This window comes from Mercenaria mercenaria, chromosome 4, assembly GCF_021730395.1.
Source record: "Mercenaria mercenaria strain notata chromosome 4, MADL_Memer_1, whole genome shotgun sequence".
NCBI classification, from domain to species: Eukaryota; Metazoa; Mollusca; class Bivalvia; order Venerida; family Veneridae; genus Mercenaria; species Mercenaria mercenaria.
Genome location: NC_069364.1, coordinates 98,851,753 through 98,995,931, shown reverse-complemented (window position 1 = coordinate 98,995,931; position 144,179 = coordinate 98,851,753). Strand labels below are relative to the sequence as shown.

Below are 144,179 nucleotides of genomic sequence, written 5' to 3'. Positions count from 1 at the left end.
CGGGGATCTGTAGATCAACGCTCTTCCTACTGAGCTAAGCGGGCGAGCTAAGAATACATAGTGGTATGCACTGGTCCATATACTGGTACCTATGTACTGGTCCATATACTGGTACCTATGTACTGGTCCATATACTGGTACCTATGTATTGGTCCATATACTGGTACCTATGTACTGGTCCATAACATGTAGATGTATAAAAGACAATTGTGTAAAATCATTAACTAGAACAAACACTCTTGCACGGAAATTGTAAAAGACCAGTATTTTATAAACACATTGAAAACAAAGACTGTCCACCTATCTCTAGCTGTTTTTCTGATGAAAATCAAATATTTTATTATCTTATACAATAAAGCATATCGATGTGAAATGCATTTCTCTTTCAGACAGATTCACCATGACAAAATAACAGTGCAAATTGAGCAGAGTGATTGTTGTTCTCTTAGCATGTTACACAAATGTTTAAAAAAGGGAGACAATTCAACTATGGGACCACCTAGAGTTATAGTTCCTTGATTCTGCACTCCCACTCTCACTGACCTTTATCAATATATAATGTATGAAGTCAATACCTTACATAGTATTCAAGTTATGCCCTGGACAAGGTTTTTAAAAAAGGGAGATAATTTTAAACAAGAGGGTCATGATGACCCTGGATCGCTCACCAGAATAATATGAGCTACATGTTTCAAATGTCAAACTGATGATTTTTAGAAATTTTTTGGAAGATTATCCGATGTACAATCAAGTAACCCCTGGGGTGGGGCCAATTTTACCCCGGGGTTCATGATTTGAACAAAGTTTGTAGAAGTCTACTAGGAAATGTTAAATATCAAATATCTAAGATCTAAACCTTCTGGTTTATTTTTAGAAAATTTATGAAGATTTCCCTATGTACAATCAAGTAACCCCTGGGGCTAGGTCAATTTCACCCGGGGTGGGGGGGTCAAGATTTGAACAACTTTTGTAGAGGTCCACTAGGCAATGCTACATGTCAAATATCTAAGCTCTAGGCCTTCTGGTTTATTTATAGAAAATTTTGAAGATTTTTCTACGTACAATCAAGTAACCCCATGGGGCGGGGTCAATTTGGCCCTGGGGGTCATGATTTGAAAATATTCTGTAGAAGTCTACTAGGCAATGCTACATGTCAAATATCTAAGATCTAGGCCTTCTGGTTTACTTTTAGAAAATTTTTAAAGATTTTTCCATGTAAAATCAAGTGACCCCTGGGGCGGGGTCAATTTTGACCCCGGGGGTCATGATTTGAACAGATTTTGTAGAGGTCCACTAGGCAATGCTACATGTCAAATATCTTAGCTCTAGGCCTTCTGGTTTATTTTTAGAAAATTTTGAAGATTTTTCTATGTACAATCAAGTAACCCCATGGAGTGGGGTTAATTTGACCCCGGGGGTCATGATTTGAACAAATTTTGTAGAAATCTACTAGGCAATGCTACACATCAAATATCTAAGATCTAGGCCTTTTGGTTAATTTTTAGACATTTTTTGAAGATTTTCCTATGTAAAATCAAGTGACCCCTGGGGCGGGGTCAATTTTGACCCCGGGGGTCATGATTTGAACAAATTTTGTAGAGGTCCACTAGGCAATGCTACACGTGAAATATCTAAGCTCTAGGCCTTCTGGTTTATTTTTAGAAAATTTTTGAAGATTTTCTTATGTAAAATCAAGTGACCCCTGGGGCGGGGTCAATTTTGACCCCGGGGTCATGATTTGAACAACTTTAGTAGAGGTCCACTATGCAATGCTACATGTCAAATATCTAAGCTCTAGGGCTTCTGGTTTTTGAGAAGAAGACTTTTTAAGATTTTTCTATGTAAAATTTAAGTGACCCCGGGGTCATGATTTGAACAAAATCGGTAGAGGTCCACCAGGCAATGCTTCACACCAAATATCTAAGCTCTAGGGCTTCTGGTTTTTGAAAAGAAGATTTTTAAAGTTTTTCCTTTCGGTTGCCATGGCAACCAGAGTTCTGCATGGAATTCAATTCTTTGAACTATTTTTGTAGAGCTTCACCCAAGGAACATTCCTGTGAAGTTTGGATGAAATTTGCCTAGCGGTTTATGTCGTTTGAAGTAAAAGTTTACGGACGATGGACAACGGACGACGGACGATGGACAACGGACGCTGGACGGTGACCCATCCTAATAGCTCACCCTGAGCCTTTGGCTCTGGTGAGCTAAAAATGAGACCACCTACATTTATGTTTCCTTGTCACTACTTCCTCTCAATGAGCTCTATCATTGCATAAAGTTAAAACTTGGTACCTTTAATACTTTTTTGAGTGAACAAAAAGTGTTACAGACGGACAAACCAGGTTGCGACTTTATGCATCAGTGGGAAGTGAGCCAGCAGTTAACTGCTAGAACTGCCAGCAGTTAACTGCAACAACTGCTGGCAGTTGCAGCAGTTCAACACAACTGCTGGCGGTTGCAGTTGCAGCAGTTAAATGCTACAATTGTCAGCAGTTACACTAGTTAATAGAAAAATACAATTGTCCATAAAAGGGAGATTAATAACAAAGAATGTCTCGTACATCCCCTTATGATTATCGGTTCACTAAAACGTAGGGAATTTCAATTAGTAAAGTGACATTGATAGTTTCGTATGTCTGATAGTTTCTTATGTGTCCTGGACACTAAATTTATATATAAGGCGTACATGCATTTTATATGCATTTATATTCATTATTAAAATAGAGCAAAGGAAACATAAAAAGAAGGAACCAAATGAGTGGGGGTGGGTCAAAGTCGGGCCTGAACGTAAAATGGCAAGTTTTGTTGTTGGGTTCCGGTCCCACAACAGCAGTAACTTGGGTGCCACCGGGCGGCTGTTGTAGAGAGGGTGGACGCCCACCACGCCCCGGTGGTTGCCGTTCTGGGTAGGGTCTGGTTTCCGAGGAAGTGTGGACTTAGGTGTTTGGTCAGGAACGCTCCAAAACGCTATTTCGCCTCCAGCATTAGATTGCCTGGACATAACTGTAGAAATGTAACTATAGTTTAAACATATTGATGTCTAGAAGTCGTATTCTGTATAAAGGTATTAGACACAATAATTCTATTAATTCAGTACCAGAGACATGATTTGTTGTATGCTGAATTGACAGAAATGGTTGATGTCGCAACAATTTAAAACTGTAACATTTTTTCAACATGAACCAACATGTTTCTTTAAAAAAAATCTTTTTAATGCTGTATATTAACAGAGCACTAAATATGTGCACATTTTGTAATCAGGTCTCTGAAATACTGACAATCCGTTGGTAAAGCAATACATGATAGTTTGATTCTAATAATTTATGAAAATTACATTTAACAGGTACAAATAAAGAGTGCTGCTATATTATACATTTAATCTACTATTTCATAATAATGAAAGGCTTGTTACATTTTAAAGCTAATTTACGCACAGTGTATGGATTACTTAGCATGCAGAATATAACTCACTCTACGCACTCCTATATTTTTTCAGCATTGTTAGCACAATTACATGTTGCACGGTGACGTGTCCACCTACAAAATTTGGCGCCTTTCATGAGACGTGAAATAGTGCTTCCCCATTCTTCCATCTACATCTTTACATAAAAAACATATTAGAATCGATCGAAATAATAAACAGCAGAACCATGTTTTAATTATCCAAACAGTACTAGTCAGTTACACGCTGCGTGGATAATTCACTCAGACTAGACTTGTGAAATTCATCCGCAGGTGTAGGCACTATACTCTGCGTATTGTTTATATATGTTAAAATATGTTTATGCTAGTTATTATTTCCAAAATAAACATAGCTATATACGGTTCGCCCTCGAAATTGGGAATACAGTGGTAACATGGATTCTGTTAATTCAGTGTTTGTTGTTGCAACAATAATAGAATAAAGAATGTTGTTACTGCTATTAAAACCTAACAGCAGTAAAACTGCAAGCACTACTCCAGTGCAAACTTCCGGTGATCCGTAGGTTTATGCTACTTCAAACTGTGTATGGAAAATATATAAAAATGATATAAACTTGTTCTTAAGCCCAAGTAGAATTGAAAATATCATCATTAAAGAACCTTCAAATGGAAAAATATTGATATTTGAGGTTCCAATGAAACTTAACAAAGTTAATAAATGAGTATGTAATATGCTTGTCTCTGTTAAATCACTCTAACGCTAGAATGACGTCACGTTAACGTGCAGTGATGTCAAAGTTTTTGTTGCAACCAAGAAAGAGTGCTTCTACATTTTATCTACAGTTTTAGATTAAGGGCATATTAGAATCGAAATAATTTATAGCACAACTGTGTTTTTAACACTATTTATACACTTTGGTGGAAATACGTCATACAAATAATTTCAAGAGGGCTGTGCCCTCGTGAAATTATTACGCCTGACTTATAACCACCCATCGTGCATAAAAAGTGTTAAAGCGCGACTTTGCTATAAATTATTTCTTTAATACATTACATGTAATTTTTCATCTCTCAGTTTACTCTTGAATTTGACAGAGTATCTTCAGGATGATATCCTGAGCTTAGAATACATACTGGTATGTACTGGTCCATATACCGGTATGGTACATATACCATTATGTACTGGTCCATAAAATGTAGATGTTTAAAAGAACATACTCTCTTGCATGGAAATTGTAACAGACAAGGACTGTCCACCTATCTCTATCCATTTTTCTGATGAAAATTCTTTTAAAAAATAAAGAAAAGATGAAAAGCAAATGATATTTTATTATCTCACACAATGAAGCATATAGATGTGAAATGCATTTCTCTTTCAGACAGTTTCACCATGACAAAATAACAGTGCTAAGTGAGCAGGGTGACTGTTGTTCTCTTGGCATGTTGCACAAATGTTTAAAACAAGAAGCTGCGTTCAATAAACGCTTGATGCCCCCGGTTGCATCCTTGTCGATATAAAGCAACCTAAGTCCAAAACGAGGTCAAGGTCAAACTGAGATCAGGTGATGTTTGAAGATGAGGAATGGTCACAGGTTACATCTGCATTAGTATCAAGTCATTCTAGTAAGGGTTATTGATGCTAGACGAAACGGTCCCATTTGGTTAACAAAGATATGGCCCATACAAAGCAACCTAAGTCCAAAACGAGGTCAAGGTCAAGGTCAAACTGAGGTCAGGTGATGTTTGAAGATGAGGAATGGTCACAGGTTACATCTGCATTAGTATCAAGTCATTCTAGTAAGGGGTATTGATGCTAGACGAAACGGTCCCATTTGGTTAACCAAGAGATGGCCCATACAAAGCAACCTAAGTCCAAAACGATGTCAAGGTCAAGGTCAAACTGAGGTCAGGTGATGTCTGAAGATGAGGAATGGTCACAGGTTACATCTGCATTAGTATCAAGTCATTCTAGTACGGGGTATTGATGCTAGACGAAACCGTCCCATTTGGTTAACCTTGTACGGACGGACAGATGAACGGACAGGGCAATCACTATATGCCTCCCGCATCAGTAGATGCCAGGGGCATAAAAAAGTCAATTAAACAAGGAGCTGCTTTCAATAAACGCTTGATGCCCCCAGTGGCATCCTTATCGATACAAAGCAACGCAAGTCCAAAACGAGGTCAAGTTCAAGGTCAAGGTCAAACTGAGGTCAGGTGATGTCTGAAGATGAGGAATGGTCACAGGTTAGTATCAAGTCATTCTAGTTAGGGATATTGATGCTAGATGAAACGGTTCCATTTGGTTAACCTCTTATGGACGGACAAACGGACAGGACAATTACTTTATGCCTCCTGCATCAGTAGATGCCGGAGGCATAAAAATAGGACAACCTAGAGTTATAGTTCCTTGTCACTGTACTCCCTCCCACTGACCTTTATCAATATGTGAAGTATGAAGTCAATAGCTTACATAGTATTCAAGTTATGCTCTGTACAAGGCCATCAAAAAATGGAGGTAATTCAACAAGAGGACCATGATGGTCCTGAATCGCTCACCTCTTCCCACATGACCCAGTTTTGAGTATGACGTCGTTTTTTCTATCATTTGACATCGTGACCTAGTTTTTGAGCTCATGTGACCCAGTTTTGAACTTGACCTAGATATTATCAAGATAAAAATTCTGAATAAAAATATGGTCTCTAGAGAGGTCAAAAGATTTTAATAATTTTAGACCTACTGACCTAGTTTTTGACCGTTTCAAACTTGACCTAGATATCATCAAGATGAACATTCAGACTCACTTTCATACAGATCCCATGAAAAGTATGGCCTCTAGAGAGGTCACAAGGTTTTTTATTATTTGACCTACTGACCTAGTTTTTTAAGGCACGTGACCCAATTTCAAACTTGACCTAGATATCATCAAGGTGAACATTCTGACCAATTTTCATGAAGATTCATTCAAGGGTATGGCCTCTAGAGAGGTCACAAGGTTTTTCTATTTTTAGACCTATTCTCCTAGTTTTTTAAGGCACGTGACCCAGTTTCAAACTTGACCTAGATATCATCAAGGTCAACATTCTGACCAATTTTTATGGAGATCCATTCACAAGTATGGTCTCTAGAGAGGTCACAAGGTTTTTCTATTTTTAGACCTAATGACCTAGTTTTTGACCGCACATAACCCTGTTTCGAACTTAACCTAGATATCATCAAGATGAACATTCAGACCAATTTTCATACAGAGCCCATGAAAAATATGGCCTTTAGAGAGGTCACAAGATTTTTCTATTATTTGACCTACTGACCTAGTTTTTTACGACACATGACCCATTTTCAAATCTGACCTAGATATCATCAAGATGAACATTCAGACCAATTTTCATACAGATCCCATGAAAAATATGGCCTCTAGAGAGGTCACAAGGTTTTTCTATTATTTGACCTACTGACCTAGTTTTTGACCGCACATGACCAACTTTCGAACTTGACCTAGATAGTATCAAGGTGAACGTTCTGACCAATTTTCATGAAGATCTCATGAAATATTTGACCTCTAGAGAGGTCACAAGGTTTTTCTATTTTTAGACCTACTGACCTAGTTTTTGAACGCACATGACCCAGTTTCGAACTTGACCTAGATATCATCAAGATGAACATTCTGACCAACTTTCATAAAGATCCCATGAAAAATGTGACCTCTAGAGTGGTCACAAGCAAAAGTTTACTGACGGACGAAGGACACAGCTCACCTTGTCACTTTGTGACAGGTGAGCTAAAAATAGGACCACCTAGAGTTATAGTTCCTTGTCACTGCACTCCCTCCCAAAAGTTTTATAACAAAAGGGATAGAAATTTCACCAAAATTAGTCACTGTAAAGAAAAGGTTTGCGAAGCCATAGCCCGATACCTGCATTGGTTTCAGACATATTAACAACACTTTTTGGAGATTTTCTGAGTTTGAAAGGAGAAAATTCTAAAAAAAAAAAAAAAAAAGAACTTTTTTGTTACAATTTAAAGCAAAATTATTGAATTTAAATTATTAATTTGTATAATGATCCTAAAGTTAATCATAAAATCTCTTTACAGTCTATGTGTAAGGCTTAAGAAACTGGTGAAAATGTTTATTTTGAGACCATTTGCAAGTGCAGAAATGGAAAAGATGTTCTTACATGTTATTTGAACTTTCTAACTATCCTCAAAAGCTTTGTTAAAGTCACAATGTTACACCTTCGCTGGTTTCACAGATATTCAGAGAAAAACAACAATTCTGGTGCATTTTCAAATCCAAGAAGGCAATAATTTTGTCAAAATCATACACAGAATTATGGTACTTTATACTAACACTACGATCCAAAAGAATCTGGTATATTTTCAAACTATTATAAGTGGTCTTGTGTATATGGGAGTTTTTTTAAACATGTTGAAATTGTAACTGAAGTAGTATGAATGAGCTTATAATTATTATTGTTAATTTTATAACCAGAGCTTCATTGCCATACTGTACTGCTGAATACCATATTATAGCACCATATAATATTTGATATTTATTAAATGTTGTTTCATTCCCGGACAAACAAACAAAAAATGCTATTGCTGTTTACAGATAATGAAAATGCACTGGCGAGGTTTGCTACAGCTGCCCACAAGAATGTCGTTAAAGACAAGCTTGAACCTGGGCAGGAGGTACCAGAGGAGCTCTTCTCCTTCCAGTTAAATCCAGGGAAATCTGCTGGGAAAAGAGAAAGAACTGAAACACAACTAATGAAAGAGAGCAAAGAGCAGGACGCTCCTTAGAGTCCTAAGAAAAAGAAACTGAAAGCAAAACATGGTCAAACTGAAACAAAGGGAAGATTCTAAGGAAACCAGCAAAGAGGAAAGAAAAACAGTCCAAACAAAACTCAGACACGAGAAATGACAGAAACACAACTAACGGAGAGCAAAGAGCAGGCAGCTACTTTGAGTCCTAAGAAAAAGAAACTTAAAGCAAAAAATGGTCAAAATGAAACAGAGGAAACCAGTGAAAAGAAAAACGAAAACAGTCAAAACAAAACTCAGGCAGGTTCAAAAGGGAAATGTGTAGATGGCACTGCACTTCAAATAGGGAGAACTATGATTTCATTGATGGACCAGTTTTTGGATGAAAGCCCTCCAGCTTCAACCAGTGGAGAACAGTCAAACTCAGTAGAGGCCAACAGTGAAACTGATTGCATCTCGAAGACGAAGGCAAATCAGAATCAAATACATGATAATGGTGGATCTGATGGCAAGAACACAGGAAGCTCTACAGTGCCCCCTGGATGGAATATTTTACCAGTTCAGCACTACAGAATTCAGCACCAGCAAATGGTTTTCAGTCAGATGCTGATGATCTAAATGTCCCACAAATGAGTCTCACCAATACATGGCAGACTTGCCAAAGTGCCATGGCTGCTGTAAGCAGTGAAACTTCACACAGTCCAAACAGACAAATACCAAGTATGAAATATATTATATAATATTATTTAAACTGAAACTGAATAATTTGATTAAACTCCTATTTTTATACAATGATACTATATTCAATGGCATTGTACATAATAATGATAATAGTTATTATAACAACATTAATAATGACAATAATAATAATAGCAGCCTTAAACAGTCATGACCACACCCATCGCCTTGAGATCATTTTACCCCTATTGCCAATACCATATAATTAGTATTTTGATATTTATGACAACATATATATCAAGAAAGTGAAAATAGTGTTAGCTTATACAGCAAGATTCTTAATTTGATTATTAATTTAATCTTTTGAGTAAACTTTGCCAGTATGCAGTGATTTCAAAAGGAAACTTTAACTAAACTTTGACTATAAACTGAAATTGTTCAGATATATTTTATGCTATTTATTTGTGTTTTTAGTGCCATCAGCTGAGGTTCTGCAAACTTTGAGGGCAGTCTGTCCGCCAGATTTCATTGCTTTTATAAGCTATTTAACAGAACATCTACAGCAACCAAGTAATTGTAACCACCCTTGTTTCCAGGTAAATACAAAAATCCTTGTGTAGTACATTACTGATATGTATGTAAATAGATATTAAAAAATTATTCCGAGGACAGAAAGACAAAGTAAACAAAACAGTAAAATCTCTTATTTCTTAAGGGAATCCTTTAATGCAAAAATCATTTCAATTGGTTCTGTACAAGTTTACTGCTTTAGCAACCAATAAAAAATGTAATTATGGCAAAATTAATTCATCATTTCCCTTTGATTCTTAAATCTTCTGTAGAATTACCTTCCTAACAAAATGCTTTCATAAGTAATTAGTATATACAGTGCATTCGCGATGCTACGAATCGCAGTTTAACGAAATACCGGTATACTACGAAAAGGTTTTGCGGTCCCGGCTGCTTTCCTTCTTATTTCTATGTTACAAATTCGCGGTTTTACGAAAATGCAATTTTACGAAAAATGCGCTCCTACGAATGTATAGTTATGTCCTTAAAGCATGTTTTCAACTTGTTTAAGTTGCGATTTTACGAATACCTGTATCGTCTAAATTTTCACACCTTCCATAACGGCGTGAAAACTTTTTAAAGTGGAAAGTGTCACTATCATTTACCTGGGCGTAAACAGTAATAAAAGTGTGAAAACTTAGTAATTAAATTCGAAACACATATTACGCTGTACACTATGACAAGTTTGTGGTTAATTTTTTCTCCCTATAACTATCAGATCGGATGGCATACCAGTCACACTTGCTTTGATATCTATACGTGTCAAACAATCACAGCATAAAGAAAATAAAAACAAATATTTAAGTCCTGATCGTCTGTTTATTGTCGTTTTATTATTCCAAACAATTCAGTAAAGGGTAGCTGAGGGTATCGGAATATGCAATTGTGATTTTTTGTTCTCGTGCAACATTGTACCCTATATATGTTTAATGTACAGTGAATAAAAAAGTGAAGGAAAAAAAAAAACGTTTTACATTCCAGATACCATCTGAGTTCAGATTCGAATAATATTTGTAGTAAACCTAGATGTCATATAAAATTGGTATGCATGTACTCCTATACGAAAATTACGTTTAAATATCACGGGTTACGACGTGTAGATATTAAGGTGCTGTATAGCGAAATTTCCTATGCTACGTTCGAACGAAAATGCGATATTACGAAAAAAACGGGCGGTCCCTTGGCTTTTCGTAGGATCGCGATTGTACTATAGCATATTTCTAATGTATTAAACTAATGGCTGATGATTTGTTAATCTTTTATTTAGCCTCAGGTTAATATGCCTCAGCCTCAGCCAAGTTTTTACATGGATCTTATGAATAGTGACATTGAGAACAGCTTATGCTCCTACCAATCAGTCCCTGAAGACCTTTCAACTATGTGCCATTAGAAACCAGTACACCAGCAAAGACAGCATGTACCACATCTATGGTAGGTTGACTTGCATATTAGAAGTTAAGATTGCAATAATGCATGTGCACACTATACAATGCAATCCAATAAGCAACAATAAGTGTTTAAAATAAATGATCTGGTAATTATTAGTCATTAGTGTCTTGCAACATGTACATGTTTTTACCAGTATACACCACTTTTAGACTGTAGGCATATATTTTTAGGGCTCAGGGATGATTTCAAAATTTTAAAACCGGTTAATCATTTGTATGAAATCGAATCAAACCGGTCAGTCGGCCGGCATATTTGAAATGCTGTTTTCTTTCCAGACGACTGTATAAAGGTAGTTCATTAGGAACTTACGGACTTTATTGTTTGGAAGCAGTGTGATAATTAATAAGTCATATTTTGGTGTATTTTATTTTAGATATATCACGACAAGCAAATCCGAGACTATTGATAATGTTCAAGTTGATGTGTTTTAACGGAAATATACTGTGTGTCTTATAATATGCTGGTCAAAGAAATGTATAAAGATAAAGTACGATTCGTGATGTTTATTGTTTGAAAGCGATTAGCGGTTTTGCAAAATTGAAACCGGTTTCACCTAGTAATCGAATCGGACCTAATTAACTGAGTAATTGTCCTGGTCCTGTATATTTTACCAACTATAGTGCTGCATTATAATTTTGTTAAATCTTTGTGGGTCTGTACACTACTTTAGCACTTTTGATAGATTCTTAAATGATTTTAAAAGTAATTTATTGTGCTAAAATTTAACCTTCTGTCATTATGATAAAATATTTGTTTTCAAAATCACTTTTACAGTTAGTGCAATATTTTTTATTTTCAGACATCTTCCAATGTAGAATTAAGGAGGTCCCCCAGAAAGCAAATACAAACAAGAGGACCATGATGGTCCTGAATCGCTCACCTGTTTCCACATGACCCAGTTTTGAGTATGACGTCGTTTTTTCTATTATTTGACATCGTGACCTAGTTTTTGAGCTCATGTGACCCAGTTTTAAACTTGACCTTAGTATTATCAAGATAAAAATTCTGACCAATTTTCATGAAGATCCATTGAAAAATATGGTCTCTAGAGAGGTCACAAGGTTTTTCTATTATTTGACCTATTGACCTAGTTTTCGAAGGTACGTGACCCTGTTTTGAACTTTACCTAGATATCATCAAGGTGAACATTCTCACTAATTTTCATGAAGATCTCATGAAAAATATGGCCTCTAGAGAGGTCACAAGGTTTTTCTATTTTTATACCTACTGGCCTAGTTTTTGACCGCACGTGACCCAGTTTCGAACTTGACCTAGATATCATCAAGATGAACATTTAGATCAATTTTCATGAAGATCCATTGAAAAATATGGCCTCTGGAGAGGTCAAAAGATTTTTCTAATTCTAGACCTACTGACCTAGTTTTTGACCACAGTTGACCCAGTTTCAAACTTGACCTAGATATCATCAAGATGAACATTTAGACCAACTTTCATACAGATCCCATGAAAAGTATGACCTCTAGAGAGGTCACAAGTTTTTTTTTATTATTTGACCTACTGACCTAGTTTTTGTAAGGCACGTGACCCAATTTCAAACTTGACCTAGATATCATCAAGATGAACATTCTGACCAATTTTCATTAAGATTCTTTCAAGGGTATGGCCTCTAGAGAGGTCACAAGGTTTTTCTATTTTTAGACCTACTGACCTAGTTTTTGATAGCAGTTGACCCAGTTTCAAACTTGACCTATATATCATCAAGATAAACATTCAGACCAACTTTCATACAGATCCCGTGAAAAATATGGCCTCTAGAGAGGTCACAACGTTTTTTCATTATTTGACCTACTGACCTACTTTTTGACGGCATGTGACCCACTTTCGAATTTGATCTAGATATCATCAAGATGAACATTCTGACCAATTTTTATGGAGATCCATTCACAAGTATGGCCTCTAGAGAGGTCACAAGGTTTTTCTATTTTTAGACCTACTGACCTAGTTTTTGACCGCACAAGACCCTGTTTCAAACTGACCTAGATATCATCAAGATGAACATTCAGACCAACTTTCATACAGATCCCATGAAAAATATGGCCTTTAGAGAGGTCACAAGGTTTTTCTATTATTTGAAATACTGACCTAGTTTTTGATGGCACGTGACCCATTTTCGAACTTGACTTAGATATCATCAAGATGAGCATTCAGACCAACTTTCATACAGATCCCATGAAAAATATGGCTTCTAGAGAGGTCACAAGGTTTTTCTATTATTTGACCTACTGACCTAGTTTTTGAAGGCACGTGACCCACTTTCGAACTTGACCTAGATATCATCACGGTGAACATTCTGACCAATTTTCATGAAGATCTTGTGAAATATATGGCCACTAGAGAGGTCACAAGGTTTTTCTATTTTTAGACCTACTGACCTAGTTTTTGATGGCACGTGACCCTGTTTCGAACTTGACCTAGATATCATCAAGTTGAACATTCAGATTAATTTTCATGAAGATCTCATGAAATATATGGCCTCTAGAGAGGTCACAAGGTTTTTCTATTTTTAGACCTACTGACCTAGTTTTTAAAGGCACGTGACCCAGTTTTAAACTTGACCTAGATATCATCAAGATGAACATTCTGACCAACTTTCATAAAGATCCCACAAAAAATGTGACCTCTAGAGTGGTCACAAGCAAAAGTTTACGGACGCACGCACGGATGGACGGACGACGCGCGATCACAAAAGCTCACCTTGTCACTTTGTGACAGGTGAGCTAAAAAGTCATGAAAAGGTAAACGATTATTGTTTGGGTGTTAAATGCTGTGAAATCAATTAATTTTGTGGACAAGAATTTTCGTGATTTTGACCAAAATTGCTATTTTACGGAGATATGAATTTGTAGATTTCATCTTTGGAACATAAAATGAATGGGAATTTAACTTGTTCGTTAGGACTTAATTTCATGGATTGAATGATGCCTCCTTTTTTTGTAAATGTTATAAAGTGAAACCTGATGGTGCTAACACCAGGGCTATGGTGTTTTACTGTAATATGAAAGTGTTATTTGAGATAACATGGTACATTTGTTACAAAAATCAATTGACATCTGTGTTGACTTATTGAACTTGTGACTCAGATGCATTGTTTCTGTAAACTTATTTAATCTTCCAGATTGTGAAGAATGCTACTACTCCTTCATCTGGCAGTCAGGGACCATCCCATGTTACACCAAAAAAACAGTCAGATGATATGGTTAGTATATTATTTTGCATATAGCCGCCTGGTGGAACGAAGGAGAAGAGCACTTCAAAATGTTTATAATATCAAGTACTTCTTCAGTGTCCTGACAAGATATTTGTTATTAATAACTTGACACAATTTGCTGTAAAATTTTAACTTAACACTAATTGCAGTAAAATTTTAATAATGGACAATTGTTTTGACTTATTGAACTTGTGACTGATGCATTTTTTTCAGTAAACTTATAAACTTATTTGATCTTCCAGATTGTAATGACTGCTACTACTCCTTCTTCTGGCAGTCAGGGACCATCCCATGACACACCAAAAAAAACAATCAGATGATATCATAAGTATAATTATTTGTTTATAATATATCGAGTATTTCTTCAGTGCTGTGACAAGTATCATATTTGGTATTTAAAAATTGATACAATTTGCAGTAAAATTTTAATGAAATTAAAAAAACTGGATTTTTGCTAAAACCCTTTCTTTGGTGTTACTATTACTGTAAATACCTCTGCATCCTGTGAAGGTATTGTTTTAATTAACAGATTCAGACAAGTCCTTTGTCTAAATTAAATGAAAGCTTAAAACAAAGTGTCTGTATCTATATGGATGTTGGTACATGTATTCATGGTTACATATAATTCTGATGTACTTCTTTTGTATCTATTATTTTCTTCCAATCAGCGATATGCATTAGTGTACCACATGACAGTCCAATGATACTTTTGTTTGATACAATAATTATGAATAATATGCCGTATTGGATGATACGTTCAACTTTGGTTTGAATCTCTTTATTAGCGAAATGATAAAAAACAATCAGCGATAAAATCAACATTAAATAAAAGCTAAATGCAGTGTTTCTCTATAGACATTAAAAGTATGGGATCATGTCTCTTATTTTTACTAAGAAAATTAAGCATAGAATAAAAGATTATTTTACATTGTCCTATACTATACAGTATATATTTTGATTATAATCACTGGAAAATAAACATTTGGATGTTCTGATGAATACTTGTGTCCAAATGCATCACAGTATTGTACAGAACAGTGTTACTTATCCTAATAATACTGTGTATAAAATAGAAGTGTGCACTGTTTTCAGGTCAAACTTCTGGATTCAAGTAGCATTCTTGTAAGCAGAAATGCTAAAAGAAAAATACTAGCTGCTGCTAAAAAAAATGGAAAAGAAGGATACATAGCCATGTATAAACTATGTGGTGAAATATTCTCATCAAAAGAGATGGCAGAATCTAGAGGCCTGGGAATAGCCAAGTCCTCCAAGGCCGTGGATGTGAGCCCACCACTGAATCCACATAAAATTAAAGACCTTAAAGGTAATTAGATATCAACACATTATCACTTTGCAGTCTTTTTATATAGCCATGATTTTTTAACTGCAGATATTTAGTTCATGAAAGGAATGTTGTCAGAACAGTATCCATTGATTATGGAAGGTAATGTTGTCAGAACTGTCTTCATATAATTATATTGATTTCTGCAGCTGTTGTGAAAATTTTAATGAAAAAAAAAATGTAATAAATTTACCTCATTTTTTTTTAAAAATGCCATCGAAATAAAAAAGACAAGTCACCGTGTCTAAAAAGTTTGTTTATACTCTGATTTATTTTAGATTTATAGTTAAGAAATTAAGCTTGAAGCTTATTTGAATAAATGCCTAGTGTACTTCCTGGTAAATACACAGACTGACAGACATAATGTAGAGGCATAATTATGATCTGATATTTATTATTTTCATTTATGCTAATTGATGAAATACTGTCCTTTATCAGTGAGATATAATCCATATCACTCACTGCTTTACCCATGTAGAGCGATATAACTTAGCCTTTAATTACTAAGACTTGAACATTGTGTATTAATTTCTAATTTTGCATGTAGAACTTAGAAAACAGTCACCATTGTTGTAAGTGAGGAATAATGTTGTCTTGCAATACTGTGATGGTGACACTTGTGAAAATATAAAAATTGTCCAGTTGGTGATATATATTCTTTATATTTGCTAATAACAAAATATCCACTTTACATCAGTACATATCATGCATTAGTACAATGTTTGTTACTTTTATATTTAGACTTTGTGACAGCATGGTGCAAGGCCAACAAATTGCCAGAACCAACTGACTCTCAGCTGAACAGTGCCTGTACTGAGAGGATTGGCTATGCAAGAAAACAGGAAAAAAAATACAGCAGTGACCTTTTTTATTCAACAGGAAAATGGAAATTTCAGTGACATTTTTCGAATTTTTTTTGGATTAAAATGTGATAAATTAGACACTAAAATTATTCACAATAACAAGGCATAGTTTCAGTTTGCCAGAACTATGGTAGCATGTCAAGGAATTTTTTTTTATTTGAAAGCACAACTATATATGTATTACTTGGTCTGTTTAAATCTTTTATATAACAGAACTAACAAAATTACACAGTTCTCTGTAAATGCTTTTATAAACAGTGGCTAGAAATTCCTAACTGAACTGTGGTACATTTATCTATTATGAAAAAGAATATAAAAACCTTTGAAATTATCCTGGAGAAAATACTCTGTATCGAAATGAAAAAAAAAAAAGCAGCATTTCTTTGAATTTTTAAGAGTACTGGTCTGGCTGAAGCTTATTGTCGAGCCCACTTGTGGAAGCGAAGACATAGTTGTCCAAATGGCTATTCGGTGTATGTGCATCCATTTTTGTTTGTCCGGACCATAAATTTGACATGCATGGAGCAATCTCGTTTATATTTGGCATGAATGTTAACCTCAGTGAGACGGAGTGTCATGCACAAACCGCAGGTTCCTATCTCAAAGGTCAAGGTCACACTTGGAGGTCAAAGGTTAAATTCAATTATTACTTTGTCCGGAGCATTTCTTCTTCATGCATGGAGGGATTTTGATGTAACTTGGCAAAAATGTTCACAACCATGTGACAGAGTGTCATGCGCAAGAATCAGGACCTAAGTCTAAGGTCAAGGTCACACTTAGAGGTCAAAGGTCAGATACAAGAATGACTTTGTCCGGAGCATTTCTTTTTCATGCATGGAGGGATTTTGATGTAACTTGGCACAATTGTTCACCATCATGAGACGGAGTGTCAAGTGCAAGAACCTAGAATTACTTCCCTTTGTTGTTACTATAAATAGCTTGTATGGTAACTTTTTTATTACTGGTCGTAGGGAAAAATCAAGACCACTTTTCTGTAGTACAATATGCATATTACATCCGATTTTGAGGTGTATTTTGACCTATCTCTACTGGTTAGGATTTTTGTGTGGACTTCCCTTTGTTGTTACTATAAATAACTTATATTGTAACTTTTTGCAATCATTTTTTATTTGGCATAAATATTTGCCTCAATGAGACAGGGTGTCATGTGGAACTCCTAGTCCTTTTGACAGCTGGCGGGCTTGAAAAAGTTGCCCGTGGGCATCTAGTTTTGATAGTTCTATTTTATACACATTAATAACTTCTGTTTTCATATATTTCTTGCTGCATTGATACCTTAAAGCACATGAAAGTACATTATTACCATGACAGATTGAATTAAAATGAGATCATACTTTGACTAACAATATTGTCAAATTGATTCCAGAAATGCATTGAATTAATAAGTTGATAATTTTTACTATATTAAGAATACCTTTTCCATGTTTAATAATTAATTAAATTCTTGTATTAATATCTTTTTTTGTCATTTTCATTTAGCTCATCCAACTATACTTTTTACAGAGAGTCTATTTTTAGCCATTTACACCTGTAAAATTTTACGCCCATAATATTTTACGTCTGTAAGTGAAAATATTTTTACGCAAGTAATTTTCATGATTTTCGCACGTAATTTGGTTTTGCTTTTACACCCGTAATTTTTTATGGATTTTACGTGTCTAGCTCATTTGCATATTACGTTCAAAATTACGTCCACTGTACGCCTACTTTACGTTTGGTTGACGCACGTCATTCCAGTCATAAACGTTAGAGTAATAACACGTAAAAATTGAATTATGCCCGTAAATATATAAAAATTAAGTCTATTTTACGGATGTACAGTTTCGTACGGGAATGCGTGCCTTGATAACAAAAAATTAGAAGGAAATGTCCCATTTTTGGTTTTCAAACTGAAAAGGGAGATAATTTTGTAAAAGCAAAAGTCAAACCTATAGAACTTGGTACTGTAAAATCATTTAATTTTGTGGGCATGAAATTTTGTGGTTTTGGTCAAAACGGCAAACTTCCTGGGGATATGAATTTGTGAATTTCAACTTTTGAACATAAAATGAATGGGAATTTACTTGATGACTCGGCCATGAAGTCCATAACAAGAGGGCCACGATGGCCCTACATCGCTCACCAGAGTTGATCTGGCCTAGTGACAGTTTTTGACCCCAAATGACCCAGTTTCGAATTTGACCTAGAGATCAACAAGACACTCTGACCAAGTTTCATAAAGATTGGGTCACAACTGTGACATCTATAGAGTTCACAAGCTTTTCCTTTGATTAGACCAGGTGACATAGTTTTTGACCCAACATGGCCCCAGTTTCAAACTTGACCTAGAAATCAATATCAGTGATATAGCATTCACTAAATCGGAAAAACTTCTCGGAGTTCAAGTTGACAATTGCCTAAACTGGAAACTACAAGTGGAGCAAACAATAAAGAAATGCAACAGTAATCTCTATCTTCTTTTACAGATAAAACAATTCCTTAATATACATGCCAAGAAACTTTTCTACAATGCTTACATCTTACCCCATATAGACTATTGCTGTTTAATATGGGGAAACTGCTCAAATGAACTTCTTGAGAGAATGATAAAATTTCAGAAACATGCAGCTCGCATTATTCTTGATAAAGAGGCAGATGCACCATCTGACCATCTTTTCAAAGAATTAAAATGGATAAAATTTAACGACAGAGTTGAGTACAAAAAAGCTATTTTAATTTACAAATCATTAAATGAAGAAAACTCGCCATGCTACATGAAAGAAAAATTTCAATTTGCGTCAACTTTACATAACCGAAATCTCAGATCAACAAATAATCTTAATCTACATATTCCTAAGCCTAATCTTGAGTTTTATTGAAAATCACTTTCTTATTCTGGAACTCAAATTTGGAATAATATACCTCTCTTTGTACGCCAATCTGAAAATACTGAAAATTTCAAAAAAGCTTATTTAAAGTGGAAGTACTCTGGCTAACTTTCCTTCAATCAAAATTATTTTTCCATGCTTATATATATGTTTGTAATTTTGTTTCTGTGATTTTTCTTACTACTGATTAACATTTTGTGTTTATTTCATTTTGTAATTATTTAATTCTGTATTTAATATTATTGCTACTGTTATTTGATATAAATGTTGTAAAAATGTTGAGGCACATATGGAAGATCGTTTTGGCGAATATGTAGCCTCGTTAAATAAAGTCTTTATTATTATTATTTTTATTATCAACAAGAGAAACATTCTGATTAAGTTTCATAAAGACTGAGTCACAACTGTTGCCTGTAAAGTTTTCATAAACTTTTCCTTTGATTTGACAGAGATCATCAAGACAAATATTCTTACCAAGTTTCATAAAGATTGAGTAACAACTGTGACCTATAGAGTGTTCACAAGCTTTTCCTTTGATTTGGCCTACTGACCTAGTTTTTAACCCAACATTATATAATTTCAAAAGTGACCTAAAGATCATCAAGGCAAACAGTCTGACAAAGTTTCATAAATATCCTTAGGACGGCCAGTACATATTTATGCAATCTCGCTAGGCATATATATGTTTTTGACAACACAGAAAATGACGTCACTCGACCTTCAGCTATTTCCGGAAGTAAAGAAAATGAAAGTAGAAATGCTAAACTTGAAAACTTTGATTCGTTTATAGTCAGGGGTCATCCGTCTAAATGTATGCATGTGGATTTTTTTTTTCTTTGCTGTTGGGGAGTCAATTTTCAGTACTTTCTAACAAATTCAAATTACCTGGGCTTTAGTATGGCATGTCAGCTTTTCATCTACGAAAAGATATTTGAGCTCGGGATAAACACAAATCCCACAGGGGTCCATAACGGACCAAGGGTACATTGATAATTTTGGAACTTCATCAAATCGCTCAAAGGTCGTATTTGATGCTGTCTGAGAGTGTCAGCATATGCCTCGGATGTAAGATATAACTGTATTTGAGAGCTGCAGACCTAGACATTTCAGAAATATTTCAAAACTAGAGCTATCACTAAAGGTGATGAATGTACCCCCCTCAAGCACTGACACAGTACATTGCAATTTGACGCACACAAGATTGCATAATTATGTTGACTGTATGTATATAGACTGTATGTATACAGTTTAGTAACAAAAAACAAAGTCCCATAACTATGCAGAATATTTATCTAAAAGAAAGTAACATGCACCATGCACAACTAGGGTTGGTACTGATCACTTGTGTGAAGTTTCATTAAATTGTGTGCAAGGGTTCGGAAGATTAGGCGCACACAAGACTGCATATGCAGACTGTATGTACATAGTATGTTAACAATAAACAAAGTCCCATAACTCTGCAATTTTTGTCGTTGAAAGAACCTAACATGCCCCATGCACAACTACTGTTGTTACTGATCACTTGTGTGAAGTTTCATTAAATTGTGTCAAGGGGATGAGGAGAGATGGTGCGCACAAGATTTTGTCTATGTATATAGTATAGTAACAAAAAACAAAGTCCCATAACTCTGCAATTTTTTTTTTCTGAAAGAACCTAACATGCCCCATGCACAACTACTGTTGTTACTGATCACTTGTGTGAAGTTTCATTAAATTGTGTCAAGGGGATGAGGAGAGATGGTGCGCACAAGATTGTGTCTACGGACAGACAGATGGACGGATGGACAGAAAGACAGACGGACGGACGGACGGACGGACGGACGGACGGACAGACAGACAGACAACCTGAAACTAGTATACCCCCCCTTACAACTTTGTTGTCGGGGGGTACAATAAATTTTGTGTAATAAATGTTGATTCTACGGAAGCATGAAAGGGCCATCAGACACTAATATGTTTCATTACGTTAAGGCTGCGGAAAGGATATTGGGTCACAACTGTGGCCTCTATAGTGTTCCCAAGCTTTTCCTTTGATCTGGCCTACTAACCAAGTTTTTGGCCTTACATAACCCAGTTTCAAACTTGACCTAGAAATCAATATAAACATTCTGCCCAAGTTTCAAAAAGATTGGGTCACAACTTTGGCCTCTTGAATGTTCACAAGCCCTTTCCTTTTGATTTGACCAAGCCTAGTTTTTGATCCTACATGAACCAGATTCGAACATGACTTATAGATTATTAAGACAAACATTCTGACTTATTCTCATGAATTCCAAACTTTAATTGTGGTCTCTTAGAGTGTTGACAAGATTTTCCTTTTTAGCTTTTGACCCAACATGACACAGCTTCAACTTGACCTAGAAATCATGAAGACAAATATTCTGACAAAGTTTCATAAAGATTGAGTCACAACTGCGGCCTCTAAAGTGTTTACAAGCTTTTCCTTTGATCTGACCGGGTGACCTAGTTTTTGACCTCACATGACCCAAAATCCAGTTTGGCCTAAAAATCATCAAGACAAACATTCTGACCAAGTTTCATAAAGATTGGGTCACAAATGTGGCCTCTAGTATGTTCACAAGGCAAATGTTGACGGACAACGCACGTCGCACGCCGGACAATGACCGCTCACAACAGCTCACCTTGAGCACTTTGTGCTCTGGTAAGCTAAAAATTAGTCCTTCATGAATATTAATGATTTTACAGTATGTAAACTTGCATGATGACCCTTAAAACAGTTTAAAGTTTCAAAATGATGTAATTATGTGTATGTTCCAGATATATTCAAGAAAATCACTTTTTGGTTGATTAGACAATATTTTTTTAAAGTTAAAAAGGACAATAATAATTGATAATGTAAAAATGCAAGTCAGATTTCTCAGACTTCGTATATGAATTTGACTTATACAATTATACCTTTAAGTTTCAATACTGATCCCCCACGAATATTAATGATTTCACAGTATGTAAATTTACATATATCAGAAGTTTCATCAAAACCTAAAAATAGAACTGTTGAAAAGAAGGTAATCAAAACTTAATTTTTCAGGAGATTAAAATAATTAAGACTTGTTAGAGGTCAAACTTTTTTTAAAAAATCATTCAACCAAAAGTCACCACCCTAAGTATTGGATAAACTTTCTTTGTCTATTTTGGATTTTTTAAAAATCATCAAATTCTACAGTGTGGAAAAAGTTGATCCAAATATGCAGAACTACCTTAATCTTTACCAAACTGTTTACCAGCCAGCTTATTGTCCCCAGAACAAATTTTAATTTCTTATGAACTATCATGAAATATCACACAAAAAACAAGAATTATGTTGAGCCACACAGTAAAGGCGCACTAGAGAAAACCAGAGTGGGGCCTCTTTTCACCCCAGGGTCATAATTTGAACAAGGCAGTCGGAAAGACAGCTAAATCCCACGCCACTGTTATGGATAGTGAAAGGGTAAACCTTTGACCTTTAGCTGTGACCTTGACCTTGAACTGATATGGCTGACTCATGAATTCTGCTCAACGTCTTGATGAGGTGATCATTTGACCTAAGTGAAAATCATGAAAATCCTTCAAGGGGTTTAGGAGATACAGAGCTCAAACCTTTGACCTTGAGTTGTGACCTTGACCTTGAGTTGACATGGTTGACTCATGAGCTCTTGATGAGATGATCATTTGACCCAAGTTTGATGAAAATCCTTCAAGGGGTTTAGGAGATACAAGAGTGGACACAAAATAGAAGGCTCAAACTTTTGACCCTAAGCTGTGACCTTGACCTTGAGCCAGCATGCCTGACTCGTAAGTTCTGCACATCAATTTGATAAGGTGATCATTTGACCCAAGTTTTATAAAATTCCTTGAAGGGGGTTTAGGAGATATAGAGCGGACACAAAATGGAAAACTAAAACATTTGACCTTGAGTTGTGACCTTGACCTTGAGAAGGCATGGCTGACTCATGAGTTTTGCACATCGCCTTGATGAAGTGATCATTTGACCCAAGTTTGATGAAAATCCTTCAAGGGGTTTAGGAGATATAGAGCGGACACAAAATGGAAGGCTCAAACCTTTGACCTTCAGTTGTGACCTTGACCTTGAGCCGGCATGGCTGACTCATGGGTTCTGCACATCGTCTTGATGAGGTGATCATTTGACCCAAGTTTTATAAAATTCCTTCAAGGGGTTTAGGAGATATAGAGCGGACACAAAATGGAAGGCTCAAACCTTTGACCTTCAGTTGTGACCTTGACCTTGAGCCAGCATGGCTGACTCATGGGTTCTGCACATTGTCTTGATGAGGTGATCATTTGACCCAAGTTTGATGAAAATCCTTCAAGGGGTTTAGGAGATATAGAGCGGACAGAAAATGGAAGGCTCAAACCTTTGACCTTGAGTTGTGACCTTGACCTTGAGCCGGCATGGCTGACTCATGGGTTCTGCACATCGTCTTGATGAGGTGATCATTTGACCCAAGTTTGATGAAAATCCTTCAAGGGGTTTAGGAGATATAGAGCGGACACAAAATGGAAGGCTCAAACCTTTGACCTTGAGTTGTGACCTTGACCTTGAGCCGGCATGGCTGACTCATGGGTTTTGCACATTGTCTTGATGAGGTGATCATTTGACCCAAGTTTTATAAAAATCTTTCAAGGGGTTTAGGAGATATGGAGCGGACATGAAAGTGTTACGGACAGACGGACGGACGGAAGGATGGAAGGACGGAGACCATTCCTGTAACCCCCCACCAATTGTGGCAGGGGATTAATAAGCTTGGTAGAGGACCACTAGGCAATGCAACATACCAAACATCAAAAGCCGAGGCCTTGTAGTTTCAGACAAAAAGATTTTTTAAAGTTTTTTTCCTATTCAAGTCTATGTAAAACTTGGGACCGGGGCGGGGCCTCTTTTCACCCCAGGGGAATAATTTAAACAAACTTCATAGAGGACCTTTAGATGATGTTATATACCAAATATTGAGGCTCTACACTTTGTGGTTTTGGACAAGAAGATTTTCAAAGTTTTCCCTATATAAGTCAATGTAAACCATGTGACCCCCAGGGTGGGGGTTGGGGCCACATTTAACCCCCTAGAAGGATAATTTGAAAAATCTTGGTAGCGGACCACTAGATGATGCTACATGCCAAATATTAAAGCCCAATGACCTGTGGTTTTGGACAAGAAGATTTTTAAAGTTTTTCCTTTCGGTTGCCTTGGCAACCAGAGTTCGGTATGGAATTCAATTCCTTGAACAATTTCTAGAGGACCATCCAAGGAATATCCCTGTGAAGTTTCATCAAAGTTGGCCTGGTGGTTTAGAAGGAGATGGTGTTTAAAGGAAAGTGTGGACGGATGGACGCCGGATGCAGGACAGTGAGCGATCACAATAGCTCACCCTGAGGCTTTGGCTCAGATGAGCTAAAACCACATTCTGCTGCATACATTTTAACCATTCTTATCAGAAACAATTACTATGGAAATGTATGGAAATTAACAGCACTACAGTGTTTAATCCGAACTATAAATAAAGCAACAGTTCTGTTTTTCTTAACAAGTACAAGAGCTGTCAGTGGACAGTGTGCTCGACTATTCTCAGTGCTTGATAGTATAATATAAGCTATGCGTAAAACTTTAACATTACAATAAGCATATTCTAAGTCGAAAAGAGGCCATAATCAAGCCAAAATGCTTGATAGAGTTGCCTCATCCTTTTTACAGACTGGGGTCATGATGGTAAACAAGTATGCAAAATATTAAAGCAATATCTCAATGGACTTTGAAAATATTTGGGGTGGTACGCAAACTTTAACATTACAATATGCATATTCTAAGTCGAAAAGGGGCCATAATTCAGTCAAAATGCTCGATAGAGTTGCCTCCTACTTTATACAGACTGGGGTCATGATGGTAAATAAGTATGCAAAATATCAAAGCAATATCTCAATGGACTTTGAAAATATTTGAGGTGGTACGCAAATTTTAACATTTGTGTGATGCTCACGCCAACGCCGTGGCAAGTAGGATAGCTCCCCTATTCTTCGAATAGTCGAGCTAAAAATGTCTACATATGATAAATGCTCCCTGAAAATGTTTTACATAATAATAAAGTCCATAACAAATAACGTATAAAAAATTACAATCAATTGGATGGAAACTAGGAGGAGTTAAGTACAGAATGTTCTGATAAAGTTGTAGTCTTTCAAAGTGAAAAAGTAGGTCCATTCCTCCCCATAAGATCATCGGACATAAAAGTCCTGATAAAATGTTAACTTCATGCTGATGATATATATACCTAGTTCCATTTCAACTGGACAGAAACTGTGGGAACATAAAACCTGTTTTTACTAAAACAAAACACTTAGAAGTTATAACATTGACAAAAATCTTCAACAAAACTCCAGAAGTCTTGCAAGAGCTTGATTTTCATGTGAAACAAAGTGCATGGAACAAAAATCTAACACAAAGATTCTAACATTATTTCATGGGCAACACTACCACATGTAAATCTTCTTGCATGTCTTTCTTGCACTCATACTGCAAAACGCGCTGAAGTAAAATGAAAGTATATAATCAGGCCCTAGCCTACACTCACTGCTAAAATCAATCATTAAAATTCTACAGCCAAAATGCTTGCTTTGCATATCCAGTCTAATATGGCTGGTTAAAATGATGACATGATGGTTATACACAAAGCTGCTTAATATCATGAACATTAAAGCAAAATGAAACTTTCAGCCCTGAAGATTAAAGATTACAGACAGATACAGATACACAGACAGAAGCTAAAAGGATGGTGGACAACACTCATCCTGAGCTATCCTCTGCCATGCTTATAAATCAAGATGACTAAATTGTTTGTAACCATATAATATCGTAATGAATACCACTGTGTAACAAACAAACAAATAAGAGTGATTTTAAACAAGAGATGTCACAGGAGACAGCGCCCTCGACTACTATGATGCTGGATAGTGAAACTGGGCACATCTGAGGAAACTGGAGCTGTCACTAGAGTGTTTAAAGACTCCAATGGTGGATGAAGATACTGCACAACAGCTCGAGTGTGTGTCAAAAATATTAAGTAATAAGAGAGGTAAAGATAAAGTGTATCAAAACACTATATAAGTATAATTATAAGCAAAACGGGGGCATAATTCATAAACAAGAGCTCGTAGAACACGAAATGCCCCCCTTAATATATTCAGTAATTGCACAATAAACAGAAATTATTTGCAAACTGTAAACAAAAGTTCTACTGTTCTGGATCAATGTGACCTTGACCTTTGACCTATTGACCTCAAATTCAACAAGGGTCATCTGCTGGTCATAATCAACATCCCTATAAAGTTTCGTGATCCTAGGCCCAAGCGTTCTCTAGTTATCGTCCAGAAAGGGTTTAACTGTTCTGGGTTAATGTGACCTTGACCTTTGGCCTACTGACCTCAAAATCTGTAGGGGTCATCTACTGGTCTTGACAAACCTCCCTATCAAGTTTCATGATCCTAGGCCCAAGTGTTCTCAAGTAACTGTCTGGAAATGGTTTAACTGTTCCGAATCACTGTAACTTTAACCTACTGACCTCAAAATCAATAGGGGTCATCTGCTGGTCATGATTTACCTCTCTATCAACTTTCATGATCATTGGCCTAAACATCCTTCCGTTTAATTGTTCCTGGTCAATGTGACCTTGAACTTTGACTTAATGACCTCAAATTCAATAGGGGTCATCAGCTGGTCATGACCAACCTCCCCTTCAATTTTACTGATCCTGGACCCAACCGTTCTTGAGTTATCGTCCAGAAACCGTTTTACTGTTCCTGGTCACTGTGACCTTGACCTTTGACCTACTGATCAAAATCAATAGCGGTCATTTGCTGGTAATGACCAACCTCCTTATCAACTTTCACAATCCTAGGCCCAAGCATGTTTGAGTTATTATCCGGAAACCGTTTAACTGTTCCAGGTCAGTGTGACCTTGAACTTTGACCTACTGAGCTCAAAATCAATAGGGGTCATCTGCTGGTCATTATTAATCTCCCTATCATCTTTGATGATCCTAGGCCCAAGCGTTCTTGAGTTATCATCCGGAAACCTTTTAACTGATCAAGGTCACTGTGACCTTGACCTTTGACATACTGATCTCAAAATCAATAGGGGTCATCTGCTGCTGATGACCAACTCCCTATCAACTTTTATGATCCTAGGCCCAAGCGTTCTTGAGTTATCATCCAAAAATGGATTGGTCTACATTCTGACCGACTGACATCTGCAAAACAATATACCCCTCCTTCTTCGAAGGGGCACATAAATATTGGTGCAAGAGTTGTGCACCTTGTGTCATATGACGTGGGTGATGATGTGGGACAACTACTTCAAGTTTGAATCAAATTCATTTCATAATAACTGAGATAAAGTGAAAATGCATCAAAATTAACCTTAAATTCTAAGTAAAAAGGGGCATAATTCATAAAATATTGTACCAGAGTTATGCACCTTGTGTCATATAATGTGGGTGATAAGGTGAAAAAACTATTTTAAGTTTGAATCAAATCCATTTTGTAATAACTGAGACAGATTGAAAGTGTATCAAAACTTTAACCTGAAATTCTAAGTAAAAAGGGGGTATAATTCAGTAAAAAAATCTAAGTTAAAGGGGTGGAATAATTCATTAAATATTGGTACCAGAGTTATGGGCCTTGTACTATATGATCCATTTAGACTTTAACCTGAAATTCTAAGTAAACAAGAGCTCGTAGAACACGAAATGCCCCCCTTGATACATTCAGTAATTGCACAAGGAACAGAAATTATTTGGTCATTGTATACAAAAGTTCTACTGTTCTGGGTAAATGTGACCTTGACCTTTGACCTATTGATCTCAAAATCAATAGGGGTCATCTGCTGGTCATGACCAACCTTCCTGTCATTTTTCATGATCCTAGGCTTAAGCGTCTTGATTTATCATTCGGAAACCATTTAACTGTTCTAGGTCACTGTGACCTTGACCTTAGACCTACTGACCTCAACATTAATAGGGGTCATCTGTTGATCATGATCAACCTCCCAATCAAGTTTCATTATCCTAGGCCCAAACATTCTTAAGTTATCGTCCGGAAACCATATAACTGTTCTGGGTCACTGTGACCTTGATCTTTGACCTACTGATCTCAAAATCAATAGGGGTTATCTGCTGGACATGACCAATCTCCCTGTAAACTTTCATGATCCTAGGCTAAAGAATTCTTGAGTTATCATCCGGAAACCGTTTAACAGTTCCGTGTCACTGTGACCTTGACCTTTGACCTACTGACCTCAAAGTCAATAGGGGTCATCTGCTGGTTATGACCAATCTCCCGATCAACTTTCATGACTCTAGGACCAAGCATTCTTGTGCAATCATCTGGAAACAATTGGTCTACATACCGACCGACTGACCGACATCTGCAAAACAATATACCCCTCCTTCTTCGAAGGGGGGCATAAAAAGGCTGATAATTCATGAAATATTGGTGTGAGAGTTATGGCCCTTGGGCAATATGATGTAGGTGATGATAAAGAATAACTGCTTAAAGTTTTAAAAAAATTCATCAAGTAATTAGAGATAAAAGAAAAAAAGAGTGTACAAAAACTTTAACCAAGGCAGGGACACGGAAGGATGTCGGCGCCGGGGTGAGTAGGATAGCTCTCCATATACTTCGTATAGTCGAGCTAAAAATAATGTATTCACAGTATACATGTGATAGGTTCAGAATCCCAAAACTGGAGGTTAGCTATTTTTCAGCAGGAGTTTGGGTCTCAAAACTGGGGGGGGTGGGGGGGGAAGGTTTATCAACATAATTTAAGCATGCGATCACACAATTTTAGAGACAAAATAAAAAATTTTATATTATCTTTCATTCTACTTTTAAATATATTCACTTCAAAATATTAATAGAATACATTACACTATTTTAACAACAAAATATACATGACATATCAAAATCACTTTTCTGTTTCTTAACTGGTGTCCTCTTATCCAGATATCACAATGAATACAAATCACTAGCTATAGACACTAAAAATACTAAAAGCACAATTTAGTATTTCAAGAAATAACACATTTATGCTGTCTTCACTTACGAGCGTATTCATTACACGCTGACTTTCCCTCTCTAATAAGTTCATGAGATGAAGAGAATGTATAGAGTGATTGTTCATTTTCACAGACATCAAGTTCTGAATGGTCTCCAGAGCTAGGTTGCTCCTGCTGTCAGCCTGTATCTTCCTCAGTATGCTGAAGGGCGGCTCTGAATCAGCATTGTTGTGTGGTAGTGACTGGAGAAGTAAAGCCATCTTACTCAGTTCAAGACACCTCTCCTTTCCGGTATGGAGCTTCATTTCCCCGATAGAAACCCAGTATGTCTCTAGATGATCTGGTTTGGGCAGTTCAGTCTCAGGAGTAAGAAGATAATCTTCATACTCATCAAACAGGGAACCACTGACAAACTGGACAAACAGATGGCAACTGCAACAGGAAGATTGATATTTAGCAATTATGTTTCACATAAAGAAATTGAATAATTAAGTAAATTAATGAATAACAAGAGCACCGCCTTGCGGGTGCAGATGCTCATCTGATTTTATTGTCTCTGTATAATAGAAATATTGTCCTACTCATGATTTTCTAAGTCAAAAAGGGCCATAATTCTTGCAAAAAGCAGGATGGAGTTATGTTTCTTGCTATACAGAGTCAACTTATGATGGTGAACAACTGTTGCAAGTTTCAAAGCAATAGCTTTGATATAGTTTAGGAGAAAAGCTGACCTAAACACAAAACTTAACCAAGAAATCTGATATTTTCTAAGTCCAAAAGGGGCCATAATTCTTGCAAAAAGCAGGCTGGAGTTATGTTTATTTCTGTCCTGTCCAGGGTCAGCTTATGATGGTGAACAAGTTTCAAAGCAATAGCTTTCATAGTTTAGGAGAAAAGCTGACCTAAACACAAAACTTAACCAAGAAATCTGATATTTTCTAGGTCCAAAAGGGGTCATAATTCTTGCAAAAAGCAGGATGGAGTTATGTTTCTTGCTGTACAGGGTCAGCTTATGATGGTGAACAAGTATTGCAAGTTTTAAAGCAATAGCTGTGATACTTTAGGAGAAAAGCTGACCTAAACACAAAACTTAACCAAGAAATCTGATTTTCTAAGTCTAAAAGGGGCCATAATTCTTGCAAAAAGCAGGATGGAGTTATGTTTCTTGCTGTACAGGATTAGCTTATGATGGTGAACAAGTGCTGCAAGTTTCAAAGCAATAGCTTTGATAGTTTAGAAGAAAAGTTTACCTTAACATAAAGCTCAACCAAAAAATCAGATAAGCTAAAAATGTTTGTTCCATCTTCACTGCATCCCCTTCCTGGAAATGACAAAATATTGCTGCTTTATCAAAAGTAGCTTCACTTTTTTATGAAATACCTCTATGGGAAACTGTTGACAGACTATTTAATATATTTTGCTGCTTAAAATAAATTTCAAAGCTTAAATTATATACTGACCTACTTCAGGTGAGACAGTATCCCTTAGGTCTGGTTTCAGGAAGCTCAGTGACTGATGGATAGCATCTTTGAACCATAGTTACTACCATATTCTCATAGAAGACCCGCATATCACTGAAATATACCATAACACATATTTAAACAACACTTATTCATTTATTTTGAAGTGAAAAATATAGGACTGAAATAGCTTTTGCAAGTCGTAAGCATTTATAAGCCTTGCTGAAAACGTTATGTTTTAAAAAAAACTAGAGTTGTCACATGAGTGACGAATTATACCCCCATAATACAGCCTTGTCACAGAACTAAGCCAATTTTAAAGCCGAACTTGCTTGACCTTTCACCTACTGACCTCAAAATCAATACAGGTCATCTGCTGGCCATGACCAACCTCCCTATGAAGTTTCATGATCCTCGGCCCAAGCGTTCTCAAGTTATTGTCGGGAAAAGGTTTAAATGTTCTGAGTCACTCTGACCTTTGGGACTCAAAATTAATAAGGATCATCTGCCGGTCATGACCAACCTCACTATGAAGTTTCGTGATCCTAGTCCAAAGTATTCTGAAGTTATTGTCCGAAAACCATTTTAAATGTTCCAGGTCATTGTGACCTTGACCTGTGACCTACTGACTGCAAAATCATAAGGGGTCATCAGCTGGTCATAACCAAACTCCCTATCAATTTTCATGATGCTAAGCCTAAGCGTTCTCAAGTTATCATCCGGAAACTGTTTGTTTCGTGTCATTGTGACCTTGACCTTTGACCTACTAACTTCAAAGTTGAACTTGACTTCTATTTTATCATGTTACATCCGTGTACAAAAAATTATGATCCTAGACCCAAGAGTTCTCAAGTTATCAACCAAAAACCATGTAACTGTTCCGAGTCACTGTCACCTTTGACCTACTGACCTACTGACCTCAAAGTCGAACTTGACCTGTATTTCATGATGTTACACTTGTGTACAAAATTTTATAATCCTAGGCCCAAGCGTTCTCAAGTTATCATCCGGAAATTGTTTTACTATTCAGGGTCACTGTGACCTTGATCTTTGACCTACTGACCCCAAAGTCGAACTGGACCTGTATTTTCTGATGTTACATCCTTGTACCAAAAATTATTTAAATCGGTCATGCCTTTCATGAGTTATTGTCCGGAAGCCATAAAAACCAACGGACCGACCGACCGACAGACAAGCTCACTCCTAATTATGAGCTGCAAAAAAAACACCTTATTTCTAAAGAATCAACAACCTGAAGAATTTCTTTGTTATCTCTGGTGATACATCATTGTTGTCCCGGTATTCTCTAACACGCCAACCAACAACTATCTCTCATCATCATGTTGGATGTCTCAGACCTGGAGGGTACCTAGGTGAGATCTGTTGCATCACGAATAACTTTCATGGTTGTGAAGGGCCCTATCAACTGTTGAAGCAGTCTAGTCATCTAAGTTGGAGACAGCCAATCACAGATTCACCACTCTGTTAAAGAATATACTACTGTTAACTTACATACCATTAAAAACAATACATTTCATCAAAGTAAGAAAGCTTCTAAAATTAAAATTAAATGATAAATTAACTGCATTTTCTAAAATCAACTATTTTTTTAATGTAATCATCGTTTTATCATCTCCTTTACCTGAAACATAACACTGAACCTCCCAGAGAACAGAAAATGAACATAAACATTGAATTTTAAATGTGCATCAGTAGCCAACACTTCATCTTATCATGGTGCATAGGTATTCAAAAATATTAGTTATCTGGTAAAGACATTTATATCTCCACTGCAAACTTTTGTACCATGATTTGAAAATGATTACAGATATAAAGACTAAATGGCATTTATTGTTCATAATAAATTTTTGTAACTTGTGCTACCAAGGCAGAAAAAAAATCATATATGGGCATAGCTCATAAAAAATAACTATAGAGTCCTTGTTCTGTTTTTACAACAAGAAATGTGTCCATAGGACAAAGATTCCCAAACTTTTTGCCATTTTATGTTCACAATTTTCATTCATTAACCCTTACCGTGCTAAATTTCTAAATGAACCTGTCCATCTTTCGATTTGGATAGTATCATTTACTATTAACTGTTAAAAGGGGTGCTTGCCAAAAAAAAATACAGACTGAATGGCCAACAGTGCAGATCATGATCAGACTGCATGGATGTGCAGGCTGATCATGATCTACACTGGTTGCAAAGGCAGAATCAGTTGTGTCCAGCATAGAACAGGTTAAATTGTGCAACTTTCATTTCAGTTTATCATTATTTAAACAAGTTATTGAGGTGGCATTTCTTTTTATATTTTTCATCTGAAAATGACCAAACACAAAATCAAATAGTAAAAATGTAAAATTATTTATTTCATAGTGGTGACCATGAACTTAACCTCTAGGGAGGCAGTACCTAAACAGTTTTCAACTGTTAGTGTCAAATTTGCCAGGGTCAAATTTACAAATAAGAGGCAATTTACGGATTGAAGTGTATATTTGAAGTTTAAAATACTAATAATTGCTAGAATCGAGTTTCACTTATTTAAAGAAAATTAGCTGAGTAGCCTAAATCTTGAAATTATGACATAATGACTCGCAGATGCGAATACATGCCTCCGCTGAGCTAGCTGAAAGTGGAGTTGTCATTTTAGCAGGAGCCTCAGGAAAACTGGAAGAGTGATAAAACGGTTCAGATGGCACATATATTTGAGCTTATTTTCACATTTTACAGTGCTACCGGAGTATGAAACCGTGTAGCAGTTCGGGCTATCATTTGCAGGGAATTTTCTACAGCGATTTGAAAATTGGCAAATTTAGCTTTTTTCGTCATCAGTTCGTCATCAGTTTCCGTGACCGGGAGAGCACAAAATTCAGGTCTTGTAAACAAAAAACTAGATATTAGAGATGTATTGCAGATAGTCTGTAACGAAAGACATACAGTCATGTTAGTGTTGCAATATCTTTATTTCAGGTGTGAGATTACAGACTTTTGAATGAGGTTTTGAAAGTTGGGTAGGCGACTCTAGGCCGAGAAGCTCTGAAAACTGTTTACTGCCTCCTAGGTACACAAAGTTACATGCTGATTAACATATCTGTACACTTTCAAGTCACTTGGTCATTATACTTTATGAACAACATAAAAGATACTTATTGAATGGCTGTAACCATAGCAACAGCTACAAAAATGTAATACAAGATGAAAACACTGACACTCTTCTTTACATACTAACTAGCCTTTCTGTACTTTAGTGTTTTTTTTGTTCAAATTCTTTTATGACAGATATTTATAATACAAACTATCCAGATAGTAACAAGACAATATTAAGTCCCCCATGTTTTTGTAGCTTTTATTTCAAACTTAACACTATTTCATATTGAAAAGTGAAAAATGAGTTCTTAAAAAAAGATATTGTGCATCAATTCATTGTTCAAGTAGCACTCTTTTTAATATCCTAAATGAACTCAAATTAAAAACTAGGAATGGCAATGAATAGCATTTTTGGTATTCGAATATCCGGCCAACCTTCCAAACAAGAGATCAACAAATCAGCTCAAAATCCTACGTGTTTTTCATACCCTAATCAGTGACATGCATTAATTCTGCTTTCGTTTACACCATACAAAATGCATTTATTTGTCATTTCATTCAGATAATCCGATTTACGTAAAAAAAAAAAAATGACATGCATTCCATTTGACTTGTTTTCTACACTTTTCGGCATTTTTCTTTACTCCAATACGTCTTTTATCGACCTAAATTTAAAGCAGCTTGCCTCCAGATTTGGCTAAAAAATAATCTTTCTTTCAAATTGAAGTTTGGTCATATTATGAACATTAGAATATGAATTTTTGTTTCTAAAATATTTTAAAAGTTCCAAATCAAGAAAACAAGAGGGTCATGATGACCCTGGATTGCTCACCTGAGTAATATGAGCTACATGTTTTAAAGATCAAACTGATGATAAAATATTAAGAAAGTCAGTAGGTCACATTCATGGTCAATGATATTCAGTTTTACGATTGGTGTGCAAAACTGTGTATGTCATCAAAATTTCAAGGCTGTATCTTAAAAAACAAGAAAGTAGGCCAGTAGGTCAAAGTCAAAGTCAAGTGACATCATATTACTTGGATTCATCAGGTAATTATTATTAAACAGTCTTGAAAATAGGATCAAATGATTTTTTAAGTATTTTTTCCTATATAACTCACATAGTAACTAAGTTACCCCAGGGTGGGGCTTCTTTTAACCCCAGGGGCATAATTTAACAAAAGAAGGATCTGCCAAATAAATCTGTTGAAATAAATGAAATTTCAGATCAGTATCTTCATTAGTTATGGAGATATACCCATTTTCATTTGAAATAAAGGGAGATAATTTGACATAAAATCAGTCCATAGTTATCTACCCTGATTGTCTCAGTCCAATTAATAACAATAATGAAACTAGAGATGCTTTTGAGAAAAGCGCATGTCTCCCACAATTGCCCCTATGAACAAGGCAGTCTGAAAGACAGCTCAATCCCCCGCCACTGCTATGGATAGTGAAAGGGTAAACCTTTGATTTTAGCTGTGACCTTGACCTTGAACTGACATGGCTGACTCATGAATTCTGCACAACGTCTTGATGAGGTGATCATTTGACCAAAGTTTCATGAAAATCCTTCAAGGGGTTTAGGAGATACAGAGCTGAAACCTTTGACCTTCAGTTGTGACCTTGACCTTGAGTTGACATGGCTGACTCATGAGTTCTTGATGAAGTGATCATTTGACTCAAGTTTGATGAAAATCCTTCAAGGGTTAAGGAGATACAGAGTGGACACCAAATGGAAGGCTCAAACCTTCGACCCTTAGTTGTGACCTTGACCTTAAGCTGGCATGGTTGACTCATAATTTCTGCATATCGTTCTGATGAGGTAATCATTTGACCCAAGTTTTATAAAATTCCTTCAAGGGGTTTAGGAGATATAGAGCAGACACGAAATGGAAGGCTCAAACCTTTGACCTTCAGTTGTGACCTTGACCTTGAGCCGACATGGCTGACTCATAAGTTCTGCACATCACCTTGATGAGGTGATCGTTTGACCCAAGTTTGATGAAAATCCTTCAAGGGGTTTAGGAGATATAGAGCGGACACAAAATGGAAGGCTCAAACCTTTGACCCTAAGTTGTGACCTTGACCTTGAGTCGGCATGACTGACTTATGGGTTCTGCTCATCGTCTTGATGAGGTGATCATTTGACCCAAGTTTTATAAAATTCCTTCAAGGGGTTTAAGAGATATAGAGCGGACACAAAATGGAAGGCTCAAACTTTTGACCTTGAGTTGTGACCTTGACCTTGAACTGACAAGGCTGACTCATGGGTTCTGCACATCGTCTTGATGAGGTGATCATTTGACCCAAGTTTCATGAAAATCCTTCTAGGGGTTAAGGAGATATGGACCGGACACGATTTTGTTACGGACGGATGGACGGACGCAGACCATTCCTATAATCCCTCTGCCATGGTGGGGGATTAAAAATGTCTAGTTTCTCTAGATGGTTTAGACGAGCTGATCCAATTAGATGGTCTGGATGAGTGGATCCTGAATCAGTAATTCAAGGGCCATAAATCAAAAGTGCCTGGGCGGATTTGGCTAGTTATCGAACTTGGCTAAGGTCTTATGGCCAAACACATTTTGTTCAAGTTTGGTGAAGATCGTTGAGAAATGTTCGATTTAGAGAGCGGACAATTGTATAAAGGCGGTTTTTTCGGTAATTCAAGGGAGGAACTCCAAAATGCCTAGACTGATTTGGCTAGTTATCAAACCTGGCCGAAGTCTCATGGTCAAACACATTTTGTTCAAGTTTGGTGAAGATCAGATGAGAAATGTTTGACTTAGAGTGCGGACAAGAGTAAAAAGGCCGATTTTTCGATAATTCAAGGGCCGTAACTCCAAAATGCCCGGACCGATTTGGCTAGTTATCGAACTTGGCCGAGGTCTTATAGTTAAACACATTTTGTTCAAGTTTGGTGAAGAGCGGATGAGAAATGTTTGAATTAGAGTGCGGACAAGAGTAAAAAGGCTGATTTTTTGTAATTCAAGGGCCATAACTCCAAGACGCCTGGACCGATCTGGCTAGTTATCAAACTTGGCCGAAGTCTTATGGTCAAACACATTTTGTTTAAGTTTGGTGAAAATCGAATGAGAAATGTTCGACTTAGAGTGCGGACCAGCTTTGTGACAGACACACACACAGACTGGAGTAAATCAATATGTCTCCCACACCACTGTGTGGTGGGAGACATAATTTCAAATAAATCCTATAAGTACTTACTGATATAAATCCATTTTGATTACAATCAGGGGAGGTAATCAGATATAAAATAACTCTGGAACCTACGATTGGATCTGATTTGTCATGGAATCCAAGATTTATTGTTGTTAAAGATATTTTGGAAGTTTGTATCAAATAAAACCATAAATGAAGTCTCTATATGGCTGCAAAAGCCAAAATAGCCAATTTTGGACCTTTAAGGGGCCATAACTCTGGAACCCATGACGGAATCTGGCCAGTTGAAGAAAGGAAGCAAGATCTTGTGGTGATACAAGTTGTGTGCAAGTTTGGTTAAAATCAAATCATAAATGAAGCTGCTATTGTGCAGACAAGGTCAAAATAACTAATTCTGGCCCTTTCAGGGGCCATAACTCTGGAACCCATTATGGGATCTGGCCGGTTCAACAAAGGAACAGAGATCTTAGGGTGACACAAGTTTTGTGCAAGTTTGATTAAATTCAAATCATAAATGAAGCTGCTATTGTGCAGACAAGGTCAAAATAGCTAATTCTGGCCCTTTCAGTGGCCATCACTCTGGAACCCATAATGGAATCTCGCCAGTTCAAGAAAGGAACCAAGATCGTATGGTGATACAAGTTGTGTGCAAGTCTGGTTAAAATAAAATCATAAATGAAGCTGCTATTGTGCAGACAAGGTCAAAATAGCTAATTCTAGCCCTTTCAGGGGCCATAACTCTGGAACCCATAATGGGATCTGGCCAGTTCAAGAAAGGAACTGTGATCTTATGGTGATACAAGTTGTGTGCAAGTTTGGTTAAAATAAAATCATAAATGAAACCACTATCGTGCAGACAAGAAATTGCTGACGCACGGACGACGGACGAAGGGTGATCACAAAAACTCACCTTGTCACTATGTGACAGGTGAGCTAAAAAGCGCATGTCTCCCCAAATGCAAAGTCCTATAGGCAAGAAGTCAATAGGGGTCAGGAGCGAAAGTCAAAGAGACACTGATGGTTGGCTGCAATAGGGATCATCTACTTGGCATGTCCAGTCATCCCGCTAAGTTTCAACACTCTTGGCCTAGTGGTTCTCAAGTCACTGTTCAGCTCCTTTGACCTTGACCTTTGATCAAGTGGACCCAAAATAAATAGGGGTCATCTACCCTGCATGTCCAATCATCCTATTAAGTTTCAACATTCTAGGTCAAGTGTTCCTCAAGTTATTTTCTGGAAATTATTTTACATGACCAGGCCCCTGTGACCTTGACCTTTAATAGACTGACCCAAAAATCAATAGTGGTCATCTACTCTGCATGTTCAATCATCCTATGAAGTTTCAACATTCTGGGTCAAGTGGTTCTCAAGTTATTGATCGGAAATTGTTTTCCATGTTCAGGCTCCTGTGATCTTGACCTTTAACAGAGTGACCCCAAAATTGATAGGGGTCATCTACTCTGCATGTTCAATCATCCTATGAAGTTTCAACATTCTGGGTCAAGAGGTTCTCAAGTTATTGATCGGAAATGGTTATCAATGTTCAGGCCCCTGTGACCTTGACCTTTAACGGAGTGACCCCAAAAACAAAAAGGGTCATTTATTCTGCAGGAACAATCATCCTATGAAGTTTCAACATTCTGGGTCGAGAGGTTCTCAAGTTATTGATTGGAAACGGTTTTCAATGTTCAGGCAACTGTGACCTTGACCTTTACAGAGTGACCCCAAAATCGATAGGGGTCATCTACTCTGCATGACCAATCATCCTATTAAGTTTCAACATTCTGGGTCAAGTGGTTCTGAAGTTACTGACTGGAAACGGTTTTCAATGTTCAGGCCCCTGTGACCTTGACCTTCAACAGAGTGACCCCAAAATCAATAGGGGTCATCTACTCTACATGACCAATCATCCTATGAAGTTTCAACATTCTGGGTCAAGTCGTTCTCAAGTTATTGATCGGAATTGGTTTTCCATGTTCAGGCCCGTGACCTTGCCTTTCGACCGTGACCCCAAAATCAAAAGGGGTCATTTACTTTGCATGACCACTCACCCTATGAAGTTTCAACATTCTGGGTCAAGTTGTTCTCGAGTTATTGATCGGAAATGGTTTTCCATGTTCAGGCCCCTGTGACCTTGACCTTTGACGGATTGACCCCAAAAACAATAGGGGTCGTCTCCTCCATAAGCCCTACCAACCTATGAAGTTTGAAGGTTCTAGGTCAAATGGTTCTCCAGTTATTGCTCGGAAATGAAGTGTGACGTACGGAGGGACGGACAAGGTTAAAAACAATATGTCTCCCCAAGGGGGTGGGGGACATAATAATTAGTGCCAGAGTTATGCACCTTGTGTCATATGATGTGGGTGATGATGTTGAACAACTACTTTAAGTATTAATCAAATCAATTTAGTAATAACAGAGATAGAGTAAAAGTGCATCAAAACTTTAACCTGGAATTCTAAGTAAAAAGGGGGAATAATTCATAAAAATTTGTTCCAGAGTTATGAACCTTGTGTCATATGATGTGGGTGATGATGTTGAACAATTACTTTAAGTATGAATCAAATCCATTCAGTAATAACTGAGATAGAGTGAAAGTGCAGCACAACTTAAACCTGAAATTCTTAGGGAAAAGGGGGCATAATTCATGAAAAATTGGTGCTAGAGTTATGCACCTTGTGTCATATGATGTGGGTGATGATAATAAACAATCATTTTAAGTTTGAATCAAATCCTTTCAGTAATGACAGAGATAGAGTGAAAATGCATCAAAACTTTAACCAGCAATTCTAAGTAAAAAGGGGGAATAATTCATGAAAAATTTGTGCCTGAGTTATGCAGCTTGTGTCATATAATGTGGGTGATGATGTTGAACAACTATTTCAAGTTTGAATCAAATCCATTCAGTAATAACAGAGATAAAGTGAAATTGCATAAAACCTTTAACCTCAAAAACTAGGTGAAAATCATGAAATATTGATGCAAGAGTTATGGCCCTATGTCAGATAATGTGGGTGACAATGAGGAATAACTATTTAAAGTTTGAATCAGGTCAAGTGGGATAGCTCTCTTTATACTTTGTATAGTTGAGCTAAAAACTTAAGCATAAGTTACTTACATGTATGTGTTTGTGTGTTTGTTTTGGGTTTAACGCAGTTCTTCAACAGTTTTTCAGTTATGTAATGGCGGGCAGTTAACCTAACTGGATTCTGTACCAGTACAAACCTGTTCTCTGAAAGAAAATTGCCAACTCCCCACATGAATAAGAGGTGAAGTAAGAATGACTTCAGACACAATGTCTTTTATCAAATTGTCATGGAGAACATACAAAAAGCCTGGAGATCGAACTTATAACCTCACTATACATAGATCTGCACTCTTCCTATTGAGCTAAGTGGGCAGCCATAACTTATTAAAAACCCAAAAGGGAGTTATGTTACTGGAGTACCGCATGTCAGATTATCACAGTGAACAAGTGTGCAAAGTATTATCAATTCCCAAAAGTGACATCAGCTTACATATAAAATCTTAACTAAATCAAAGATATGGACACAGAAGCTGTCACATAAATTGATGGACAAGTCAGTGAAACAGCTCTGTTGCCAAGCTAAAAATTAGTTTACTAACATATCAAATTAACAAGGGAATTTTAGTGTTCCTTTTCAAAATTGAGTTACCTCCCTTCAATTGTAAAATGGGTTTTATATAAAATTTTACTTGTTTTTTTTTTTAGTTTACTTTTTTCTTAGTCCAGCTGGATTAGTGAACAAGAGCTGTCTCCATAGGATGACACATGCCCCCGATGGCACTTTGAATGAATAGTTATGGCCAATGTTAGAGTTTAGGACCTTTGACCTACAGACCTGGGTCTTGCGCGCGACACGTCGTCTTACTGTGGTACACATTCATGCCCAATAATTTTAAAATCCATGCATGAATGACAAAGATATGGACCGGACACGCCCATCAATGCACTATCATGAAATATGACCTTTAACATCTAAGTGTGACCTTGACCTTTGAGCTACAGACCTGGGTCTTGCGCGCGACACGTCATCTTACTGTGGTACACATTCATGCCAAGTTATTTGAAAATCCATCCATGGATGACAAAGATATGTACCGGACACGAATGCACTATCATGAAAAATGACCTTTAACGTCTAAGTGTGACCTTGACCTTTGAGCTACAGACCTGGGTCTTGCGCGCGACATGTCGTCTTACTGTGGTACACATTCATGCCAAGTTATTTGAAAATCCATCCATGGATGACAAAGATATGGACCGGACACGAAAATTGCAGACAGACTGACAGACCGACAGACGGTTCAAAAACTATATGCCTCCCTTCGGGGGCATAAAAATGATCTACTTACCTATTACATGTTTTCCAAAAATGCCATACACTGTTTCCCTCACCATGTAGGACAAAGACCTGCATCTCATTACCATCACAACTGAACTTCATACATTTCACTTCAAAAGAAGAGACATTTTTTCAGTGTTTATCTACGCCTAAAAAGTTCTAGATGTACAGGGATAATGTAGGTACAGGGAATGATAATGTGGTAATTATAGACAATGTCAAGGTTCTGTGTTACCACATTGTATATACATACTTTGTAAATACTGTAACATATCAAGTACCAGTATCTTGAGGCCTAAATGTAATATTAGATAATCCAAATGTGTAGCCTCATAAAATAAAGTTATTATTATTATTATTATTATTATTATTATTATAAACATAAAACTAAAAGTAAAAAAATAAGAGAGCCACAGTTGACCTTGGTTGCTAACCTTGAATACATGTATGACTTAATACTGAATCATAAATGGTAATAAATGTGTTTTGTATAAACCAGTAGCCCCTAAAAGGGGCCAAGTGCCACCATTTAGATAAAGTTGGAAGAAGATCTATAATGATGCTACAGACCAAGTTTCATGAAGATCCATCAAACAGTTCAGGAGAAGAAATCATTTAAACACTTTTCTATTTTTAGCTCTGGCGACCCTAAAGGGGATATGGACCCTATTTGAACAAACTTGAGAGAGGAACTTATAAAGATGCTACAGACCAAGTTTTGATGAAGAGCCATCAAGCCGTTAATGAAAAGATATTTCTATTTTTAGCTTTAGTGGTCCCCTAAAAAGGGCCTAGCACCTCATCCCCCATTTGAACAAATGTGGGAGAGGACCCTATCATGATGGTAAAGATCTGTCAAGCAGTACATGAGAAGAAGTCTTTTAAATGCATTTCTATCTTAAGCTCTGTATGGGTTGGGGTGGTTTGGGAGACTGGGGGGTAATGTGGGTGGGAGCTTGAAGGAATTTAGTAGTGGGTCACCCAAGGAACATTTCTGAGGACTTATTTCTAAATCGTACCAGCAGTTTTTGGGCAAAAAAGATTTTAAAGCCTTTCCTTTTGGTTGCCATGGCAACAAAACTTCTCAAAGGCTGACTTAGATTTGAAGGAATCTGAAATGTGACAATCAAAGGAACATTCTTGGAAGGTATGGTTGAAATTGGCTTGGTGTCGTTCTTTGAAGAAACTATGGAGTACATAAATTTCAGTACCTGAAAAATTCATGTGAGCTTGAACTTAGATCCAGAGATAATGCTAACCGGCTGTCCCCAAACCACGCATGGAATTCTTTCCCAAATCCCTATCATACTCTGGACCTGTAATCTGGAATGCTATTCCAGCATATATTCGAAATTCAGATACACTTCAAAAATTCAAAAACTCATATCTTCAATGGAAGTACTCTCAGGCTGGGACCACCAATTTTAATATGTAATTTTATGGTTTAAGCTAAATTTTCTTAAGTTTGTAATAAATGTGTATATATGCATGCCTTTGCTGTTTCTTTTATTATCTTGTTGTGTTTTATGCTACATTTGTTCATTATTAAACTTTCTTTACAGGTTTGTTTTTCAGCTGTATGGCTGTATAGTTATCAATCATTACTGTTCTCTGATTTGTAAATTTTGTAATTAATCTTGTATTTTTTGTTTGATAATGTGGACCATATTGAAAACTGGTCACCAAATATGTTATCCACGTAAAATAAAGTCGTTATTATTATTATTACTTTAGAACAAAATAAAAACTGACAAGGAATTATACCTTTTGCTTTGGTGTTCGCAGCTCAAACCTTTCGCCTCATGGAAGTATGAACAAGTATTGTAAACTTTTAACCCTCTGAAATACAAGAACTGAGGAGTAAATCTATAAGTGGATAATAATAATCTATATTTAAATCCAGATTTAGCAATAGACAAGAACAAAATACATTTTGTTGCTGAAAAACTAGTTACAACCATTGTTTGCAGTCAGATTATATTCTCAGGATTTACAGCAACATGTTATAACAGCTAAACAGTATGCTAGACTTTCCAAAAATACTTTGGTTTTAGAATTGCCAAAAACACTTTGTAAACACTGTTTCAAAATTAACTAATATAGCTGCATAATTACAAATGTGTGTCTTTCAGCAACATACATTATGTCATATGTGTAATGATGTTACTTTTAATTAGTTTAGAACATCAAATAGGAAAATTGCACTGCAGTGAAAAGTATTTCTGAAACACTGTATATTTCTCTGAAAAATTCATATTCTGATTAATGAAGTCATGAAATAATCAACTTAACTAAGTTTCTGGTATTTGTCTTCTTTAGAGTTCCATATGAATTTTACCCTTTCCACAACAAAGTATCGGATCAGATTTTCATCCCTCTGAAAATAAGACAGAAGTATATTTTTTGTAACAAAATATTGATTTTTTAATGTTCGCTTGAATAATTTCTATGCAAAAAAACCCAGTTTATTAAAAAGTCTGATTATTCACCAGTCCAAATCTATGCAACAGTAAAAAGTGGCTAAGTATTTTTTCTTTAGTTTTTCTTCATTTTGAATGTTTCTACACGGGTATGAAACGTTGCCTGCGGCACAAAATGTGCCGCACTGAAATGAAGGCATCGGGCTTCCGACGGTGCAGGCATTGCACAGGATGTTTACAAGAATAACGAGCACGGTGAGTAAAACTGAACGTTTTTGGTTATTGTCTTTTTACCGTAAAAACTTTTTAGAAATCGGGGAATGCAGCGGGATGTAGTTGTGTCTTGCCGATCAATCCATGCCCAGTTTGTGAAAAAATATGTAATATTGTTATTTTGCGCGTGTTTTTCATCGGATACAGTAACAAGAAAATTACAAAAGCAGTGAATATTCCGTGTCATTTCACCTCTTGCTGAAAAAGAAATGATGAATTTCTATAGTATATTATATAAAGACATAATATCTGATCGATTGAGAAAAGAAACATGTCCAGGAAAAGACCTATCCCTTCGTTCTGCCGACTTTTCAGTCCAGTGCCGCAGGCATTGCGATGGTGCCGCAGGCATCGTGAGAGGCGCAGTCATCTTGAAAACTATTGTCATCAGTAGTATGTGTAATGTTCAACAATTCTTGTCCCAGAAGCAGGAAAATGTTACCCCAAAAGTTAAAATATCTATAGAGTTTCAATGCGGGATCTGCATTAGTTTTGGAGATAGTAACTGCATGCAAAACTTAACCGGAAGTTTTATGTTCAAAAGGGGACATAATTTGACCAAAATGTAAGTCAGAGTTATGGGACTTGATGCAATTAATTAGTTTTATAACCCTGAAGGCACATGTGAAGTTTCAATTAAATATCTGCATTTGTTCTGCAGATAGTAACTTGCATGCAAAACTTTAACCAAAATTTTCTTAGTCTAAAAGGGGGCATAATTTGCCCAAAATACATGTCAAGGTTATGGCACTTGATCCAATGAGGTTGGTAATTGATCTAGAAAAATGAAAAATAAGTTTCAGATTTATATGCCTTTAAGTAAGTATGTACTTGCATGTAAAACTTTAAACCTGGATTTTCTAAGTCCAAAAGGGGCATAATTCGGCCAAAATGTAGGTCAGAGTTATGGGATTTAATGCTATCAGCTAGTTCTATAACCCCGAAGACACATGTGAAGTTTAAATTCAATATCTGCATTTGTTTTGGAGATAGTAACTCTCATGTAAAACTTTAATAAGGATTTTCTAAGTCCAAAAGTTGGCATAATTTGCCCAAAATACATGTCAGAGTTATGGGACCTGATCCAGTGAGGTAAGTAATTGATCTAGAAAAATAAAAAATAAGTTTCAAATATATATGCCTTTAAGTAATAGCTGTATGTACTTGAACACAGAACTTTAACCAGGATTTTTTAAGTCCAAAAGGGGGCATAATTTGGCCAAAATGCTGGTCAGAGTTATGAGACTGGATGCTATCAACTAATTTACTTGACATATTTATACAGTGGACCATATTGTAAATTGGCTCTGCCAAATATGTCATCCACTATAAATAAAGTGGTTACTTACTTACTTACTTACTATCAACTAGTTTTATAACCCTGAAGACACAAATGAAGTTTCAATTCAATATCTGCATTAGTTTAAGTAACTTGCATGTAAAACTTTAACCACAGTTTCCTAAGTCCAAAAGAAAAGGGGGCATAATTTGCCAAAAATACATCATAGAGTTATGGGACTTGACCCAATCTGGTTGATAATTGATCTAGAAAAAGAAAATTCAAATCTATATGACTTTTAATAATAGCGTATGTACTTGCACGCAAAACTTTTAACAAAGATTTTCTAAACAAGAGGGTCATGATGACCCTGGATCGCTCACCAGAGTAATATGAGCTACATGTTTCAAATGTCAAACTGATGACTTTTAGAATTTTTTTGGAAGATTTTCCGATGTACAATCAAGTAACCCCTGGGGCCAGGCCAATTTTACCCCGGGGTCATGATTTGAACAAATTTTGTAGAAGTCTAATAGGCAATGCTACATGTCAGATATCTAAGATCTAGGCCTTCTGGTTTATTTATAGAAATTTTTTGAAGATTTTCCTATGTAAAATCAAGTGACCCCTGGGGCGGGGTCAATTTTGACCCCGGGGGTCATGATTTGAACAAAGTTTGTAGAGGTCCACTAGGCAATGCTATATGTGAAATATCTAAGCTCTAGGCCTTCTGGTTTATTTTTAGAAAAATTTTGAAGATTTTCCAATGTAAAATCAAGTGACCCCTGGGGCAGGGTCAGTTTTGACCCCGGGGGTCATGATCCGAACAAATTTTGTAGAGGTCCTTAGGCAATGTTACATGTGAAATATCTAAGCTCTATGCCTTCTGGTTTATTTTTAGAAAATTTGAAGATTTTTCTATGTACAATCAAGTAACCCCATGGGGCGGGGTCAATTTGACCCCAGGGGTCATGATTTGAACAAATTTTGTAGAAGTCTAATAGGCAATGCTACATGTGAAATATCTAAGATATAGGCCTTCTGGTTTATTTTAAGAAAATTTTTGAAGATTTTTCTATGTAAAATCAAGTGACCCCTGGGGCGGGGTCAATTTTGACCCCGGGGTCATGATTTGAACAAATTTTGTAGAGGTCCACTAGGCAATGCTACATGTGAAATATCGAAGCTCTAGGCCTTCTGGTTTATTTTTAGAAATTTTTTGAAGATTTTCCTATGTAAAATCAAGTGACCCCTGGGGCGGGGTCAATTTTCACCCCAGGGTCATGATTTGAACAACTTTAGTAGAGGTCCACAAAGCAATGCTACATGTGAAATATCTAAGCTCTAGGGCTTCTGGTTTTTGAGAAGAAGATTTTTTAAGATTTTCCTATGTAAAATCAAGTGACCCGGGGAGCGGAGTCAATTTTTACCCCGGGGTCATGATTTGAACAAACTTGGTAGAGGTCCACTAGGCAATGCTTCACACCAAATATCTAAGCTCTAGGGCTTCTGGTTTTTGAGAAGAAGATTTTTGAAGTTTTTCCTTTCGGTTGCCATGGCAACCAGAGTTCTGCATGGAATTCAATTCTTTGAATAATTTTTGTAGAGCTTCACCCAAGGAACATTCCTGTGAAGTTTGGATGAAATTGGCTTAGTGGTTTATGAGGAGATGTTGTTTAAAGGAAAGTGTGGACGGACGCCGGAGGGTGAGCGATCACAATAGCTCACCCCGAGCACTTTGTACTCAGGTGAGCTAAAAACATAAAAAGCTACCATCGTTCAATTTTTTACATCCGGGTTTGTTTACCTTGTAAAAAATAACTATGAGAAATGATCCCCCAGGACGGTAAAGACCGACCCTACTGGCTTATCAACTAACTTCTCTTACAAAATGTGTCTTATATTTACGCCAAGATATATTATAAGTCACTGATGTATGTCAGTTTATTGTAAACTTGACCTTCATGGCACAGCTCTGGGTTATGAACATGAAAATCACCTTGATATGGTCAAAATTTGTTCCAAGTTGTTTGAGAATTGGCCTTTGTCTTAGGAAGTTACATATGGGACAAAAATATGGAGTCTGACAGAACGCTGGATGGATAGAAAAGTGCCTGTGATCCTAATAATCTGTCTAGGAATTAGTAGGGAACTAACAAAACTGTAACAGACTCACACAGAAGAAAATACAATTACTTTTCAACCATATTTCCTTCAAACTGTAACAACTCACACTTGAACTGCAGTGTTTTAGCCGCCTTCTCTCTTCTGTGTCTGTACTAAAACACTTTCAACCTGAAAATACAATTTATAAAACCCCCACTTTCTTCATGTTAGGTTATAGTAGCAACATAATTTATCAAATGTTTTGAAAAAGTATTTACAGGATACAGTTCAAAATATCTTTCATCAAGAGAACATCTGATACAATATTTTCACAAGCAGTCACAAGCAAAAACTTAAGTTCTGATGTCCAAGAGTTAAAGATATTTTGATGAAACAGGTGTAATATTGTAGAAAATTAACAAGAGGGTCATGATGACCCTGGATCGCTCACCTGAGTAATATGAGCTACATGTTTCAAATGTCAAAATAATGATAAAATATTAAGGTCACATTCATGGACAATGAAATTCAGTTTTACAATTTGTGTACAAAACTGTGTATGTCATTAAAACTTCAAGGTTGCACCTTAAAAAACAAGAAAGTAGGTCAAGGTCACAGTCAAGTGACATCATATTACTTGGGGTCATCAGGTAATTATAATTAAACAGTCTTTGAAATAGGATCAGATGATTTTTAAGTATTTTTTCCTATAAAACTCACATAATAACTAAGTGACCCCAGGGCGGGGCCTCTTTTAATCCCAGGGGCATAATTTGAACAATTTGGTAGAGGACTACTAGACAATGCATCATACCAAATATCAAAAGCCTAGGTCGTATGGTTTCAGACAAGAAACTTTTAAAAGCTTCTTCCTATATAAGTCTATATAAAACTTGGGACCCCCAGGGCAGGGCCTCTTTTCACCCAAGGGGTACAATTTAAACAATTTTGGTTGAGGCAATAAGACAATTCTACATTACAAATATCAAAGGTCTAAGTGTTGTGGTTTCAGACAAGAAAGTTTTTAAACTTTTTTTCCTATATAAGTCTATGTAAAACTTGGGACCCCCGGGGCGTGGCCATATTTGATCCTAGGGGATTATTTTAACAATCTTGGTAGAGGACCATTAGATGATGCTACATACCAAATATCAAAGCCTTAGACCATGTGGTTTTGTACAAGAAGGTTTTCAAAGTTTTCCCTATATAAGTCTATATAAACCACGTGACCCCCGGGGCGGGGCCATATTTGACCTTAGGGGAATAATTTGAACAAACTTGGTAGAGGACCACTAGATGATGCTACATACCAAATATCAAAGCCCTAGGCCATGTGGTTTTGTACAAGAAGATTTTCAAAGTTTTCCCTATATAAGTCTATATAAACCATGTGACCCCCGGGGCGGGGCTATATTTGACCCTAGGGGGATAATTTGAATAATTTTGGTAGAGGACCACTAGATGATGCTACACACCAGATATCAAAGCCCTCGGCCCTGTGGTTTTGGACAAGAAGATTTTTAAAGTTTTTCTACATGGAATTCAATTCTTTGAACAATTTTGAAAGGGGCCACCCAAGGATCATTCCTGTGAAGTTTGGTGTAATTCTGCCCAGTGGTTTTCAAGAAGAATTTTTTTAGAAAATGTTGACGGACACATGACGGACGACGGACATTGAGCTGTCACAATAGCTCACCACGAGCCTTTGGCTCAGGTGAGCTAAAAAGATGACCACGTCAGGAATCGAACCCCGGACCGCCACGGCAATAAAGACATTTTCCCGCTGTCGTAACCAATAGCGCTTTAGCTGAAGTAATGAATAATGACTTCAAAATATAGTTATTTATAATCAAGACAGTTTACCTGGAGTGAAAGCGTGACAAACCCTTTTCGATTTTCATCGTAAAAAGTAGTAAAAAGAGCAAGTTTTCATGTGTTTCCGTAACATAAAGTTTGTCAGTATTTAAGTTTTAAAGCCTTCATAATATAGCATTTATTACAAGATAACTAAAAAATTATTTTTGTTGTTGTCGAACGATCTGGAGGCATGCCGCTTTAAATCCGAGTAATTAGTTCACGTGATGTCTGATCATTTTTAAGTACACACGGTTTGCACCTACCGAAAACAAGGCGAGTTCTAACGGATCTACATCAATTTGTTACCATTAAAATTTTCTAAAGGTCAGCAACTAGCGGTATTAAGTACAGGATACACTGTCATCACCATAGCGATGTACAATTTCGGCACGCTAATATACAAAATGACACGTCTGACAAGGACAGAAGCCATTTTCGCGTTAGCTTGTAATGAAAGCGGGTTTTGGCAGATTAGATAAACAAACATTTTTAGCTAACCTGAGCACTTCGTGCTCAAGGTGAGCTTTTGTGATCACCCGGTGTCCGTCGTCTTCCATCCATCGTCAACAATTTGACTGTTAACACTCTAGAGGTCACAATTTTAACCTAATCTTAATGGAACTTTATCAGAATGTTACCCTCAATAAAATCTTGGATGAGTTCGATATTGGGTCATCTGGGGTCAAAAACTAGGTCACCAGGTCAAATCAAAGGAAAAGCTTGTTAACACTCTAGAGGTCACAATTTTGACTCAATCTTAATGAAATTTGGTCAAAATGTTACCCTCAATAAAATCTTGGTCGAGTTCCATATTGGGTCATCTGGGGTCAAAAACTAGGTCACCAGGTCAAATCAAAGGAAAAGCTTGTTAACACTGTAGAGGTCACATTTATGACAGTATCTTCATAAAACTTGGCCAGAATGTTAATCCTGATGATCTCAAGGTCCAGTTTGAATCCGGGTCATGTAGGATCAAAAACTAGGTAACTAGGTCAAATCAAAGGAAAAGCTTGTTAACATCCTAGAGGCCACATTTATGACCATATCTTAATGAAACTTAGTCAGAATGTTAATCTTGATTATCCTTGGGTCAGATTCAAATCTGGGTCAGGTGGGGTCAAAAACTAGGTCACCAGATCAAATCAAAGGAAAAGCTTTTTAACACTCTAGAGGTCACAATTTTGGCCCAATCTTAATGAAACTTGGTCAGAATGTTACCCTCAATAAAATCTTGGACGAGTTTGATATTGGGTCATCTGGGGTCAAAAACTAGGTCACCAGGTCAAGTCAAAGGAAAAGCTTGTTAACACTGTAGTGGCCATATTTATGACTGTTTCTTCATGAAACTATCAGAATGTTAATCTTGATGATCTTTACGTGAAGTTTGAATCCGGGTCATGTGGGGTCAAAAACTAGGTCACCAGGTCAAATCAAAAGAAAAGCTAGTTAACACTTTAGAGGCTACATTTATGACCATCTCTTAATGAAACTTGGTCAGAATGTTGATCTTGATGATCTTTAGGTCAATAGGTCAGGTGAGCGATACAGGGCCTTCATGGCCCTCTTGTTTGTTCTTTCATTAGGGTTTATTTATTTTTCATAATCTAATATTTTTCCGAATATTCTAATAGTGAATCAGTAATCGAATATTCGTGTAAAAAACAAATATTCGAATATTTGAATATTCGTTGCCATCCCTATTAAAAACACAAAATAGTCAGAAATGGATTTACTTTCTGCTATATTGGAAAAAAAAAGAGAGCTTTTACCAAATTTAGGAAATAACAAAATAATACTTTTTGTAGTTTCATTGAAATTGTGTGAGTAAGTCAGGAAATTACAGTACACATGAATGGACAAACACATACTGTGATTACTATATGCCTCCTTTCAGAGTATAAAGTTATTTGAGGCTTCTGGAAACTTTTCAAATCCACCTCATATACCATAAAACATATAAATATCAAAATACAGTCCAACATAACACTATTTACTACGTTTTTCAGTTAATTATCGAGATTTTAGAGTAAAATATATCAGAACTGCCTGGACAATAGTTTACCTGTAAAAATATAACTAGAAGAGGCTTTTATAGAAAAGCACATGTCTCCCCCAATGCATAGTACTAATAGGCAAGAAGTCAACAGGGGACAGGAGCAAAAGTCCAAGAGACACTGATAGCTGGCTGCAATAGGGATCATCTACTTGGCCTGTCCAATCATCCCTCAAAGTTCAAACATTCTGGGCCTAGTGCTTCTCAAGTTATGGATTGGAAACAGTTTTCCATGTTCTGGCCCCCTATGACCTTGACCTCTGATCAAGTGACCCCAAAATAAATAGGGATCATCTACTTTGCATGTCCAATCATCCCACAAAGTTTCAACATTCTGGGTCAGGTGGTTCTCATGCTATTGCTGGGAAAGAGTTTTCCATGTCCAGGCCCCTTTGACCTTGACCTTTGCTCAAGTGACCAAAAAAATAATGCGGTTCATCTACTCCATAAGTCTATAAGTTTGAAGGTTCTGTTCTGGGTCAAATGGTTCTCAAGTTATTGACCGGAAACTATTTTCCATGTTATGGTCCCTGTGACCTCAAAATCATTAGGGGTCATCTACTCTGCATGTCCAATCATCTTACAATTTCAACATTCTGGATCAAGTGGGTCTCAAGTTTAATTGATCGGAAATGGTTTTCAATATTTAGGCACTTGTGACCTTGACCTTCAACAGAGTGATCCCGAAATCAATAGGGGTCATCTACTCTGCATGTCCAATTATCCTATGAAGTTTCAACATTCTGGGTCAAGTGGTCCTCTAGTTATTGATCGGAAATGGTTTTTCATTTTCAGGCCCCTGTGACCTTGACCTTTGAAGGAGTAACCCCAAATAATAATATAAAACACTTTTGCCCCTCCTGACCTCGAACTTAGATAGGACAATGGTATAAAGTTGTAATTCATGTATGTAACAAATAAAAGATCAGGGTTTAAAACTAAACTATGTAATAATATATGCACCATAGGGGACTATGAATGACTGTACATTGTTTCAAAATCTCAGCAGACTTGATGCAAAACCGTCAAAGATCCTTAGCATCAGCTATCATGCAATGAATTCCTGCTGTCCACAACACTGCCTTTCTCATTTTCCCTGCATTTTCTCCTTGTTTCAGTTCAAAAACCATTCTGCAACTATGAGCCACCAAAAAATACTGATTCCCACAGGTATTGATATTCACCTCTTTTTGGAAAGTCGAGGCACTTTTGGAGCTCCAGACCTGCTCTAACGTTACTCCTGTCTTCCCTGCTGTTAATTATAAAACAAAACTGTCTCAATTTTATGTTATATCAGTACAAATGTCTATAAGAAACAAGAGGGTCATTGACCCCTAAAGCGCTCACCTGTGTACATGGCTTCAAATGTGTTTGTTTAAGTACAGAGTTAGGTTTCTTCTATGTTAGCCTTTATTATATACATGTCATAAATATTTTTGCATCTAGGGCAAAAATTTGAACAATTACAGTAGGCATTTTAAAAATTCTGATATCACACGCATAATTTCAAGTCTATTATTGCTAGCTATTATTATTTATTCAGAGAAGTGTTCCTGGATTCTATACCAGTACTAACCTATTCTCAACTGCCAACTTCCCCACATGAATTATCAGAGGATGAATGACCAAGACAGACAGCAAGTGATTACAAGTACCCCACATTAAGCAGATGTCAGGTTGTGCTCAAGCGAGCTATAAAAAAAACAGTCAAAATGCATAAATATATACATAATTTTAATTTCTGTTGCTAGTTTTCTTTTAGGCGTAAAAAAAAAAAATTGTTTGATTCCGGTATCCCAACCTACCCTAAAAAATAAAATAATTTCCGAAAAGTCTCCCTTAATAAAAAAAAAATCCAAAAAAAAAAAAATTCCGACCTACCTACCCTAATTTTTTTGAGCATGTTACCGGAAACAAAGAATTTATTTTAGGCCTCTTACATCCACAAAAATCATAAATATACCCTCTCATAAAACAAACATTAAAAAGAATGGCCCTAAAGATTGCACACATATTTAATGATGGCCTCACAGACATCTGTGTCTTTATATTTTTTATCCTTATTAAACTTATCTAAGGTGGAAAAATTGCAAAACAAAAATTCAATATAAACATTATACAAATCAAATAAGCTTGGCATAAAAAGTAAATGTTGACTTGGAAGGATTCTAAATATGTCTGTTAATATGCCGAACTGGGAAAATAAGCTTTCAGTTTACTGAGTTTAGCCTAAAATATCTCTACATAATCAAGATATATCATTGTTTAAAACATAGTTTCTAAAACAGCATTCCATTCCTTTTTAAATTTATTCTAATATACAATTCATTAATATTCAGTGAAAGCATATGTATGTATTTCATTTTGTAATTCATCAAGGGTTATTATTCTACAAATTAAGAAATAGCAAATAAGTGTCAACACAAATTGCAATCAGCTGCATATTTGCTACAATTTTTTTGTAATCCCCAACAGTGAAAAGGCCATGTGGCATGAAAGTTTTAGATAATATTATAAAGATGAAGTATCTAGATAATAAAGGGAAATATATAAACTCTTATTTCAGCTTTTATTTATATAAATTCAACCTTTTAACATTTCAATTTTCAATAATTTTTAATAAAATCCCCTCTGAACTATAATTGGTATCTCTTAGCTTGCTGGTTGCAAATGTGTCTGCATTTGCGACCAGTGCAAATCAAGATCAGTCTGCACATCCATGCAGCCTGATCATGATCTGCACTGTTCGCTATTCAGTCAGTATTTTTTCATGAACTCCACTTTGAACTACACTAAAATGGTATTCTAGAAACACGAGACATTCTACTTATATACAAGGCCAGTCCTCGTTTCATACGACAAGTAAACAGTTCTGGTATGAAAGACTTTACATAAAATTCATATATAAATACATGTATGATAATAAACGATGCAGGAAAACACTGTCTGAAATGATTCTTTCAACATTTTAACTCTCAGCTAGCTGGCTGCAATTATATCTGCCATTGCGACCAGTGCAGATCAAGATCAGTCGCATATCAGTGCAGTCTGATCATGATCTGCACTCTTCGCTATTATTCACCCAGTAATTTTCCATGAACTCCTCCATGAATTTTAAATGTTCTCATGTCCTTGTTTCATGTGAAAAGTAAAAAGTTCTGGTACTAACATAAAGCCTTTGCATAAAATTCATATAAATAAAGGCAATATATATGATGCAGGAAAAAAACCATTATCTGAAAAGATTCTTCCGACATTTTATCTCTTAGCTTGCTAGTCACAACTGTATATGCCAGTTGCCTTTGCTACAGTCTGAAAACAAGTCTGTGCAGTCTGATCATGATCTGCACGGTTTGCTATTCAGTAAGTAATTTATCATGAACTTCCCTATGATAAGTGGTGTTTAAGAAACACCAGATATTCTATTTATACAAAGATAGTCCTCGTTTCACGCAACCAGTAAACAGTTCTGGTACGACAGCTCTTACATAAAATTCATTGAAAGATGGCAATATACTATTCAGGAAAAAATCGCTGTCTGCAAAGATTCTTTCAACAGATATGCCTAAACATGTCCACACAACAAAATCGCACCATTTCTGCCCACATATACCAAGTTGTCCCTGAACCTGATAATACTATGTGTGGCTCATTACTTTTCCATATAGTAAACAACAAAAGAACTTTGGGTCAGTGGCACATTCTTATGGTTGTAAGATGACGGACATTTGATTACGATACGTATAATCTGGTGTCACAAGTATCCCACACTTTTTGACAGTTAACCCCGGATGTGATTTTCACATTGTTTTTTCATATTTCCTCCTGGCTGCACTTTCATGATTTCGCCCATATTTTGTATGCACAGTATCAAATGTCCTATAATTCATTAGATCTTTCTGAGTGGCTTCAGGTTTTGTAGATTTTCTTCAGTTTACATATACGACCGAAATTAGATGCAATCAACCTTTCTTCTCTTGCCAAAGTCCATAAATCTGACTGAACTTGGTTTCAGGTTAGGCATTCAATTGAAATACACTCATTTTCTGTGATTTTTTTTAGTCAAAGTACGATTTGAAAAAGGTCTGATACTTTGGTTCTTCAACGTCCACTGTATCAATGAAATTGAAGTTAATTTCATGTAATCTTGGAATAAGAATTCTCTGCGTATTCACTTCAAAGTTTTTCAGCCAACCAGCATTTGAATCCAAGGCAAGACGTTTGTCCCTAAATTTGTCCACATCCACTGGATTTTTAACATCATATAATGGTATAGGTAGCTGTTTTCTTGCACTTTGTTTTCCATGAATCACCTTCTGGAATGTTAGGTCCTGTGATTTTTTTGGTGTTCGCCTTTTCTTGGATTGTTCCATTTACATTTCATTGATGTGGGAGCAAGTTTTCCATCCTTCTTCTCCGTATGTCTGCAATGGCGTACAGGAGAGCAGCCTTCTCCTGCCCTGAAAAAGACAGAGCAATTAGGTAACAACACAAAACTCTATTTTACAGTTACAAGCAGTAGTATAATAAAGAAATAATAAGTTCCCAAACATGGTTTATAACAGAATAACCAGAGTTTTGAGTTCTTATACCTAAGAATATATCACAAGGCCGTAGGCCGAGATAATTTTTGCTCTACATGTATGTAGGTTATTTGCTGGTCGTGTTAGAATTTTAATTAATTAGTGAACAGTGCATATTATAATCAGACTGCATAGATGTGATATTGCACTGGTTGCGAAGATACAATTGTGACCAGCAAGCTAAGAGATGCCATTTATAGTTCATAGGGGTGTTTATGGAAAATTACTCAATTTACTGAAAGTTTTGAAATGCAAAGACAGACACTTCCGCCATTGACAAGCCAAGGGTTAATATCGCACTGATCTAGCGTTATGGCTTCCAGTCTGGCTACCAAGCTGACTCTTTATTTGAGAATGTTCGACATTTCATCTTGTACTACTGTTAGTTAACCATCCAACTGCATTAAAACTGTTGAAAACTTGCACTGCCCCCAGTTGTACCCCACCCCCACCCAAATAATAACACTGTATACATACCCTGCTGTGCATCTGCTTCTGTGGAATTTATACAACCAGTCACCTTGGACAGCATTACCCACACATTATAATCTAGACATTGTTTCTTGTTTGTTGATGGCATCGATGGAATTGCCTTGCATCTCACGAAGCAGTGACTTTGATTTTCATCGGTGTCATTAACCTAAAATTTAAAATAAAGTGTTTTAGTTTCTTCGTCATTAAATACAATTAATAACTTATATCTGAAAATGTATGCACAAATTGCTATTGATTATTTGTTGAATACTTCTGTTTCCTACAGGTGACTTACCATGTATTTAAACAAGAGGACCATCATGGTCCTGAATCGCTCACCTGTCCCCACATGATCAAGTTTTGAGTATGACTTCGTTTTTTCTATTATTTGTCATAGTGACCTAGTTTTTGAGCTCATGTGACCTAGTTTTGAACCTGACCTAGATATCATGAAGATAAAAATTCTGACCAATTTTCATGAAGATCCACTGAAAAATATGGCCTCAGAGGTCACAAGGTTTTTCTATTTTTAGACCTACTGACCTAGTTTTTGATCGCACTTGACCCAGTTTCAAACTTGACCTAGATATCATCAAGATGAATGTTCAGACCAACTTTCATACAGATCCCATGAAAAATATGGCATCTAGAGAGGTCACAAAGTTTTTCTATTATTTGACCTGCTGACCTAGTTTTTGACCGCACGTGACCCAGTTTGAAATTTGATCTAGATATCATTAAGGTAAACATTACAACCAATTTTCATGAAGATCCATTGAAAAATATGGCCTCTAAAAAGGTCACAAGGTTTTTCTATTATTTGACCTAATGACCTAGTTTTAAAAGGCACTTGACCCAGTTTTGAACCTGACCTAGATATCATCAAGGTGAACATTCTCACCAACTTTCATGAAGGTCTCATGAAAAATATGGCCTCTAGAGAGGTCTCAAAGCTTTTCTATTTTTAGATCTACTGACCTAGATTTTAACCGCACATGACCCAGTTTCAAACTTGAACTAGGTATCATCAAGGTGGACATTCTCACCAATTTTCATAAAGATCTCATGTAAAAAATGGCCTCTAGAGAGGTCACAAGGTTTTTCTATTTTTAGACCTACTGACCTAGTTTTTGCCCCCACGTGACTCAGTTTCAAACTTGAACTAGATATCATCAAGGTGAACATTCTGACCAATTTTCATGAAGATCCATTGACAAATATGGCCTCTAGAGAGGTCAAAAGGTTTTTCTATTTTTAGACCTACTGACCTAGTTTTTGATCGCACGTGACCCAGTTTCAAACTTGACCTAGATATCATCAAGATGAATATTCAGACCAACTTTCATACAGATCCCATGAAAAATATGGCCTCTAGACGAGGTCACAAGGTTTTTCTTTTTTTTTTAGACCTTCTGACCTAGTTTTTGACTGCACTTGACCCAGTTTCAAACTTGACCTAGATATCATCAAGATAAATGTTCAGACCAACTTTCATACAGATCCCATGAAAAATATGGCCTCTAGAGAGGTCACAAGGTTTTTCTATTATTTGACCTGCTGACCTAGTTTTTGACTGCACGTGACCCAGTTTCAAATTTGATCTAGATATCATCAAGATAAACATTATGACCAATTTTCATGAAGATCCATTGAAAAATATGGCATCTAAAAAGGTCACAAGGTTTTTCTATTTTTAGACCTACTGACCTAGTTTTGGACCGCACGTGACCCAGTTTCAAACTTTTAAAATCCCTTCATCAATGGCAGAGTTATGGACCAGACAAGAAACAGACCATGTTAACCTTTGACTACTAAACTTGTGAACTTGACCATGGAGCTAGGGGTCTGGGTGAACATGGTGCACATTTATGCCAAGTTATTTCAAAATCCCTTTATGGATGGAAAAGTTACAGCCCGGACAATAATTTACCGGACGCACGGACGGATGGACAGTGCGAATTTAATATGCCCACCTTTGAGGGCATAAAAATAAACTATGGGTAGTGTATACTTGACCCTGCGACACGTAAATGGTAACAACTATATTTAGCACCAGATGCCCGAGGGCAACATGTCGAGCCTGCCCGCTGTCAAAAGGACTAGGAGTTGTACATGTCACACCCTGACTCAATGAGGCAAACATTTATGCCAAATGAAAAATGATTGCAAAAAGTTACAGTAACAACAAAGGGAAGTAAATCTTTAAACAAGAGCTGTCACAGGAGACAGCGTGCTCAACTATTTTGATGCTGGATTGTGAAACTAGGCACATCTGAGGAAACTGAAGCTGTCACTGGAGAGTTTATTGACTCCAATGGTGGATGAAGATATTGCACAATAGCTTGAGTCTGTGTCAAAAATATTAAGTAATAAGAGAGGTAAATATAAAGTGTATCAAAACACTACATAATTATAATTCTAAACAAAAAGGGGGCATAATTAAAAAAATATTGGTGCAGAAGTTATGCACCTTGTGTCATATGATGAGGGTGATGGTGTAGAACATTTACTTCAAGTTTGAATCAAATGCATTTGATAATAACTGAGATATAGTGTAAATGCATCAAAATTAACCTTAAATTCTAAGTAAAAGGGGGCATAATTCATGAAACATTGGTGCCAGAGTTATGCACCTTGTGTCATATGATGTGGGTGATGATTAGGAACAACTACTTCAAGTATAAATCAAATCCATTCAATAATAACAGAGATAAAGTAAAAGTACATAAAAACTTTAACCTGAAATTCTTAGTAAAAAGGGGGAATAATTCATGAAAATTTGTGCCAGAGTTATGCACCTTGTGTCATATGATGTGGGTGGTGATGTTGAACAATTGTTCTAAGTATGAATCAAATCCATTCAGTAATAACAGAGATAGAGTGAAAGTGCATCAAAACTTTAACCTGAAATTCTAAGTAAAAAGGGGGAATAATTCATTAAGAATTTGTGCCAGAGTTATGCACCTTGTGTCATATGATGTGGGTGATGTCAAACAATTATTCTAAGTCTGAATCAAATTCATTCAGTAATAACAGAGATAAAGTGCAACAAAACTTTAACCTGAAATTCTAAGTAAAAAGGGGAATAATTCATGAAAAATGTGTGCTAGAGTTATGCACCTTGTGTCATATGATGTGGGTGATGATGTTGAACAATTATTTTAACTTTGAATCAAATCCATTCATTAATAACAGAGATAGAGTGAAAGTCATCAAAACTTTAACTTGAAAATCTAAGTGAAAAGGGGGGATAAATCATGAAATATTAGTGCAAGAGTTATGGCCCTTATGTCAGATGATGTAGGTGATGATGAGGAATAACTATATTTGAATCAAATCCATTAAGTAACTGAAGAGATATGATGAAAAAAGAGACAGTGTAAAAAAACTTTAACCAAGGTGGGGACGCCTGAAGACATAGACGCTGGGTCGAGTAGGATAGCTCGACATTGTATAGTCGAGCTAAAAAACCCAAGTCCACATAAAAATTCCTAACCCGTAGAGAGAGGTCAAAATACACCTCAAAATTGGATGTAACATGCATATTGTACTACAGAAAAGTGGTCTTGATTTTTCCCTATGACCAGTAATAAAAAAAAACTTACAATATAAGCTAGTAACAACAAAGGGAAGTAATTCTAGGTTCTTGCACATAACACTCGGTCTCATGATGGTGAACAATTCTGCCAAGTTACATCAAAATCCCTCTATGCATGAAAAAGAAATGCTCCAGACCTTGACTTTTGAGATAGTAACCTGCGGTTTGCGCATGACACTCCGTCTCACTGAGGTTAACATTCATGTCAAATATAAATGAGATTGCTTCATGCATGTCAAAGTTATGGTCCGGACAAACAAATCGGAACGGACGCACATACACTGAACAGCCATTTGGAAAACTATGTCTTCGCTTCTGCAAGCGGACTCAACAATAAACTAGTGGCCCCTAAAAGGTGCCACCAATTGGATTAATTTGGGAGAGGATCTTACAATGATGTTACAGACTAAGCTTCATGAAGACCCACTTAGCAGTTCAGGAGAAAAAGTGATTTAAAACACACTTCTATTTTTAGATTTAGCAATCCTAAAAGGCCCATATTTAACAAACTTGGAAGTGCACCTTATAAAGATGCTACAGACCAAGTTTTAGTGAAGAACCATCAAGCCTTGAAAAGAAGTCATTTAATGATATTTCTATTTTAAGCTCCAGCCACCCCCCTCTAGCAACCCCCAACGAACATTTCTGAGGAAATATTTCATAATAATTAAGCCTGCAGTTTTTGGGAAAGAGATTTTTAACCTTTCCTTTTGGTTGCAATGGCACAAAAATTCTTAAAGATTAACCTAGATTTGAAGGAATCAGAAATGTGAACATAAAAGGAACATTCCTTGGAAGTTTGGTTGAAACTGGCTTGGTGTCTTAGGAGAGATGTTTTTAAAGAAATTACTGATAACAGAAGGACAGACAGAATCTGATGATCAAGTCATTTGATGATCCTAAAAGCTCACCTTCGATGCTGAGTGCTAGGACTGGGTGGGTATAATGTGGGTGAGAGCTTGAAGAAATTACCTAACAAGAGCTGTCAATATTGGTGGCAAATGCCTCCAAAGCATGCCCAAGAATGCTACAGTTGTCTGCACCATAAAAACAACACATCATTTCGTAACCTTGACCTTGACCCAACAGACCTGGGTCATAAGCGTGACATACCTTCTCAAAATGGTTAACATTTGTGTCAAATTATTTTTAAATCCCATAATAAATGGCAAAGTTATGGACCAGACATGAAACACCTTTGACTTCTTCCTTTGCCTTTGACCTTGGAGCTAGGGGTCTGGGTCATGCACACGACATGTCATCTTAATATAGGGAACAGTTATACCAAGTAATTTTAAAATCCCTTCATCAGTAGCAGAGTTATGGACCGGACAAGAAACAGACCCTGTTAACCTTTGACATCTAAGTATGACCTTGACCTTGGAGTCTGGGTCTCGCACATGACACGTCGTCTCATTATGGTGAAAAGGTAAAAATTTATTCCAAGTTATTTCAAAATCCCTTCATGGATGGCAGAGTTATGGACCGGGAACAAAACACCCCATTAACCTTTGACTTTTAAGTGTGACCTTGACCTTCGAGCTAAGGGTCTGAGTGTAGCGCATGACACATTGTGTCATTATGGTAAACATTTATGCCAAGTTATTTCAAAATCCCTTTATGGATAACTGAGTTACAGGCCAGACAAGAATTTACACGGACACACAGATGGACGGAAAGTGCGATTTTGATATGCCCACAGGGGGCATAAAAACATCTGTGTGAAATTATTGTACAATCAAACCAGCAGTTCCAGAAGAAAAGATTTTTTTTCAATAAAGGGAAAACTTGCCCTATCATTTTAAATAAAATGATTTGAAGGAATGTAAAAATTATTTTGAAATCGAGACTGTGGTATTTTCTGAGTTTTCAAAATAGCCATAGAAAGAAAATTAGCCTGGCCCATCTGCCATTATTTTAGTGGATTAAATTTGGTAGATCACCTAAGGAACACTGCTGTGTTAGATCAGCATTTTTTTATACTTATTCTCTTACATTAACAATTCAATCTGTTCAGCAGCTCAATACCCTTCACAAACCTACAGCCCCTTTTCTCCTGGAATTCTGGGTATATAGCTTCCAGCTTGCTTTTCTGCAGCTTCACTATAAAAAGACAAAACAATCAGAACAGGTACACAAAATAACATAATGAAATTAAGTAAGAAAATTTGAAATTGAGTTACCTCCCTTAAATCATTTTCAATAATCTCTAGGTTTAGACCTTACACTGGAAAATGACTTAACTAAAATATGCCTTCTATTTAAATAAATATTGTAATTGATTTTTACAACTCAAAGCTGCTATGACAGTGTACAAAGTAAAACAACTAAATAATGTTGATTCCAGCAATTTTATCAACAAGTACATACCACATCTTCATCCCTGTATTTTCCATATCCTTTTCCCATGACACTCCATGAAACTTAAGTATGCACACAACAATAGGAATTTCTTGGTTTCTCACTGCAGCATGATCTACCATACAAAAGAAATGTTTCCCTATAATGTCTAAATACAAAGTATATTAATACAATACAATGTAACTGCAATTTTTCATGCAAATTTACATCAGTTAAATGAGCCGCACCATGAGAAAACCAACATAGTGCATTTGCGACCAGCATGGATCCAGACCAGCCTGCCCATCCACGTTGTTCGCTAACGGGTTTTCTAATTGCAATAGGGTCTGATTTAAAGCAAACAGCATGGATCCAGACCAGCCTGCACATCCGCAAATGCACTAAGTTGGTTTTCTCATGATGCAGCTCATACTAGTATTATATATTTGATAAGTAACTGATTCTGATATTGGCCCTCTTACTTGTCTTAGGGCAGTCGTATTGGTCCTGCCCTCTTGTCTTAGACAGTCGTATTGGTCCCGCCCTCTTACTTGTCTTAGGGCAGTCGTATTGGTCCCGCCCTCTTACTTGTCTTAGGGCAGTCGTATTGGTCCCGCCCTCTTACTTGTCTTAGTGCAGTCGTATTGATCCCGAGACAATTTTATTAAATAACTACCGGTACATGTACTTAATTGGACGAGACCATCAGAAAATAAAAACATAGCCAGTTAAGTTATATTAGCCAGAACTACCCTTGTGTCTGTAACACTCTACCTTCTTTACTGTTCAATTAAAAGAGCAAGTACAGATTACTGGTACACAACATTTGTACTGGTTTGAAACCAGTATATGTACAGGACCAGTTTCCGGACACATGTAATAACCACTTTATTTTGGCGTTATTCAAGCAGTTGTTTCATCCGGATCATTTGGATGTTTATTCTTCATGTTTACAACTAACCACTGTTTTACAAGGCTGTATAATGTTAGGTTTTATGACGATACCTCACCTGTGTTTACAAAACTACTTTCCGTCATAACAGGGCATGAAGATAGCATTTCACATGCGCAGTAGTTTACTCTTGTTGAGGTATCAAGTGGAACTACATATTAAATGTCTGGTGATAAAACGCGCTACTTTTAACTTCATGGTAATAATTACATAAAATACAGGGCTGTCGAATATTGCATTGTTTTATTCTATATCTATATGAATTATCAAGAATTTGAATTAAACGAAATTTAAGTTTTCCGTAGTTAGCCTCTCATTGCTTCCGTAGCTGCTATTGAAAGTTGGGTTATCTTTCATGTGCATTTTTGAAGAGATTAAGGATATTAAAGAAATGTGTAAAAATAGTTTAACTACTTATTTCGATATCAAATAGTCAAAATAATTCCATGTTCAGATTGTTTTATATTTGTGACAGGCAATCTAAACGTCAAAACTTTGAAGGACCAAAATAATGGAAGTTAAATCACAGTACACAGTCATGTTAAGTTATTGGTTTTATATGGCATGTAAACACACAGTAAATGTTGATCGTGTACAGTACATACATAAGTTTAAATCACCAGAAAATTCGTAATTTTGGATATTATTTGATAATTTGTACATCGATTAATGAGGAATTGAATCCCCTTTTGAAACATGTAAGTTTTATTTTAATTTATGGCCAATTCGTGAAATAATCGGCATTTAAACCTATAGCATGTAAAGCATCAGCAGCGATGAAAATTTCATCGAAGTTGCTTCAACTATTTTGGTCTTTCGAGTGTTTGACGCGAGTGGGGATATTGCCCATATGAAAAAATATCTCAATATTTCTGTCACAGGGTGAGAAAAATGTGCAGTCAGTCTGGGGCTCGAACCCGGGACCCATCGCTTACAGATCGAGTGCTCTACCGACTGAGCTAACCTGCTGCCTGACACATATTCTACCCTTACGTGACCATGCAAGTCTATACCGTGACATACACCCCCACAAATTGGAAATTCGTCCCCGAATTCAAGAGGTACACATTATTACAAACGTCACAAGACTGACCAAGCAAGCAAGCCACGGTCCCATGTTTGGTGCCAAATGTCACGGGGTGAGAAAAATATGCAGTCAGTCCAGGGCTCGAACCCGGGACCCTTCGCTTACAGGACGAGACTGCTCTACCAACTGAGCTAACCGACTGCCTGACACTTATTCTACCCTCACTTGACCAAGTCTGTACCGTGTCATTTCCTAGGATCGCGTCAAATTAGTTGGACTAGATATCAAAATAACAGCAAAACATCTCAAAATATTTGTCTGGCTACTGGTTTACCTCTTAGGGAAAATAACTTCTTTTTGGGTACCCCATTTGAGGCCCCATGGAACCTGTATTTTATGTCACAGCACGATGCTGATTTCAACACTGGATGCAGAATGAGCCAAAGTTTGTACAATTTCAGCTTCATTTTTGTCAAATATACTCAGCGTCACTGAAAAGTTACCACCCTAATGGCCTTTATATTTTAAAAATCGCATTTGACTGTGTTAAAAGCATAACACAACTACATTTTTGACGCAACTGAGATGGCACTGGTGTAAAGATTTGTCAATTTCGATTAACTCCATTTGAGGCATGGACTGCATGTGCAAAGTGACTTTTTCTAGCAATGTCGGCATGTACGAAAATTCTATCGCAAATCATTCATTGCACTTGAAAGCTAGTCGACAGACTAAAAGGAATACCTTAAAAAAACACAGAATATCCTTGTTACGAATGCCCTGTTTAAGGCACGATCAATGCCATAAGGCCATTGGCATGGCTGACGCCGAGCTTCCATGTCATGAAACTGCACGTCGTATGTGCTGTTCTCACCAGACAGTCATGAAATGGGTTAGGAGACATGATCAGACAGGGTCTATGAGTAATAGACCGAGCACAGGCCATGAAAATGTGACGTCGATATTGTATAAAAAAGTAAAGAGGTATACAGTATATTACTGGTTCGAGTCGTAAATTCGGCCAGGTCGTAAATATTCGGCCACCCACTTTTAAGCATTTTTTCGAGCCAGATGCTTGAGAACGCATATGTGTCATCATAAGCACTTGCGTTAGCAACAAAGTCGGCAAAAAACAACAAGTTGAGGTGACTAGAGAAAAAATTGTCATTCCCTAAAGTTGTGTACTCTAAGTAGCAAATATTTTGTCTGGCGGGTCGCATGACGTCATCGCACGCGCTCGTTTCTGCTGAGGCCCGGCAAGGATTAATTCAGATCCAAACTTTGTAACACGAAAAGAATATGCGCTAACTAGCATAAAACGCGTTATTACCAAGAAAACGAACATCTTATCCCTCGAGGTCAATAAATTTCCATGTCTACGTTGGTTTTTTTCACGTTGACGTCATATCCTTTTGAATTATCTTTAACGGGGCCGTAAAACGTTTATGCTTTGCCACGGAACGCGCATATATGAAAAGGTGTTATAACAGCACGCAAGCGCGAGAATCTCTTTAATCTCCTGTTAAAACACCCCCGAAAAGTGACAAGAACAGCAGTTTTCTGCTAGAATGTGTGAGAAACAGTGACGTAAAAATTAAACTACGTCATGCTGGTGTTAGAAGGATGACAGGCGCTTTTAAAATCTCTGTTGGCAAATATTTCCCATGAGGTATGCTTTTGAAAAATGATTGCAATTGTTGAAAAAAGAACAATTTGGTTGTAGCATCGATTTATTTCCAAGACAATGTTGAAAATATAACCAACTTTGTGTTTAAAAAGTGGCCGAATATTTACAACCTCTAGAAGGTGAAATGTGGAGGTTAAAGTTTTGGGTAAGGGCAAACGAACCACTGTGGCCATAGTCGACCTAACCCTAACCTTTAGTCAGTATATTAGAGTCATAATTTTAGTGGTGCAAAGCCTGGACTATGGCCGACAAAACTATAGAAAGTAGTGTTTCCCTAAAGTTTTATTGTTTACCATACATTACTGTAAGGCAGTGGCTAGCGAACCGGAATCGGTTCCCTAGACTCCAGACTTATTCGTCCGGAACCGGTTCTCTAGCCAAAGTACTGGGCATAGGCTAGGGAACCAGAATTTTTTTTCTATGCATATAGCTGCCGAAATTCACATTGTTTCTTTTGATTAATATCATGCATGTTATTATCTTAACTAATTTAACCATTTCAGCAAGCAATACCCTTGCCTTTATCTGCATTTACCGGCGTTTGTGGTGTCTTCAAAAGTGCACTCGCCGCATACTGTCCGCCATATTGGATTGATATAAACTATAGTACGAATGATTGCGGAAATCGTTGTCGGCATCGTCGTATCATCATTAAACTTCTTAGATCATCATCAATCAATCATCAACTTCTTCATCAATCAGTCAGTCAATCAGTCATCATCATCATCAATCATTCAATTAATCAGTCATCAACTTCATCATCAATCAGTTAACATGATCATCACCATCTACATCATCAATGCTAAAACTAATTTTTGAATGCCCAGAAAAATGAAAAATATTGAGGAAAACTACAGTTTTCTAAGGAAACTATCTTCCCCAATGATAATGCGTTGCTATTCGATGTTCCTGACCGGTAATGAACAAAATAATCAAAGTTTACTCATCATCATCATCATCATCAATAAAAACCAAACTACAAAAGAAATATTTATTTTCAGCACGTTCAGAATGGGATGTCCTGTCACAATCAAACTTAAAACATCCTCAGATGGTCAGAAGTTGGTAGTTTCATCTTTGGACGAAGAACATAATCATCCTATTAACTATGAACTGTTCTCAAATCTCTTTCACCAGCGTCGCATGAATGAAACTGAAAAGGAAAATGTGTCCAACATGCTTAATGTTAAAGCAAATAAGATAATAATACAAACACAATTGATAAATGAAAGTGGGAAGAAAATTCTGCTAAAGGACATTCACAATCTCAAAACAAAGAACACTGAAACAAACAAAGACATGACATTACTTCAACAAGCGGTAAATACAATGTCAGAAATGAATGGTGCATATGTGAAATTGATCACCAGCGAAAGCAATGAACTGAGAGGTATCTTTTTTCAAGACAAGCGCATGCGCGACACCTTTGCTCGCTATCCTGAATTCCTGTGCATAGACGCAATGTACAAGTTGAATGACCTACGCATGCCTTGTTATATATTACTTGTTGAAAATGGGAACGGCCAGTCCGAAATTGTCGGAATGTGGATGGTAACGGAAGAAACAGAGCAGTTAATATCGGAGGTTGTCGGTGTGTTCAAGGAGCAGAATCCAAAGTGGGAAGAAGTCAAGGTTGTTATGTCGGACAAAGATTTCGTCGAACGTGACGTCTTTAGGAGGCTATTCCCTGAAGCCAAACTTAAGATCTGCTTGTTTCATGTTCTGCGAACATTTAAACGCGAGATAACCACAGAGAAGATGAACATTATGTCCAGCCAGCGAGTAAACATCCTGGATATACTACAGAAAATTTCATATTCGAAATCGTATGCCGAATACAACACTCACCACGAGATGCTGAAGCAAACCGGATGTGACGCTGTAAACAGCTACTTTGACAATTCCTGGCATCCAATTAGGGATGAATGGGTGATAGGCCTCTCATCGGAACACTGTCTTGGCAACCAGACCAATAACAGACTTGAAAGCCTAAACCAGAAGCTGAAACAAGTAATTTCGAAACATTCCAAACTAAATGTCTTTGCAACAGGCTTCGTAGCGTTCCTCGGATCACACCGTACAGAAATCGACGGAAAACTGTCAAGAGCTGCTGTGAAAGTCCCAGTACTACAATCTGAAGACAATGACCGTGCTAAGTACAGACACCTTCTTACACAGTATGCGTACCGTCTTATAGAAAAACAGCTAGATAACACCCTTTAGTTCCACAAGCTGGAGAAAGAGTGGACGAAAATACAGACAATGACCCCACTCCTACAAAGAACATTGATGACCAGGCCACAACAAACAGTACAGAGACCCATATCGTTGCACAAGCCGGCGGTACCAAGGACGCTAAACGTGCTAGGGAAACCGGGGAGTGCACGACATTTGAGGGGACGGTCAGTGTTTCAGTTGCCGAAGTAACGTTACCAGCAAACATCAGAAGAAGAGGTCGCCCGAAAGGGTCAGATCAAACTGTCATTGGATTACCAAAGAAACGTCTGAAATTAAATAAAAAGGCGAAAGGTGCACAGTCATTTGACAACTTGCCGGACAACAAAAAGGCAAAGATAATTCTTTCCTGGTTTATAGACAAAGATATCATTGAACAGCATATGAAGAACGAAACCAAAATCCCTGAAGAAGCCATAGAATGTGACCCAAATAAAGTTTTTCTTGGTGCTACACACGTTCCCTTGGATTTAAGTAAGAGGTACCTAGACGAGGAGGCGTGGTCCCAGTTACAGGCTACCGTTAAACAACTTGATGAATCTAACAGACAATGGCTGTGCAAAGTCTGCCAACAAGAATTACTTACAAGATGTGTGGGATGTGACAGTTGCCTGAACTGGTTTCACTACCACTGTGCTGGCATAAGTAATTCACCGAAAGCACAAAACTGGTTTTGTGATGAGTGCAACACTGGGAACGTCACATACTTTACATCGTAAAAATAAGAGCAATTAAATGTCAGTTACAATCTCCGAAAGCGCCCATATGTGTACATATTTGTTTGCATGCATGTGCTAGTATATACTGAAAGGAAAACGAATTGTTCATGAATTAAGTTCAAAATTTAAACTTAAAGAATATATATTCCTTGAATTTGTTTATTCTTCTTGGCCTTTCTTCTTTAGTATGCCATACCATTTACCATTGGCTCTTAACATTACATAAAAATATATGACAGAGCAATTAACAAACGCGTTTCATTTCCCTTTCAGTATATGATATTTAACTTGGTGCTAAAAGTTTTAGTACGTGTATTGTACAAAAACAAAACAAAACAAAACAAAAACCACTAAAGAGTTCGTAAAATATAAGGGTAGAATATAATAATATGAATTAACATTTTGCCATTAACTTTTGAAATATTAGCGGTCTTCCTCCTGAAATTTAGGTAGGACTGGAATATACTTCATATTCGGCTAATTCGTTTCCGAATTTCAATAATTCAATAATTTCTATTGAAACTAAACTATTAGCACCCGGTTAAAAAAAAGAAAAAAAAAGAAAAAAAAGAAAAAAAAAAAGAAAAAAAGAAAAGAAAAATAATAAGATTTTACATGTATATACATACACATAAATCATCTTTAATGTATGGAGCCTTGATGTATTTTAAACAAACTTATATACTTTTTTGTTTACAAGTCTGTGATAGTGAAGGCATAATAAAAGCAAAAAAGGGGAAAAATCCGGGTTTGCGGGTTATGTAATTACATTTAGACGTTCAGGGAAGGGGGAGGGAAGGGCCATGGTAAGAGCGCCTCCTCGTGGTGTGGCCTGGATGTGACAGGAAGAATCATTTACAGTCTTAATTACACTCTATTTTCGTCCTTTATCCATTCGTATGAAGATTCATCCTGTCATAACTGAACGCTCTATGTTCCGTTAATACTACTACTAATTGACATTCTATGTTCCGTTAATACTACTGCTACTAACTTACTAATTGACATTTTACCATAACTAGCTATTACTAATCATAATACTTATAAGTGTTACAGCGTAATAATTTAACTATTTCCGCCAATTTTAATATTGTAGGCTTTATTTCGGCTTCCTCTGATGCCGACAACGATTTCCACTATCATTCGGACTAGTTTATATCGATCCAATATGGCGGACAGTATGCGGCGAGTGCGCTTTTGAAGACGCAGGTAAATACAGATAAATGCAAGGGTATTGCTTGCTGAAATGGTTAAATAAGTTAAGATAATAACATGCATGATATTTCTCAAAAGAAACAATGTGAATTTCGGCAGTTATATACATAGAAAAAAATTCCGGTTCCCTAGCCTATGCCCAGTACTTTGGCTAGAGAACCGGTTCCGGACGAATAAGTCTGGAGTCTAGGGAACCGATTCCGGTTCGCTAGCCACTGCCTTACTGTAAACGGCCGTTAATGATAACAATCAATGTTGCTTGTATTAAAGCACATATGGTAGAAATTTTGTACAAATCAATCGTATAAAGAAAGAAATATTTATGAAAAACCGCAAGAAGTGGCCGAATTTACGACTCGAACCAGTAAGTGGTAACTTTTCAATGACGCTCAGTATAGTTTTTCGCGGAAATAATGGCGCCGAAATATGAAAATCTGTCCGGCTACTGGTTCCAAACCAGTACAGTACTGTATATCCTGACACTAAATTGGCACAATGTCGCAGACCTCATTTAAATCCTTGAATAACTTAAAAGCCATGTGCTTATAAGTTATGTGTTGTTTGACTGAATCACGACCTTCTGTGCAAATGGCGCATTTGGTTAAAGGGCAGTAACTATTATGCTGTTAAAACCCCATACACAATTTATGCCGCCGAAAACATATCCATATTCCTTTCAATAACCGATAATAGAATTAGATAGAAATAGTTTTACATCAGGGCATACAATACTGTGTATGCTTGTGATTGACAACTTTTAACCATAATATTAACTTATATATATATAAGGTTTTTTTTTTTGTAAAGGTAGACTAGCTTCTAGGGTCCTATTGATAGAATTTCAGACTCCTGTGCTCTATGAAAACGATGATATCGCAGATTTATCGCAGATACGGGTAAAGATTTCACCGGAAAAGAAATGTACAGCCCACACAAACATATGCTGTGTCTGATATTAAAATTTCAACACAAGGTATCGACGAACTTCTCAACAACCTAAATCCCCATAAAGCTGCAGGGCTCGACCAAATAAGACCGGTCGTACTTACGAATATTAGCCGAGAGATCTCCCCCATCTTTACAAAACTCTTCCCAAAAACCATGCAGTCCAGTACTCTGCTAGATATATGGAAAATGGCAAATGTTGCTCCCATCTTTATGAAAGGCTCTAGCTCAGACCCAGCCAACTATCGCCCGATCTCTTTTACTAATATCTTGTGTCAAACCCTTGAACACATTGTATCCTCTAGCACAACAAAACACTTCACAAAGAACGATATGTTCTATGAATTGCAGCATGGTTTCCGAGTAAAGAGGCATTGTCAAGCTCAGTTACTAATGTTAGTAGAAGCAAAGAAGTATAAAATACATTTTTATTTTTATAGCTCTTTGGTAGAAGATATCCTTCTTTGTACACTTAGTACAATAAGGCGGGCATGTACACATTTTACTTAATAATAAAAATAACAAAAACGGAATGTTAGATCTAAGTGCAAAAAAAAAATATCCATGTTCAACATTTGATTCATCAAATGCTAATTTTAAGCCATCATTTCATCATTTTCTCCCTTCTATTTTGTATAATTATGTGCAGTGTCATGCATGAGTTTATGTAAAGCAGCCAACGTTTTGCGAGGTAAATCAGTGACTGCAAGCGATTTCTTCCTCTCAGTTAATGTATCTTTGAATGATAGTCTATATATTGCATTATCGCAAAACAAAAATTTGATGAACCCAAATACCGTCATATTCATACGATGCCGCGTGACCATGCAGTATCGTGATCAAAAGGTTTGAGTCATACTTACGCTATGATGCAAACGTAATCGCACTTACGCTATGATGCAAACATAATCAGGGGCCTTTTTACACAAAAATGTTACCATTTTTATCAAAATTCTACAAAATCAGAAGTCCCTCATCAAATTGTACAGAAGTGTTTACATCATTGGCAAGGAATAGCACTAAACAAGTGTTTGTGGCTGGAAGAGTACATAAGTGGGCCCCTGTCTCAGTGAGTCACTTGTTGTTTCCAGCCAAAAGTGACAAAAATAAGATCAAACCTTCAGAAAACTAACCCATGTAACCGATGACCGCGGAAATACACTCACCTGGCCATATTAATCCACGTTTCTGGAACCACCGCTTCTGCGAAAGCTATGGCCATTTAGTTACTTGAATGTTTTATTCGACCAAATGATTTAAAGTTTTAACGTAATTGTTATCGCAAGCAATTTTATAAAATTTCATTAAATATTGCAATATGATGATACTTTTGATGCTAAAAAGGAGGTGCGCGTTTTCTTCTCAGCTTCGGTCATTTATCTTGGTGATAGAATACTGTTTAATTGTTTACTGTATTTTTCATATCAGTTGTATTTTCCATCATATATAATTAAATGACCAGATTCACATGTTTCATTTTTCTTCGTATTTTTGTTTCTTAAAAAAGTAAATAATAAGTTGTAAATGCTTAACTGAAAAAAAAAATAATCAAAGATTGACAGACTCCAGTAGTCACGTTGCCTTGGCAGGATGATCCGGACAAACTCCCCTTGACACAGGAAGCCGCACCATGTTTTTCCTTTGCTTGCTTTGTTTTGATGGGTTTAACGTCGTATATACCGACACAATTACAAGTCATAAGGCGACTTTCCAGCTTTGATGGTGGAGGAAGACACCAGGTGCCCCTCCGTGCATTATTTCATCACGGGCGGGCACATTAGTTCCGTAAGCCAGCTGGATGGCTTCCTAACATATGGAGAATTCAACATCCCAAGTGAGGCTCAAACCCACATCTGTGAGTAGAAAGTGACTGGAATATACATTACTTGACACTTAAATTGAAATGTGTACATGTCTTTTAATTATTGAAAGCATAATGCCAAAATTGTACATTCTTTAAGAACTCATGGAAATCGAAGTTTCACTGTGTGAACTTTCTGTAAAATCGAATTTCATTATTTGGAAACTATGATATACAACGAACCATGCTTATACGTAAGAATCTTACACTAAATTAGTGAGTTACTGTACTTTTGTAAAAATGAAATTTCTATGTCACTATTTCCTCATAAATGGTCTTCAATGTATTTAGAAAAGATCACTGTGGTAAAAAAATGACCGCATTATTAGATTTTATTGTAATTTTATTATGTGTTTGACAAGAATGTACATGTAGTTTGATAATATTCTACAATAGAAGGATTAGCGGCTATTGCGTTCAACACACCTGATCTACATGTGTAGAGAAAATCACCTTTAAAATCATCCACATACTATTATCTGCTACGTGAGTTACAGTATGATCCGTGTGTCTACACTCAATGTAAATCATAGTACAAAATTAGAAACCCAAATTACCCTATCTCTCTCTTTCCGTCTGTTAAGTCATTATCACCCAACGGTGAAATGGTAACACGCTTGACTGTCAATTCAGAGGTCCGGGATTCCAATGGTCCGGGGTTCGAATCCCAGTACTGAAACTGGAAATTTCTGAGATGCTCTTGAGCGTCTCCCACCTAACTAAGAGGCCAGTACTGGTTCTTCAAGGAAGGACGACTTTGCGTGTATCGGTGCTTCACACCGGGCACGTTATAGAACCAGCCGGACAGGCCTGTATCTAAGAGGAATTGTCTCTCTCTCTCTCTTTCGATTCTGTGGGCTTTGTCTCATTCTGCCCCTCTGGTCAGATCGCTCTGTGTTTGTACTAGTAGAGGATGATTTCGGCCCCCCAAGTGGCTGTCTTTGCGCTATATAAAGCGCCTTTGAACGTGTTTATCATGCATGAAAAGGAAGCCATATAAATCCGGTGTGATAAAATATATAATATATGTAACCCGTCTGTTTCTTTCGTTACACCTGTCTTTTTTATCATTGTACATGTATATCTTTTGATCGAACGTATCCCATCAGTGTTCCTGGATTCTATACCAGTATCAACCTGTTCTCCACAAGTGACTGTCAACTTTTCTACATGAGTCAGACGTAGAGGACGGATGGTTTCAGAAACAATTGTCTTTTATCAAACCATCACAGTGTACAAACGCCTCACCAATGAATCGAACTCAGGACTAATGAAATGGACCGTGGGGTCGTGAGTTCTATTATGTTGATAAATGACATCATGTCTGGAACCATACGTCTTTCACACCTGTCCCTTTATTATAACCAGTTTGTTCCATAATTCATGTCCCGTTTGTTTTTTAATCATAATCGTTTGTTCCATCATTATATCTGCCGCATGAGTTCCATCATTTCACCCATATGTATACGAGAGCATTATTTTGACGAGCAAAAAAGTTCTGTTTGTTGTATGTTGTAGCTCTTCGCGACTGCAATAATGTAGTTTATGCCAAGACCCGCAGCCGAAAAATGATCAGTAACTGGGTGAAGTCCGTACATATAAGAATTTAAAATCCAGTTGTAAGCTATGTCGCACTTCTTAATACCAGTTGAGAATTTTTGTTTCATTTTCTTTAAGAAAGAGGGCCAAGGACTCACGTAGGGAAGTTTGTTTTTTAGCCATGGAATTCCATATCGGACAGTGTTGTAATATTCTTTCAAAACTAGTCATAGCAAAAATCTGAGCTGTGGTGCAGAAAAAAATGAACAGTGTTCAAGAAAATAAATTGTATTCCATACACTGTAACACCGCCCGTTCGGTCGAATTGTTATTCTAGTGTAGCAGTTAACGGCTAGTGAAAGTGTAGTTTATTCTAAAGCTAACCAAAGTGCGAATCACGTGACATATGTTGGGCGTGAACTCGTGTTCATTCAGTAGGCAGTCAGTAAAGCACAAGGAAGGACGCAAAGCAAAGCAGCGAAGAAGGACACAATGCCGGGAAGAAAGGTAAACATATTAAAAACAGAAATGTTTAATTACAGTTTCACTTGTTAGAGTTTTATTTGATTTTCAGATTTCTTTTTAAATATGCATCACTTTTCTATATTTTCTCGAAAGTGATTTGGCGCCAATGGCGGGGATTTTTTTCTGATGATGTGTTAGGCTTGAACCAGTTTCATGAGGTGAAGGTTGCCTATAAACATGATTATTTAGAGAGTTTGATTTGTATAAATCTCAGATTTTTAGAAATACAGGCCTGAATTTTGTAACTGACTGTCAGCTGATTTGGACCACTTTTTTTTGTGTGTGTGTGTGTGTTTTGTTTTGTGGCCAAGGACAATACTGTCCTCCAGCTTGCAGATACTAGTCCATTTTCCATGCTTTCGACATAAAAACTAATATTTCTTAAAAAATAATGAAGATATTTCTTTCAAACTTTGTCCATTTATTAAGCATAACATATGAGGCATATTTAGGTAGAAATAATATTGCTGCTTCAGTTTTGTTAGAATTACTTCCCTTTTTAAGATTTTTATGATGCATAATTTTTGAAGTCCAAAAAATTATGTTTTAAGGCAACGTTTAAAACAGAAAAGGGTTCAATGGCTATCTATTGCTCCAAACTTGTGCGCCAATACCTTTATTCTATATATTTAGGGTTAATACTTTGTTTCTAGTGCAGATGTATGAACAATTGTTTTAGAACTAACATTTCTCTATAATGTTGTAGGTGAAAGCGCTGTAAAATGTATAGATTCATGTACTAGCACAATAGTTTAGAGCATTAGAAAGCCATTGAACCCTTTTTTGTTTTAAACTTAGCATCACAACATATCTTTTTTGGACTTCAAAAATTATGCGTCATAAAAATTTGAAAAGGGGAAATAATTCTACCAAACCTGAAGGCAACCAAGTTATTTTTATTTTAATTTGTGTCATGTGTTATGCTTAATAATTGGACCAAGTTTGAAAGAAATATCTTCATTATTTTTCAAGAAATATTAGTTTTTATGTCGGGCAATGTTATCAGCCTGTTTTCCTTATTCTGCTTATCTTCTGTGCATTTGGTACTCCTGAGCTGAATTAGCTGTGCCTAACATTTATATGCTAGCATATGTGTGCATCCTGTGTAACTCATCGGTTAGCAAATGGTAAAACATTTGACTCGTGTCTCAGTACAGTGCTTTAGCAGGTCTAGGAAAGTGGTATATTTACAGATTATCTGTAAATTTACAGATAATCTATAAATTTACAGATTTTTCCATCTGTAAATTTACAGATTGTGTGTATGAAAATTGATGAAATTACATTTATTCCCAAAACCGCAGCTTAAAATTAATTGGTTTATTTACAGAATGCACAAATTAACATCATTTGTGAGTTTCAGCTATTTTTATTGACTTTGAATTTTTGGCAAAAAAGTTGTCAAAACAATGCATATTGTATGACATAAGAAAATGTTTTGAGTGTAATAAAATAAATTCAGATTCTCTTTTTAAGCTGAAATTTAGATACATATATAATGTTATTTGTACCATATCGCACATTGTATATATAACCAAGAAAAGCTCTAGTATTTACTGTGAAAATGGACAAAAGAATGAAATGACTAAACACTAACTTTTTAACTGTAAAGGTATTTCATTCTTGCTCATACAGGTGTATACATAAATTAAACGCAAGGTAGGATTATTTGTGTCATTGATTAATCTCTAGTACTATAAGCAATGTCAAAAACAATAATTTATTTCAGTCTGACAAGTCTATGATTGGTGATCTGCACCTTCGTAACCCAAGTTTGTTCTGATGTCTGCCATCATTCCAGCTGACTCTCACAGTGGTGGACTTTATAACAGTACTCAGAATGGGAACAAGAACAATTACCTCAGTGAAAGCCAAGACATTTTCATTGTTCAAGTGAGTACATGTAGATAAGTTTGGACAGAATCTGTATGCTTTTCTAGAGATTGTTTGTAAAAAAGTCGAATGAATGTCTTTACAATTTTTTTTTTCAGTCTAAAATGATGCTAAGTTTAAAGAATCTAAATGCACCAATTTCCTAGATATATTTGTTTTTCTGCTATTTGATATTTAAAAAATGAGCTAAGAATCTACAAAAATGACAGCTCCTGTATTTGTACAATAGTACTAAACAGGTAATCAAGCAGCAGTTTCAGGCTGGTTGGAAAATGGCAGAAAGATAATCCTTATTTTATAGCTCAACTTAACAGAGTATAAGGAGAGCTATCCTACTCACCCGGTGTTGGCATCTGCGTCTTTCCACGTCTCCACTTTGGTAAAAGATTTTTTACACTTTCTACTTTTTAGCTCACCTGAGCACAAAGTGCTCAAAGGTGAGCTTTTGTGATCACCCTGTGTCCATTGTCCGTCCGTCCGTCAGTCGTCCGTCGTCAACAATTTGACTGTTAACACTCTAGAGGTCACATTTTTGGCCCAATCTTAATGGAACTTGGTCAGAATGTTACCCTTAATAAAATCTTGGATGAGTTTGATATTGGGTCATCTGGGATCAAAAACTAGGTCACCAGGTCAAATCAAAGGGGAAGCTTGTTAACACTGTGGAGGCCGCATTTATGACTGTATCTTCATGAAACTTGGTCAGAATATTAGTATTGATGATCTCAAAATCCAGTTTGAATCTGGGTTATGTAGGATCAAAAACTAGGTCACCAGGTTAGATCAAAGGAAAAGCTAATTTACACTGTAGAGGCCACATTTATGACCATATCTTAATGAAACTTGGTCAAAATGTTAATCTTAATGATTTGTAGTTCAAGTTTAAATCTGGGTTAGGTGGGGTCAAATACTAGGTCACCAGGTCAAATCAAAGGAAAAGCTTGTTAAAACTCTAGAGGCCACATTTATGACTGTATCATCATTAAAGTTAGTCTCAATGTTAAACTTGATGATCTTTAGGTCAAGCTCGAATCTTGCTCATGTCAGGTCAGAAACGATGTCTTGGGGTCAAATCAAAGGAATAGCTAGTTAACACTTTAGAGGCCACATTTATGACCATATCTTAATGAAACTTGGTCAGAATGTTGATCTTGATGATCTTTAGGTCAATAGGTCAGGTGAGCGATACAGGGCCTTCATGGCCCTCTTGTTTCACCTTATCTCTCTAATTACTGGATGGATTTGCTTTAAATTTAAAATAGTTATTCCTCACCATCACCCGTATCATCTGGCATAAGAGCCATAGCACTCACTCCAATCTTTTATGATTTATTCCCCCTTTTTACTTAGAATTTCAGGTTAGTTTTGGTGCACTTTCACTCTCCGAGTTATCACTCTACAGATTTGATTCAAATTTAAAATATTTGTTCCACATCATATGACACAAGGTGCAAAACTGGCACCAATTTTTCAAGAATTATGCCCCCTTTTTAAATGAAACTTCGGGTTAAAAGTTTTGGTTCACTTTCACTCTTATCTCAGTTATGACTGAATAGATTTGATTCAGATTTAAAATAATTCTTTCTCGTCATCACCCACATTATATGACTCAAGGTTCATAACTTTGGCACAAATTTTCCATGAATTATGCCCCTTTATTCATAGAATTTCAGGTGAAAGTTTTGGTGCACTTTCACTCTATCTTTATTACTGAATGTATTTGATTCAAACTGAAACATATGTTCAACGTCATCACCCACATCATATGGCACAAGGGCCATAACTTCTGCACCAATTTTTTATGAATTATTCCCTCTTTTGACTTAGAGTTTCAGATTAAAGTTGGATGCACTTTCACTCTAGATAGCTCAGTTATTATTAAATTGATTTGATTCAGTCTTAAAACAGTTGTTCCACCTTATCACCCACATCATATGACACAAAGTGCATAACTCCTGCACCAATTTTTAGCTCAACTATTCAAAGAATTGTAGAGCTATTGGACTCACCTGTGTGTAGCGTCCCGATTTGGTCAAGTTTTTGTATGTAAGCTGGTATCTCAGTAACCGCTTGTGGGAATGGATTGAAACTTCACACGTATTTACTGTGATAAACTGACTTACATTGCACAGGTTCCATAATGCTATTTTGCTTTTTTTTACAAAATTATGCCCCTTTTTCCACTTAGAAATGTTTTGTTAAGGTATTGTATGTAAGCTGATATCTCAGTACTCACTAATGGGAATGGATTGAAACTTCACACACTTGTTCACTGTCATGATCTGACATGCACTAAGCAGGTCCGGTAACTCTACTTTGTTTGTTTTCAAAATTATGCCCCCTTTTCCACTTGGTAGTTTTTGGTTGAGTTTTTGTATCTTAGCTGGTATCTCAGTATCCACTAATGGGAATGGATTGAAACTTCACACATTTGTTATCCCCCGCCTATGAAATCGGGAGTGGTGTATTGAAATGGCGTTGTCCATCTGTCTTCAGCCATTTCTCAGTAACTAGCAAGTAGAATTTTATGAAACTTGAAATAAACATGAACCAATATACTGCAATGACGCCTGTCAAGTTTTTTTTTATTGTTCAATTTTCCTTAGAGTTATTGCCCTGGATTTAATGAAACATGCCACAAAATGTCCATCCGCAGCCATTTCTCAGTAACTATTACGTAGAATTTCATAAAACTTGAAATAAACATGCACCAACATACTGCAATGATGCCTGTTAATTTTGTTTTTTTTATTGGTCAATTTCCCTTAGAGTTATTGCCCATGATTTAATGAAAAATCCACGTCTGCAGCCATTTCTCAGTAACAAGCTGGTAGAATTTTTTGAAACTTGAAATAAATATGAACCAACATACTTCGATGATGCCTGTCATTTTTTTTAATTGGTCAGTTTTCCTTAGAGTTATTGCCCTTTAAATGTTTAAAAATCTGCAGATTTGTACATAACAAACCAACCAGTTGGTAGAATTTCATTAAACTTCTTTTTCTTTTCTATGAACATTTATTAGAAACTTAGAATTTATGTGCCCACACCTGGTCACCACCTTGCCTTGGTCACACACCCTTCCCCTCTCCCCCACTCCCTCGCAACCAAAAAATAGCATTCATTTTCTGTTAAAATGATTTTGACTAATGAAATTATTTGCTTCTTGGTAACATCCTTAGCTTTTTGACGGATATATTTTTGCCATTTATCATCACAAATCCTTTCAGCGGGGGATACCAATTCATCGAATTTGCTTGTTCACTGCCATGATATGACTTGCAGTGCAAAGGTTCAATAACTCTATTTTACATTTTTACAAAATTGTGCTTTTTTAGCTCATCTGATTTTTTGAAAAAAAATGATGAGTTATTGTCATCACTTGAGCGGTTGTCGGCGTCGGCGTCGGCGTCGGCGTCGGCGTCGGCGTCTGCGTCGGCGTTGCCTGGTTAAGTTTTATGTTTAGGTCAGCTTTTCTCCTAAACTATCAAAGCTATTGCTTTGAAACTTGGAATACTTGTTCACCATCATAAGCTGACCCTGTATAGCAAGAAACATAACTTCATCTTGCTTTTTGCAAGATTTATGGCCCCTTTTGTACTTAGAAAATATCAGATTTCTTGGTTAAGTTTTATGTTTAAGTCAACTTTTCTCCTAAACTATCAAAGCTATTGCTTTGAAACTTGGAATACTTGTTCACCATCATAAGCAGACCCTGTACATCAAGAAACATAACTCCATCTTGCTCTTTGCAAGATTTATTGCCCCTTTTGGACTTAGAAAATCAGTTTTCTTGGTTAAGTTTTATGTTTAGGTCAGCTTTTATCCTAAACTATCAAAGCTATTGCTTTAAAACTTGCAACACTTGTTCACCATCATAAGTTGACCCTGTATAGCAAGAAACGTAACTCCGTCCTGCTTTTTGCAAGATTTATGGCCCCTTTTGGACTTAGAAAATATCAGATTTCTTGGTTAAGTTTTATGTTTAGGTCAACTTTCTCTCTTAAACTATCAAAGCTATTGCTTTGAAACTTGCAACACTTGTTCACCATCATAAGCTGACCCTGTACAGCAAGCAACATAACTCCATCCTGCTTTTTGCAATAATTATTGCCCCTTTTGGACTTAGAAAATCATTTTCTTGGTTGAGTATTATGTTTAAGTCAACTTTTCTCATAAACTATCAAAGCTATTGCTTTAAAACTTGCAACAGTTTTTCACCATCATAAGTGGACACTGTACATCAAGAAACATAACTCTATCCTGCTTTTTGCAAGAATGATGGCCCTTTTTAGACTTAGAAAATCATGGGTAGGACAATATTTTTATTACACAAAAAAAATCAGATGAGCGTCAGCACCCGCAAGGCGGTGCTCTTGTTTAGCTCACCAGTCACATACAACTTAGTCACATAGAACTTTTGTGATCGCCCATCATCCGTCTGTCTGTTCACAATTTCTTGTGAACACGATAGAGACCATATTTTGCAAGCAATTTTGATCAAACTTGTACAAAACGTATTGGCATGATATCTCAGTTCCTTATGAAAACTGGCCAGATCCCATCATGGGTTCTAGAGTTATTGCCCCTTAAAGGACCAGAATTTGCGTGCGTGCATCAACAATTTCTTGTCTGCACCATAGTGGTTTCATTTATGATTTTATTTTAACCAAACTTGCACACAACTTGTATCACCAGAAAGGTTCCAGAGTTATGGCCCCTGAAAGTGCCAGAATTACCTGTTTTGACCTTGTTTGCACAATAGCAGTTTCATTTATGATTTTATTTGAACTAAACTTGCACACAACTTGTATCACCATAAGATCTTGGTTCCTTTCTTGAACTGTCCAGATGCCATTATGGGTTCCAGAGTGATGGTCCCTGAAAGGGCCAGAATTAGCTATTTTGACCTTGTCTGCACAATATTAGCTTCGTTTATGATTTGAATTTAATCAAACTTGCACAAAACTTGTGTCACCATAAGATCTCGGTTCCTTTATTGAATTGGCCAGATCCCATAATGGGTTCTAGAGCAGGGCCCACACTGGGCTGAAAAAAGTTGGAGCCACCTTTTTTCTCGGGAACGGTAGGGAGGGTGCCGGAGAGGTTTCCCTTCCCGCGGCGCGTTGAAAATTTTTGTTACTTCCCATAAGCAAATGGTGATATTCTAGCTATATAGGGGGACTTTTGAATGAAAGTGGGTATACCTCTAAAGCAAGTTTTGTATTTTAAAATGTTGTTGGATGTTTGAAGCAACCTGTCTGAAACATTTTTCCATTACAGCTTCTTTTTGTTGTGGGCCTACTACATGTATGTAAATGCATGGCCCGGGGGCTGTGTTTTTGGTGCTCTCTGCTTCCCAGAAATCTACCCTGATACAGGATTACATTTCAAATCCATTCCTAACTTTTAAAGACATTCAAAAAACTTGGCAAACACCTTTACTAATTACTTACTAAGATCACAGACACGGGTCCAATGTATTTTTTTTTTTTTGATTAATATAAAAAAACAACCTTTTTTTTCACAGAAATATGCTTTCTATATGTTAGTTAAATGAAAAAAAAAATGATGACAAAAATCCGGTCACAGTGTCATGTATGATATTGTGACCGGATTTGTTGTCATCATTTTTTTTTTCATTTGACTAACATATAAAAAGTATATTTGTGTGAAAAAAAAAAGGATTTTTATATTAAACAAAAAATACATTGGACCCGTGCCTGTGACTAACATACTGACGGTGGCGACAACGTTAAAAAATTCACCAAACCATTCATTATTTTGCCGATTTATTTATTAATTATTTGATCCATGGAAATTAAAGGCATCAATCATTTAATCTGCCGTAATGACAACAAAACAAAAAGATTATTTTAACCCGATAATCGGTTGCTAATTGATTGCAAATTGCATCTTCTCGCGTGTCAAGATGTTTATCACACATTGTTATATGTAAAGTAAACGCAGACTGGGTAGTACTATCCCGAAATAAGTTAATTTTATAAGGTAAAATTATCGGAACCAGTCAACTCTTTTTTAACATAATTTCTTGGAGGTTACGATTTAGAACGTCTGAAACAAAATGGCAGTCCAAATTACGAACATTTTTTCATTTTCGCCACTCGAGATTTTTCTTCGCCACTTTCATCGCAGATTCGCCAAATGGCTCGAGTGGCGAACGACAGCGTGGGCCCTGCTAGAGTAATGGCCCCTGAAAGGGCCAAAATTAGCAATTTTGACCTTGTCTGCACAATAGCAGCTTGATTTGTGATTTGATTTTAACCAAACTTGCACACAACTTGTATCACTATAAGATCTATTCTTTTTTATATGCCTGAAGGGACGATTTATGTTATCGCCTCGGTGTTCTTCTGTCTGTCTGTCTGTTGGGGAAACTGTAGCAATGAGCTGAACACAGAATTGATTAAATTTCAAAAAAGAGCTGCCAGAATCATTCTAGATAAAAGCTATGATAGTCCATCTGCTGCTCTATTTAATGAATTAAACTGGATGAAATTTGATGAACGAGTGAGATACAAAAAAGCAGTACTCATGTTCAAGTCGGTAAATGAACAGTCATTCCCAGCTTACATGAAAGAAAAATTTCAAAGTACAAATCAAAGACACAACCGAAACCTAAGATCTGTTGTTAATTCAGAACTAGTTGTTCCAAAACCAAAAATGGAATTCTTTCGGAAATCTCTGTCTTACTCAGGTCCAAAAATATGGAATGTTTTACCTGCAAATATCCGTAAGTGTGAGACACTAAGGACATTTCAAACATCTTATGTCAAATGGCATTTCTCCTCAGTTTCCTAAATCAGTGTATCAAAGTATGTTGTAGCATATTTTCAGTTTGTATGATAGTAGTAATGTATAAAATATTCGTATGTTTTTCTATATATGTAATTGTACTATGTAATTGTTCTTTGTTTTTCATAATTTATGTAAATCTTGTGTATCATTGTACTGTTGAATGTTTTATCATCTGTATATTATGTATATATTCTGAGGCCCACATGGAAGATTGGGAAACCAAATGTGTAGCCTCATTAAATGAAGTCTTTACTTACTTACTTACTTACTTACTGTTGGTTAGCAATTACCCTTCCGCTCTGTAACTCTTGAACCCCTTGAAGGACTTCAAAGAAACCTGACACAAATGTTCACCTCATCGAAACGATGTGCAGAGTGCATGTTTCGGATGGCTCACTTCATTGTCAAGGTCACACTTAGTGGTCAAATGTCTTTGTTTTGTGTACATATTGCTCTGCATTTGCGTTGTATTGCAGTGCTCTTGTTTTTATTAGCTCGACTATTCGAAGAATAAGTAGAGCTATCCTACTCACCACGGCGTCGGCGTCGGCGTCACACCTTGGGTTAAGTTTTTCGTACCAGTCCACATTTTGACAAAGTCTTTTGAGATAAAGCTTTGAAACTTTCAACACTTGTTTACCATCATCATGGCCAGTTATAGGCAAGAGCACATAACTCCATCAAGGATTTTGGCTGAATTTTGGCCCCTTTTGACTTAGAAATCATGGTTAAGTTTTTCGTACCAGTTCATATTTTGACAAAGTCTTTTGAGAAAAAGCTTTGAAACTTTCAACACTTGTTTACGATCACCATGTCCAGTTATAGGCAAGAGCACATAACTCCATCAAGGATTTTGGCTGAATTATGGCCCTTTTTGACTTAGAAATCTGGGTTAATATTTCGTACCAGTCCACATCTTGACAAAGTCTTTTGAGATAAAGCTTTGAAACTTTCAACACTTGTTTACCATCACCATGTCCAGTTATAGGCAAGAGCACATAACTCCATCAAGGATTTTGACTGAATTATGGCCCCTTTTGACTTAGAAATCTTGGTTAAGTTTTTCGTACCAGTTCATATTTTGACAAAGTCTTTTGAGATAAAGCTTTGAAACTTTCAACACTTGGTTACCATCACCATGTCCAGTTATAGGCAAGAGTACATAACTTCATCAAGGATTTTGGCTGAATTATGGCCCTTTTTGACTTAGAAATCTGGGTTAATATTTCGTACCAGTTCATATTTTGACAAAGTCTTTTGAGATAAAGCTTTGAAACTTTCAACATCTGTTTACCATCACCATGTCCAGTTATAGGCAAGAGAACATAACTCCATCAAGGATTTTGGCTGAATTATGGCCCTTTTTGACTGAGAAATCTTGGTTAAGTTTTTCGTACCAGTTCATATTTTTTGTAAAGTGTTTGACATATGGCTTTGAAACTTTTATTACTTGTTTAGTATAATAGTCTCTATCTGTAGGAAAGAGAACATAACTCTGTCATCTATTTTGGCTGAATTATGGCCCATTTTGGACTTTGAAATTGGTTCTGGTTCCATACAAGTCCATGTTTTGTCAAAACTATTTGACATATGGCTTTTAAACTTTGAACACTCGTTTATCATTATGATTTCCATCTGTAGGCAAGAGTACATAACTATTTTGATTGAATTATGGCCCTTTTTGGACTTTGAAATTGGCTCATATATTGCCATTTAGTGCAAGACTTATCGAAATCAAAGTAATACAGGAACATTGTTTGTCTAATCTATTTATTTCTTTTGTCTGAATATCCGTGGAAATATTTTGACACCATTCTTCAATCAATTCTTCGAATAGTCGAGCGCGCTGTCATCAGACAGCTCTTGTTTGGAATATCCTTCTTTTGTTCACTTACAGTAATTTTTAGCTCGACTATTCATAGAATAGTAGAGCTATTGGACTCGCCCATGCGTCGGCGTCCGTGTCTGCGTCGGCGTCCGCGTCGGCATCCGCGTCCCGATTTGGTTAAGTTTTTGTATGTAAACTGGTATCTCAGCAACCACTTGTGGGAATGGATTGAAACTTCACACACTTATTCACTGTGATAAACTGACTTACATTGCACAGGTTCAATAACTCTGTTTTGCTCTTTTACAAAATTATGCCCCTTTTTTGACTTAGAATTTTTTGGTTAAGGTTTTGTATGTAAACTGGTATCTCAGTAACCACTTGTGGGAATGGATTGAAACTTCACACACTTATTTACTGTGATAAACTGACTTACATTGCACAGGTTCCATAACTCTATTTTGCTTTTTTACAAAATTATGCCCCTTTTTCGACTTAGAATTTTTTGGTTAAGGTTTTGTATGTAAGCTGGTATCTCAGTACTCACTAATGGGAATGTATTGAAACTTCACACACTTGTTCACTGTCATGATCTGACATGCACAAAGCAGGTCCCATAACTTTATTTTGCTTTTTTACAAAATTATGCCCCTTTTTCAACATAGAAATTTTTGGTTAAGTTTTTGTATGTAAGCTGGTATCTCAGTATCCACTAATGGGAAAGGATTGAAACTTCACACACTAGTTCACTGTCATGATATGACATGCAGTGCAAAGGATCAATAACTCAACTTTACATTTTACAAAATTATGCCCCTTTTTCAACTTAGGAGTTTTTGGGTTAAATTCTTATATGTAAGCTGGTATCTCAGTACCCACTAATGGGAATGGATTGAAACTTCATACACTTGTCCACTGTCATGAGCTGATAAGCACTTTGCAGGTTCCATAACCCTATTTTACTTTTTTACTAAATTATGCCCCTTTTTCGACTTTCTTATTCATTCAAGCGACAAGGCTATTAAATAGTCGAGCGTTGCTGTCCTCCGACAGCTCTTGTTTTTTTAATGACTTCACTTTTTTATTTGCCATAGGGAAAAACCAAGACCCCTTTTCTGTGGTACCTGGATGGAACCTCCAATTTATAGGTGTATTTTGACATATCTGTACCTTGTAAGAATTTTTTTTCTTTCTGGTTAAATTTCTTCCCTTTGTTGTTCCTGTCCTTTGGACTTAGATATTTTTTCGGAGGACTTTGATTTATTTTTAATTTCTTCCCTTTGTTGTTATGAAATTTTTATCTTGGTCATGTGGGGCCAGAAACTAGGTCATCGGGTCAAATCAAAGAACAAGCTTGTTTACACCCTAGGGGGCACATTTTTATGCCCCCGAAGGGAGGCATATTAGTATTCAACTGTCCGTTCGTTAACATGTTTATACTGTGTAAAACAAGACCTTACCTAGGGCCATCTGGCCCTCTTGTTTAGTTAGATTTTTAGATGTAAGATGGTATCTTAGTACCCACTAAAGGAAATGGATTATAACTTTACACACTTGTCCACTGTCATGAGCTGATAAGTACTGTGCAGGTTCGATAACCCTGTTTTTGCATTTTTACAACAATATGCCCCTTTTTAAGCTCAACTTTTTGCCGAAGAAAAAATAGAGCTATTGCACTCGCCCTGTCGGCATTGGCGTTGCCGTTGCCGTTGGTTAAAGTTTTTGATAAAGTCAAATATCTCTGTTACTATCAAAGCTATTGACTTGAAACTTAGAATACTTATTAACCATCAAAGTCTACACCAGGAGAAACAATCCCCATAACTCTGATAGAATTTTGACAGAATTATGCCCCTTTTTAACTTAGAATTTTTGGTTAAAATTTCTGCTAAAGTCAAATATCTCTGTTACTATTAAAGCTTTTGACTTGAAACTTAAAATATTATTCACTATCAAAGTCTACACCAGTCTCCATTACTTTGATTTGAATTTTGACAGAATTATGTTCCTTTTTAGCTCGACTTTACGAAGGAAAAGTAGAGCTATTGTACTCGCCCCGGTGTCGGCGTTGGTTAAAGTTTTTGATAAAGTCAAATATCTCTGTTACTATTAAAGCTTTTGACTTGAAACTCAAAACAGTTATTTACTACCAAAATCTACACCAAGAGAAACAATCCCCATAACTATGATTTGATTTTTGACAGAATTATGCCCATTTTTAACTTAAAATTTTTGGTTAAAGTTTTTGATAAAGTCAAATATCTCTTGTTACTGTCAAAGCTATTGACTTGAAACTTAAAGTACTTCTTAAACATCAAAGTCTACATCAGGAGAAACAATCCCCATAACTCTGATTTGAATTTTTACGGAATTATGTCCCTTTTTAACTTAGAATTTATTGTTAATATTTTTGATAAAGTCAAATATCTCTGTTACTGTTAAAGCTTTTTACTTGAAACTCAGAATAGTAATTTACTATTAAAGTCTACACCAGGACACATAATTCTCGTAACTCTGATTTGAATTTTGACAGAGTTATGTCTCTTTTTAACTTGGAATTTTTTTTACTGGCAAAGCTCTAATTTAGAGTCAAGCACTGAGAAAAGTCGAGTGCGCTGTCTTATGAACAGCTCTTGTTAACTTGGATTTTTATACCCCTGAAGGGAGGCATATATTAGTTTTCAACTGTCCATCTGTTTGTTTGTTCCTTCATTTGTCACAACGTTAACTTTTTGCATGAAGGCACTTTACTCGCGAACCACTGCACCCAGGACCTTCAAACTTCACATGCTGATAGTACTTATTGAGTACATGACCCCTATTGACTTTGGGGTCAAAAGTCAAGGTCAAAGGTCAAGACGCTGCGGGGGCATTTGTCACCATTAGTGACAGCTCTTGTTTTTACTGGCAAAGCTGTAATTCAGAGTCAAGAACTGAGAAAAGTCGTGTGCGCTGTCTTACAGATAGCTCTTGTTGACTTCTGTATTCATTCAATTGACAAGGCTGTTGAATCGTGGAGCATTGCTGTCCTCCCAACAGCTCTTGTTAATGACTTGTGTCCCCTTTTACTTTGAATTAAGGTTAATTTTGATGCATATTCACCATATTATAGTTATTACTAAATGGATTTGATTCAAACTTGAAGTAGTTGTTCCACATCATCACCCACACCATATGGCATAAGGTGCATAACTCTTGCACCAATATTTTATGAATTAACGACTGTTACAGCTCTCAGAAGATTTCTAATTTTGTATAGAACATATTGTAAATTTATTTACTACTGTATACCTTTATTCTACAGCTAACCAATGCTAATTGTGTGACGATTGTTGAGAGTGCATGTTCATTCAGCAGACAGTTGGTAAAAGACAAAAAAACGAACACAAAGCAAGGAAGGAAGGTAAAATAATTGAAAAAAGAATGTTTAAATAGAGTTTTGCTTTTTATGCCCCCGAAGGGAGGCATATAGTTTTTGAACCGTCTGTCAGTCTGTCAGTCTGTCGGTCTGTCCGCAATTTTCGTGTCCGGTCCATATCTTTGTCATCGATGGATGGATTTTCAAATAACTTGGCATGAATGTGTACCACAGTAAGACGACGTGCAGTGCGCAAGACCCAGGTCCATAGCTCAAAGGTCAAGGTCACACTTAGACGTTAAAGGATAGTGCATTGATGGGCGTGTCCGGTCCATATCTTTGTCATCGATGGATGGAATTTCAAATAACTTGGCATGAATGTGTACCACAGTAACACGACATGCAGTGCGCAAGACCCAGGTCCGTAGCTCAAAGGTCAAGGTCACACTTAGACGTTAAAGGATAGTGCATTGATGGGCGTGTCCGGTCCATATCTTTGTCATCGATGGATGGATTTTCAAATAACTTGGCATGAATGCGTACCACAATAAGACGACGTGTCACACGCAAGAACCAGGTCCATAGCTCAAAGGTCAAGGACACACTTAGACGTTAAAGATCATTTTTCATGATAGTGCATTGATGGGCATGTCCGGTCTATATCTTTGTCATTCATGCATGGATTTTAAAATAACTATGCATGAATGTGTGACACAGTAAGACGATGTGTCGCATGCAAGACCCAGCTCCGTAGGTCAAAGGTCCTAAACTCTAACATCGGCCATAACTATTCATTCAAAGTGCGGTCGGGGGCATGTGTCATCCTACGGAGACAGCTCTTGTTTAGACTTGTATTGGTTGATCAGATTGTTTTTTTCTAGATTTTCTTTAGAGTGATTTGGCATAAGTATATTTTTTTCTGATATAATGCAGTGGTCATGTTGTGTTAGGCTTGAACCAGTTTTCTGTAAAATCCATGGTTATTTGCTAGGTCTTATGTCTATCTAATTTCATGTGGGTGATAGCTTTGACATGCATGAGCAGTATGTTTTTATATTTGACAGTTTTATTTGCCTATAGAGCACAAGCTGCAGGCTCCTTATTCAAAGGTTATGGTCACAAAGGTATGAAAGGGAATACAGCTTGTCCAAACTGCAACATTGACATGCATGGATTAGTCCATATTATTTCTTGAAAGTCAAGGTCACATTTAGGGGTTAAAGTTCATGTAAGATCTTGTCAGGGCCATAACTGTTTGCCACAGTGAAATAGTGTTTGGAGTAAGATGCAGGTTTCTATCTCAAAGATCAAGGTTTCATTAATAAAGAGGTCAAAGGTAATGTTAGATCTTTTCTGAGCTGTAACTTTGACATGCAAGGAGCAGTCTTTTTTTTTTAAATTGGTTAAATATATATTTCTGTCTCAACAAATAAATATTGTGCCCTTTTGGCCTGAAAATTCTAGTTTCATCCTAGATACCAGTACATATATCAAATAATTGTATGAATTCAATAAGAATTCATAAAAAATATAAGAGGAGAAGATAAACTTGTAAATAATCAATTCAGAGTTATGGTTCTTGCATATTGCATTTCTTCTCATTGCCATCTGTCAATATATTCAGTGTAATTGAGTTCTGTTTATTACATTAAAATTGCCATCATACAAAGGGGAGATGAAACTGTACACATCCTAAAATTTAGTTATGGTTCAACGTCTTTGCACTATGGACCATAATTCTATTTGTCACATACAAAAGGTAAAATAATTGATTTGTATGGTTTTGCTGTTTTAATATTTCAATGTGCAAGTAGTAGTTTATGTAGGCTATATATTTTGAAGATTGTCAAGAAATTTAATACATGAAACAGTTTGGTTTACTATAAATATCGATATATTTGGATGCAGTTATCATTAAAAGGGCCATAACTCAATTATTTTTACATAGCACATGTATATGCCGATTATATGCTCAAGTTTGTTGGTAAATAATTTGTTTGGGTCAGGTCATTTGAAAACTATGAAATGGGTTATCTGGAAAGCAAATTGCAAAATTTTAATTTGCCAGAGAAATGAACCAGTATCCTCACAATAAATTAATTGGGGAAAACATATCAGTGCTTTAAACAATTATTATAGTCTTTGTCTTGATTTGCACTAGATCTGAACCAGTGTACTCTGAAATATTAATTTTGAAAAAAAACATTTGAATGTTGTGAACAAATATCTTAATAGATTTAGACATTATTTTGATTTGCACTAGATCTGAACTAGTATCCTCAAAAACTTAATTGGGAAAGCCACATCAGGTCTAAACCAGTATTCTCTCAGTATTCAACTTGGTTTACAATAGATTTGAACCAGTATCCTCTAAAAGTTAATTGTGAAAACCATCTCAGGTCTCAACCACTCTTCTGTCAGTCAATTTGGTTTACAATAGATGTGAACCAGTATCCTTTAAAAGTTAATTGGGAAAACCATGTCAGGTCTTGACCAGTGTCCTCTCAATATTCAAGTTGGTTTACACTATATTTGAACAAGTATCCTCTAAAAGTTAATTGGGAAAACATATCAGGTCTAAACCAGTATGCTCTCAGTAGTCAACTTGGTTTACAATAGATTTGAACTGGTATCCCCTAAAAGTTACTTGGGAAAACCATGTCGAGTCTCAACCACTATTCTTTAAATATTAATTGGGAAAACCATGTCAGGTCTTAACCAATGTCCTCTGAATAGTCAAGTTGGTTTACACTATATTTGCTAAGTTAATGGGAAAAGTATGTCAGGCTGTGAGCTAAGCAATATCACTATTGAAATTATTTACTTGCATGGTAGGGCTCTAAACAATTTAATTTCCTTTGAACAACATTGTCTTAACTGGGAACAGATTTTGGGGTTCCAAATCTAAAAAGCCGTTGTCATAATTTGAAACAGATTGATTGGCTCTCTGCAACCAGTATCCTGTTTTGGCATTTATCTTTCTGTATTAAGTCTAAAAAATAAGATTTTGCAAATTGGTTACACTTTATAGCACATTTAAGCCTAATTAAATTGCTCTTGTTCTGTTTAGCTTAAATAAAAATAATATTTTGTAAAAAAATTCAACAACTTAGTATAATTGGAGGCAGGCTTTTTGCATAATATACATCTGCTGTTGCATTATCTTTTATGGTTCCACAATTTTCTAAGTTCATTATACTACAATTTGACCTGGGACTTTATGTTCTTCCTTCCCTTTGCATCCTTCCCTTGCACTGTTCTCCTGCATTGTTCAGCATCCCAGCATGCACCTTGCACTATGCTTGCCACTTCCTCATAAAGTTCCAAGTCAAATTTTGTATAATGTACCATCAAATTTTGACTATTTTCATGTTCTCATATAATCACACTGTTAGTTTCTCCAAAACATCTAGTGTAATTTAAATGAAATGTTCAGCATGATGTTATGTTATGGAAAACAGTCAGTCTGAGGTCAGTAAATCAAATGTCAAGGTCACCAGTATTACACATTAAAAGGACTGTAATACCTATTTTGTGTCTCAGCAATGTTTAAACTTTTAAACTATTCAATGGATTCCAATGAAACTTTTATCAAAAGTTAAGCATAATGAGAAGCTATGTTGAAAGTCAATTCAGTCCCTCAAAGATTAGGTCACAGACAATGGCACTTTTCCTCCAGATTGTTCATTCAGAAATAACTTTTAAGATTTCAAGGGATTTCAACGAATCATTTTCACATGGTCCAATTTTGAAACCAAGTCCTGGTTCCCAAGTTTGGGCTGACAAGCATGGTTAATGTAGTTCAAGTTGATATTTATTCACTAAACTTATGTTTAGCCCTAGCTTGGGATTGTATTGAGGCAGTTGGGGTCACTGTATACAGTTTTCTGCCAATTGTGGTAATTGAATTTGGTTAAAACAGTGGGGCTAGGTTAACTGCATCAAATGGTGTTTCAGGTCAATAATTTAGTTGTCACCAAACATGGTGTATAGCAAGTTTGAAATTATGAATTAGATATTGCAATGAAACTTGATAAAAAGCTTTTGAGGAGAAAAGGCATAAGACTGGGGGTCACCATTACTAAAACAGCATATTGTCACCAAACTTAGTGTATAGCAAGTTTATAAGCTTATACAGTTTGTATTAAAGGCTACTGGAGTCAGGTCACTGGTACTAAATGTAGAAAACAGTTTCTGGTCAATAATTACCCAAGATAAACTAGCAAAGAGGTACTGGTTAAAGATTTATGAATAAACCAAAGTGGCAGAATCATTTATTTTTGGCTACAAGTTACAAGAATATTATTTAAAAGGAACTGGATTCTTCAAATAACATGAAAGGGCTCTAGTGGTATTAGACTATTAAATACTTTTTGTCAAATTTCTTTTAATACATTACATCAGTAGCGGGGGAAGTGCTTCTGATTCAGGTTTAAATTGCATATAGGGACAATGTCATTCATTTCGGAGGCATTTGTAATCTTTCAACTGCTTTTATAGCTGGTATGGGGAAATTGTAAAGAAATATGTGTGTGTTAGATAATGTATTTTTTGTTATCAATATTAGATGATTAACTAGAAAATCAATACACTTTGGACCAAAATGCCACCAATCTTTCAAAAACACTGAAAAAAAGTTATTGACAAGGGAAATAGGTGGAATAGCTGCTGGTTCATGTAACTGCATTTAAAGACACCTTCATTCTTTTCTAGGTCAAGATGTGAACTGTATTACAGGTCATTTTTCAGCTGATAACACAATTTAAAAAAGTCACATTTCTCCTGAATTGAGTCAAACATTCTCATGGTGTTGATCATCTTTCAAAAATACTTGCAGCTGGCTATAATAGCTTGCTATGGATTAATGTTAGAACAGTTTAAGTGTCAAACAATTTTGATGTGAAGCTTAGCTGTTTGGAATATCGTTGGACTGGGTTAAGAAATATTAGCTACTGACTAATATTGAACTACTGTAATTCAGGATTTAGAGATGGTCTGTTTACCATTGGCCTGCCAACCCTTTTTACCACATACAAGTGTATCCTATATTTATTCAAGATAGTTTTCATACAAGTTAGAAAAAGAATCTGTCCTATCTGCCTTATACTTGTTTGTTTCTTAGATATTCAGGAGGTAATGGATTAAATTTTAGGATGTTTACAGATTTTTTAAAGTTTTATGCAAAGGGGATAATAAGGGGAAAAGGCATATTTTTGTTAATGTTTGCTTTAAGAACTTATCTTATTTTGAATGGTATTTCTTTCACAGACATTGCTTGATTCTTGAAATTGTAGGTCATGAAGACTTTTATTTAGAACTACTTTTTGATAATTTAACAGATAAATAAAATAAATTGATACAATTACACCTTTCTTTCATGATTTTTATTTTTATGAAATTCAAAGCATAAAATTATAGAAATTCAAAGCATATATTTGTAAGACAGATTCCTGTCAGCAACAACTGAAGGATTTTTAATATAGAACAGTTTTGATAGAGCATTTCTGTCTTTGCAGTGAAAGTGTTTGTTTGAAAATCTTTGAAAAATTAAAATCTTAACATCTTTTGAAAACTGAAAATGCATTGAGCAAAATTATAGCTTAGTCCAGCACTGACATAAGCAAAACAAATGGTCAGGTCTTCACTTCCCTAAATGTTACATCTTAATCTGCTCACTTCAGCAATATTCATCAATGTGGTTCAATTTGTACTATGAAATAGAGACCAACATTTCACTAATTTGTGCTTGTAAATTTAGAGCTAAAAATAAAAGTATGACTTTTAAAAAATTCTAGTATTGGCTTTGCTCATAAATTTTTGTCATAATGATTGAGGAATGTTTTTAAGTCCTATCAATTCAAGGTCAAGGTCACTACATGTGGTATGATGAGATCAAAGGCCACACAGGCACCAGTTTGCTATGTGTGCTGTTTTTTCTTTTTACCAATTTGAAATTTTTTCAAGAAGTTGGCACACGGTTTACCAAAGTAAAATGACCTGCAGGACACATCTTTCAGTCATGTTGGTTCAGTATCAAGGTCATATAGTGAGATCAAAGGTCAGATAGGCAGGTTTTCATGTGCATTAGATATCTTTATATAGCTTAGCAAAATTGTTTGCGTTCTGCACCAGTCAAGGTGGTACATTTTGGGGTCAAGTTTACACTTTCAAAGGTCAAGATAAAGGTCATACAGGCAGTATTTCAGGTCTAATTTGTAGTTTTATGGAAATATTTTCAAATAACTTGGGAGACATGCATATTTCTTTAGTTACAGAATTTGCTCTTTAAATTTAATGAAAAGTGTATGTGGTGTCTTTAAAATGAAAATGCTTAAAAATTGGAAAAAATGTATAAGAACATCCTGTGGAAACCTACTAGCATACTTGGTACAAATGAAAAGTTTTGAGAGGTAATGAAATGTGCTATACCTCTCATGTCCCCTTAAATTAGCATAAGCATAAGCACTGGTTACTGTAAGTAGTTTTTCATATATTTTGTTGAATTTGAGTGAAATATCTATTGATCACATGACTTACTGATTGTACTATTTTGAAAAAAGCTCTGTATTTAAAGACTGAGAGATAAGATCAATTTTCTTTATTCTACTCTGTTGCTTTTCTATCAATGCAGCTTGTTTGCTGTGCTTGTATCTGCATTTAGCTAACTTTCCCATCTAACTTCTTTTCCTATCCTATTTCACTGATATCCACCTAACTAGCTAGCTATCCCATGGTGTTCCCCCATGATGCTACTAGGGTATATATTTCTTCCTGCTAACTATCATATCCACCTAACTCTAGCCAGCTATCCCATGGTGCTGCCTCCATGATGCTACTAGGGTATATGTCTTCAAGCTAACTATTATATCCATGTAACTCTAGCTAGCTATCCCATGGTGTCCCTCCATGATGCTACTAGGGTTATATATTTCTTCCTGCTTACTATCACATCCACCTAGCTCTATATACCTAGCTATCCCATGGTGTCCCTCCATGATGCTAATATGGTATATATTTCTTCCTTGTAACTACCATTAGGACCCATATTATATCCATCTAGCTGTCACATGTGCTGCCAGGTTGTATATTTCATCCACCAAGCTAGCCGAAGCTGCTACCGAGAGAGATGCTGCATACTGCCAGCCAGCCCATGTTTCTTCTAGGGAGCATTTACCATTCTTTGCTTCTTACAGCCTACCCTATATATTCCTATAAGCTCATCTATCCTATAGGGTCTTATTGGTAGTATATTTCATTATGGTCTATACATTACATCTAACTAGCTCTCCTGTGTGCTACCAGGCTGTATATTTCATCCATCAGGCTAGCCAAAGCTGCTACCTTTTATGGTTGTATACAGCAAGCTAGCTTTCTTTTCTTACAGGCTGTATAACTTCCAGTTATCTACCTGTTGCTCTTGACAGAAGTCTTTCAGTCTTTCAGTATTTAGCAACTTGTTTAAACTAGAAAATTATAAGTTAATCATTATGGAAATATGGGACCTATCAAATTAATATTAAAGTAACACTTACAGTTTAAGCCTACCACAGACAGTAATTCAAAACGATTAAGCTTGTATGATTTTTCCATGATTGATAGAATCCTTTTTTTAGTAAAATTAATGTGAGAAAGCAAAACTTAACTTGAAGCTTTTAAAATCTGCATCATAATGGTTGTTTTCTAAAACTTGTATGAGAGCATTATTTTCATTTACTGTTATTTAATATTGAAACTTTACAAGTGACTATATTATAGGGTTATAAAAATAGATGATAGCATCAAATCCCATAACTCTGACATTCATTTTAGCCAAATTGCTAAATTATGCCCCCCCCCCCCCTTTGGACTAAGTAAATCCTGGTTAAAGTTTTGCATTCAACTCTGCAGGTATTTTAAAAATTAGTGTAATATTCCTGATTCAAATAGTAGAGCATTAATGTCTTAGGGACATCTCTTGTTCTTTGATCTCATGCATACTGGATATTTCTAGGTCATTTCTGATCATTTGATAGTCAGGACCAGTTTTCTAGAGTAATTGCCCTTGAATAAATCAAAATTGCAAAATTTCTCTGGTATTGTTTGACAAGGTTCACTTAAGTGAAGTGTTGGTTGCTATTTCTTAGTATTTGTCCTCTACCAGGACAGGCCAGTCTGTCAGTAGGCATGAACTTCAGTTGATTCATTTTGGTTAATGGTGCATTTCATTTAAACAGGGTTCATTAATACTGACTAGGTTACCGGGGTTACTAGGCCAAGAAAAAAATTAATAAGATAGAAAGTTGCTGTATCAAGGCTTTAATTGGAAATATCAAATTTACTGAAGTGAATTATGTTTTTAAATTCATTGGCATTTGCAATGTCTGTCTGAGGAATAATTTTTTAAGGTAAATTGGCAAGGTCTAAAGTTGATATAATATGGAAAGTTAAGTGGCAAGGTGAATGAGACGAATGGATGCAAGAGTTGATCTTAACTTTCTTCAACATATAATCCTATGGGCAACATTTTGTAAAGCCAATCAAAATTTTAAGATATTTGTAACTAGATAATATAAAGTATTTTGTTCAAGTTCAGTAGTAGACAAAATTGTTTAAAAACTCACCAAGGTTGCATATTACATATCCTAGAATGTTTGTGATAAGATTTTTGGCAAGATCATTTTTGTAAAACCAGAGTTGTGGCCCTTGAACAATCTTATAGAACATAATACAGAGTACAAATTGTTGCAAGACAATAATTGGCAAGATTGATCCAATAACCCATGAGTCATTGGCTCTTGAGTAATGTCTTAATAGTGTAATTTTATATTGTTTTCCTGTCCTATTAATAGGAAACCAAATCAATTTTTTTTTTTAAAGAAGCAGATACAGAGTACAGTGTATTTACTTTGTCACCAGCTATAAACTAGGCCAATCATAAAAAATCTATGTTAGCACCATAGGGGAGACATCTTCTACCTATCTTGCAGAAAGATTTCAGAAATGGTTATCTCGGGTAAAAAAAAAAACAACTTAAAAAATGGTATTGGATAGAAATCCCATGTAAAGGCAATAGTAGAGATATTTTCTACCTGTCTAAAGGTCAAAATAGAAACTTGGTCATTTTTGGAATTGAATTAAATTTATGTTCAACTTGGTAATCTTGTGTTTAAAGTCACCAGGTATTATGTGAAGTGGAAGGCTCAGTTGGAAACTAAACCATTTGAGGTCAAAAACTAGATCACAGAAAAAACCTTGGTTACACTCTAGTTATATTACCTTTTAGATGTGAAGCATGGTCAGGCAATCTAGCACTATTGTGACCCACTTAGATTTTGTAAATTTAATCAGAAGTTTTAAGCAATTTTGGTGAAAGTTTCAGTTTGAATAATTTTAAACTTGATGTTGCATTTAGTTATGGTTTAATAGGGTAAGGACTTTTTTTTTTACTTTTTAAGACAGTAGGAGTGAGCTTTTTTCCTTTTGTTTTATTTTTCTGCCAATCTTCCATACTGCTGAGGAGGAGATGCTGCTTCAGAAGATTGGCAGAGTTGCATTTTGTTACAGCTGCCAAGGCCTGACAGATCCCTTTACTATTGATCGAGACATGCTAGCGTGACTATCGAGGACAATCGGGTGCCTATATGTCCGCAAGATTTTGACGTGTGGGAGTAACTGGTTCTACAATTCTGTGCCCGCAGTGTTTAGATGAAGGTTATTCCTTTGTTTTGAGAAATGGGAATCGGGGATTGTGAGGATTTTAATTTCTTTCAGGTACACAGCCTGCCAGTGACAACTGACTGTGTGTCCCGTCCATACATACAGTCGGCAGGATTTTCTTTCAGCCTCAAGACCTGCCTAGGACAACCTTTAAGAGGTGGGCAGGATTTTATCTTTTCCAGGTCCAAGGTCTGCCTAAGACTGCAGAAGATACAGAAGCAGCAGAATATTTCTTTCAGGTTTCAAGGCCTTGCAGGTCCCTTAACTGTTGATCAAGACTGCTATCGTGACTATCGAGGACCCGGTGCCTATATGTCCGCAAGATATAAGCGTGTGGGGGTGACTGATCTGCAATCCTTGCCGGCGGGTTGCTAGATGATGGTTGTTCCTTTGTTGAGTGAGACGGAAACCAGGGATTGCAAGGATTTCTTATTTATTGCAGGTCAATACCCTGCCTATGTCTTCTAATGCATGTTTTTCTTGGACGGAACATACATTGGGCAGGTTTTGTATTTTTTTCAGGTTCAAGGCCTGCCAGGACTGGGCAGGATTTTCTCTCTTTCAGAATTCTGTGAATGTTTGCCTTCCTCTACCAGGACAGGCCAGTCTGTCAGAATTGTTTTCATGTAGCTCACTTCTGCAATATTGAATTCTTATTTAGCAAACCTAACATAAAATAATTTTGCATTTTTTTTCCTGTTTTGGCTTATTTAATTTCAGGCTTGAGAGCAGAGACTTTCATTATTTCCATGCATGGAAACTGAAATGATGACGGTCCTTGTTTAGAGATCCAGACACTTTGTTCCCAAGGTGATGTGAAATGATGCGAAGTGTTGTGTATGTCTTCTGCCTTCACTCTACTAGACCACTACTGCCTGGATCTTCAGTATCTTCAGTTAGTACTGGTAAGTATATCTTCTTTAAATTTACTGAATTCAACAATTTCCTTAAACGGATTTGTCCATCATTCAATTTGGGCAATACCATTTATTGTTCCCCTACTGGTTGAAAACCAGTTTTGGGGACTATAGGAATGCGCTTTTCCGTCTGTCATTTCGTCCATCCGCAATTTCGTGTCCGGTCCATAACTCTGTTATCCATGAAGGGATTTTAATATTACTTGCCACAAATGTTCCCCATGATGAGACAATCTGTCATGCGCAAACCCTGGACCCTTAGCTTAAAGGTCAATGTCACATTGGAGGTCAAAGGTCAACAGGGCTTTTTTCCTGTCCGGTTCATAACTCTGCCATCCATGAAGGGATTTTAATTTTGTCTCCCCCAGGAGACATATTGTTTTTGGCCTGTCCTTCCGTCCGTCCGTATGTCACACTTCATTTCCGAGCAATAACTGGAGAACCATTTGACCTAGAACCTTCAAACTTCATAGGCTTATAGGGCTACTGGAGTAGACGACCCCTATTGTTTTTTGGGTCACTCTGTCAAAGGTCAAGGTCACAGGGGCCTGAACATTGAAAACCATTTCCAATCAATAACTAGAGAACCACTTGACCCAGAATGTTGAAACTTCATAGGATGATTGGTCATGAAGAGTAGATGACCCCTATTGATTTTAGGGTCACTCCGTCAAAGGTCAAGGTCACAGGGGCCTGAACATTGAAAACCATTTCCGATCAATATCTAGGGAACCACTTGACCCAGAATGTTGAAACTTCATAGGATGATTGTACCTGCAAAGTAGATGACCCCTATCGATTTTGGGGTCACTCCATTAAAGGTCAAGGTCACAGGGGCCTGAACATTGAAAACCATTTCCGGTCAGTAACTTGAGAACCACTTGACCCAGAATGTTGAAACTTAATAGGATGATTGGTCATGCAGAGTAGATGACCCCTAACGATTTTGGGTTCACTCTGTGAAAGGTCAAGGTCACAGGGGCCCGAACATTGAAAACCATTTCCGGTCAGTAACTTGAGAACCACTTGACCCAGAATGATGAAACTTCATAGGATGAGTGGTCATGCAGAGTAGATGACCCCTAACGATTTTAGGGTCACTCTGTTAAAGGTCAAGACCACAGGGGCCATAACATGGAAAACCATTTCCAATCAATAACTTGAGAACCTCTCGACCCAGAATGTTGAAACTTCATAGGATGATTGTTCATGCAGAGTAAATGACCCCTATTGTTTTTGGGGTCACTCTGTTAAAGGTCAAGGTCACAGGGGCCTGAACATTGATAACCAGTTCCGATGAATAACTTGAGAACCACTTGACCCAGAATGTTGAAACTTCATAGGATAATTGAACATGCAGAGTAGATGACCCCTATTGATTTTGGGGTCAGTCTATTAAAGGTCAAGGTCACAGTGACCTGTTCATGTAAAATCATTTTTTGGAAATAACTTGAGAACCACTTGACCTACAATGTTGAAACTTAATAGGATGATTGGACATGCAGAGTAGATGACCCCTATTTATTTTGAGGTCACTTGATCAAAGGTCAAGGTCACAGGAGCCTGAACAGTGACTTGAGAACCACTAGGCCAAGAGTGTTGAAATTTAGCGGGATGACTGGACATGCCAAGTAGATGATCCCTATTGCAGCCAACCATCAGTGTCTCTTTGACTTTCGCTCCTGACCCCTATTGACTTCTTGCCTACCGGTATAGGACTTTGCATTGGGGGAGACATGCGCTTTTTTACAAAAGCATTTTCTAGTATTATTTGGCACAAATGTTCCCTTGTACCTCATAATAAGATTGTGTCATGCATAACTTTCAGACCCCTAGCTCAAAGGTCAAGGTCACACTTGGCAGTCAGATGTTAACATGGCTTGAACAGTGCCTGTTTCGTGTCAGGTCCATAACTCTGTCATTCATGAAGGGATTTTAATATCACTTGGCACAAAAGTTTTCCATGATGAGACCACATGTCGTGCAGAAATCCCGGAACTCTGGCTCAAAGGTGAAGGTCACAATTGGAGGTCAAAGGTCAACAGGGCCTTTTTCCTGTCTGGTGTATAACTTTGTCAGGCCAAACAGGATTTGAATATTACTTGGCATAAATGTTCACCGCTATGAGACGGAGTGTCTTGCGCAAGAACCTGATCCCTAGGTCAAAAATTAAGGTCACACATAGAGGCCAAAGTTCAGATACAAGAATGACTTTGTCTGGAACATTTCTTCTTTTTTCATGGAGGGATTTTGATGTAAGTTGGCATAAATGTTCACTAACATAAGACGGATTGTTATGCGCAAGATTCAGGTCCCTGGGTCTAAGGTCAGGGTCACACTTAGAGGTCAAATGCCGAATTCAAGAATGACTTTGTTCAGAGCATTTCTTCTTCATGCATGGAGGGATTTTGATGTAACTTGGCACAATTGTACACCATCATGAGACTGTGTCATGTGCAGGTCCCTTTAGAATTACTTCCTTTTGTTGTTACTATAAATAGCTTATATTGTAACTTTTTCATTACAAGTCATAGCACGGTGGGGATACCCTGGGTATGCAGGGGTGCAAAATGGCGGCGGAATCTCTCGATTCAGGTAACATTATTCATTATTACTGTCTTAATACTTAACCAATTGTAATGAAATAAAGACGAGTGCCCGCTCATAAGAATACTACACCCTCGACTATAAAGCTAGGGCTCCCGAGTTTCGTAGTTTTTGTGAAAAGTGCAACGGCGCATTCTGATGGAAAAAATGCAACTGCTATGTAGGGGGGCATTTTTCTGAAAATGACTAAATCAGCTATCCCCGTGTGTTTCAAAAAACGGCTTGTGGGGCGGAACCGGGCTTGACATGTTCCAAAACTGTTGTAGAACTTTAGCGAGTGAAATCGCCACTTTTCGGCAATTCCAGGCGATTGAAAGGAAATGCTATGTAGGGGAGGTGTTTTCATTATGTTATGTGGGGGTGCTTTTGACATGTGGGGGTGAACTGCTTTGTGAGAGGTTTTATAACAGTATACATTTCAGTCATCTGAAGTTGGTATTTCATATTCATTTTAGCTGTACGTTTACGACGCCGGCTGTTGGCATTTAACGTTACATTTGATGAGTGCTTACTCTTCATCTTTTTTTCTATGCTGTACCTGAAACATAAACCATTAATTCATCCAGTTACTATAAGCTGCCTATTCTATTTTCATGAGGCGTTTTTTTTTTTGCATAGTGAAGCTTCAATATATAGATCTACTGCAGATTTTATAGCTAATTTTTACAAAATAACCTTTAATTTCTAAATTCTCGAAATTCGCAAACCTCTAGTTTTTTAAAGTCATAAAAAGAGAGGAAGGTTTAACTAGATATATTTATGTTTAATTTCTTCGTATTTTTTCCATCATACTAAATCGTTAAAAGGATTTGTACATTTTATAACCATGCAACCCCGAGTTTTACGTGCAATATAATTTGATTTTGATGAACGATCGGGCAGTTTGTCACGGGCATAAAAAATTATAAATCAACTGCAGAGTTTCTCGCAGAAAAATAATTTTCATTTACTTACTCTTTCATTTTTGTACGCACGATATATTATTGTTTCATTGTTATGGTTATCATGCATTCTCATAATAGCAAGTGCATCCTATACTGCTATTATACGACAAAGATTGTCTTCATTTAACGAAGAAAACGCTTTACGATCTCCTTTACCACCAGTGCAAATGTCATGTGAGAATAGTAAAATTTAATTTGAAATTCAAATGCTGTTTCAATAAGACTAACCCCGAAGTATATTACTAAAAACATATTATATCTACGTTGCCGCTATTGGATTTTTTGCGAATTTTGCGGCCGGGGTTTATATCAGTTGATCGGCTGCATCTCCACAACCAGGAACAGCGATGCTGACATTCATAAAAACTCTTTTAAAGAAATTTGAAAAAATATTAAAGGTGGCATTGGAAGTTGCATTGTACTGATATATAGTCCTGGCAGTTGAAACATAAAATATTCTATGGTTCTAAGTGGTAAAGCAGTCGTCTAAATAACGATTTTAAACATTTTCAATATCACTGTCTTCCTCCTTATTTTAAAAAGAAACTGCACGTAAAACATAATATTATTGAATAGAACCTTTCAATTCTTTTTTTTTCCAGTTGCAAGAACCATGTTGGCCCGTTTAAATTTACTGCTAGTACGAACAATATTTTGATGGGTCAAACTCTTTCACATACACAGGCTAAATTTATGTCCGGAACAATTTACAACAATTCGGTTTGAAATATCATGCTACGATTTTGACTTTCACTATATATTTCTGTTTACGTTATAATTAATAAATATACTAAGACGTTCTTCTTCATTTTTTTCCAAAGTTAAAACGGTTAATCAGAAAATTAGATAGGGAAACATTGCTGCTACGGCACTCGTAGCACCGAAAACAAAATAAAATATTTGGTAGGTGGGGCATGGAGTACGCTAACTGGCTATAAGTATATGAGAAAAGTAAGAAAAACAAGATGTGTTTTTGAAGCACAATGCCCCCGTTGAAATATGAGGCTGGAAAAAGAGCAATGTGCTTGACGCGTAAATATGGCAAAACGAAGACCAAGGTCAAATGTTTATTTACCAATGTAATGGCCATGTACAATGTATGGGATGTGTGAATATGGAAGGATTTCATAAAGAAATTTGCTAAGTGTTTGGCCTCGAAAAAGTTATCTTGAATGCCGAGTTCATATTTTAAAGAGAGAGAGAGAGAGGCCAACAAAGATATTGTCCCCGATTTAACGGATACGGGGATAAAAACACAGGGAATATTATCAAAATACAAGTACGAATCTGAGCGGACGGAGTTGACAGTCTGTTCCACATATATGTACCCTAATGTGTCTGTAGAAGGCATTTATATGTTTACTTCATATCCACCTTAAAAATAAAAAATCCTTGAAAAGGTTTTTTCTCACTGAGATCATTTCTATCCATATTATATATACTTTATGTATCAAATGATCATATCACCGCGTGCCTGTAGCAGCCTAGCAGCCAGTTAAGTCACCCCCACATGTCAAAAGCTCCCCCACATAACATAATGAAAACACTTCCCCTACATAGCATTTCCTTTCAATCGCCTGGAATTGCCGAAAACTGGCGATTTCACTCGCTAACGTTCTACAACAGCTTTGGAAAATGTCAAGCCCGGTTCAGCCCCACAAGCCGTTTTTCGAAACACACAGGGATAGCTGATTTAGTCATTTTCAGAAAAATGCCCCCCTACATAGCAGTTGCATTTTTCCCGTCAGAATGCGCCGTTGCACTTTTCACAAAAACTATGAAACCCAGGAGCCCAAGCTTTATAGCCGAGGGTGTAATATTCTTATGAGCGGGCACTCGTCTTTATTTCGTTAAAATTGGTTAAGTATTAAGACAGTAATAATGAAAAATGTTACCTGAATCGAGAGATTCCGCCGCCATTTTGCTCCCCTGCATACCCAGGGTATCGCCACCGTGCATAGGGAAAAATCGAGACCACATTTCTGTAGTACAACATGTATGTTACATCCAATTTTGAGGTGTATTTTGACCTATCTCTGCCTCAGGTAAGGATTTTTGTGTGGACTTTCTTTTTTGTAAGATTAACTTTCCTTAGTTGTTACTATAAATAACTTATATTGTAACTTTTTTAGCTCACCTGTCACGAAGTGACAAGGTGAGCTTTTGTGATCGCGCAGTGTCCGTCGTCCGTGCGTCCATCCGTGCGTAAACATTTCCTTGTGACATCTCTAGAGGTCACATTTTTCATGGGATCTTTATGAAAATTGGTGAGAATGTTCATCTTGGTAAATTCTAGGTCAAGTTTGAAACTGGGTCACGTGCCATCAAAAACTAGGTCAGTAGGTCTAAAAATAGAAAAACCTTGTGACCTCTCTAGAGGCCATATATTTCACAAGATCTTCATGAAAATTGGTCAGAACGTTCACCTTGATGATATCTAGGTCAAGTTCGAAACTGGGTCACGTGCGGTCAAAAACTAGGTCAGTAGGTCTAAAAATAGAAAAACCTTGTGACCTCTCTAGAGGCCATATATTTCATGTAATCTTCATGAAAATTGGTCAGAATGTCACCTTGATGATACTAGGTCAAGTTCGAAAGTGTGTCCCACATGACATCAAAACTTGGTCTATGGTCAAAATAATAGAAAAACCTTGTGACCATTCTTAGAGGTCCTTATTTTTTCATAGGATCGTGTGTGAAAGTTAGACACGACATGTTCATCTAGACGATATCTAGTCTAGTTTGAATGGGTTCACTAGATTGCCAATCAAGAACTAGGTCAGTAGATCAATTATAAAAAACCTTGTGACCTCTACTAAAGGCCATATCTTTCAATGGATCTTCAATGACATTTTGAAGATATCTAGGTCAAGTTTATGCGACAAAACTCTGGTCTGTGCCTTAAAAAACAAGGTCAATAGTTCAAGATAATAGAAAAACCTTTGTGACCATCTCATAGAGACCATATTTTATCAAATGGATCTCAAGTCAATTGGGTCATAATTTTTATCTTGATAATATCTAGGTCAAGTTCAAAACTGGGTCACATGAGCTCAAAAACTAGGGTCACTAATAGTCAAATAATAGCAAAAACGACGTCATACTCCAAAACTGGATCTTGTGGGAAGAGGTGAGAGCGATTCAGGACCATCATGGTCTCTTTGTTTTATAAATACCAATGAGAAAAACCCAAGATCACCTTTGCGGTGGTACAACATAAAATTTACTTTCAAATTTAGGTGTATTTTAAGGTATAATCTCTGCCTGGTAAGGAGTTCTTATGTGGATTCAGAAAAACAAAAGAATTACATTAAGTACTACACAACCGCCATGAATAAAATTTCCATAAAATAATTTTGCAATTAGAGGTGCTAGTGTAAAGAAATCTGCTTATGACACAGGCATACCATATTTTGAAAATTCTGGCAATCTTTGCTTGTTTTTGTTGCTTTTTTATGACCCGAGGGGAGGCCATAGTTTTTGAACCGACCCTGTCAGTCTGTTGTCGTCTGTCCGCTATTTTCATGTCCGGTCCATATCTTTTGTCAACGATGGATGGATTTTCAAATAACTTGGCATGAATGTTGTAACAACAGTACGACGCCTTTACTCGCGCGACGCTAAGACCCCAGGTTCCGTATGCTCAAAGGTAAAGACGCGGTCTCACTTTAGACGTTCAAGGTCTTTTATTATCAATGATTACTGCATAACGGTGTCCGTCCATATCTTTGTCATCCATGGATGATTTTCAAATAACTTGGCATGAATGTACCACAGTAAGACGACTTGTCGCGCGCAAGAGACCCAGGATCCGTAGCTCAAAGGTCAAGGTCACACATAACGTTTAAAGGTCATTTTTCATGATAGTCATCGTGTCCGTCCATTTCTTTGTCCATCCATGGAAGGATTTTCAAATAACTTGGCATGAATGTTACCACAGTAAGACGACTTGTCGCGCGGCAAAGACCCAGGTACCGTAGCTCAAAGGTCAAGGCGTACACACTTAGACATTATAAGGTCATATTTCATTATAGTGCATGATGACGTGTCCGGTCCATATCTTTGTCCATTCATGCCTGGATGTTCATAAAATTATTAGGCAAAATGTGTACCACATAAGACGACGTTGTCGCGCGCCGCAAGACCAGGTCCGTAGGTCAAAGTCCATAAACTCTACACTCACGGCCATAACAGTTACTATTCATTTCAAAGTTGCCATCGGGGCATGTTCATCCTATGGAGACAGCTCTTGTATTGTTTTGTTTTACTATAAATAAGTCATATAAAAGATCTACCTTTCTACCTTTTAGATAATTGGCGCCAACTGTAAGTTTTTTATCAATACATCTATTTTTAAATCCAGTGTTTTGTTATAACATAATTTTATATATAGTAATCATAATGTTTATACATTAATGACAGATATCAGTTCATATCGTATATTACTGAGAGCAGAGAAAATTAGTTGCACTGCCTCATAGGGACTTTGTAAAGCAGGCAATCCAAGCCAACCCTGAATACACGCCGGGCAGAAACCCTGACCCAAAACCAGACAGAGTGCAGACCAAGATTCCCCCATACAAGGAAGATGAAGGGCTGATCCTCGGTCAGCACTAGCTGCAACTGCCCACTCCCATTCTGCCCTCGCTAACGGATACAGGAATAAAATATGTGTATTTGTTGTTGGACTATTGAACTTCAGCTACATCTTACTAATATTAAAATCTTATTATAGTATAAGGATCAAAGAAACTTCTTTGATTGAGATGTAACTTGAAGGCACTGTGCTGGACACTGAAGGAAAGCTCAAACAATCTTCAAACATGGTTACGGTTCTGATATTGTGATTTCACATAGCACTTGCTTTACAGTGTAATGCCAGCATGTATGTTATTCTAAGCCAGCGACAAGCAAGGTGTGGTCATGCGGGAGCTGTGCATCTGGACAGAGTAAGGTTTTTTCTTTTTAAGCATTACAAGAATTATATGGCGTAGGTTTTTTTGTTACAATATAGCACTCTAAAACAGTTTTTGATACATTTATCTCGCAGTCTTGAGTGGCAAAAACCACTAAAATTTAAAAACTAAGGCCTTTTGACATTGCCATTCTATTATACTTTTGCCAGTTTTTATTCTTAGGCATCCTGTTGAATTTGTTAATAATACATTTAATAGTGTGAATTTTTAAGCAGGATCCCCTTTAGGAACTTTGTGTACAACTCCCCGCAAATTCAAGCAAAAGTAATAGTTTGTTTGGAAATTTGACTAAGTCCTGCCTTATTATCACATAGAACTATCACTAGTGAAGGTTTTTATATTGGACTTTGAAGCAGGTTTGTCACTTTTCATCTATTGTTAGTACAGAATACATGTCTGATTTTTGTTAAATTGAATGTGAATAGGCAAGATCGGTGAAAGGAATAGGTTTATTATTTATCTTGGCTAACACGCAATACACGACTCGATTCTCAGTAAAATGCAAGGCTTTACAAAGTCAATACTAGCCCATGAATTATTGATCACGTTCAGTAAAAATCTGTGTATGCACATAATACAACTTGGTATATTTTCTTTGATATTGATCTAACTTACTAATTCTGCAACACAAATGTAGGTCACAGAGATAGATAAAAATGCCAGTTTAAGAGAAGTTACTTCAGAGTTAGGGTCCCGTGAATTTATAAACAATACCACTCCAGAGCAGATCTCTAAGAGTTACTGCATTGATCAGACAGTGTTGAATAAATTATTCCTCAGAAGGATGGTTTCTAAAGTCCAAATTTAATGTGCCAATATGTATTGTCTGGCAATATGTAACTGAAGTACAGATATGATCTGTTAGGTTTGAGTAAATATAATCGTGGAGAATTCCATCTTGTAACTCCAGCAGGTCTAGAATATCTTTTCACCTGTAATGAAATCCAAGCTTGCTTTGCTTAACTACAAACTTTTTAATTTTGAGCTTTTTCTTACACAAATGAGAGAAAAACATTTTTGAGGCAGTCATATTATTCTCTGATCTTTGACAAGGACATTCAGTTGAGAAGGTGGCATGCATTCCTCCCTTGCACGTACCACCTCCCTCCCCTGCACTGTCACTTAGAGCTGTTATGTCTGTACTTTCTCATTAAAATTTCAAGTTGAAGTTGTTGGAGAAATAAGTATGCCGAAATGGAGGGAAGATTTGTCTAGTTTCATCCTAATTATTTAAATTAAGTAAACAAGCAGTGTTTTAGTATTCGGGTGTTCGTCAGTCATTATCTTGCTATCTGGTAGGTATACTAGGAGTCCACTTTGGCCTCAACCAGTATTCCATATGGAAGCGTCCACACACTTGGCCCACTAGGTCAACATCCACCATTCATCTTCATTAAAGATCATCATGAAAGTATATACTTACTTTCTTCATCTCTTTAATTAGAACAGACAAAATGAAATTGCCATAAAGTTCAAATATTTAATCCAAAACTGCCATTCAATGATCATGTTACTTGTTATCTGTAATTATAATGAGAGAATTAAGGCAAAGAGATAAATAAACTAGACTCCTTCTTTCATTGTGAAATTACCCAAACATCAGTGCAGGTAAAAAAGCATGACTGAATTAAGAAAGTAAAGATTTACAATTCCTAGCCATTATGTACAAAATTGAATACTGGAAATTATGTTATTGATCCCAAAAAATGGAAATTTATTTCATTATATTTTGGCTAGAATTAATGGCAACACTGTTTTTCAAGGTGATTATCCATTATTCAGGTGCATTTTTACAATGAATCATTAAATACACATTCATGTCTGTATACAGTATCCAGTCTGCCTCTTTTTCAAATACTTGAATGAATAAGGATACTGGGCTATTCATTATTGTATTAAAAGTTTTTATGACTGATTAAGGCACACAAGATGTAGGAATATTACGCAATTAAGCTACCTTTATTGATACGGACTTGTCTTAGGTTTACTGGTACCCTTTATTGTTTATGAACTAAAATTGTTAATAGGTACTGGCTACATTTGAAAAGTAATAATGGTTACCATTTATAGAAACAAACGTGTCAATTAAGTACTGGCTACATTTATAAATATTAACCAGATGTAACACCTCTATCTATTGTACAAACTTTGTTACAAGGTACTTGGCTATTCATTATGCGCAAGTATACACTTAGATGGTTCCTATTATAGTTAACAAACTTATGTCATAAAATACGCTACGTTTTATAAGATTAACTTAATTATTACTACGCAGAAACTGTTTGGCTACTGAACTGCAATTATCGAAAAAAAAGCTCAATATGCAGGTTGAGTTTCCATGCCATCATATTCATGAAGTACATTAAATTCTCAACCAAGGGTTCAATACTGGATGTAATTTTCATATTACATTAGTTAAATCATTAACCACATAAAGAAAAAAAAATATTTTAGAAAAGATACAACCACTGTAATGTTTTAAGTAAGTAAATTCACATATTTTGAAGTGTCGGACACTTGTTAGGAAGGAAGATGCCAGCCATTGCATTAGTGAAGGTCAGAATTTATGACACTGTAACAATGTAGAAAGTATAGTTTGTTATATCATATCACCACATTAATTAAGTTAGAGCTGGTTAGGTTAAATCAAGCATATAAGTTAATTAAATGCAGCATTGATACTGTTCTAGAAAAATACAGGTAATCAAAGTAGTGTTTAGGAAAGATGCATGCCAATATTCTTTATGCCCCGCACTTAAATGCGTTCAAGATACTCACCCTTATCATTTTACTTGAGGTCAACTCTTATAGATAGCCGGCTGGTTTATAAAACAAAGTAATAAGCGGAGGCCAGGTAATATAACTGACTACAATTATTAAGACTGAAAATCTAACGACTATCTACATTCAAAATAATCTGATTGGGATATGTAGGAATAAGACTAAAGCAACTGGCTACAGGTTCATCTAGACTATACCATATCACTGCATCTTGACAGGTTTGTATTTTTTGGACTATATATTCATTGGATAAGGGATGATAATGTATAAAATCGGTGTTTCTTCTGCCACTGATTGTGTGAAAGAGAACTTACAATAAGTTTAAGTCAGCCCTCACAAAACTAACAATGGTAAAGACATACCCATATCAAACAGTGTGTGCAACATTTTGTAGCCAGGCCATTTACTTGTTTTAGTGAAAATCCACACAAACATCAAATCAGAGGTTTCTGTCCAGATCTTTCTTTTTATGGCCATTATGTAGGACATTTTTTTTTTATATCACATTTTTTTGCCATAACATTTTTATTTGTATATTATGTCAATGTTCTACCAGAACATTCGTTTAACATTCATTACTCACTAAATCCTAGTGTGTTTTTTTATGCAATTATGAATGTCTTTGAGGGGATTCATATACCAAAATTTGTCCAAAATTCAAATTAATCGTACATCACAAGAATCTCAGGGAGAAACTGAATTTTCATTGCAGGGACCTCTGGTACTGGTGATAAAAGCCTAAAAAACAAACCTGGCTTCTGTTAAAATTAAACTAAACTACTTCTTGCATATTTGATAATTATTCTTAATGATTTAAATCCTGTAGCTCTTAGGGATATGGTAGAATAAGGCAAAGGTCATCTGGCTATTGGATTTGTATGAAAAAAACTGCCATATCAACACATTGTTATTAGGCAATGTAAATATGCCCACCATATATTTTTTTTGGACAAAATTTCAGTGAACTAAGGGATATATGGATTAGACTGATAGGAAGATCATCAGCCATTCACTTCTTCTAAGCTGTATGATATAAATATCTGCCACTGCAAAGATAAAATACAATTGAACACATTTGTGTTTTTCTTAACAATACAACCCATACTCACAATAGCTTTTTTAATCCAAACATTTAAATACAAAGATGAGAGACCTGTTCATTAAAAGATTTGATAAAGGGTAGACTATAACCTAAAACTACACTCCTGTCGCCGAGTATTTTCAACAGTATTACTGGATACAGCTTTAGCATTGGGTTAACGGCTGGATTCACTTCTAAAATAAGTTATTTTGAAAAAAAGAGGTCAATTATTGTCCCCATAATTTCATAGTACAAAGGTTTTACACATTTATGAATAATTAAGAATTCATTTTTAAGAATAATTCTATCCATCAAGGAAATCTGGAACCTATTCTCTTTTGAATTAGGTATTACTAACTGACTCATGGAATGAAATGAGTGGAAGAACTGAGGGATGGAATCAAGTCATGTTTTCCATAGAATAAGTCAGTCTCTTCTAACTTACATGAAACACCGCTCGCTCGAGGTCGCAAGGGATGAGCAAAATGCTCGAGTTATCCCTGGTTTCGTCTGGCGACCCAAATCATTGACCAACATACGCAGAAAATTGAAGTTTGTTTTACAGAATTCACCGAGACCATTTGCAAGGAAACGGTGATGCGTAATCATAACACACTCATGACGTTTTTCACAGAAACATACTGCAAAAACGTTGATAGATCCGTAAAATGGCACAAGTGAAGAAACAGCCGAAGACATTTTATATTCATGTTTTATTGGGTTTTTTTTAATTTTAAATACTGTATCGAATTCGCAATTTTCTTCTCCAGATTAAGAGATCTCATAATTAAATGTCACTCAATTACATATGAAAATGCTATCTTATTTCCTTTATTTCGTGGCAAACAACTGTTGATTTCAAACACACCAATTATAATTATCTCCTCTATCCCGCAGAAAAAAGTAATAATTATAACAACATATTGATCAGTAAAAATTTATTTCTTCGACCACCCTTTCATCAATAATTAATCATCATTATCAGGTCAAAATACCGACAAACATACATTTAAGTTAGTCGGGGAATAGACCATAGCAATTCTTCCTCAAGGCTGCAAAATATTAAATTAACCGATACAATTCTGACCTGCTCGAAGGGTGTGAAAATTTTGACACCTCTGCACGAGTTTTACCATAAGCAACAACAAGAGTAAATTAATACCAGGGACCAAGGTGTCATGCTCGAGCGATGAGTTATCTCGGATGCTCGACCCTAGCCATGGTAATTTTCACACATAGAAAATAGAAGGAAATCGGCCGGACGCACATGAATTAGCTCGACGAGCCCGGTGTCTCGAGTCATCGTGATGCTCGAGCGAGCGGTGTTTATCCTGTACTTGCTTTTTCTGTCCTCATGGCTATATTGCTCAACAAGCATTGACGAGCTGATGTCGGGGTGGATATTCACCCGTGTAGCTTGTCCCCACACTTTATTCCCACAAATAGCTGTCCCATTTCTCTAAGAGTGAAACTCCGACCAGTTTTTGGTTGTGGCCACAAACTGCTGCCTTGTAGAATTCAACCGAACCAGCTCTCTCTCAGCGCTGAGGACGATATTCCACAAGCCAGCCACACCTCCATACCCTGTCCTTTAAACTTTTTGTCCAATAAAGTCCTAATAGTTTTCTGTCCATAATAAGCCTGTCGAGACAACTTCAGAAGGAGAATTCTACCAAGCCAGCTGTCCATCCAGCTAATGTGGGAGAATTCCCCAAGCCCCCACATGTCCTCTATACTTCTTTCCCACAATCAGCTGTTTAGAGAAAACTCAAAAGGAGGAATTCTACCAAGCAGCTGTCCCCATCTATCCGGTTTTTTTGCAGGATAATTTCCACAAGCCACTTGACCCCACTCCTGACATATTGTCGAGTGAAGTCTTTCCTACACAGCTGTCTCTCCCAACAGCATTTTGGAGAAGATTCCACCAAGCCATCTAATGTCCCCTATACTTATAGCCAGGTAGCTGTCAAAACAGCTTTTAAAGGTCCAACAACACATGAGGAGGAATTTCCAACCAAGCCATCGTTCCTAATACCAAGCTGTTGTGGGAGAAGAGCCATCTGTCCTGGTACAACTATTTGAAAGGATTCTATAATCCGTCAGTCCGGTACAGCTATTGAGGAATTCCACATAAGCCAGCATACCATTACTGTTGCCATGAGGATAGATTAACAGTGGTAGGAGGTGGGAGAAAAACATTTTGACTCAACTTGAATTTAGATTGGATACTTAATGTAATATCAAGGGCCAATCAGCAAGAATTTAATTTTTGGTTTTCTAAGTTGTAGTTGTTATAAGACACTGAAATAATACATGTTACAAAACAAACGTAAAATTTTCAATTTAGAGTCAGTTAAGTCAAACACTTAATAATTACTTCTAGTTCTGTAGAAGCACAACAAAGGAAGAATACATTTTTCATCGCAGTACATTTAGTACATACTTAGTTCTGCAGTGATGGCATAATACTTAATTTAGTGACAAGTGTTTCTGGAAAAATATAGTCTTGTAGATATCCGGTGGGTGTTTCCAGGTCATCATTCCATTGTACCAGAAAAGATTGAGTGTGTTGTTTAGTCTTAAGTAGTCCAGCAAACCTGTTGCCTAAATGACAAATTACTTAAAATCATTCGGCTTGTAAACATTTTCATCATTTTCCAACAATGTGTACAATAGTGTATCAAAAAATGGTTGTACTGTGTCTGTGACTTCAAATATAATATAATACAAATAGTAATGCATTTAAGCTTTGTTTAGTTCAAAATTCTTTCTTTGCTAGACAGATTGCGAGACTCAAAGATTTTTCCTCCACATACTGCCTGCACAACTAGTTGGCAGCATTTTGGACAACTGAGTTTCTAGTTTTCTTTTTTCCAAAGACAATCTTGATACTTATAGGTAGTAAGATATATTTTAGGAGCTGAAGGTAAAGTACAAAATAGTTTGGTTGTGGTCTTCCTACAGACATTTTTTTAAATTCTTTTGTGTGTTTGGCTGGAGATTGTGTTTGCTTAATCATTCTGACAGCTGAGGAAAACTATCAGTTACCCGAGTGAGGTTTTACTTACTCAACTAGATCTGTATGATGAGACTGAACTGAGCGGACTGATACTTTTTTCATACCCACTGTCGTAACGTGACAGTCCAGACACTAGAAGTATCATATCATTATATTGCTCAATTCCATGAAAACAGTTACTGTAGCCAGTTTATCCGAGAATGTTTAAATGATAAAAAGTTACTAAATAAGTTGTGCCATGAATGCCTTTTGTGGCATGAATGACTGTCAAAGAATTACATTGTATAATCCAGTGTAAGAAAGTGCAGTGATGAATGTTAAATTGAATTATATTGTAAAAATTGTGTGATGTAATATCAAAATCAAAATGTTTAAAGTAAATTGTATAATAAAACACAAGACCAGACAGTAAACTAATGATTGTGTAAAGAGCAGTTGGCAGTTCGGTTATTCTGTTTAGAGACAGTGCATGGCAAAATTAGTAATTTTTTGTTTTTGTAAAGTTGTATGAACTTTTGAGTTTATTTAATTTTGTAAAACACAGTGAGCAAGGTAAAGTTGATTTATTTTTGTATCATTCTGGCAAAGTATTTTTAAGTGGATTTAATTTCATAACAGAGTTTTCAGTTACAGTGGAATAATGCACAAACTTGAGTATGCGTTTGCATTTTTTATCTTTGAATAAATGCCACTCTACGTCAAAGATTAGTATTATTTAAGCGTAAATCAGTGCAAAACCTTGTATTTTCATATAGTATAGAATGGTTGTACAGTATCCAATTTTTTCTGCAATGAAAGTGAAAGTTTGGTGTACTCTCTCTGTTGAGCTGATTTTCAAGTCACTCACATAATCAAAAATTCCCCTTCCGTTTTAAACTACAAAGTACGTTGTTTTTTTTTGATTGAGCATCGAGTCTGCTAAAGTTTAGACACAAAAGTACATTTTGAAAATAATACAGGTTCCAGTCATCGAGCATTAGGCATTCTATCTTGTCAATCATTATTTTTTCAAAACATTGGCAAAAGTATATATATCTTTCATTTTTGCGCTAAGTTTTTCTTTTGATTTAGGTCATCTTTGCAGTCTTTGTCAGGTGAAGGTAAATGTAGGAAGCTGAAATGATAAAGCAATGCATTATGGTAGTGCCCAGCAAGAGTTAAGATAGTCATGATTTGCTCAGCACCATGGAGATTTTGAAATATTATAATTTTTGCTTCATTCAATTTTATGGTCTTTAAGAATTAGCAGTAACTATTATTTTAACTTTGATATATAAAAGTTCTTGCTATGATAGGTTTCCATTGGTGCTGTTTTTTCTGGGCTGTCGGCCAAGTTTTTTTCTCTCCCTGTTTACTGATGTCCGAGGCCTGACAGATCCCTTAAAACTGTTGATCCTCACACAGCTATCGCGATGCCCATTTAGGATCCCGGTGACAAATATATCCCAAGCATGAATCGTGTTGGGAGATACTGTCAACAATATTGGGCCGGAAGTGTTTAGAGAAGGTTTCTCCAGTGTTGAAAGAGATGGGAATCAGAAATTGCAGGTTCTTTTTCGCCTTGCTTTTCGCATTGTTTCTTTTCCATATTTCAAGGTCTGTCTGTGATAAAAGTCATTTGATCCTTTTTGACTGCCAATCCAAGACTGCTTAACCAGGTGCCATTAATGATCTGGTTGACAATATATCCGCAAAATGATTCGTATGGGAGTAACAGATTCTACATACTACTTCTGGGCCAGGCGGTTTTCAACAGACAACTGTTGTCTTCCTGTGTTAGAGAGAGTGGAATCAAGGATTTTCAAGATTGACTCTTTACTAGGTTCTTAATCAGCCAGCTTATTGCTGATATCTTTTTAACATTGTTGCATATACCCTGGGACAGAATCTTTTTTCAAGACTTTCCCAAAAGAGAGTGTATTTTTTCCAAATGACCAATATTTGTAAGCCAATCTGATTTTTTACCAAGTACTCGTCGAAATATTTTTTTTATTTTTTTTTATATCCTAATTTCTTTTAAGAAGTATTAAAATGAAAGCAGTTATAAGTTTTAATGACATAAGCCCTTGGTGTCGCTGCCAGCAGAAAACAAGCCTCACATGCACGTTTCATAAGTATAAAAAATACTTATGACCAGTACGGTTAAATTATCTTGTTATACACTCCTCTTAATATAATTCTATATACCGCACACCCACATAGGCAAATAGTTAGATCAATGAAATGCGGAAAAATTGTTACAGTTAATAGCTCTGTTTCAATAACTAAAAGAATTCTTTGAAGCGTAAGGCCAGTATCACAGTAGAAATTATACGAACTTTTGTTTCTGTTATTTAAATAGCCAGTTCCTAACAGTGTCATCTATTTGCCAATATTCTGTGCAAATTGATAATTTCTCTAGATTAAAATATAAAACTTTTGATAGTAACCTCTTGATAACTTGATTATCTGACTAGATTACAAATATTTTAGCCATTGTTTCTTCCATTCTTTGCAGCTTTTTCTTTTCTTTTATTTATAATATCAGGATGAGTGATTGTATTCCAATGGCTGTAAGCAAGAATCACCTTGCCTTGTGTGAAACATCTATAACCGATCAACCAGATGTACACCTTCAATTTAAGTGATATGAGTGTTCAGAACTTATTTATACAGGGTTTAGCTAAATCAGATTTGTCCGACTATCACACATGCATTCAACCTTATTAGTCCCTACTGGTTTGAAAATCATTTTTGGGGACTATAGGAATCGCTTTTCCATTCTGTCCCTTCCGTCCTCTGCAATTTTCTGTGTCTGGTCCATAACTCTATCCATGAAGGAATTTACTATCTAATGATTACTTATGGCAACAAATGTTCCCCTGATGAACACGGACACAGTTCTGTCTGCGCAAACCCCGGACCCACTTAGCTTAAAGGTCAAGGTCTTCACAATTTGAGGTCAAAAGGTCACAGCGCTTTTTTTCCTGTCGGAGACCAATAACGTCTACTATCAATGAGGGATTTTAATATTACTACTGGCACAAATGTCCCCAATGAGTTGGAATGACTGGGTGTCATGGTGCTGAAAGTGAAACCGGACTCCCTAGCTCAAAGGTCAAAGGTAACAGTTGGAGGTACAAATGTCCATAGGTCTCCTCCGGATTTGTTTGACTCCGGACCATAACTTTTGACATGCATGGACAATCTTTGTTTATATTTGGGCATGAATGTAAACCTCTAGTGAGAGGGGTGTCATGCGCAAACCCGGTTCCTAATCTCAAAGGTCATAGTCACACTAGAGTCAACAGGAGTCAAATTCAGTAATGAATGTCCGAAGAGTTTTCTTCTTCATGCTGGATGGATATTTGATGAACTTGGCACAATTGTTCACCATCATGAGACGGAGTGTTAATGTCTAGCAAGAATCAGGTCCCTAGGTCTAAAGTCAAGGTCACACTTTAGAGGTCAAAGGATACAAGAAGGACTAACAACATTGTCCGGAGCATTTCTTCTTCATGCATGGAGGGATTTATGCATGTTAACTTGGCAGCAAATGTTCACACACACCATGAACTGAGTCTCTATGAGCAAGATACCAGGTCCTTAGGTCTCAGTCAGGTTCCACTTAGAGGTCACCCAGGGTCATCTAGGTCTGAGGTCAAGGTCACACTTAGAGGTCAAAGGTCAGCTAAAGAATACATTGTCCAGAGTCATTTCTTTTTCAGCATAATAGGATTTTGATGTAAACTTGGCACTATTGCTGACCAGCATGAGACGGAGTGTCCATGCGCCAAAATCTAGAATAACTTCCCTTTGTTGTTTCTATAAATAGCTTATATTGTAACTTTTTGTATTACGGTCATAGGAAAATCAAGACAACTTTTCTGTAGTACAACATGCATGTTACATCCAATTTTGAGGTGTATTTTGACCTTTCTCTACTAGTAAGGATTTTTGTGTGGACTTGGATTTTTCTTTATGCCCCCACTTTGGGGGGGGGGGGGGGCATATAGATTTGCCCTTGTCCGTCTGTCCGTCCGTCCTTCCGAGAATGTTGTGTTGCGCGTAGCTCCAAAAGTATTTGGAGTTATGGCCCCTGACTTTGTAAAAATTGGTCATTTTAATGTTGTGTCGCGCCTAGTACTAAGCTCCAAGAGTATTTGACCTAGAGTCACAAAACTTTACAGGAATGTTGGTCAGCATGTGTAGTTGTGCACCTGGGGTTTTGCGTCCGGATTCATTCAGTTGTGTAGTAGTTATGCCCCCTGACTTAGTAAAAAATTGGTCATTTTAATGTTGTGTCATGCCTAGCTCCAAAAGTATTTGATCTAGAGTCACCAAAGTTTACAGCAAATAGATTTGCCCTTGTCCGTCGGTCCTCTGTCCGTCCAAGATTGTCGTGTTGCACGTAGCTCCAAAAGTATTTGACGTAGAGTCAAAAAACTTTATAGGAATGTTGGTCAGCATGTGTAGTTGTGCACCTGGGGTTTTGCATCTGGATTCATTCAGTCATGTAGGAGTTATGGTCCCTGACTTTGTAAAAATTGGTCAATTTAATGTTGTGTCGCACCTAGCTCCAAGAGTATTTGATGTAGAGTCACAAAACTTTACAGGATTGTTGGTCAGCATGTGTAGTTGTGCACCTGGGGTTTTGCGTCCGGATTCATTCAGTTTTGTAGTAGTTATGGCCCCTGACTTAGTAAAAAATTGGTCATTTTAATGTTGTGCAGCGCCTAGCTCCAAAAGTATTTGACCTAGAGTCACCAAAGTTTACAGGAATGTTGGTCAGCATGTATAGTTGTGCACCTGGGGTTTCGCATCCAGATTCACTCAGTCCTGTAGGAGTTATGGCCACTGACTTAGTTAAAATTGATCATTTTAATGTTGTGTCGCGCGTAGCTCCAAAAGTATTTGACCTAGAGTCACCAAAGTTTACAGGAATGTTGGTCACCATGTGCAGTTGTGCATCTGGGGTTTTGCGTCCGGATTCATTCAGTATTGTAGGAGTTATGGCCCCCGACCTAGGAAAAAATTTGTGTCCTTTGTCATGTAGTGGGGGCATCTGTGTCCCATGGACACATTTCTAGTTTTATTTAATTTTTTTTTTAGATTTACTTTCCTTTGTTGTTACTACAAATGACTTATATTGTAACAAGTGATTGCCAGTCACCTTACTGTGACCTTGACCTACTGACCTATTTCTTGTTTTTTAAGATACAGCCTTCAAATTTGGATGAGATGTACAGTTTTGCATACGATCTTAAAACTGAATTTCAGTGACCATGAATTTGACCTACTGACCTACTTTCTAATATTTTAGCATCAGTTTGCCATTTGAAACATGTGACTGCTATTACTCAGGTGAGCGATTCAGGGTCATCATGACCCTCTTGTTTAGCTCACCTGTCACATAGTGACAAGGTGAGCTTTTGTGATCACCCTTCGTCCGTCCGTGTGTCCGTCAACAATTTCTTGTCTGCACGATAGTGGTTTCATTTATGATTGTATTTAACCAAACTTGCACACAACTTGTATCACCATAAGATCTTGGTTCCTTTCTTGAACTGGCCAGATCCCATTATGGTTCCAGAGTTATGGCCCCTGAAAGGCCAAAATTAGCTATTTTGACCTTGTCTGCACAATATGCAGCTTTATTTATCATTTGATTTTTACCCAACTTGCACATAACTTGTATCACCATAAGATTTTGGTTCCTTTCTTGAACTGCCAGATTCCATTATGGGTTCCAGAGTTATGGCCCCTGAAAGGGCCAGAATTAGCTATTTTGACCTTCACAATAGCAGCTTCATTTATGATTTGAATTTAATCAAACTTGCACACAACTTGTATCACATAAGATCTCAATTCCTTTTTATATGTCTGCAGGGACGTATAATGTTATCACCTCAGTGTCCGTCTGTCTGTGTGTTGGTTAACAATTTCCCTTCCGCTCTGTAACTCTTGAACCCCTTGATGGATTTCAGAGAAACCCGACACAAATGTTCACCTCATTGAAACAACGTGAAGAGCGCATGTTTCGAATGGCTCACTTCAATGTTAAGGTCACACTTAGGGGTCAAAGGTCATATGACTCTGTAATGTGTGAATATTGCTCTGCGTTTGCGTTGCATTGCAGTACTCTTGTTTTTATTTGGCAGATCCTTCTTTTGTTCACTTACAATAATTTTGTTTTAATTACATCCCTTTTAGGTTACTATAAATAGCTTATTTAGTAACTTTTTATGCCCCCAGCATCTACTGATGCGGGAGGCATATAGTGATCGTCCTGTCCGTCCGTTCGTCCGTCCGTACGAGGTTAACCAAATGGGACCGTTTCGTCTAGCATCAATACCCCTTACTAGAATGACTTGATACTAATGCAGATGTAACCTGTGACCATTCCTCATCTTCAGACATCACCTGACCTCAGTTTGACCTTGACCTCATTTTGGACTCTGGTTGCTTTATATGGGCCATCTCTTGGTTAACCAAATGGGACCGTTTCGTTTAGCATCAATACCGCTTACAAGAATGAATTGATACTAATACAGATGTAACCTGTGACCATTCCTCATCTTTAAACATCACCTGACCTCAGTTTGACCTTGACCTTGACCTCATTTTGGACTTAGGTTGCTGTATATGGACCATCTCTTGGTTAACCAAATGGGACCGTTTCGTCTAGCATTAATACCACTTACAAGAATGAATTGATACTAATACAGATGTAACCTGTGACCATTCCTCATCTTCAAACATCACCTGACCTCTGTTTGACCTTGACCTCAGTTTGACCTTGACCTCATTTTGGACTTAGGTTGCTTTTATATGGGCCATCTCTTGGTTAACCAAATGGGACCGTTTCGTCTAGCATCAATACCGCTTACAAGAATGAATTGATACTTATACAGATGTAACCTGTGACCATTCCTCATCTTCAAACATCACCTGACCTCAGTTTGACCTTGACCTCATTTTGGACTTAGGTTGCTTTTATATGGGCCATCTCTTGGTTAACCAAATGGGACCTTTTCGTCTAGCATTTATACCACTCACAAGAATGAATTGATACTAATACAGATATAACCTGTGACCGTTCCTCATCTTCAAACATCACGTGACCTTAGTTTAACCTTAACCTCATTTTGGACTTATGTTGCTTTTTATTGACAAGGATGCCACCGGGGGCATCAAGCGTTTATTGAACACAGCTCCTTGTTTCTTTTTGTTTTTGGTTAAAGCAATGGTACTCAGGTGAACAATATAGGGCCATCATGACCCTCTTGTTTTTTGTTGTTGTTTTTTTTAGCTCACCTGTCACGAAGTGACAAGGTGAGCTATTGTGACGGCTTGATGTCCGTCGTCAGTCGTCCGTCAACAAGTTCTAAAAAAGTCTTCTTCTTGAAAACCACTAGGCAGAATTACACCAAACTTCACAGGAATGATCCTTAGGTGGCCCCCTTTCAAAATTATTCAAAAAATTGAATTCCATGCGAAACATTAAAAATCTTACTGTCCAAAACCACAGGGCCTAGGGCTTTGATATCTGGTGTTAGCATCATCTAGTGGTCCTCTACCAAAATTGTTCAAATTATCCCCCTAGGGTCAAATTTGGCTCCACCCCGGGGGTCACATGGTTTATATAGACTTACATAGGGAAATCTTTGAAAATCTTCTTGTACAAAACCACATGGCCTAGGGCTTTGATATTTGGTATGTATCATCATCTAGTGGTCCTCTACCAAGATTGTTCAAATTATCCCCCTAGGGTCAAATGTGGCCCCACCCTGGGGGTCCCAAGTTTTACATAGACTTATATAGAAAAAAAATCTTCTTGTCTGAAACCAGAACACTTAGACCTTTGATATTTGGTTTGTAGCATTGTCTTATGGTCCTCAACCAAAATTGTTCAAATTGTACCCCTGGGGTGAAAAAAGGCCCTGCCCTGGTGGTCCAAACTTTTATGTAGACTTGTATAGGAAAAGCTTTAAAAATCTTCTTGTCTGAAACCATATGACCTAGGGGTTTGATATTTGGTATGATGCATTGTCTAGTAGTCCTCTACCAAAATTGTTCATATTATGCCCCTGGGATTAAAAGAGGCTTGCCCTGGGGTCATTTAGTTATGTGAGTTAGGAAAAATACTTAAAAATCATCTGATCTTATTTCCAAGACTGTTTAATTATAATTACCTGACGACCCCAAGTAATATGATATCACTTGACTGTGACCTTGACCTACTGACCTACTTTCTTGTTTTTAAAATACAGTCTTGAAATTTTGATGACATACACAGTTTTGCACACAAATCGTAAAACTGAATTTCATTGACCATGAATTTGAGCTACTGACTTAATATTTTATCATCAATTTGATATTTTAAACATGTAGCTCATATTACTCAAGTGAGCGATCCAGGGTCATCATGACCCTCTTGTTTAATTTTTATAAGCCTGTTTGAAACACGGGACGTATTATGGGAACGCCCCTGGCGGCGGGCGGCGTCCACAGACTTTGTCCGGAGCATATCTTCTTCATGCATGGAGGGATTTTGATGAAACTTGGCACAGTTGTTCACCATCATGAGATGGAGTGTCATGCGCAAGAACCAAGTCCCTAGGTCTGAGGTCAAGGTCACACTTTGAGGTCAAAGGTCAAATTCAAGAATGACTTTGTCCGGAGCATATCTTCTTCATGCATGGAGGGATTTTGATGAAACTTGGCACAGTTGTTCACCATCATGAGACGGAGTGTCATGTGCAAGAACCAGGTCTCTAGGTCTAAGGTCAAGGTCACACTTAGAGGTCAAATTCAAGAACGACTTTGTCCAAAGCATATCTTCTTCATGCATGGAGGGATTTTGATGTTACTTGGCACAATTGTTCACCATCATAAGATGGAGTGTCATGCGCAAGAAACAGGTCCCTAGGTCTAAGGTCAAGGTCACACTTAGATGTCAAAGGATACAAGAATGACAACTTTGTCCAGAGCATTTCTTCTTCATGCATGGAGGGATTTTGATATAACTTGGCACAAATGTTCACCACCACCAGATGGAGTGTCTTGCGCAAAAACCAGGTCCCTAGGTCTAAGGTCAAGGTCACACTTAGAGGCCAAAGGTCAGATACAAGAATGACATTGTCCGAAGCATTTCTTCTTCATGCATGGAGGGATTTTGATGTAACTTGGCACAATTGTACACCATCATGAGACGAAGTGTCATGCGCAGGTCCCTTCTTTAGAATTACTTCCCTTCGTTGTTACTATAAAAGCTTATATTGCAACTTTTTCATTACTAGTCGTAAGGAAAAATGAGACCACTTTCTGTAGTACAACATGCATATTACATCCAATGTTGAGGTGTATTTGACATATCTCTACAGGTAAGATATTTTGTGTGGACTTGCAAATTTTTTGGATTTTTTTTTTTTTTTTTTTTTAAGATTAACTCCCCTTAGTTGTTACTAAAAAACCTATACTGTAACTTTTTTTATAACTGACGGTTAGGAAAAAACCAAGATCACTTTTCTGTGGTACAACATAGATGTTACTTTCAAATTTTAGGTGTATTTTAAGGTATCTCTACTTGGTAAGGAGTTTTTTGTGGACACAGAAAAACAAAAGAATTACAATAATTACTAAACAACCACAAAGTTAAGATTCCATTGCAAACACAGCTGCTATTTCGTGGGCTGAGTGCGAAACTATTGTAACTTTATATGAATAAAGAACAAGATACAATAGTTTCGCGCTCAGCCCTCGATTTGCTAATTTGCTGCGACGGGCGTATATTGTGACATTCTTGCACTCTTGTTTTTTCTTAAGATTAACTTCCCTTAGTTGTTACTATAAATAACTTCTGCTATAAATAACTTATATTTTAACTTTTTATATAATTGACCGTAGGGACAAACCAAGACCATTTTTCTGTGGTACAACATAGATGTTACTTTCAAATTTTAGGTGTAAATAAGGTATCTCTACCTGGTAAGGAGTTTTTTTGTGGATTCAGAAAAACAAAAGAATTACAATGATTACTACACAACCACAGAATTAAAATTCCATTTGCAAATACAGATTCTAGTGTAATTTGCTATGACGAGCGTATATTGTGAAATTCTGGCACTTTTGTTTTTTTTTGTGTTTTCTTACTATAAATAACTTATGATACCTTTTCGATAATCGGCCTTTTTAGGTTTTTATACATACAAATTTTAATCCAGGTGTTTTGTTATAACATATTGGATATATTTATAGGTTATTAGCATTGTATCGGGAAATATGCACAAGTTCTTAAGCGGAAATATTGCGCGACTTAATAGGAGCGCAATATTCTTCCGCTGAAGAACGAGTGCATATTTCCCGATGCAAAGATAATAACCGTTTTATTACATACGCATCTACACGTATAAATATTATGTAAATATCATAAATATGTTCAACAGCCTGAATAGGATTGACTAAACTGAACTAAACAGAAAAAAATAGTGCACAACACACACTGAATTACGTCACGCACCCGATATGAAATTAAGGTGTCAGTGTATGGAAAAATATTGACGTTTCCGGTACCAGTGTAACTTAACGGAGAATAGAAACGAGTATGTAATAAAGTATAATATTGTTTATACATCATTGACAGATATCAGTTCATTATGTTATACTGCAGTAGAGAAAAGTAGTTGCCTTCCAGTAGGGGACTTTGTATTGAATGGCAATACTTCATTCACTTGTTTATCGAAGGGATGTTAACTGAAAATTTAGTGACTGAATAGTGAACAGTGCAGATCTTGATCAGCCTGCATGGATCTGTAGGCTGATCTTGGTCTGCACTAGCTGCAAAGGCACTATCACTTGCTGCCAGCAGGCTAAAGGTTAAGGTTAATATGTGTATTTGTTGTTGGACTTTGAAATTAGATAATACTACTAATATTAAATTCTTTTATTGTATATGGTTAAATGATTCTTCTTGTTTGATGTATCTTGTAGGAACTGTGATGACACTGAGGAAATATTCTACAATCTTCAACATGGTTACGGTTGAATTGTGATTTCCACATAGCAATTGCTGTACAGTGTAATGCTAGCATGTATGTTTTTCTAAGCAAGCGACAAGGTGTGTCAATGCGGAAGCTGTGCATCTGGACAGGTAAGGTTGTTTTTTTTTTTTTAGAATAATATGACTTTGGCTTGATTTTTTGTTTACAATATAGATTCTCTAAAACAGTTTGATACTTTTTTCTCAGCTTGAGTGGCAACCACTAAAATTTAAAAACAATGCCTTACTTTTTGCCAGTTTATCTGTAGGCATCCTGTGAATTTGTTATTATTACATTTAATAGTGTAGAATTTTAAGCAGCCTTTAGGAACTTTGTGTCAACTTCCAGCAAAATGAAGCAAAAGTATAGTTGTTTGGAAATTTTGACAAAGTCCTGCCTTATTATCACATAGAAATTTTAGTGAAAGTCTTATATGGGACTTTGAAGCAGGTTTGTCACTTTCAGCTATTGTTGTTCTGAATGACATGTGATTTTGTTAAAATTGAATGTGAATAGGAGTCGGTGAAAGGATAGGTTTATTTATCTTGGCTATGGCAATACACGATAGGATTCTCAGTAAAATGCAAGGATTTTCAAAGTTACTGCCCTTGAATTACTGTATGTTCAGAAAATTGTGTATGCACTTAATACAACTTTGGTATATTTTCTTTGATATTGGTCTTACTTATTTCTGCAAAAATATAGGTCAAGATTGATAAAAATGCCAGTTTAGAGAAGTCACTTCAGAGTTATGTCCCTTGAATTTATAAACAATACAACTCCAGAGCAGATCTCTAAGAGTTACTGCATTGACAGCAGTGTTGATAAATTAATTCAAAGAAGGATGTTCTAAAGTCCAAATTAATGTGCTATATGTAGTGTCTGGCACTATGTAACTGAATGTACAGATATGATCTGGTTAGGTCTTGAGAATATAATCGTGGAGAATTCCATCTTGGTAACTCCAGAAAGGTCTATATTATCTTTCACCAAGTACTGAATCCAAGCTTGCTTTGCTTAATCTACAAACTTTTATTTTTGAGCTTTTCTTTCATAAATGAAATGAAAGAAAAACATTTTTGCAGTCATTTATTTCTCTGATCTTTGACAAGGAACGTTCAGTTGAGAAGGTGGCATGCATTCCTCCCTTGCACTGTACACCTCCCTCCCTTGCACTGCACTTTACATGTTTGCTGCTTTCTCAGTAGAAATTTCAAGTTGAAGTGTTGGAGAAATAAGTATGCCTAAATTGGGAGGGGAGATTTGTCTAGTTTCTCATAATTATTTAAATTAAGTAAACAAGCAGTGTTTTAGTATGCGGTGTTTGTCAGTCCATTATCTGCTATCTGGAGGTATACTGGTGTCACTTGGCTCTAACCAGTAGTCCTTAGGGAAGCGTCACACACTTGGCCACTAGGTCATCATCCACCATTCATTTCATTTAAGATCATCATGAAAGTAATCTTACTTTCTCTTATTTAATGTAGAACAGACAAAATGGAAAGTTCCATAAAATTCATATATTTAATGCTCAAAACTGCCATTCAATGTTCTGGTTACTGGTTATTTGTAATTATAATGACAGAATAAGGCAAAGAGATAAATAAACTGACTCCTCTTTCATTGTGAAATACCCATCATCAGTGCAGGTAAATGCATGACTGCATTAAGAAGTAAAGATTTAACAATTCCTAGCCATTGTGTTTCAAATTGGAATACTGGAATTATGTTATTGTCCAAAATGGAAATTTATTTCATTATATTTTGGCTAGAATTAATGGCTCTGTTTTTCAAGGTGATTAATCATTATTCAGGCATTTTTATAATGAATCATTTAATAAATTCATGTCTGATCCAAATATCCTGGCTGCTCTTTTTCAAATACTTGAATGATTAAGGTACTGGCTATTCATTATTGTTAAATGTTTTATGACTGATTAAGGCAGACAGAGATGTAGGAATATTACCAATTAAGCTTACCCGTTATTGTTACGGACTTTGTCATTAGGTACTGGTTACCCTTTATTGTTATGAACTTAAATTGTTAATAGGTACTGGCTACATTTGATAAGTATTAATGGTTACCATTTATTGTTACGAACTTAGTCATTAGGTACTGGCTACATTTATAAGTATTAACTTGATGGTTACCTTTTATTGTTACAAACTTTGTTAAAAGGTACTGGCTAGTCATTTTGCAAGTATTAACTTGATGGTTACCATTTATTATAACAAACTTTATCATTAATTAAGTACTGGCTACATTTATAAGTATTAACTTGGTGCTTACCCTTTATTGTAACAAACTTTGTCATTAAGTACTGGCTACATTTTATAAGAATTAACTTAATTATTATTGCAGAACTGTTTGGCTACTGAACTGCTATTATAGTATTATGCAGGTTGAGTTTCATGCTCATATTTCATGAAGTACATTTATTTTCAACCAATGGGTTCAATACTGGATGTAATTTTCATATTACATTAGTTAATCATTAACCACATAAAGAAAAAAAAAATATTTTAAGAAAAGTTACAACCACTGTAATGTTTTAGTAAGTAAATTCATATTTTTGAAGTGTCGGACACTGTTAGGAGGAAGATGCCAGCCATTGCATTAGGGAAGGTCAGAATTAAGTCACTGTAACAATGTTGACTATAGTTGTTATATCATATCACCACATTAATTAAGTTAGAGCTGGTTAGGTTGAATAAAGCATATAATGTTAATTAAATGCAGGCATTGATAATGTTCTAGATTAAATACAGTAATCATAGTAGTGTTTTAGGAAAGATGCCTGCCAATATGCTTTATGCCCCACAATTAAATACAGTTTAAGATACTACCTTGTCATTTACTTTGTCAACTCGTATAGATAGCCAGGCCGGTTTAAACAAAGTCAATTGGAGGCCAGGTAATATAACTGACTACAATTAAGACTGAAAAGCTACGACTTTCTACATTTAAAAATAGTCAGATAGGGATATGGTAGGATAAGACAAAGGCATACTGGCTACAGGTTTCTAGAAACTACCATATCACTGCATCTTAAGGGTTGTATTTTTGGACTATATTTCATTGGATAGGGATGATAAGGTAGAATAAGGTGTTTTTCTGCCACTGTTGGTGTGAAAGAGAACTGTACAATAGTGTTTAAGTCAGCCCTCAAAATAACAAGGTAATAGGTACTACCATATCATACAGTGTGTGCAACAGTTGTAGCCAGGCCATTTACTTGGTTTAGTGAAAATCCACACATCAAAATCTGAGGGTTGCTGGTCATATCTTCTTTTTTTTTGGCATTTGTAGGACATTTTTTTTTTTTTTTTTTTTGCCATCAATTTTTAGCTCACCTGTCACAAAGTGACAAGGTGAGCTTTTGTGATCGTGCGGTGTCCGTCGTCCGTCGTCCGTCCGTGCGTCCGTCCGTAAACTTTTGCTTGTGACCACTCTAGAGGTCACATTTTTCATGGGATCTTTATGAAAGTTGGTCAGAATGTTCATCTTGATGATATCTAGGTCAAGTTCGAAACTGGGTCACGTGCCGTCAAAAACTAGGTCAGTAGGTCTAAAAATAGCAAAATCTTGTGACCTCTCTAGAGGCCATATATTTCACAAGATCTTCATGAAAATTGGTCAGAATGTTCACCTTGATGATATCTAGGTCAAGTTTGAAACTGGGTCACGTTCGATCAAAAACTAGGTCAGTAGGTCTAAAAATAGAAAAACCTTGTGACCTCTCTAGAGGCCATATATTTCACAAGATCTTCATGAAAATTGGTCAGAATGTTCACCTTGATAATATCTAGGTCAAGTTCGAAACTGGGTCACGTGCCATCAAAAACTAGGTCAGTAGGTCAAATAATAGAAAAACCTTGTGACCTCTCTAAAGGCCATATTTTTCATGGGATCTGTATGAAAGTTGGTCTGAATGTTCATCTTGATGATATCTAGGTCAAGTTCGAAACTGGGTCACGTTCCGTCAAAAACTAGGTCAGTAGGGCTAAAAATAGAAAAACCTTGTGACCTCTCTAGAGACCATATATTTCATGAGATCTTCATGAAAATTGGTCAGAATGTTCATCTTGATGATATCTAGGTCAAGTTCGAAAGTGGGTCACGTGCCATCAAAAACTAGGTCAGTAGGTCAAATAATAGAAAAACCTTATGACCTCTCTAGAGGCCATATTTTTCATGGGATCTGTATGAAAGTTGGTCAGAATGTTCATCTTGATGATATCTAGGTCAAGTTTGAAAGTGGGTCACGTGCCATCAAAAACTAGGTCAGTAGGTCAAATAATAGAAAAACCTTGTGACCTCTCTAAAGGCCATATTTTTCATGGGATCTGTATGAAAATTGGTCTGAATGTTCATCTTGATGATATCTAGGTCAAGTTTGAAACAGGGTCATGTGCGGTCAAAAACTAGGTCAGTAGGTCTAAAAATAGAAAAACCTTGTGACCTCTCTAGAGGCCATACTTGTGAATGGATCTCCATAAAAATTGGTGAGAATGTTCACCTTGATGATATCTAGGTCAAGTTTGAAACTTGGTCATGTGCCTTAAAAAACTAGGTCAGTAGGTCAAATAATAAAAAAACCTTGTGACCTCTCTAGAGGCCATACTTTTCATGAATGTTCATCTTGATGATATCTAGGTCAAGTTTGAAACTGGGTCAACTGCTATCAAAAACTAGGTCAGTAGGTCTAAAATTATTAAAATCTTTTGACCTCTCTAAAGGCCATATTTTTCATGGGATCTGTATGAAAGTTGGTCTGAATGTTCATCTTGATGATATCTAGGTCAGTTTCGAAACTGGGTCACGTGCGGTCAAAAACTAGGCCAGTAGGTATAAAAATAGAAAAACCTTGTGACCTCTCTAGAGGCCATATTTTTCATGAGATCTTCATGAAAATTAGTGAGAATGTTCACCTTGATGATATCTATGTAAAGTTCAAAACAGGGTCACTTACCTTCGAAAACTAGGTCAATAGGTCAAATAATAGAAAAACCTTGTGACCTCTCTAGAGACCATATTTTTCAATGGATCTTCATGAAAATTGGTCAGAATTTTTATCTTGATAATATCTAGGTCAAGTTCAAAACTGGGTCACATGAGCTCAAAAACTAGGTCACTATGTCAAATAATAGAAAAAACGACGTCATACTCAAAACTGGGTCATGTGGGAAGAGGTGAGCGATTCAGGACCATCATGGTCCTCTTGTTTATTTGTATATGATTTCAGTGTTCTACCTGAACATTCGTTTAATTCATAACTCACTAATCCTAGTGTGTTTTTTGCAATTATTGAATGTCTTTGAGGGATTCATCCAAAATTTGTCCAAAATTCAGATAATCGTACATCACAGAATCTCAGGGAGAACACTGAATTTCATTGCTAGGACTCTGGTACTGGTGATAAAAGCCAAAGAAAAACTGGCTTCTGGTTAAAATTTAAACTAAACTGCTTCTTGCATATTTGATAATTTCTTAATGATTAAATCCTGTAGCTGCTAGGGATATGGTAGAATAAGGCAAAGGTTCAATTCTGGCTACTGGTTTTGTATGAAAACTGCCATATCAACACATTGTAAGGGCAATGTAAATTTGGCCATCATATATTTTTGGACAAAATTTCAGTGAATAGGGATGATATGGTAGAATGTAGGAAGATCATCAGCCATTCACTTCTTTCTGAAGCTGTATGATATAAATATCTGCATTGCAAGATAAATAATGAACACATTGTGTTTTTCTTAACATTACACCCATACTCAAATAGCTTTACCTATACATTTAAATAAAAGATGAGAGACCTGTTCTAAAGATTGATAAAGGGAGCTTAACCTTAAAACTACAACTGTCGACAGAGTATTTCAACAGTATTTACTGGTACAGAAATTAGGCATTGGGTTAACGGCTGGATTCACTTCTAAAATATTATTTTGAAAAAAAGAGGTCAATAATTGTCCATAATTTCATAGTTCAAAGGTTTTATTTATGATTATTAGATATTATTTGTTTAGAATAATTCTACCATCAAGGAAATCTGAACATTCTCTTTTGAATTAGGTATTACTAACTGACTCATTGATTTAAATTGTTGAAAGAACTGAGGGATGGAATCAAGTCTGTTTTACATAGAATAAGTCAGTCTCTTCTACTTACTTGCTTTTTCTGTCCTCATGGCTATTTGCTCAAAAGCAATTGTCGAGTTCTGTTGTCGGGGTGGATATTCAACCATGGTAGCTGTCCCACACTTTTCCCACAAATAGCTGTCCATTTCTTCTAAGAGTGGAAACTCAGACCAGTTGGTTGTGGCCAAAACTGCTGCCTTGTAGAATTCAACCAAGCCAGCTCTCTCTCAGCTGCTGAGGACGATATTCCACAAGCCAGCAAACCTCCATACACCTGTCCTTTACTGTCCAATAAAGTCCTATATTTCTGTCCAAATAAGCTGTCGAGACAACTTCAGAAGGAGGAATTCTACCAAGCCAGCTGTCCCATCCAGCTATTGTGGGAGGAATTCCACCAAGCCCCCTAATGTCCTATACTTCTTTCCAAATTAGCTGTTGAGACAACTTCAAAAGGAGGAATTCTACCAAGCCAGCTGTCCCATCTATCCAGTTTTTGCAGGAAGAATTCCACCAAGCCACTTGACCCAACCTGCTATTGGTGAGGAAGTCTTCCTAGCCAGCTGTCCCAACAGCTATTTTGGAGAAATTCCACCAAGCCATCTAATGTCCTATACTTATAGCCAAGTAGGCTGTCAAAACAGCTTTTAAAGGTCCCAACCAACTGTTGAGGAGGAATTCCACCAAGCCATCTGTCCTAACCAGCTGTTGTGGGAGAAGAGCCATCTGTCCTGTACAACTATTTGGAAGGATTCTAGTAATCCGTCTGTCCGGTACAGCTATTGAGGAGGAATTCCACTAAGCCAGCTTACCATTACTGTTGCCATGAGGATAGATTAACAGTGGTAGATGGGAGAAAAACATTTTGCTCAACTTGTGTTTAGATTTGATACTTCATGTAATATCAAGGGCCAATCAGCAAGGAATTTATTTTTGGTTTTCTAAGCTGGAGTTGTTAAAAGAAATTGAAATAATCACATGTTACTAAACAAAGTAAAATTTCAATTTAGAGTCAGTTAGTCAATACACTGAATTACTGTCTAGTTGTAGAAGCACAACAAAGGAAGAACATTTTCATCAGCAGGTCAATTTAGTACATATTTAGTTCTGCATAGTGATGGCATAATAACTTAATTTAGTGACAAGTGTTCTGGAAAAATATAGTCTTGTAGATACCAAGTCATCATTTCATTGTAACAGAAAAGATTGAGGTGTTTGTTTAGTTTAAGGTAGTCCAGCAACCTGTTGCCTAAATGACAATTTACTTAAGATCTTTGGGCCTGTAATCATTTTCATCATTTTCACAATGTGTACAATAGTGTATCAAAAATTGGTTGTACTGTGTCTTCAAATATAATATAATACAATAGAATGCATTTAAGCTTTTGTTTAGTTCAAAATTCTTTATTTGCTAGACACTGCTCAAAGATTTTTCCTCCACATACTGCCTGCACATCTGTTTAGGAATGGCAGCATTTTGGCAACTGAGTTTCTAGTTTTCTGTTTCAAAGACAATCTTGATACTTATAGGTAGTAAGATATTATTTAGAGTTGAAGGTAAAGTACAAAATTGTTTGGTTGTGGTCTTCCTACAGACATTTTTTATTCATTATTTTGTGTGTTTGAGCTGTGTGATTGTGTTGCTTAACATTCTGACAGCTGAGGAAATACTTCTGTGAGGTTTACTTACCTCCTAGACTGTACTGCTGACTGTACTGTGGACTGTACTGCGGACTGTACCGTTTCATAGCCACTGTCGAACTTGACAGTCCAGACACTAGAGTACCATATCATTATTATTGCTCAATTCTGTAACAGTTACTGTAGCCAGTTCAGAGAATGTTAAATGAAAAAAGTTACTAGAATAATGTTGTGCCATGTAATGCTTTTGTGCATTGAATGACTGTCAAAGAATTACGTTGCAGTGTAAGAAAGTGCAGTGAATGAATGTTAAATGAATTATATTGTAAAATTGTGTGAGTGAATATCAAAATCAAAATGTTTAAAGTAAATTGTATTTTAAAACACAATGACCAGACAGTAGAACTAATGATTTTGTAAAGCAGTGGCAGAGTTAGGTTATTCTGTTAGAGACAGTGGCATGGCATATTAGTAATTTTTTGTTTTGTAAAGTGGTAAGAACTTTTGAGTTTATTTAATTTGTAAAACACAGTGGCAAGGTTAAAGTTGATTTAATTTTTGTATCATTCTGGCGAAGTATTTTTAAGTGGATTTAATTTCTGATAGTTTTCAAGTTACAGTGGATAATGCACAAACTCGAGTAAGTTTGCATTTTTATCTTTGAATAGAATGCCACTCAAAGGTAAAATAGGATTTAGTATTATTTAAGTAAATCAGTGGCAAAAACCTTGTATTTCATATAGTATAGAATGGTTGTACAGTAGCCAATTTTTTCTGCAATGAAGCTGAAATGATAGCAATGCATGATGTAGTGCCAGTAGATTTAAGATAGTCATGAGTTTGCTACACCTTGGAGATTTTTAAACATGTCTTTGAATTATTATAATTTTTGCTTCATTAAATTTTGTTATGGTCTTTAAGATTTAGCAGTAAATTATTATTGTTAACTTTGGTAAATAAAGTTCTGATATGATAGGTTTCCATTGGTGCTGTTTTCTGGCTGTGGCCAAGTTTGTTTTTTTCCATTTTTTACTGATGTCGAGGCCTGACAGATCCCTTTACTGTTGATCCACACAGCTATCGATGCCATTTAGGATCCCGGTGACAATATATCCGCAGCATGGAATCGTGTTGGAGATACTGGTCTACAATATTGGGCCGGCAGTGTTTAGATGATGGTTTCTCCAGTGTTGAGAGAGATGGGAATCGGAAATTGTCAGGTTCTTTTCGCCTTCCATTTTCAGCATTTGTTTCTTTTCCATATTTCAAGGTCTGTCTGTGATAAATTCTTTGATCCTTTTGACTGCCAATCAAGACTACTAACGGTGCCATTAAGGATTCTGGTGACAATATATCCGCAACATGATGTCGTTTGGGAGTAACAGATCTACATTTCTGGGCCAGCGGTTTGCTAGACGACTGTTGTTCCTGTGTTGAGAGAGGTGGAATCAAGGATTTTCAAGATTTGTCTCTGTACTAGGTCTTAATCTGCCAGCAATTGCTGATATCTGTTTAACTTGTTTGCAATATACACTGGACAGAACTTCTTTTTTCAAGGACTTTCCAAAATGTATTTTTCAAATGATAAATATGACAGAATTGTTTTGTAAGCCATCTGAATTTTTACCAAGTACTGTCAAATATTTTTTTTATTTTTTGTATTCAGTCTAATTTCTTTTAAGAAGTGTTATAATGTAAGCAGTTACAAGTTTATTGGACATAAGGCCTTGGTGTAGCTGCTCATGCAGAACAAGCTCACATGCACTTTCATAATTATAAAAAATACTTATGACCAAGGGTTAAGTTTTGTTATACTCTCCTCTTGAATATAATTCTTTATACCGACACATAGGTCAAATAGTTTAGATCAATGAAATGGTAAAAATTGTGACAGTTAATAGCATCTGTTCAATAACTAAAAGAATTTTCTTTGAAGTAAGCCAGTATCACAGTAGAAATTATTTAAACTTTTGTTTCTTTATTTAATAGCCAGTTCCTAACAGTGTCTCTGTTTGCCAATTCTGTGAAAATTGATATTTTCTCTATTTAAATATAAAACTTTTGACAGTATCTCTTGATAACTTGATATCTGACTAGATTCAAATATTTTAGGCCATGTTTCTTCCATTCTTTTGGCAGCTTTTTCTTTTCTTTTTATTAATAATTTCAGGATGAGAGTGGTTGTATTCCAATGGCTGTAAGCATGAAATCACCTGGCCTTGTGTGGAAGACATCTATGAACGGATCAACCAGATGTATACCTCCAATTTAAAGTGAGTATTTTGTTACAGAACTTATTTAGACAGGGTTTAGCTAAATCAATTGTCGGACTTAGACACATGGCTTTCACCTTATTCTACTGTATAACTGTTACACGAACAAATAGGAAATATTTCTTGGCAAAAAGGCTCACACAGCAAGCAAAATTGACAATATGGAAATAAAATGAATTTGTTGTATTCTCTGTAGCAGATTCACTGTTGTATTGCACTTTAGACTGCCTTTGCACTAGACTTTTGATATGGTATAGGCCAAAAATCCAGTGTGTTGCCCTTTCAATGTTGAAGATATTAAACTCAACTAGAGCTGCTTTTGAGAAAAGCGCATGTCTCCCACAACTGCCTAATCCTTTAGTGATTCAAAGTGGTGTGGGTGTGGATGAATGGTTCTGATCAGTAATGTATTGGAGGTCTGGATGGTTTGGATGAGTGGTTCCTATCATTAATGTCTAGTTTGTCCCAATGGTTCAGACGAATGGTTCCCATCAGTAATTCAACAGCCATAATTTAAATACCTGGGCAGATTTGGATAGTTATCAAACTTTGCCAAGGTCTTATGGTAAAACACATTTTGTTCAAGTATGGTGAAGATTGGATGAGAAATGTTTGGCTTAGAGTGCGTACAAGATTTGTGACAGACAGACAGACAGACAGACACACACACACACACACAGACTGGAGTAAATCAATATATCTCCCACACCACTGTGTGGTGGGAGACATAATTATGATATAATTTTAGGGGAGTAGTGTTCTAGTTGACAAGGTGTCGGCCACTCAATCCAGGGATCATGGGCTCGAGCCCCAGTGGGGTCACGACCATGACTTCTCATATTACACCAGTACTGGTTTTTCTAGGAAGTGGACTCGCGAGCGGTTCCAATAAGTTCGAAGTTTTCATCGCAATCAAGCTTAAACAAATTAGTATAAACAAATTATGAAATAATTAGTACACCAGGACATTTTATCAAATTATTATATAAGTGTTTTCATCAGGTTCAGAGCTCTGAAAAAATGTGTAACGTGTTCTTATCAATGATTCAAACATATATTTTACCTGATTCCACCATTGTTTAATATTAAGAGGTAGATAACAACCAATGTTTGGTTTTTAATAGGAATAACTACAGTATTCCCTGGCATGTCGTTAATTTCTTAAGTTAACCTTTAGACTACAGGCAGCAAGTGGTTTTGCCTTTGCGACTAGTGCAGACCAAGATCAGCCTGCACTTCCGTGCAGACTGATCATGGTCTGCACTGTTTACTATTCAGTCAGTAAATTTTCAGTGAACATCCCTTTGAATAAAATTTGGTACTGCCCAAACTGAATGATGAACCAGTCCATTTTAGAAATTTAGCAGGGTAAATGTTAAGCACAGTATCAAAATGTAAGAGTAGAATCTTGAAGCATTGAGGATAGCTAATATAGTATATAGCTTTGGAATTCATTTATTTCCAATATATCCTGATTGTGCAGCAAAGATAAGTAAAGGGAGGTAATAGGAATGTTACAAACTGAATTTGTCATGAACCTTGGCTAGATATATATTTGTTAAATTAATGTAAATATTTGACAAACATAATACAGAAGATTTCATATTCACGCGAAGTATCTTAACTAAATTCATGCACATGCTAAAATAACTATCCTGGTTGCTAGGATAGAAAAATGAAATTTTCAACATGTATTATGCAGTCAGTAAACACACACATTAATTTTGTTAAACTTTCGACCAAATCCATTACCTGATCAGAATCTGATGAAAATTACAGCTCCTGAAAATCCCCATGGTTGTGGGTGGTGCAGACAGAATGTGAGCCAGGAAGTACATCTGTAAAAGCCCAGACATTCCATATGTAGGAGTATCTTCATTCTTCAAGTGAGTATAATTATGTATATGAGAATTTTCTCCAAATCTGTATATCTTAAACATCTTTTTAAATATATATATATATATATATATGAGCCGCACCATGAGAAAACCAACATAGTGCATTTGCCACCAGCATGGATCCAGACGAGCCTGTGCATCTGCGCCGTCTTGTCAGGATCAATGCTGTTCACTAATGGTTTCTCTAATTGCAATAGGCTTTGAAAGCAAACAGCATGAATCCTTACCAGACTGTGGGGATGCACAGGCTGGTCTGGATCCATGCTGGTCACAAACGCTCTGTTGGTTTTCTCATGGCGCGGCTCAAATAAGCTTTCAAACAAGCTTTAGTATTTATAGTCTGGCATATATCGGCTAACTACGCAGAAATACTTAAAAAAAAACACATGTTATTCTGAATAATTCCTGTTTGAAGCACTTGTTTCAATAGATCTAGCACTATTTGTAACTCTGTCATGTGTCAAACTTCATAAAGATGAAATAACATAATCACATTTGTGCATTAAAGAGACCCAACAGTGAAAATGAAGATCACAATTTGACACAAAAGATGTTGAATTCCATGTGATATACGGAGAGATCAGCACAATCAGATAGTAAAAAATAACTTCTTGTAATTGCTAATTCCTATTTAATAGTTTTAACCTTTAGCCTGCTAAATTTTTATAATGAACTGGTCCATCATTCAATTTGGGCAGTACCGTTTATGATTTGAAGGGGTGTTTACTGAAAATTTACTGACTGAATAGCGAACAGTGTAGACCATGATCAGACTGCAAAGGCAGAATCACTTGCCGCCAGCAGGCTAAAGGTTAAGGTACGCAGCCTGTCTTCATGCATGTTGACTTCAAATTTTAGGTGTTAATCAAAAGAATCTCCTTAAGCATTTTGTTAGCTCACCTGTCATGTAGTGACAAGGTGAGCTTTTGTGACCGCTTGATGTCCATCGTCCATTGTGTGTCAACAATTTGTAAAAAAATCTTCTTCTTCAGAAACACGGGCAGATTTACACCATACTTTACAGGAATGATCCTTGGGTGGCCCCCTTTCGAAATTGCCCAAAGAATTTAATTCCATGCAGAAACGAAAAACTTTGAAAATCGTCTGGTCAGAAACTGTTGTCAGATTTCAAAAATATTTTGTAGAAATGATCTCTAGGTGACCCTCTACCAAAATTGCCTAAGCCATTCTGTTTCAGTAAAAAACATGGCCACCAGTGGGGCGGGGCTTATTTTCCCTATATGGCTACATTGTGAATTTCAAAAATCTTCTTCAAAACCACAGGGCAGATTTACACTAAACTTCACAGAAATGATCCTTGGGTGCCCCCCTATCGAAATTGCCCAAAGAATTGAAATCCATGCAGAACTCTGGTTGCCATGGCAACTGAAAGGAAAAACTTTAAAAAATCTTGTCCAAAACCACAGTAGCTAGGACTTTGATATTTGGTTTGTGGCCTCATCTAATGGTCCTCTAACAAGTTAGTTCAAATTATCCCCCTAGGGTTAAATATGGCCCACCCTAGGGTCAAATTAATGGTTTATATAGACTTATATAGGGAAAACTTTGAAAATCTTCTTGTCCAAAACCATAGGGCCTAGGGCTTTGATATTTGGTATGTAGCATCATCAAATAGTCCTCTACCAAGTTTATTCAAAGTATCCCCCTAGGGTCAAATATGGCCCCGCCCCAGGGGTCACATGGTTAATATAGACTTATATAGGGAAAAACTTTGAAAATCTTCTTGTCCAAAACTGCAGGGCATAGAGCTTTGATATTTGGTATTTAGCATCATCTATTGGTTCTTTACCAAGTGTGTTCAATTTTACCCCCCTAGCCCAGACCGGGGTCGCATGGTTTAAATGGACTTGTATAGGAAAAAACTTTAAAAATCTTCTTGTCTGAAACCACAAGACCTAGGCCTTTGATGTTTTATATGTAGCATTGCCTTATGGTCCTCTACCAAGATTGTTCAAATTATTACCCTGGGGTGAAAAGAAGCCCTTCCCTGGGGGTCCATAGTTTTATATTATATTTATATAAGAAAAAACTTTAAAAATCTTCTTGTATGAAACTGGAAGGCCTAGGCTTTTAATATTTGGTATGTTGCATTGCCTAATGGTCTTCTATACCAAGATTATTCAAATTATGACCCTTAGTTGAAAAGAGGCCCCACCCAGGGTGTCCCAAGTTTTACATAGACATAATTATATAGGAAAAACATAAAAAAAATCTAAGCCTAAGGCCTTTGATATTTGGTATGTGTCATTGCCTAGTTGATTTCTAACAAGATTGTTTGAATTATGCCCCGACCTACTTTCTTGTTTCTTAAGATACAGCCCTAAAATTTGGGTGACATGTACAGTTTTGCACACTGATCTTAAAACTGACTTTCAGTGACCATGAATAATACCTACTGACCTACTTTCTTAATAGTTTAGCATCAGTTTGACATTTGATATATGTAGCTCATATTACTCAGGTGAGCGATCCAGGGTCGTAATGACCATTTTATTATTCATGGTGTCTGAAATCATTTGTCCTCCACCTCTGATTCATATGAGGAAGTTGGTAGTTACTTGTGGAGAATAGGTTTGTACTGGTACACAATCTAGGAACACTGGTTAGGTTAAATGCCCACAGCTACATAACTGAAATAATGTTGAAAAACCCAAAACAAACAAATCCTCCAACAATCTGCCACCTGCCCACTTCCAACCCTCGACTCACCCAGAAGCAGATAATTTTCTTCTTTATTCCTTTAGGTCTAAAAACTGTTTCGGGATCCAATCAGAGCAATTCCTTCCCCCTCCCCCCCTCATCGCTCCCACATTTCCCTACTACCCCCTAATGCAAAATAGAGTTTCCCGTGTCCCTCAATCTGTAATTCATGTTAGTTCCATATCTTCCTAACTGCTTGGAAGATTTTTACAAAACTAACATCAATTTTTTACCTCATCAAGACCAGGCGCAGAGTGCATAACCCATTTCACTATGTCAAAGATCAAGGTCACAGTTTAAGGTAAAAGGTCAAGTAGCTTAACTTCATGTCTGCTCCATATCTTCTAAACTGTTGGGAAGATTTTTATAAAAGTAGCATCAGTTATCTGCCTTATCAAGATATCTTACATAGCACACAACCAAGGGTACTAGTTCCAAGGTCAAGGTCACTGAACTCAAATGATCATATATCTTAAACTTGTGTCCAGTCAGTATTTTCAAACCACTAGAATAAACTTCATTCAATTTTTAACATCATCCAGATGACATGCAAAGTGCATAATCCAGGTTACTAAGTCCTAGGTGAAGATCTCATTTCTCTGTATCTGTAGCTGTGTCCGAGTGTATAAAATTCCTTTAGTGATAGCTCCAGTTTGAAATATACTTGTCAGTACAGAAACTTTACTCTTGAAATGCTGTTTCTTAGGTAAAGAAGTATTTTGGGTGTATTGCTTATTCCAGTGGTAGCTCTAGTGACTCCTATAATATGTATTATTCACTTTCGAGCTAAGAGCTGTTGTTTCTCTTACTGATTAATACTGTTGCATTATTTCAGTTGCATCTTAGCTAAGAAGTTAACTTGGATCTGCTACAGAGAGTCATTGATGTTCAAGTTGGTAGGATACAGTTTCCCGATCAAATGAAATCGCTTTATCTTATCTGGCTGGAATTTAAAGAGCTGAGACTACCATCAGGAAAATCTACCGTATAATAACACTAACCCAGAACACTGCTGCTGAGTCTACCACACAGTAACACTGACCCAGAACATTGCTACTGAGTCTACCACACAGTAATGCTGACTAGGAAATTGCTATTGAGTCTACCACACAGTAACACAAACCCAGAGCATTGCTACTATGTCATCTATGCAGTAACTGTGATTCAGAACATTGCTACTGAGTCTACCACACAGTAACACTGACCCAGAATCTTGCTACTGAGTCTACCACACAGCAATGTGGACTAGGACATTGCTATTAAGAGTTTCCATGCAGTTACACTGACCCGAGTAGTCCACACAGGAAAAACACACAGTAATGTTGACTTAGGATGTTGCTGCCGAGTCTTCCATACTATTATAATGACACCAAAGTGTAGCTTTTCTATGGAAAATTCAGACAGATAACTTCAGTTACCTGTCAATAGGCGCAATAAACTCTTTATTATCTGTTTATGTTAACACTCCTGATACTGAAGGCTGGACTCTGCTGAACACTGGAAAAAAAGTGGAGATAAACATGCAACTCACTGTGTGTGACATTAGTGCAAAAAAATTTCAGATGTGACTGTGAGATATAGACAAAATTATTTTAAGTAACATTCAAGTAATTGTGTTCAAAGGTGGTAGTGAAAATCCCTGAATGTAACATCAAAGTTCAGATGACTGTGAAAGAAAGACAGTTATACTTACTAGTAAAAATCTACAAAATTAGATATTAAAATAATGTTTAAAAGTGACAGTAGGTACAGTAAAATGTGAATAATATGTGTTTTGATTGATAATGTCAAATAATAAAGTGTAACTAATTGTACCAGTGTATTTATATCATTTTGTTGAAACAGTTATCTAAAGAAACAAACTAGACCAACATTTTTTATCATTTTGGATTTGTTAGTAGTTGTTTACATTTCCCACAAGAGACAAAAAAAATTTCTACAATCTCCCCAAGTTACATTCACATGTATGCTGGCATTCAGACTGTACATTATACTCCGTCTACAGAACGTTTTAACTCGACTATTTAAAGAATATAAGGATCTTACATGCCTGCCTGGTTAAGACGGGGTTTTCCCTACCCGAGGGACGGTGTGGAATGGAAAACCGAGCGTTAGCGAGGTTTTTTATCCATGCTGTCCAGAGGGTACGGAAAACAGCTGTCTTACACAGGCAGACATGTTAGATAATTTTTCTTGCCTATCATGTTCAAAATAGATCGTGGACAAATATATGTTTGGGTATTTCCTGACATTATTTATAAAGTTTATGACGTCACAATGGTACCAGTACTATGTGACGTCACCTTAGTGCACGCTATTTTAGACAAGGTTTTTCCCTAGGGAAAGACAGGAATATCTATCCCCGGCGCGTGCTCGGATAAATGTATACTTTCCCCGCTAGGTAGGCAAGAATAAGAGGAGTTATCCTACTCACCACGGCGTTGGCATCTGCATCACACCTTGATTAACAGTTCTGATTTTCCTAAGATATGTTACGTAACTGGTCTTGTTCTGCATACTCAATAGAGAAAAACGCGTCTTTTTAGCTTATGTTTTCTAGATCTACACTAGAAAAGTTTATTTACCTACATTTTCCTAATTTGAAATTAAAAGTTACATGTACAGATTATGTGTTTATCTTTTATAATCTGCCTTATAATGCATAAGATACATTACATAACTAACAGGTTTTCAGTTTCCTAACCGACCGCCTTTGGCTAAATAAACCAAAGTTAATTCCACATCAAACCTAAATGTATAACCTGTAAAAATATTGCCAAATATCATGTCCTATAGAGAACACATTAAAAACTACTCGCTTTTTAGCTCCACTATTAAGAGAATAGGGAGGGTATTCTACTCGTCCCGGCATCGGTGTGAGCTTTCTGGTTAGTTTTTCGGCAACCTTTGTTTTTCTGTCATAGCTTACTGTTACTATTGCTTATATCTTAATGTAACTTCACATAAACATTGTCCAGCATACAAAATATATGCAGGGGTTAGGCCCATTATACCCAAGGTCAAGGTCACCAAGGTGTTATACTTAGGTTATTTTTAAGGTTAAAGTTTTTCGGCAACCTTTGTTTTTGTGTCATATCTTTGTTACTATTGCTTATATCTTACTGTAAGTTCACACAAACATTGTCCAGCATACAAATAAAGTATGTGCTGGGGCTGGGACCATTATACCCAAGGTAAAGGTCACAAAGTTGTTATACTTTGAATTATTTTCATGTTAAATTTTTTTTTGAAAGCTTTCAAATTTTAGACACATCTTTGGTTCTTTAAAAGATAATAACTTTAAATTAAATTAAAAATATTTCTTTATATGTGTTACAATCCCCATAACTCTAATTGTATTTTTTTGACAGAATTATGCGCCTTTCATACTTAAAATTTTCTGGCAATCTTTGCCTTCTTGATGTTACTTTAGTACAATATAAGATAAAGACTTGAAATATATCTTTATCATCATCATCTACATGAGTGGTAACAATTATGGTAGACATTACAA

General features: G+C 36.5%; 2 protein-coding genes and 3 long non-coding RNA genes across 8 annotated transcripts; 2 read left to right on the top strand and 3 right to left on the bottom strand.

Annotated features, from left to right (window-relative positions):
- The first annotated feature begins 7,609 nt into the window (after positions 1-7,609).
- LOC123553110 (uncharacterized) lies at positions 7,610-12,050 on the top strand. The gene is made up of 3 exons (XM_053542472.1): positions 7,610-8,905; positions 9,338-9,459; positions 10,701-12,050. Exons 1-3 carry the CDS (start codon positions 8,728-8,730, stop codon positions 10,821-10,823), a joined length of 423 nt encoding a protein of 140 aa, XP_053398447.1. The 5' UTR covers positions 7,610-8,727; the 3' UTR covers positions 10,824-12,050.
- A 16,993-nt stretch (positions 12,051-29,043) lies between these two features.
- LOC123553614 (uncharacterized) lies at positions 29,044-43,208 on the bottom strand. Of its 2 annotated transcripts, none has more exons than XR_008370775.1 (6): positions 43,134-43,208; positions 42,581-42,692; positions 41,380-41,479; positions 31,958-32,210; positions 30,729-30,842; positions 29,044-29,700 (listed from the first exon to the last, which is right to left on the bottom strand). It is a non-coding gene; the product is annotated as an uncharacterized LOC123553614 (long non-coding RNA). The 2 variants fall into 2 exon arrangements; XR_008370774.1 differs by having other exon boundaries at positions 42,581-42,700; positions 43,134-43,203.
- Positions 43,209-61,210: 18,002 nt separating this feature from the next.
- LOC123553615 (uncharacterized) lies at positions 61,211-66,283 on the bottom strand. Its single transcript, XM_053542471.1, has 3 exons — positions 64,666-66,283; positions 62,383-62,488; positions 61,211-62,115 (listed from the first exon to the last, which is right to left on the bottom strand). Exons 1-3 carry the CDS (start codon positions 64,796-64,798, stop codon positions 62,052-62,054), a joined length of 303 nt encoding a protein of 100 aa, XP_053398446.1. The 5' UTR covers positions 64,799-66,283; the 3' UTR covers positions 61,211-62,051.
- An 8,553-nt stretch (positions 66,284-74,836) lies between these two features.
- LOC123552568 (uncharacterized) lies at positions 74,837-142,497 on the top strand. Of its 3 annotated transcripts, none has more exons than XR_008370770.1 (8): positions 74,837-75,039; positions 76,787-76,950; positions 88,902-89,000; positions 99,372-99,556; positions 125,948-126,107; positions 135,944-136,046; positions 137,826-137,932; positions 141,501-142,494. It is a non-coding gene; the product is annotated as an uncharacterized LOC123552568 (long non-coding RNA). The 3 variants fall into 3 exon arrangements; XR_008370771.1 differs by lacking the exon at positions 141,501-142,494 and adding an exon at positions 138,453-138,628; XR_008370772.1 differs by lacking the exon at positions 76,787-76,950 and having other exon boundaries at positions 141,501-142,497.
- On the bottom strand, positions 121,196-121,638 carry LOC128556546 (uncharacterized). The gene is made up of 2 exons (XR_008370773.1): positions 121,569-121,638; positions 121,196-121,400 (listed from the first exon to the last, which is right to left on the bottom strand). It is a non-coding gene; the product is annotated as an uncharacterized LOC128556546 (long non-coding RNA).
- Positions 142,498-144,179: the final 1,682 nt, after the last annotated feature.

What these genes read in the sequence shown, in the direction of transcription:
- LOC123553110 (XM_053542472.1), top strand. Translation starts at nt 8,728, where the DNA reads ATGGAATATTTTACCAGTTCAGCACTACAGAATTCAGCACCAGCAAAT. An exon ending in TCCAAACAGACAAATACCAA is followed by an intron (nt 8,906 to 9,337) that starts GTATGAAATATA and finishes TTGTGTTTTTAG; the next exon opens with TGCCATCAGCTGAGGTTCTG. An exon ending in GTAACCACCCTTGTTTCCAG is followed by an intron (nt 9,460 to 10,700) that starts GTAAATACAAAA and finishes TCTTTTATTTAG; the next exon opens with CCTCAGGTTAATATGCCTCA.
- LOC123553615 (XM_053542471.1), bottom strand. Translation starts at nt 64,798, where the DNA reads ATGAAGCTGAAATTGTACAAACTTTGGCTCATTCTGCATCCAGTGTTG. An exon ending in GAAGTTATTTTCCCTAAGAG is followed by an intron (nt 62,489 to 64,665) that starts GTAAACCAGTAG and finishes TTTGTATGGTAG; the next exon opens with ATCATGCTGCAGTGAGAAAC. An exon ending in AATACAGGGATGAAGATGTG is followed by an intron (nt 62,116 to 62,382) that starts GTATGTACTTGT and finishes GTCTTTTTATAG; the next exon opens with TGAAGCTGCAGAAAAGCAAG.